The following is a 144,179-nucleotide window of genomic DNA, read 5'->3' as shown; positions in this document are numbered from 1 at the left end:
CAAATTTGCATACAATTCCTCCTGTTGTAAGCTAAATCTCAAGAATAAATTGGAAAAATAACCTAACATGTTGTTATGATTAAAGATCATTGATTGTAGAAGGAGTCATCTGGTCCTATAATGATGGCTGCCACCATGTTTTAATGTTTTACGTCTGAACCAATTATTGACATCCAACAATTTAGGAAGTGACATATTCCAAGTAGTTATAGTGGTCATATTAAAACATTCCAGCACTATGTTTTTAATATGACCAATAAAACTGCATGGATTATATTGCTTACTTATATTTGTTGTGGATTACTCGGCTGGGATTGCCATGCGCAAGGGGCGTTCTATGACTAATGGTAAAAGGGGACATCCCTGGAGTGTGCCTCAATAGATTAGTTAGCATTCAGTTTGGACCTGTGCTAACAGCTTGGAGTATAGGACTTTGATACATTACAAAGATACATTACAAAGAAATAGTCACTTCACACAATGAGACTGAGGGCCCTGCTCGCAAGAGCTTACAATCTATGAGGTAGAGGGGGTGACACAAGAGGTAGTAGGGGCGGCATTGCTTATACAATGATCAGACAATTTTGTAATAGAGGTTACTGTCATTAATCACAAACATAAAACTGTATGAGGCGTCACCAGTCGTGTCCTTTAACGTGCAGATGGTGCCTGGACATATAAAGTTAGTCTGAAAGCATCATATCATGTGGGGTAATGTGGGAGGTGGAACAGAGAAGGGTTTGTTTTAGGGATTCTAATGACTGTACGGAAGGGTTTACATTAGGAATTGTGATAGGCCTGTCTGATAAGATGTGTCTTTAGTTTGCGCTTGAAGCTGTAGAAATTGGGAGTTAATCTGATTGTCCAGGGTAGAGCATTCCAGAGAAGAGGTGCAACTCGGGAGAAGTCTTGTATACGAGCGTGGGAGGTTCTGATAATAGAGGATGTAAGTGTTAGGTCATTGAGTGAATGGAGAGCACAAGTTGGGTAATATACAGAGATGAGGGAGGAAATGTAGGGAGGTGCAGCATTATGGAGAGCCTTGTGGATGAGGGTGATAAGTTTACTTTGTATTCTGTAATGAATAGGCAGCCAATGTAACGTCTGGCACAGACCCGAGGCATCGCTGTAGTGTCTAGACTGATAGATGAGCCTGGCCACTGCATTCAGAATAGATTGTAGAGGGGAGAGTTTAGTGAGGGGGAAGACCGATTAGTAAGGAGTTACAGTAGTCAAGGCGAGAATGAATCAGAGCAACAGTAAGTGTCTTTAATGTATCTCTGGTAAGTCAAGGGCGTATTCTGGAGATGTTTTTGAGGTGGAGGTGACATGAACGTGCGAGTGATTCAATAAGGGGGAGTGAAGGAAAGGTCTGAGTCAAACAACCCCGAGGCAGCGGGCATGCTGCCTAGGAGTTATAGTAAGGCCAGAGACTGCAATGGATATATCAGGGATAGATCTATTAGATGCTGAAAACAGTAGTAGTTTAGTCTTTGAGAGATTCAGTTTCAGATAGAGCGAAGACATGATATTTGAGACAGTAGAGAGACAGACACTGGTGTTCTCTATTAGTCCAGGAGTGATGTCACGGGAAGATTTGTGTAATTGAGTTTCGTCAACATAAAGATGGTACCGGAAGCCAAATCTGGCGATGGTTTGTCCAATGGGTCTGTGTAGAGAGAAAAGAGTAGGGGGCCTAGAACCGAGCCCTGAGGAACCCCAACAGCAAGGGAAAGAAGGGAGGAAACAGAGCACGCAAATGATACACTGAAAGTGAGGTCTGAGAGATAAGAGGAGAACCAGGAGAGCGCAGTGTCATTGAGGCCAACTGAGCAGAGCATAGTCAGGAGGAGTTTATGGTCAACAGTGTCCAACGCTGCTGAGAGATCCAGAAGAATGAGAAGAGAGAAGTCACCATTAGATTTAGCTGTCAGGAGACCATTGGAGACTTTTGTGACGACCATTTCAGTAGAGTGCAGAGCGCAGAAACCAGATTGTAATGGGTCAAGCAGAGAGATAGAGATAGCGGATGAAATGAGAATAGACCAAGCGTTCCAAGATTTTGGAGAGGAAGGGGAGGTTAGAGACAGGTCGATAGTTAGCAGCACATCATAAAATACTTGTACAACAAACCATACCATAAAATAAGTCTATCCCTTTCTACAATACTTTATTTGCTAAATAATAACAGCATATCACAGTAGGATAATACCAGCAACAATATATCACTTTGCTTGTTTGTTTGTTTGTTTTTTTTTAAACAGAGATCAATGAACTTCATTGGTCTCCTTTATGGCCTGTAAATTGTACCTGCCTAACCTTCTGCCCCCTGACCACAAGCCAGTGGGAAAACAAAGGATCTTTCCTTAGCTTCCTTCCCCTCTTTCCCTTTTCCGTCCTTATATATAGGTTCTACCTTCCAAGCAGCTATAATCTACACTCCAGACCACACTTCTCCTTAATGAATTTCTCCCATGCAGACCATTGTGCCATATAAATATTATTTTTTTTGCCACTTAATATACCTCTATTTTTCTATTATCCTAAACTAATTAACGCCATGAATCCATTCTGGAATCCTAAGGGGAGTTAGACGTGGCCAGTTTTTGAGTATTATTAATCGAGCAAAGAATAGAAGTTTATATATCATAGCTATGAGCTTTTACTGTGTTACATTAGGCAGCCCCCCCAGATTCACAAGCTAATTGAGATATCTAAACTACAGTCAAGGACATCCCCAATTATTTCAATTAAATCATTCCAAAATGTCTACAACTGAGAACACTGCCACAGCCATGTAAGTAATATCTGCATTCATCACAGAGTAGTGCATACATTCAGAAGAACTTTCTATAACCAGCTGTGTTATAATATATCCTATGAAGAAGAAAGAATCATGGATTCCCAGGGAGAGCTATTAGGAAGATACTCATTAAAATCTGAATCTAAGATGTTTCCAATATCCTTTTTCCATTTGGTTTTACTTTTAAACATAATGTCCTTATCAAGTTTAGAATACAACAAATAAATTCTCTCTTCGCTTCCACTGAGTATCCTAGATGGATAATATTCTAGCAATCGATGTGACTGATGTATATCTGAAAGGGAATTCCTACTATGCCCCCAGACTCTTCAAAGTTATCGAATGTCTTGCTATTTCTACCTTTCAAAAATCTAAATATGTCAGTATCCCTTATATATCTAAAATAGGCATCAATGTTTCATGTTCTCTCCTAAATGAGTATTGAACCATAAGAGAGTGACACACAGTCAGTCATCCAATCCAATCCAATCCAATCCATTCTCTCATTTTATTCCGTATTTTCCCTGACCTCTTCACCATAGGGATTTGTCTCTGTTGCATACAATAAAAAGATACCGTATATACTCGAGTATAAGCCGAGTTTTTCAGCACAGATTTTGTACTGAAAAAGTGCGCCTCGGCTTATACTCGCGTCAATATGGTAATTGAAAATGTCACATGACTGGTCCGCAGTGAAAGACATCTGTGGGAGGCCGCAGGAGCAGCGATAGGTGAGTGGTGAGGCAGCGCTGCCTCCAGAACCGCCCCAAGATGTTTCCAGAGCATCTTCTCTGCCTTGGAAACATCTTAAGGCGGCCCTGGCGCTGCCTCACCGACCACCTATTGGCAGCAGCGCTGTTCCAGCGGCCTCCCACAGATGTCCTTTTACTGCGGACCAGTGAAATTAACACTCGAGTCAATATGGTAATTGACTCGACCGTATTGACTTGCTGCAGCAGGCCTCCGCTCTAGTCCCGGCCACCTCCCCCAGCTACAACACACTCTGTGGCCACGTTAGCTCAGGGACGCACCCGGCGTATGTCGATGACGTCTTACTGCGTCTCAGCACAGGCGGTGTCATCACGCCCCCTACGCTGAGACGCAGGAGCAGCCGCGGGAGAAGAATGTTTCGGAGAAATAAACCACCCGGTTACTGGGATAGTGAAATATGATCATTTCAAGCTTAAAATTCTGTTGTTCTGATCTGTCATAGGATCGTAATAACAGACTGAAAAACTAATACAATGAAAGAAATAATTATTTGATCCCTTGCTGATTTTGTAAGTTTGCCCAATAACAAAGACATGAACAGTCTATAATCTTAAGGGTAGGTTTAGCAGTGAGAGATAGAATATCAAAAATAAAATCCAGAAAATTACATTGTATAAGTTTTATAAAATTATTAGCATTTTGAAGAGAGAAATAAGTATTTGATCCCTCTGGCAAACAAGACTTAATACTTTGTGACAAAACCCATGTTGGTGCACACAGCAGTCAGACATTTTTTGTAGTTGATGATGAGGTTTGCGCACATGTCAGGGGGAATTTTGGTCCACTACTCTGCAGATCATCTCTAGATCATTAAGATTTTAAGGCTGTCTCTTGGTAACCTGGAGCTTCAGCTCCCTTTATAAGTTTTCTATGGAATTAAAGGGGTATTCCCACGTCGCATACTCACCAGTCTTCGTTGCTGTAAAATCTTCTGTCTTCCTGCTTTGTTGTGTCATTGGTGGGCGGGTTACATATGCAAAGCCAGCGGCGAGATGCCGCTGGCCCTGCGTGCACGCTCATAGATAGTGAGACCAGTCTAGCCTTCACAATGTAATACAGACCCAGCATCCACTGTAATAGAGATGCGGATGCCGGGGAGTGTAGACGCCGGCACAGGTGCCTGCAACATCGCTATGCTCCTGCCCTGCATGAAGCCAGCAGCGGCAGGAGCTCCTGTTATTCCGCTCCTCTGCCTGGCTTCATGCAGGGCAGGAGCATAGCGATGTTGCAGGCATCTGTGCTGGCGTCTACACTCCTCGGCATCCGCCTCTCTATTACAGCGGATGCTGGGTCTGTATTGGCGGCCCCTTCCCCCCAAAGGGTAAACTACCCCCCCCTCCAGGCTCGCTCCTGTGCACTTAGCCCCTCCTCCCTCCCCCCTGAGAGCAGCAGATACATCACTTGACTTATGACCAGATAAGTCAAGGAATGTGTAAAAAAAAAAAATGAATAAAGTAAGATAGTCGACAAACAAAGCAGTTTTGCTGAAGCAATGTATTTAGGAAAAGTCTTACATTCACATTAACAAGTAGTATAGATAGGATCCTTGTGATGGGACAACCCCTTTAAGGTCTGGAGGCTGGCTAGGCCATTCCATGACCTTAATGTGCTTCTTTTTGAGCCACTCCTTTGTTGCTTTGGCTGTATGCTTTGGGTCATTGTCCTGCTGGAAGACCCAGTACACCCCATTTTTAATGTCCTAGTGGAGGGAAGGAGGTTGTCACTCAGGATATTATAGCACATAGCTCCATCCATTCTCCCATTGATGCGGTGAAGTAGTCCTGTGCCCTTAGCAGAGAAACACCCCAAAACATAATGTTTCCACCTCCATGCTTGACAGTGAGGACGGTGTTCTTTGGGTCATAGGCAGTATTTCACTTCCTCCAATCACGGTGAATTGAGTTAATGCCAAAAAGCTCAATTCTCACTCTCACAATCATCCAGATTGGTCATCCAACTCTTAAATATCTGGATCTTCTCTGATGTTTGAGAACATAGTCCAAAACCCTCTGTTCTCATATCGTTATTTATTGGCAATATTATTAATTTCTGCCACTTAATATGAACACCAGAAAAACTACCAATTTCCTCCATAGTTAAGAAAGCATGTCTATGCATGGCTTCCATATCCCAAGATTATTAATAGCATTCAAATCCCTTTATTCATGCTCAAGCCATACATTGTGAGTATTATCTGATATCTATCATTTTTTGATTCCCCCTCCAGAAGACCGTGTACCAGTTTGGCTCTATAAATGGGTGAGACATCTCAATATCCTGACAGTTGAATTACGAGGCAAAATACGCACCTTCACTCACATGTCCACCATAAGCAATTCTTACCAAGAAATCAATTTGTTTGTGAATGCCGTACAAATGTGCTGCAAAGACTAAAAAAAGGGACACAAAAAAAAAGCATTTTGCTGATTTAGACTATTAAATTGGTCTGGTAATTACCATATAATATTATTTCTCCTAGATGACATTTCCCACTGGATTTTTTATTGTATTTTATAGGAAATAATTTAAGGGCTTATTTTAGCTTAATGCGGAGGCAAGTATAACAATGGTCTGCACTTATATTTTTGGTGGCATTGACTGTGTATGTCATTGACACTTCCACTGATAACAAAGAACAAACCATTACATAACACATTACAGGATGGGCAGCAGAGTATTCCAATAACTAATGTGCAGCACTCGGCTAACCTTCACACATTGTGCTAAATGGCAGGCAGGCCACATCTTTACTGTCAAATAAACCATTTTTGACAAATGTTTCTGTCGTCTTTTTCAACCATTTTTTTATTGCTTCAGTGAAACTAAAATGAAAATGTAACGGCTTTGTGAATAGTCTTCAGCTTCGATTATACAGATCTTAGACTGACCTGTGTATCGCCATATGGGGGATGAATCCTCAATCCATTTCAGCATGTAGATTGCGGATTTATCCTTCAAACATGTTAGTCTGTTCCTTATGTTAGAGACTGCTCAGTAATGTATATGCTTCTGCCTATACATATATATTGTTGTGTATATAAAGGTTTTGTTTTGCAGCTCACGATACTCGGCAGTGCCACTAAGTTATTTTGCTGTAGATGTGACAATGGTAGTCGTCTTAGTTGTCAGTGACAGAGTAGGTACAAATCTTAGCATATGCCCAGGAAGATCAGACTGCAAAGTATGCTTGTATTACTGCCACCATGTTGTCTTGGGGAACAGTAAAGAGGATATAAAAGGCATAGGTTAGGCAACACTATGGAGTATGACTGTGCAGTGTCTGGCATATCCATAAATGAGACAGTGGAGGCAGGACCGGTTTTAGATGAAGTGGGGCCCTGGGCAAGTTTACAGGTGGGGCCCTAAATTCCAAGGAGTGGAATACTATACAATACTTTTTTCTCCACATGATTTGTGCGCACACCACACGGAAAACACACGGATCCCTTTATAGTCTATGGGGTTCGTGTGGTTTCCTTAGGTAACCACTTTTTAATGCGTAAGGTTTCCGTTCGGGTGGGGTGTCCCAAAGTGGACTCCTGGAAAGGAATACCGAACGCAGATTTGATCCGGGCCTTAGGAATCAAAGGTTGAAGATGCCCAGTTTCTGCTAAAATGAATCCACTGAAGGACTATTAAACCTGCACATTTCATGCAGTAAAGCCAAGGTCAGTCCGTCCCACATCACTGCACGCGCTTTACACTTTGGGCACATGTGGACCTGAGCTTCACTGCACACACAGATTGTGTGCCAGAGTCCACCAAAGGTCTCATCTCAGAGGACACCGGGCATCTGTAAGTTTTGATACCTTTTACAACTAAACTGTCTGATAAGGATAAAAGCGCAGTGCCATAAGGAATAACAGTCCTAATTGCCCATAACAACCAATCCCAGCACAGCTTTCATTTGTTAAAGGCACTATAAAATGGAAGCTGTGCTGTAATTGGTTGCCATGGGCAACTAAAACCATTTTTCTTTATGACCGTTTTCATAAATGAGTCCTAGTGAGTCTGTGCAGACTGGCTGATGACCGGCCAAAAGCAACTCATCAGGCCAAGTACTGATATTTATGGTCAATTGCTGGTCAAAAATTCCCAATTGTTTTTTAGGCAAAATCTGCCATTGCTCATTATGACTCATGAACGAACATTAATAATATTTTAATGGTTGATTGACTGCTGAAATTAACCATTTCATCTGATCAATATCTAATGTGAATAGACTAATAGGCTTTAGCCCCATGTCGCAGAAATGCAACGTTTTTTTTGTTACAGATTTCGCTGCGGGTTTTTTTTTTTTTAACAAAATTTAGGAGTGACATGAAAAGGATTGGAAAACATAGAGGAAGCTCTTAGACGTTTCCCTTCTGTTTAATCCACTCCTGACTTTGGCTCATAAAAATGCAGCAAAATCTGCAACAAAACACGCTGTGTTTCTGCAATGTGGCACCTTAGGAACATGGTAAAGTGGTTCTCTAGGACCTGAAAATAATCCTTACTAATGTCCCACTAAGATCAACTGTTTCAGCTGCCTGAAGGTGTATATGAGGTATATGGTTGGAGGCAGCTCAGCTCTCATTAAGTGAACAGGAGCTGCAGTTCTCCAATGCCATCATTACAATGTACGGAATCGTAAGTTGTATACAGGTGCGGGTCCATACACAGGATTGATGGCTACTTGGAACTGCAGCTTTGCTCCCATTCACTTGACTAGCAGCCTAGTTGCTACTAGATGTATACCTTGTATCCAGCTTGTGGGGTCCCGATATCAGACACCCACTGATAAGATACTGATGACCTATCATGTGGATAGGTCATCAGTATCCATTACTTTCAGGTACCCTTTAAGATGTTTTACGTGCAGGGGACATCACATTGCAATTATTATTTAAAGAGGATCTTTCACCATCTGGGGCACATGCGGTTTAATACACTGCTGGAAAGCCGACAGTACGCTGAATTCGGCTTTCCCTTTCTGTGCCCCCGGTGAAGAGCTATCAGTGCTGATACCTAGGTCTTCACTGTCAGAAAGGCTTTTCTAACAGTCAGTCAGGACCGCCCTTCCTCACAGCAGCGCCTATAGCGCTGTATTGTGAGAGGGGGCATTGCTTACCGCCCGGCTCTCACAGTACAGCGCCATAGACACTGCTGTGAGGAAGGGCGTTCCTGACTGACTGCCAGAAACGCCTGACAGTGAAGACCTACGGTATCAACACTGATAGCTCTTCCCCGGGGCCCCAGGAGGTAAAAAGGTCCTTTTTAAAGGGGTTTTCGTCATCTTCTATACATAGAATAGGGGATAACTTGCAGGTCAGTGGGGATCTGACCCCCACTGATCAGGAGAATGTTGAATGGAGTAATGGTTGGCTGTATGGGCACCGCTCCATTCATTACAATGGGAGTGCTGGCAATAGCTGAAGTACAGAGCTATCTTTGGCACTCCCATTGAAGTGAATGAAGCTGCTTGTGCTACCCAGAATCATTGCTCCATTCAGTGATCCCCACTGACCTGCAAGTTATCCCCTATTCTATGTATAAGGGATAACGTGCTTTGGGGGGGGGGGGGATCCTTATCTGTTACTGAATAAACCTGGCAGACTGACCCGTATTCGCTGGCTGTACACCTTATAGCTGCCATTTCAAGTTGTTCACCTGCTACACTGTACAAGAAGAGAGCACACAGCCAGTGTCTTCTGCCCCAGCCTAAGTACCTAATCTGCAGGTCAGGACTGCTCCTGTGCCCCCTGCTGGGCTGGAGGCGAGGCTACAAATAACACAGCCAGGAAGCCCCTCCACCGAATCTCTGCCCGGCAGCTTTGCTGCTGCTACAAAATGCGTGAAGACCCAGGAAGAAGACGCGTGAAGACCCCGTTTCTGAAGAAGATGGAAGCGGCACTGGAGAGTTCTCTTGCAGCACTGGGGATGCCCCCAGTGCTGTTTGAGCACTGGGGCCCGCCCCCAGAGCTGCGAGATAACTCATTTGCATATTGGTGAAAAACTGGATTTTAACCGAACGGCGGGGTGGAAAGGACATCTAAAGGTAGGAGAAGAATAGCCTTTCTTAAGGCTATTCTGTCGTGTCAACGAGAAAAAAAAGGTTTTTAGTGGTAGAATCCCTTTAATAACCCAGAATTCTATCTTTTGTATTAAAAAAAATATATCACCATCCTTCATTTTTCAACCATTTAGATATCACAAAAACTTTCCACGCATAATCCAAATTTTAGAAAAAAAAAAATATTTTTTTTGTTCCCATAGTTTCCAACTCATTCTGCTTCCATCTGAAGTTCTATTCTTTTCCACGGGGGCCATAACATTCAGCAGGAGGCTGCCACTAACTGCCTCTCCATCTATTGCTCAGCAGGATCCACAAGATGTGATTGCTCCAAAATAGAAGACTGATGGATCAAAAAGCCAGAAATTTCAAGAACCCATCACATGGACACGAGTAAGTAGCTTGTCGTTGTAATCTCAAAGTTATTGCACTGTCAAAATTCTTAACCTCCTTGCATTATCTACAGCTATATGTCAACATAGGAAACATGAACTTTCTCCTGCAATGAGCTTGGGTCAAAATGTGATATTTTTTTATGATTACTCCAACAGTGATTGTGAAAAGTGCTATGAAGTTTTTGCTTCTAGATGTCCCCGAAGACAACATACATTCAGTTAAAGGATAAAGTTACTTTCACATATGAAAAATAAAGTTTACCATACAATAGGGATTTCAGAAGGTCTTATTTTGAAGAATTTGTTGTTCATGGTTGGTCTGTAAAGGGGAGCAAAAGTGGCATAAGTTAAAAAGGTAAATCAATGATCGATATTTGCCATAGACTATGACCTAGTCTGGCTTTCTTTGATGGGACAAACAACTTTTTTTTTTTTTTTAAACTATAGCACCTGACAAATGACTGATATAACAAACACTGCATATCAATTATTGAAAGATATCTGTCACACTTGTTCACATCAAAGGTTGGCAAAAATGGTCTAGAGCTGCCTTTTTGGCCATCCAGAATCTTAAGGGTATGTTCAGTTGAAGTTAACCATTGGTTGGTCAACCAATTAGCCTAGGTTCACACTAGCATTTGGGCCAAAAGGCAACCAGAAAGACGGAGAGCCTGTCCACTTAAAAAGTGGTTACCCAAGGACACCTACGGACACCATACACTATAACAGGATCTGTTAAGTGTCCGTTAGGCTTCCACCAATTTTATACTGTAACCGGCGGGAGAGAAAAGTTTTCCTTGTAGGACTTTTTTCTCCACCAATTTTAGGCAGAATCCTATGGAGACTTCAATACAGATGTGTACCTAGTGTTAGAAGGTGACAGGCAAAGTGCTGGAATCCCACTATATCAGCCCAAGATTCCTAACTTATGTGTGGTCCAGTGCAGGTCTGGAATAGGTCTCAGCTCCAGGTGTGGGTCCTGAGGCTCTTTACTGGGCCATAAGAAGACTGCTGAGCCTTCATTTAAGGGCAGATCCTGGTTGTGAGGAGGCGGCTGGGTCTGTCCTGTATCCCTGGTCTGGTGAGACCAAATTATGCTTGTGTTTTTTTGTGTGGTTGGTAATAAGCCACTCGTATAGTTAGTTTATTACTTCTGTTTAGTTAGTCGCTCGGACGAGCAGGAATTTTTATTTTTTCCTGCAGTTAAGGCTGTATTTTGTATTTGCTCATTTGTGCCTGAAGTGAAGGTTTATTTATTTTCCTGTTTTTCTAAATGAACCTGTTTGCTGCATATATTGTGTCCATGTCTTGACTGTTTGGGTCCGTTCATTGAGAGTCTGGGAGAGATTTTTGGAGATTGTTGAACATTGAACTTGACTAGATATTCATTCTGTCAAGATGACTGAAAAATGACTCTCTTGGAAATTGATCCATTTTTCTGAAGGTGGACCCTGGTGCTTCAGCCCACGTATGTATCTCACTCAATATGATGACAACGGTCTACAAATCATTTCTGTCAGATTGTATCTTGGAAAAAAGTATTTATTCAAGCTAGAAAACCACCAGATTAGTGTAAGTGTCCATGTGCTCAGCATGGACAAGCTTGTGGCATAACAAAATCTCAATTTTTATTAAAAGTTTCTGGTGATAGAATCTCTTGAAAAGTTCTGCTCAGGGCTCGTTCACATCTGAGTCTATACTCCGTTCTGCAGGTTTCCATTTTCTGCACAAAACAGGGGCAAGAGACGGAAACCTGCCAGCATGTTTCAAGCCCATTCATTATGTAAAGTAAACTTGACCTTTTTAGTGATTTGTTTTATGATTACTGTATATATTTGAGTATAAGCCGAGTTTTTCAGCACAGTTTTTGTGCTGAAAAAGTCCACCTTGGCTTATACTTGGCTCATTATGGCAATATCATAGTTACAGACCCGGCATACAGACACCGGGGTGGCTGCTGGGCCACAGCATCACCACGCTCCTCGCAGGAGGTTGGCGATACTGTTCATTTCAAACTGCAGAAGTACTTACGGTACTTTTGCTAGCAGGGCCAGAACACACACCCCGCCCCCCCCACCACCACTGCTCTATCATAGGCGGGGTGACGTGGCCACTTAACCTCAGGCCAGCACCCGGCGTGTGTTGCATTCCAGCATGTCGCGTTCCAGCCCTGCTAGCAGAAGTACCGTAAGTACTTCTGCATTTTGAAATGAACAGCAGCGTGGTGATGCTGCAGCCTGGCACCCGCCCCGGTGTCTGGATGCCGGGTCTGTAGCTATAATGGTGCTGCTCTACTCCAGAGCGGTCGCCATGGTAACCGGTACCTCCGCTGTTACAGTGGAGCTCATGACCTCCGACACCTCCGTTGTACGAGTTACAGCAGAGATGTCCTCCACGGGTAGTGCTGGAAGCCTCCGAGGGGAACAGCTGCAGGGAAGCGGCAGGCACTGCCATGCCCCTGGAGAGAGGAGGGAGAGGGCGGCCCTGAAGCGCTGAGGGAGATCCCCTAGCGCCGGCTGGAGTGCTGAGGTCGGACCTGAAAGAAGATCTTGGCGGCTGGACCTGAAGGGGAACTGCGGCTGGCTGCTGGCAGAAGTGCTGAGGGGAATCCCTGGCAGCCGGGGAATCCCCTTGTGATGTTGTTATAAGTATGTCAGCGCTCCTGCTGGGGATTCCCCTCAGCGGTTCTGCCGGTGGCTGGCTGCAGTTCCCCTTCAGGTCCGGCAAGCCGAGGTTCTCAATCAGGTCTGCCCCTCAGCGCTCCTGCCAGGGATTCCCCTCAGCGCTTCTGTAAAGGCTCCCCGGCCTGCAGTGCTTTTCTTTTGCAGGCTGCTCTATGCAGCCTGCAAAAGAAATGACTTTTTTTTGCAATGTATTGCAATGCATTAGCATTGTAATGCATTGCATTAGTGATCAGACCCCCTGGGGGTCAAGACCCCTAGGGGGTCTAATAAATGCAAGAAAAAAGTGAAAAATAAAAAATAAAGTATTAAAAATTCAAATCCTCAGCCTTTCCCTAGAACACATATAATTAATAACTAATACTGTTAATATTGTGAAACACATACACGTTAAGTATCCCTGTGTCCGGAAACGCCCGCTCTACAAATCTATAAAAATATTTTTACTGTACGGTAAACGCTGTAGCGGGGAAAAAAAAGTTGTCTAACTGCCCCTTCTCTGAGACTGGCTCCCCCCCCCACTTGGAATTCAGCCTGACTACAGTCAGGCTGAATTCCAAGTGGGGGGGGGGAACCCCAGTCCTCAAGCTCATGGAAGGGGCAGACAGACAACCAAAACACCCCCTCCCCTTCCCCAGCACCCAGCAACTACTGCACCCAAAAACTCCGGCCATTTTAATTTTTGAAATTTTCCAGTAGCTGCTGCATTCCCCCCTCGGCTTAAACTCAGGTCAATAAGTTTTCCCAGTCTTTTTTTAGGTAAAATTAGGGGCCTCGGCTTATATTCGGGTCGGCTTATACTCGAGTATATACGGTATGTCTTTCTCAATTAATTTTTATTTATTTTAGAGCCCTTTTTAGTGACCTTTCATTGGCATTTTCTCCATCTAATGTATAGTAATACAGTATACAATACAGTATACTATCGATATCTTGTAAGGAAATTCAAACATATTATATACGTTTCAACCAGCTTTTATTAGGGGTGTCCCCCACAAATTTGCAGGAATACAGAGCAGTTACCTCCTGCTATATACGTGCAAACCAGCTTTTCTTTGGGGTGTCCCCCCACAAATTTGCAGGAATACAGAGCAGTTACCTCCTGCTATATACGTGCAAACCAGCTTTTATTAGGGGTGTATAGAACATAAAAAGGGCATTATTATACATCAAAAAATGTGTAAGGCTAGCGCAAGGGGACGGGGATGAGGACGAGGGCATGGAAATGCAGATGTGGAGCAAGTTTGCACTCAACCAACAGCGTCTACTGTGCCTACTGCTCTGCAGCAGCAAGCATTGCGCTTCCCCACAGTGTCCAGCTTGATGGCCACATTAAGTAGGGTGCAGGGTACAACCCTAACCAGGCCCAAGCACCAGAAAGAGGTGTTACAATGGATGGTGGACAATGTTTCCAGCACATTCTCCACCAGTCAGTCAGCCTCTACCTCAACTCCTCCTCCTACCCAACAGTCTGGTCCTCCTTCCTCACAACATGCCCAATCTTCCCAGCAAACGAATCCCACCTTTCCCACCACCCAGGAGCTGCTTTCGATTCTATTCACTGTCCCTCTCTGTCCCACTACGTCCTGAATCACCAGAGGTAACAGATGAGTTGCTGTGTCCTGATACAGAAACACTGGAGCATCCGTTATCTCCTGTTGTTGTTGTTGACCAGCAATCGGCCCTCAGTGACGACGATGACGAGACACAGTTGCCATCAGGGCAGCCTGTTGCCATCATCGGTGTGCAAGAGGAGGAGGAATTGGAAGAGGAGGTGGTGGACGACGAGGACACTGACCTGACCTGGACAGGGGGGGATGTCAAGTGGGGAGAGCAGTGTAGATGTGGAGGGAAGTGCAGCACCAAAGAGGGTGGCTAGAGGCAGAGGCATGTCCAGAGGCAGAGGACAGCTGCTTCACCGAAGCCAGGCCACAGCCAGCAGGGCCGAAAATGTTCCCTCTTGTAGCCAGCCTAGAAAAACTCCCACATCGAGGCCATGATCATTGGTGGTGTGGAATTTTTTTAATGTATGTGCGGCGGGCAAATATACTGCGGTTTGCACACTCTGCAACTCCAAACTGAGTAGGGGCTCTGAAAAGAGCAACCTTACGACCACTGGCATGCGCTGTCATTTGGAAGGCAAGCACTGGGCTCAGTGGCAGAGAGCAAACGCAGGACAATCATTGTCCGGCGTTGCCGCCACTGCCTCTCCCACTGTTGCCAGTGCTGGCACTGCAGTCCAGACCAGCAGCCAGGAAACCTCCACATCTTCCTCCACCACTTTGGACACTTCTCCCTCATCCTCCCCATTTCCTGCCCCAGCTCCTTCTCCTGCCTTAGCTCCTTCTCCTGTACCATCATGCTCCTCTTCACAGCAACCCACCATCTCCCAGACTTTTGAGCGCAGGCAAAAATACAACGCTATCCACCCCCATGCACTAGCCTTAAACGCGCACATCTAAAAACTCCTGGCCCAGGAGATGTTGCCATTCTGGCTTGTGGAAACTCAGGCCTTCCGTGACCTGATGGCAAGTGCGGCACCTCGCTATGCCGTCCCTAGCCGTCACTACTTCTCCCTCTGTGCCGTCCCTGCCTTGCACCAGCACGTGTCACGCAACATCAGGCGGGCCCCAAGTTCTGCGATTTGCACAAAGGTCCACTTGACCACCGATGCGTGGACAAGTGCATGTGGACAGGGACGCTAAATTTCACTGACGACACACTGGGTGAATGTAGTTGAGGCTGGGACCGGGTCACAATCTGGAGAGGTCTACCTCATTTCCTCACCCAACATCCCTGGCATAGGCTCTGAACCACCACCCTCCTTCTCCTCCACCATCACATCGATGCCAGCTACCTGCTGGAAACGCTGAAAGCACTGGCGTGGGGAGACGTCAGCAGGCCATGCTGAAGCTCATCAACTTGGGGGATAGACAGCACACTGCCTCCGAGGTAAGGGATGCCCTCCTCGATGAGATGGCAACATGGTTTTTGCCGCTGCACCTGGGCCCAGGCATGGTCGTGTGTGATAACGGCCAAAACCTGGTAGCGGCTCTGGAGCTTGCCAACCTCCAACACGTTCCATGCCTGGCCCATGTGTTCAATTTAGTGGTGCAACGTTTTTTAAAAACGTACCCAAATGTACCCGAGCTACTGGTGAATGTGCGGCGCCTGTGCGCCCACTTTCGCAAGTATCCAGTAGCCACTGCTAGCCCCCGAAGCCTCCAGCAATGCCACCATCTGCCAGAACACTGGCTGATGTGCGACGTCCCCACATGCTGGAACTCGACATACCACATGTTGAGTAGAGTGTGTGAGCAGCAGAGAACCTTGATGGAGTACCATCTCCAAAACCCAAGGTTTCCTCAGAGTCAGCTCCCGCAGTTTCTGCACCATGAGTGGCTATGGATGGCAGACTTATGCGAGCTCTTGCGTGTCTTTGAGGAGTCAACCATGAGGGTCAACTGTGATGACGCACTCGCGAGTGTCACAATCCCGCTCCTGTGTGTGATGCAAGAATCAGGGATAACGCATTGGATGCTGAGGAGTCAGCCATAGGAGCACAACCATCCCAGCAGGATAGTCAGGGCACACTCCTGTCCGCTTCACAGCGTATATTGAGGGAGGAGGATGATGAAGTGGCAGATCTCATTATCACACAGGAGGCTAGCAGGGAAGTTCAGCGTGTCCCATTGCTTCAGCGTGGATGGGGCGAAATGGAGAAGGAGGAAATGGAGAGTGACCATTCCAGTGGGGGCAGCCAAGTGACGCCAAGTAACACTCTGGCACACATGGCTGAATACATGTTGGAGTGCTTTTCAACTGACAAACGCATTGTCAAAATCCTGGAGAGCAATGACTACTGGATTTTTGCATCCTCGACCCCCAGTATAAAAATAGTGTTTCTAATTTTATTCCGGTAGAGGGGAGGGCCAGTCGCATGAGTCATTGCTACAAGCAACAGGTGCAGAATATGATGGAGATGTTTCCATCAACTCTAATTGGCGGCACACAGGAGAGTTCCTCCAACAGGCTAACAACTGCCATCTGGTCCACACCTGGCAGGGGCACACTCTCCAAGGTCTGGGACACGTTAATGGCATCCACTCACCAAACTACTGCCACTGAGGGGCCTAGTGTCACCAGGCCAGCGTGCTTTCGGAAAGGATCTTTAGCGCAGCCGGTGGCATTATTACGGATAAGCGCAGCTGGCTGTCAGCTGACCGGCTGACGCTGATCAAAATGAACAGCCACTGGATAGACCCATTATTTTCATGTCCACCGGTGTCAAGCACCCCGACATGAAGTTTCATGTGTGTGCTCACCCGCTACAATTCCTCCTCATACTCCTCCACCATTAGCGTTGCTCAATTCTGCTCCTACTAGGCTCAATCCACCCTGATTTCCCCCAACTCTGCTGGTTAGAGTCTCAATCCACCATCATTCCCCCAAACTCTGCTGGTTAGAGGCTCAACTCACTCCACGGGCCAAAAACACTGCCGGTGCAAAGCTCTACTCACTCTAAGGGCCTAAAACTCTGCTAGTAAGAGGCTGAAGTCACCTAAAGGGCCTCAATCTCTGCTGGTAGCTGAGCTTAAGGGCCTATAACTTAATTTTGAAGGGCTCACGTTAAGAACCATAAAAGTGAATTTTGGAATGTCTTACCACATCACACACACACACACACGTACATCCACAATGACAGTTAAGGGTGGGGCTTTTGGATTTCCCATTGCCTATGCCATCTGTGGTTGTCATGGGCAACATGATTTAAAGGGGTGCTTGTTAAGGTTTCATTAGAGTAAAATTTGAGTTTCTGTCCATACAATTGGGGAGTAAAGAAGGTTTCCAGGTATTTTCCCACTTTGATAGAGGTTTTTTGAGTGTTGGAAGTGTGTAGTTGATAGGTTGTGATGTTGAGGTAAAACTGTGACTTGGGCTTGCTAGATGCCCCCAGACATGCTTCCCCTGCTGTCCCAGTTGCATTCCAGAGGTGTTGTCATCATTTGCTGAGGTGTCATAGTGGCCTTGGTGACCCTCCTGAGTCGAATGGTGGGTTCCCCTGGAACACGCATCCATAACTGCGTGCGTTCCAGCTGAATAACGCTGCTGCAGACAGTAGCGCGGCTTCTCAGTGGCTAAAACCATCAGAAATATGTATTTTCTGATGGCTTTAGGCATACCTCCCAACTTTTGAAGATTAGCAAGAGGGACAAAATATGCGGCGTGCCCAGCGCACCGCGGCGAATTTAGCTCCACCCACTTTTATGTTGACTCCGCCCATTCTCATTATTTTTCATGTGCTCCCACACAGTATAATCCTCCTACAGTCACCCGTACATTATATGTCCCCCCGCCATCTCTCCCCCAGTTTCATATAACCCCTTCATCTGCCCCCAGTTTCATGTCCCCCCTCCATCTCTTCCCCCAGTTTCATGTCCCCCCATCTCTGCCCCCAGTTTCATGTCCCCATCTCTTCCCCAGTTTCATGTCCCCCTATCTCTGCCTCCAGTGTCAAGCCGTACCCCCTTCATCTGCCCACAGTTTTGTGTCCCCCATCTCTTCCCCCAGTTTCATGTCCCCATCTGTTCCCCAGTTTCATGTTCCCCCATCTCTTCCCAGAGCTTCATGTCCCTCTATCTCTGCCCCCAGTGTCATGCCGTCCTCCCCCTTCATCTGCCCACAGTTTCATGTCCCTCCATCTCTGCCCCCAGTGTCATGCCGTCCCCCCCTTCATCTGCCCACAGTTTCATGTCCCTCCATCTCTGTCCCCAGTGTCATGCCGTCCCCCCCTTCATCTGCCCACAGTTTCATGTCCCTCCATCTCTGTCCCCAGTGTCATGCCGTCCCCCCCTTCATCTGCCCACAGTTTCATGTCCCTCCATCTCTGTCCCCAGTATCATGCCGTCCCCCCCTTCATCTGCCCACAGTTTCATTTCCCTCCATCTCTGCCCCCAGTGTCATGCCGTCCTCCGGGCGCCGATCAGTTGAAACCGGGACATACCTCCCACTGAGCGGGACAGTTGGGAGGTATGTGGCGACCCCTGCGTTTTGGTCGTTCGACCCCCGCCGGGGTCGCGACCCACAGGTTGAGAACCGCTGGTCTATGGAATCCACGGGTTTCCAAGAGTAATCACTTTTTAAGCAGATAGGGTTTCCATTTTTGGGGTCCCCAAGCAGACCCGAAGAAATGAAACCCAAATGCTAGTGTGAACCTAGTGTCAGATGTTTAGACCAGTGGAGACCCAGGAAACATCAGAATCGAAGCAGCAGGGAATCTGAGGTTTGAGTTATGATGCCCATTTTGTGCCCTTTTAAATATAAATGTCAATAATTTTAGTTTAACCATTTGAAGTAAAGTGATAACAGTTCTATATGATGTCTAATATTGCTATAAAAATTGTGGGCCACACGGTGGCTTAGTGGTTAGCACTGCAGCCTTGCAGCCCTGGAGTCCTGGTGTTCAAATCTCACCAAGGATCTGCAAGGAGTTTGTATGTTCTCCTCGTGTTTGCATGGATTTCCATCCCATATTCCAAAGACATGCTGAGGGAATAATGTACAATGTGAGATCTATGTGGGGCTCACAATCTACATTAAAAAAAATAAAAAATAAATAAATATTGGAATAGAAATTCTTCTGTTCACATTTCAGGAGACTAGCCCTATATGTGAGCCTTAGTATGGATCTGCATAACACAGATATGTGCAAGCGGCCTGAATGATTATCTATGGCATACAATATATTGATTCTTCCCGTTCCACAATCTTTATGTATGAATCAATATTCTTCGCATCCCTCACAGAGGATTTCAGATAAATACCACTGTTACTTGATTTGTACTCCTATTAGTATCTTTTAGTATAATGCATTCTGGTATTCTAAGTTGGTCTTACTGTGTCCACGTTATGGACTTGATTTGGATATTTCCCTTCATCAAACATAAAACCGTCATCTAATGGAAAGAAACCTGTCTCTGATCTCTGATACCATATTGTGAAATGACTCTAAAATTGGTTCTTGACAATCTGAGATTATTATAAGATGAGATCACTCTCACATGAAACATTTCTTCAAGAAATGGTCTCCGTTTAGTGCAGCACAGGATTAAAGGGATTGTCTCACCATGACCATAACCTTGTAATGAGAGCGGCCTAGTGATTGAGATACTGTCATTGATAGGGAAAACTTGCAAACAGCCAAACATCTGCCCTGCAGTAGCCACCACTAGGGGACATTGGGGGAAATAAATGACTGCCAGGTAACACATGGATGGGCTAAGTCCATAAGAGCCATTGATAGTAAGTGACTTTTTGCTCTAGCTCATAGAGAGGCGTCCATCATGGACAAATTCCCCTTATGTTCCATATGTCCTGATACAGCATATGGAAAGGGATTGACAACCCATTTAAAGTAAGCTACATCACAATTTTATTTTTACAAATGCACATACATAGGCTCCAGTTTATCTTGATGGGCTTTATTTTGTGGCTAGCTTTGGCTCCATTGCCTACTAACTAACTATAGGTTACATAATGCTCTCGCCAAGTCTCATCTCTACAGTGCTACAGATGGAAGTTACTCTGTATTCTTTACTTGTCTTGTTTCAGTTTTGTGTATCTGCAAATGTTGCCGATTAAAATTAATTAAAAAAAATATATTTTATGCGAAAGTTATTACCATGCAGCTAACAGAAATATAATGTTGAAACATATCAAATATAGTAATATAAAGTTGAAACTTATAAATTGCTTTCAGCATGAAAAATCCTCCAGAATTACTTCTCAGAAACTGTGGATCCCCTAAGGAAAGGCCAGAGTATAGTAGATGTGGAAACATTCCCACCCAGCCCATTGTTTGTTCCCATTAGAAGATATTTGCCATCTCCTGCATATTAGTTTATTTAGGGCGATTGCTCTTCTTGGTTAGAGTCAATTTACATATTTGTGGCTATCTAGTTATTTCAGCAGCTTAGGGGGCGTTCACACTACCGTTGGTGTCCGACATGTAGTGTCCGCTCAAAATCTGTCACGGACATTAGGAGCGGACACTAGCTGTGTCCGTGACACCTGTCATTTATTTAAATGGGCATCGGGTGCGTTCTTTTGCACTCCGTGCCCGTCCTTCCCTGTCCGCAAGAGAAGATGTCCGACTTCTCAAGCGGACAGAAAAACCCTGCATGCAGGTTTAAAGGGATCCTATCATTCAGACGACATTTTTTCTAAGTACCACGTCGGAATAGCCTTAAGAAAGGCTATTCTTCTCCTACCTTTCGTCGTCTTCTCTGCGGCGCCGTTCGCCTTCAATTCTGGTTTCTCTCGGTATGGAAATTAGCTCTCTTGCAGCACTGAGGGCGGGCCCCAGTGCTCAGACAGCACTGGGGGCAGCCCCAATGCTGCGAGAGAACTCTCTCCAGAGCCGCCTCCATCTTCGTCAGAAACGGCCTCTTCATTCTCTTTTTCCGGTGGTGTCTTCTTACTTCTAGGCCTCGGGCAGAGCAGACTGCGCATGCCCACAGACCCTGAGAAAATGGCCGCTTACAATACTATGCAAGCGCCAATTTTCTCATGGTCTATGGGCATGCGCAGTCTGCTCTGCCCAAGGTCGGAGGCCTTAGAAGTTACAAGCCACTGCCAGAAGAAGAGGCTGAAGATGACGCTGCTGATGAAGAGGAGGCAGCGCTGGAGAGAGTTCTCTCGCAGCATTGTGGCCAGTGCTGTCTGAACGCTGGGGCCCACCCCCAGTGCTGCGAGAGAGCTAATTTACATACAAGAACCAGGATTGTAGGCGAACGGCGGCGCGGAGAAGACAATGAAAGGTAGGAGACGAATAGTCTTTCTTAAGGCTATTCCTACGTGGTACTTAGAAAAAATGACGTCTGAATGATAGGATCCCTTTAATGTCTTTGGGTCCTAGATAGAGATGGGCGAACTTCTCAAGGTTGGTTTTATTTTGGGTTTGGCTGGTTTGGGACCAAGATACATTTCGGGTCAAACAAGTTCGGTTTGAACCATAGTTTAAATTGGTTTAAAACATAGTCAGGGCTCCTAGGAACCTATCTATTACATTTCTGTCTCAAAGGTATGTCAAAGTGAAGGTAACATTTGTGGATGGTGAGCACTAGTGGACACAACTTACTTTTTTACATTTTAACATTTAAAACACTCCAAAAATTACCATTTTCGGGGTAAAATTGCTTACCCATGTTTTTTTGTTTTAGATACATGTGATGGTTAAATTGCAAAAAATAATGGTTTTTCTTTTTAGGAAAATAGCCTGTTTTCATGACTTGTAAGAGCTACAGGCTTATTGTAATGTGAGAGACAACTTTGTGGCTGTGAGCCTAGTTGAAAAATGATGAATTGGCATTTAAAAAAAAAAAAAGACACCAAAAATCCCTGATTTTCACAGATGTGAAATTTAAATTGTTGTGGATTTTTTGCATGATAACACTTCTATCAGTACTGTTCTACAGTGTACTGTGATGGACCAGACAACAGGACAAGTCTAACTGAGTGGTGGTAGCTCTATATCATACAGTGATGAATGACACATACATCCCCAACTTCCGCTATCACTAAAATGCATTATTTTCCAGACAGGGCTACTTTAACCATAAGGACAATGGTGCACTTGCACCGGACGTTATGAGAGCAGGGGCCCCCTTGGGACAGCGGTACAGTCCTGCATATGCTGTTCCAGGCTGTCCCAACTTCAGCTCATCAGCATCGCCAGAGAGTGATGTATCTAGCGGGCGGGAGGAGGGTTGCAGGAGGGATGGTAGCCGACCTTGTGGGGCCCATAAACACGTGTATGTGTTGCCATTCTGCAAGCCACCTGCACAAGATGTCTGCACACAGGACGGTGCAATGGCATCAAAGCTTTGCGCTTCCTGTGGTGAGACGTAGTGTCTGTGCTCAAGCGCCTCGCAGAGAAGAGAGACAGCAGCAGTGGAGCAGTACGGGATCACAGGCAGGTGAGTATAAGTTTTACTTTATATTTTTTTGCAGTTCTTATATATGGCGTAAAGGGCTGCTCATATGTAATTTTTTGGCAGTGGATTTTGACGCGGAATCCGCATGAAAATCTGCTTGCACAAATGGCTTCCATTGACTTTTTCTTAGCGGAAAAAAGAAATGAGATGACCTATCTTGCCTGGGGATTCCACTGCTGACTCAGCGTTCCGTGGCATCCGCGATGCGAGACTCCCTCCCGATTAAGCCCGTTCATTCGGGCCTAATCCAGAGCAGAATGCCGCGACGGGATGCTGGTGCACTGCATCGGCATTGCGTCGCGGCTAGCCATGCGATATGTTCATACATGGAATCCATTTTCCGCCGTGTGAACATACCCTTATTGGTGTAATAGATAACTGAAGATGATCACGGTGATGGCATCAGATCTAAAAACACAAAAAAATGAATAAACCTGGAATGAAATCTGCACAATGTGATACAAGGTTATGTGTACTACTACTACACTATTGAAAGGTATACATTTACTGCATTAACCACTTGCTATGGTTGTTTAATTGAATGCATGTGATGGTTGCTATGGATATCCTAGGAAACACAATAGCTATTCACCTACATGCATCTTAAAGAGGAAATTTTGTAATAGCATATTTTAGGATTTTGAGGGAAAAGCACATTGATTAGTTGTTTTTTTTTTAACATTGTGGACAAATCTTCTTAAAGGGGTTATCCCAGGATTAGTCCCTAAGACTTCGTTCACACAAGTGCATTCCAATGCTACGTATAGATATATATATTATAGGACCTGCTCTATAAATATTGTAATGGAATATCAGAATACACATTGGAACACACACGTAGTCGTGTGCGTGAAGGCTCCCCCAAATCAGTACCATATTTCTCCGAAGGTACTGTGTGGTCCCGCCTGCCCCATTACCGTGCCAAACATGTTTCACACTACCAGCAACTTGCTCTTTTTACAGTGAAATCCTATGTTGCCTCACAGAGAATTATCTCTTATGACCAGACTCCTTCAGTATATGTAGTAATGGGACGTGGGGTCCTGAACAGAGGACCTAATAGTGTTTCTAGAAAGAACTCCTAAGGGGACCAGCCACTTCCACCTAAGGGTATGTTCATATAGTGTATTACGACTCTGTGTCAAGTCCCAACCTGAATCCGCAAGGCACTCAACTGAACGGCGAGTGAACGCCATGGTGGAAAGGCCAAGCTCTGCTTCAACCCTACATTGTGGGGTACTGAGGAGCAATTTCTATAATTTTTCTCCATCTGAACCAGCCCTTAGATTTTCAGTCATTTGCCACGTAACAGTGCAAGTGGCATACCAATACAAGCGCAACCTGATGCCCCCTCAACAGTACCTACCCTATACCCAAAACTACTGAGGCACATAGTACTGTGCAAGGAATAACCTGGTCCTTACTGCTTGTTCACTGAACTATCAATGATGTATTATAGCGGTCTGAAGAGCGGTCCGTCACCTGCTAGTGTCATGGTTTACGAGGAAATATTAGTAAGGGGAGAGAGGGAATGAATCAATACATAAATGGCACATAGATTATACAGGAATAGAAAAACATGACTGTTTTGTTCCAGAAGCAGTGCCACACCTGTTTTGGGATGAATCAGGTATTGGTAGTGGTAATGGTAGTGGACTATGTCCTAAATTACCTACCAGAACCAGTCATGGCTACCACAGGCAAAGTCTCTAGTGGTGCCATGCAGAAACCTGAAAACAGAGGGCCAAGAAAGAATCCAGCAGGCAAGTGCGAATTATTGCAGTATTTAAGGGTAAGTTTACATCATGGTTTTTCCATCCACTTTTGCAGATTTGTTGCCAGCAGAAAGGCATTACTTAACATAGATGTCAACTTAAAAAATAGACCAATCTCAGTGTTTGTGTGTAGACTACACCCTTGTCTGTCAGGATTTAAAAAAAAAAAAAAATCCTTTAATGTGAACATTAGCTGACATTGGAAAGTGGGTAATGGTATAAAGTTCACTGCTATGTGATGTACAGAAACATTATACTCCCTCTTGAATGGGGTACAGCCCTATGAGTATACAGCATGTATATTTCCCTTCACTAATGTACCGTATGTACTCGAGTAGGTAGGTGGTGCTGTCAACTTACATACATAATCCATAATATACCATATATGTACCTGTATTGTGGCACTGCAATCGCTGTCAGACAATGGGGTTGCATTGATGCCCACCAGTCATAATCATCGTGGATAACATGTGGTAACTTTGTCCGCAGGACTCCATAGGCAGTGAGCATTGCTCATAATACTGCACCGATTGGTGTAACTACAGGGGCTTCAGACTGAAGGAAGAAGGAACTTTCCAATATTTACTGTATCACTTGGTATGTACTGCCCTGAACAATGTAAGAACTGACCTGTAGTCTAAATGATAGTCAGAGATTTCTGTATATTTAGTGTATTAGTGACGTCCCGCCTGCTGCATGTGCCCCCCCCCCCAGTATAAGAATTTTTGGATAAGAATTTTGGGGAATAACTGTAAGATCTTGTTACAAGAGATCAACAGAGATGAGGTGTTTTTTACTTCCCTCCTTTGTCTCTTGTGAAGTTGCACAGGTCACACACTGTTTCCTCCCCTCTTTCCCTTGCTGTTGGGGTTCCTCAGGGCTCGGTCCTAGGCCCCCTGCTCTTTTCTCTCTACACAGCCCCCATTGGACAAACCATCGCCAGATTTGGCTTCCAGTACCATCTCTATGCTGATGACACCCAACTATACACATCTTCCCGTGACATCACCCCTGCACTCATACAGAACACCAGTGACTGTCTCTCTGCTGTCTCTAATATCATGTCCTCACTCTATCTGAAACTAAATCTCTCTAAGACTGAACTACTACTGTTTCCACCATCTAACAGATCTGTCCCTGATATATCCATTGCAGTCTCAGGCCTTACTATAACTCCTAGGCAGCATGCCCGCTGCCTCGGGGTCATATTTGACGCAGACCTTTCCTTCACCCCTCATATTGAATCACTCGCACGTTCATGTCACCTCCACCTCAAAAACATCTCCAGAATACGCCCTTTCCTTACCAGAGATACACTAAAGACACTTATTGTCTCTCTGATTCATTCTCGCCTTGACTACTGTAACTCCTTACTAATCGGTCTTCCCCTCACTAAACTCTCCCCTCTACAATCTATTCTGAATGCAGCGGCCAGGCTCATCTATCAGGCTAGACGCTACAGCAATGCCTCCAGTCTGTGCCAGTCACTACATTGGCTGCCTATTCATTATAGAATAAAATATAAAGTTATTACTCTCATCCACAAGGCTCTCCATAATGCCGCACCTCCCTACATTTCTTCCCTCATCTCTGTCTACCGCCCAACCCGTGTTCTCTGCTCACTCAATGATCTAACACTTACATCCTCGATTATCAGAACCTCCCACGCTCGTATACAAGACTTCTCCCGAGCTGCACCACTTCTCTGGAATGCTCTACCCCGGACAATAAGATTAACTCCCAACTTCTACAGTTTCAAACGCAAACTAAAGACGCATCTTTTCAGACAAGCCTATCACAATTCCTAATGCACAAAATTGTCTGAACACTGTATAAGCAATATCGCCCCTGCTACCTCTTGTGTCACCCCCTCTACCTCATAGATTGTAAGCTCTTTTGAGCAGGGCCCTCAGTCCCATTGTGTGAAATGACGTTCTTTGTTATGTATGTCTGTATCTGAACCCTATAAATTGTACAGTGCTGCGGAATATGTTGGCGCTATATAAATAAAATGTATTATTATTATTCATTACTAAAGCAAATAAAAAAAGCACCTGCCTGACGTTCCCTTTGGATTTCCCACTGTACTGCATTGCACTCTCATTGATGATCTGGATCGTACGACTACGGTTTTACTCTCTGCTACCGCCTGCTTACCACCAGTCTCAGCCTTCTGAATCCTTGGACCTGCTCCGCTACCCAAGACACTTGCTGATAAGATTTCTCAGTGTGGGATTCTACTGTGATTTGTGGGGTGCTTTGTGTTTGGCGTTTCCTGTCATGACAAAGCACTCATGACCGATGTCAGACTGACTAAAATGTGCTGAATCACTGAAGGGTTAAAATGTACTTAAAAAGGCTATTCAGGCACCGCTAATGGTATTTTAAAAGCTCCCCCCCCCATTTTAAACTAAGACCGTAAAAACATATATGCAATTTATACTTACCGTGCACGGTGGGCGGTTCATGCACTGTCCGACATCATCTTCGGTCCTGCCTTCCTCTGGTGTCTTATTCCAGCGACGTCCTCCTTCCACGCCTTCTTCTTCTTTTTACTGGCGGGTTTTGTTTAAAGCCCACGTGTGTGCAGTAGCGCTCCTTTCGGAGCGCTACTGCGCACACTCCGGGGCCAATTTCATACCTCCCAACTGTCCCGATTTCCGCGGGACATTCACGATTCTAGTGACGTGTCCCGCGGTCCCGGTTGGAGGGAGGTATGTCCCAGAGGACGCAGATCTGAGTTGAATACATACACTGTCATAGTTCAGCTCCTTGCTTCGGCGCTGAACGCCGCCTACTGGCTGTGTAGACGCGATGTGATGACGTCACATCGCGTCTACAACTGTGTGCGTGAGAGAGAGAGTGGCGAGGGAACGAGGAGAAGGTAAGTGTAATGTGTACACTGAGGTGGAACGTGAAACTGGGGGCAGATGAAGGAGAGGACGGCATGACACTGGGGGCAGAGATGTGGGGACATGAATCTGGGGGCAGAGATGTGGAGGCATGAATCTGGGGGCAGAGATGTGGAGACATGAATCTGGGGGCAGAGATGGAGGGACATGAATCTGGGGGCAGAAATGGAGGGGACATGAATCTGGAGGCAGAGATGTGGAGACATGAATCTGGGGGAAGAGATGTGGGGACATGAATCTGGGGGCAGAGATGTGGGGACATGAGTCTGGGGGCAGAGATGGAGGGGACATGAATCTGGGGGCAGAGATGGAGGGGGGACATGAAACTGGGGGCAGAGATGGAGGGGACATGAAACTGGGGGCAGATGAAGGGTGTATATGAAACTGGGGGCCGAGATGGAGGGGGGACATATAATTTATGGGTGACTGTAGGAAGATTATACTGTGTGCGGGCACATGAAAAATGTATGAGAATGGGCAGAGTCAACACAAAAGTGTGCGGGGATAAATTTGCCGCGGCGCGCTACACGCGCTGCACATTTTCTCCCTCTTTTGGTTCTTCAAAAGTTGGGAGGTATGCAATTTTGTCAATGGCAGTTCCCTACCGTACTGCGCATGCACAGTACGCTCACGCAGTTCTCCAGAGCCGGAGGAAGCGATACTGCGCACGCGCGGGATTTAAACACAACCCTCCGGTGAAAAGAAGAAGAAGGCATGGAAGGAGGACGTCGCTGGAAGAAGACACCAGAGGAAGGCGGGACCGAAGATGATGACCACCAGACCACCAGTGCATGAACCGCCCACCGGGCACGGTAAGTATTACAGTAAGTAAGTACTTTTACTTACTTACTTTTAAAGTACCATTAGAGGTGCCTGAATATCCTTTTTAAAGGCTATTCAGGCATATGTGGGGCTCATACGGCATAATTTTGCTATTAGAGCCCCTTTAAAGATAAACCCAGTATATTAAGCAGTATATCATTCTAAAATTTCGGCTACATGATGAGTATCTGTAGGAAGTACAATGATAGGGGTAGCTGTGTGCTCACCTAGGGAGATTCACCCCCTTTGGGCCAGTCCGATCCCACACATGACACTAGAATCCTCCTAATAGTTCAGACAGCAGTAATAAAAATTGACTTGAAACCCTGAAGCAGGAAGGTTTTTGTTCACCTTTGTAACCACTTTTTTTATTTCTTCGATGTAAAATGTAAAAAATAAATTATTTTAATTAATAATAATTGACAATATTATTTGCAGAATATATTTCAAATCCCATGCAATTTTGTCTTTAGGTTTTGAAAAGATGTGTCTCCATCTTACCTTAGAGACCCTGATAACAGCATTAAGTCACACAGACATGGCCATAGGTAGCAACAGTCTAGCGCCAACTTACTGTGGTCTATGGGAGAGTTTCTAGGCCTGCCCTGTAGAAGGAGACGAGTAGATGATAATTCCCCAGTAGTGGATGCAATGGTGAGTGTTATGTGGTGTTATCTATAGAGGTGTTGTCTTCTATTATAATAATGTCTGTATTGTCTGTTATGTAAATGTGGTTACTCCTACAAAGATAACCCCCACAGCATTGGCAAGTGCCTGTCTATTAAAATTAAAAATTCTTAAATTCATTAAAAATAATGCATTTTTTTGGTATCTTTCCCCTTCATGTATACAGTACCATCCTTGCTGCAATAACCTTTCATTGATCTGTAATGCACAGATATTTCACTGTGATTAAAAATACTTGTTACTGCAAAAATAAATCTATTTGTGGCCAAATCAATATTGTTTGTCTTCCCCCAAATACTTGAGTGAAGGTTATCCTATGAGATAATAGCATGCAATGGGTTTCCAATATTTGGGGATGCTTGTTTTGTGCCATTGATGGTAGTCTGTATATGGTATAGATAATATTGGGCAGTGATCTGTGTGATTATGAGCAGGTATATGTATATAGATGTTTATATAACTCCATGCTATGTGGATATACACAGGGTGGTGATGTTGTGTGGAGGATGTTAATATAATAATCTCCTCCAGCAGCCTCCTCCCCCCCTCCCTGTCACGTTAGAGCAGGTGTGGACTGTGCACCCCCTCCCCTCCCCTCCTCCCTGTGATGCTGCTGTGGCGCAGGCTCTGTGCTCCCCCCTCCATCCATCCATCCTGTACAGTTTCTCTCCAGTCTGTGCCTCTGCTGTCTGCTCCAAGGCAGTGAAGTCTCCAAGCACATCCCAAGCATCATCAAGCCAGGACCAAGGCTCTGCCTGCAGCCTGCCAGGATGACAAACCCTTGCTTCTTGCTGCTGCCCCTGCTCCTGCCATTAGTCTGCACCCAGGGAGACGGCAAGGAGCTGGAGAACACCGGCAATTTTATGGAAGATGAGCAATGGCTGTCCTCTATCAACCAGTATAGTGGCAAGATCAAGCACTGGAACCGCTTCAGAGATGTGAGTCCTGGGGAAGGGGATGGGGCAGGTGGGGCTGAAAAGGTTAAATGGAGGTAATGGCAAGGAAGATGGAGAGGAAGGGGCTGCACATAGCTGTATAGTGCAAAGGGATTAAAGTGGTCCAGTGGTGACAGTGATTCACTGCATTGGTTATAGGTGGCTGAAATGGCAATGTGGATAGCAATATACAGTGCCCAAAGGGTGCAAGTCCCTGTCTACCTAGAAAATAGGGAACAATGCAGGGTTGAATGAGTCATGGAAGTAGACAAATGCAATAAACATAAGTAATGGGCAAGGGAAATGCTTAAGGGTTAATTATTAGGGGTGTAAGACTGCACCAATATATGGTTATTATTATTGGTATATAATAATGTGTGGCTCTAGTGTCACTGTTCTGGGGCAGCTGGACAGTATATAGTACAGGAGTGAATATATTGAAGGACTGTGCAGTGATGGAGACTGGAGCAGAATATATTGATTTTAGAATAGTAAAGGCTGGGCATATAAGAAATAATGAGATCTAATAGAAGAGGTTATGGTGCAAGGCTGTGCAGGTGGGGTGTGGGGACTGGAGTCAGTCTGGAGTGGGACGTCTGCTACAGGGGTTGCTGTTAAAATCTTCCTCCTATCTATCTATCTATCTATCTATCTATCTATCTATCATCTATCTATCTATCTATCTATCTATCTATCAATCATAATACGTAAATGTTAAATTTGGTCCATATATGAAAGGTTGAAAATGACTATTACAAAATATACATGTTCTGTTTGGTACATACTGTACATAAGAAGGTGGAGAGGAGTGGATAGCGGCAACAAGCAAATGGACTAATATTTACAGTGCAACCAAATAAACTAATAATATAATATTGTTACTTTATTCAATGTTTCATGTTTGTGTGTAGACATTAGTGGTAACTATGTAACACTGGCAATGAATGTCTCCAGCCAGGGAGATGTTATACATGAGTCTAGGCAGGACATGATGCCAAACTTAATAGAAAAATAGCAAAGGAAGTGATTTGTTCCAAGAAGTACAAAGGTTCCTATTTTATGTGACTGTGCTATGGGTTGTGTGAGGTAAGGGAGTGAACTGAATACATCAAGCTGTGCTATAGTACAGATGGGTGTTGTCAACATAAACCTGATGGATGGAAGATAAGTGGTTCGGTTGCTTTTGATGGAGGAGTGAGGTGGTGCTGATGAAAAAGAAGTACAATGATCTTAGGAGAATCCGTATAGCCGGAGGATGTGAAGTATCAGCACAAAAGTAATGTTTGTGAACTGAAGTGATAACCTCTACTAACACTAGTGAGAAATATTGTCCGAAGACAGAGCAAAGCAAAGTCTTAGAATGGGATACAGGATCCAAATAGGGCCTTTACTGGGCCAATACATGGCTTTACTAAGGACGATAGACCTGAAGACTTAATTTCCTCCATTTGCTGTACGGTTATTCTGTTGTTCTGGGTGAGGCTGGTTGTCGTTTTTTTTTTTTTTTTTTTTTTACACATCTACAGTTATAAGAAACATCAAAAAAAAGGGACAAACTTGTGTATTAATATCAGCAGCTATATTTCATTATTATTATTATTATTATATGGAGCTACATATATAAGCCGCACTTTGTACTTCCATTTCTTGTTTTCATGCCATCTCAGTAATAATGGGCATGAGATAATGAATAGGCTTAGAGACCCTGGATGTGAAGAGATTCGGACCCTGGAGTACAAGGAGAATGATTAATACCAATGAGAAGACCGTACTCTATGTTTATGATGTGTGCTTAAATAAGTAAGAATAGGGTTAGTATGGATAATATAATAATTCCCAGCTCAGCTGATATGACTGGCCTATGGATTAATTCCCTAGAGTAGATTTGGAGTATTTCTATGATTCCATAGTACTCCACTCTTGCTATATACGATTGCAGAGATGTTATTCCGTATACCTCTATATAATTAGTATTACATTAGACCATCATATGCATTTGTGAATGGATAATGAAATGACTAACACTCTGGCTGTCTCACAAGGCTGGCTAAGAACACCGCTGACCTCCTTCTCTGTAAAGGGGTTAATGAGTAAAACCAACACTCCATTCAGTAAACATCACTAATGAGAGAACAGGAAAAGAGGCAGATTTGTTAGTAGAGGAATCCGAAAGAGGTCAAACAGCAGGTTGAATGTGAAGCAATTCTCCTGCCTTTGCCTCCTGGAACCATCTCCAAGAATATCCAGAATCCAGTGTGTGTCCAGTGTATCCTGTACATCTCCTACTTCTCCTTGCCAGATAAAATGTGTCATTGCAAAGTGTAGCTTTGTATGTCGCTTCTGCACATAGACTTCTTGTGTATGTTATTGACAGCCTTCCTGAATGTATAATGCTTGTGTTTACTCTCAGGAGACGTTTGATTTCAGTCTAAACAGCTGGCGCCGCATCATCACGTATCATTAGAATATTACATTGTTTCTCATCATTTCCTACTTTAATGTGTGTGGATAGGAATAAAGTAGAAGTCTAGATATCCGTGACATTGTAGGCCATGTTAATTCTGTTCTTGGCGTAGCTTATTTTATTATATATACTAATAAAACCTATTATTCTATGTTATTATTCAGTCCCCACGAGATAGTTACTGTAGCCGTTGCACCATTACTCCAGTCCAATTATTAGCTATAGGCTGCATCTGCTTGGCTTTGTAAATAAGACTACTTGTATGGCTATGAACAGGAGTTTTATGGATAGGGCTGTGGGGGAGTATTGGTGTCCGCAAATGATACTCCCACACATCAGCAGAACTGGGAAGATGCTTGTTAGTGGAAAAGCCTCTGCATATTGTATGAGGGGCTTCAGTTGTTTAAATAAGCCATAAATTGGGCCTTCTGTTTCTTCCCTCTGCAATTCCAGGACTGCAGTATAGCAGATCAGCCCCTCCCTACAGTACATCTCTACACACTCCACTGTATAATAAAGGAGATTGCTTTCTGCCTACTTTATTGAGCTGTACAATTAAGAAAAGTCAATAAATCTGGAGGAGGAGTTGCTGGATGCTGTAGTGGTTATGCAGATTTTACCTCTGTTCCTCTTTTAATTTATACAGCCGGGTAGCAATAGGATGCATTGAATCCTGGTGCTACAAAATAAGACATTTAATGATGGAACAGTATATAGTGATATAACAAGGCACAGATCATATGAGAACAAGATATTTTCAGCTAAGGAACATTCAAAAGTGTCATAATGATCCTTAAATACGACCCCATCCTAACAGCTTTCAGGGCATATGGTGGGGAATTTGGGGGTAATACTCCATGTTACATATCAAGTTTTACTCTTATTTGTCAATGTGTCAGAATGGGAGGTCTCCATCGTAGCAATGTTTTCAGCTCTTTCACCAAACAGTGAATGATGCAGCTCCCTTGGCCTCTAGCACAGCTCAGAGCAGGAAGTCACAGCAAGGCAATTCTGATATATAGACAATGCAATTGTAAATATGTGTCAAATATGATAGTGTTTTGCAGAAGCCTTAAAAATATTCAGTTTCTTTAGAAGATCACATAAAATGTAAAACTATCTAACTTCTATACTAATATTGCCTGAACTTTTAGGCCAAAAGCCTGAGGCTGATTACTGGGAGATTCTGATGACAACATTTCCAGTTCTGCAGTGTTGTTATGGAGGCCTTGTGTGTATTCAGATCACCATGTACCGTACATTGATCTTACATATACACATGTAATGCATAGCTGCACTACACTATGTCCCTTAGTATCCTCCATTTATACTCTTAAATATAAAAAGGTCTTATTACCTGATGTTAGGGGAAACAATGCTTCACTGGAGGATACAGACATGCCCAAATGGTATATGGTAGAGATTGCACAAGTGCAAAATACTGATAATGCAACCACTCACCGACATTCCATAAGGGGGTGGATATTTGATATTTCAAATGCACACAGATAAGGAATATATAAGGAATAGGTAGTATGAAAATAGAGTGCTGGTGTTTGTGGGGTGAAAGTGCATAATGTGCTGAGCAGCCCACCTGATCTAATAGTATGAGTGTCACTAATAGGTTGTATGCCAGCTTTGTGCACCCCAAATTATCATTTGACGGGCACCTTATAAACACTTACTGGAAGCCACAACAGTGCCTCTCTGTGTGTCTCCCATTCTGCAGCTCTTTACTCCTCTTCACCTCTCCATAGACTTTTACAGACAGCAACAGTAACCTGATCAGTGTGCTGACTACTGTGTTAAACACCACTGTCCTCCAGAGGAGGCAGGTGGAAGGAAGAGATTGAGAAGTGGAGAAAGGCAATTTCCTAGTGATATAAAACAAAGGATAATATTCTAGCTCGCACTATCGATGTAGGGAATGTAAATTTAAAGGGATTCTATCACTGGGCAAACTCATTTTTAACTAAGCATATATTTGCAAAGCCTTTAGAAAGGCTATTCCAGACATACATTTAATTTGTTAATCCTCTCAGCTGTTTTTGAATTAGCCCACTTTTATTGATATGCTAATTATCCACCTCTGAGCACCGGAAGTTCACTGAGCATTTTCTGCTGTGTGTACAGATAGGGAGGTGAGAGCAGGGAGGGTGATGAGTCATCATCATCATCATCAGCCTCCCTGCTCTCACCTCCCCCTGTTTACACGCAGCAGGCAGTGCTCAATGAACTTTTGGTGCTCCGAGGTGGATAATTAGCATATCAATAAAAGTGGGCTAATTCAAAAATGGATGAGAGGATTAACAAATTAAAGGTATGTCTGGAATAGCTTCATACTGTGTATATGCTTAGTTAAAAATGAGTTTTCCCAATGATAGAATCCCTTTAACTAGGCTTTCTAGAAATTTCTATGAACCATCTAACCTGAATTAGCTTTGTAGTACAGAGAGCAATTCCTAGTGTCCAGGATACAGTCCATAACTTAAGACCACCTAATCTCTCTACTTAGTAGGGTGCCTCAGACCCCTGTTCTTCTGGCTATAAGAACAGCCATTAGATCCCACAACACTATGTTCTGGCCTAAGAGTCAATGTTCCTTTAAAAAATGTGCGTATAAGACCAATTTTATACAAACTATATAGTAAATTATTATTATTTATTACTAATTTATCATTTACATTTGTTGTATTAAAGGAATTGTTCAGGAACAGAAAACATCAATTTCCTTTCTCCCCCTAAATTGAATATACAATACGGCCTTATTTCATATAAAGAATAACATCAGGAATGTCATCATAATTCAAGCATGTCCAATAACAGAATTCAGAGTATGGATGCAATGTTTTGGGTTAAAAACCCTTCGTCAGGCATTGGATGCTGGTCTGGAAGGAACACATAGAGAGGTTTAATGGCCATCAGTGCCCCACCCAATGACATCCCATTGGGGTGGAAGAACTGATGGCCCCAAAGGATCCATAGGTTTGAACTGTAGACCCCTTGGTCTTCCTTCCAGACCACCATCCTATGCCTGATAAAGGGTTTATAACTCAAAGTGTTGCATTCGTATTCTGAATTCTCTTAGTGGATATACTTGATTTATGATGACATTCCTGATGTGATCCTTCATATGAAATAAATGAAAGCAGATAACCTTTGGTATGTTGTTCCATTTTTTCCCTGTTGGGTTATTATTGGGCGTTGGGTCAGTTCCCCTTTGTGAACATTCCCCAACCTGTGGAATCTCGGCCGAGGGCTACCTCGCATCTGTATACGCCTTGTTTATATTTTTCTCTACTTATGAAGAATCGACATCACATTTTTTGTTCTTGAAGTGCTATTCCATCTATACCAGTACATTCCATATTTCAATTGCACAGTAAACATTCTGCATGGGGATTGTTCAGCAATTTGTACCTATAGCATGGAAGCGGAAGGTAGTCAATAACAAGCAAAAAGAAATGCATTATCTGGTCAATGGAATGTATATTTCTATAACAGCAGAGCTTTCCACTTGGTGTTCAGATAATGGGTTATGGATTTACTGGCTGGTTGCATGGTAATCGGTGCGGGTCGTGCATTGATTTGGACTTGCCATTTCACCTCAGATGTAGCCCTGAGATATATTTACTCCTGGGAAACAAAATGACCATTCATGTAAATGTCACCCAATGCTGTTGGAAATGATAAAGTCACATATGTAAACACAGAAAGCGTTAGATTAATGACCAGGCCGACATAAAGCATAGACCGGCTAAGTGACAATGTAGCTACAAGTTCTTTTGACTATGGAAAAGATATATTTGGTTTCTTAATTCTTGGATTTTAGGAATGTAGCTTGCACCCATCAACCAGTCATCCGGTGGGGATATTTCTGAAAGGATGTGATATGGCCATTGTATTAGAACAAATCACATAAATATCAGTTGGGATATGATGAGTATCTACAGTAGTATTTTGGCTATAAGATGGGCAGTTTATCATAACTATCTAACATTGAGAATGTCTTTGTTTCCCATAGCAACAAAAATTCACCCAATAGAATCATAGGTCTCAAATTAATAAAACCTAACTTTTATTAAATTAGCCGATAAAACATAAATATGATATGTGATCCAAAGAAAAATGTCAGAATCAGCCAAAAATGGTAAAAACTACCAAAGTAGACCAGTCCTATAACAGAGCTGGACCCTCATATAATACATGGGCAGCTTAGGAATCAGCCCAAAGTGTATGCTAACCAGCTGGTGCTTTCCCTGCGGCCTGGTTTACATCTGCATTTGGTAATCCATTTGGGGAGTCCACATGGGGACCCTCCCGAATGGAATACCAAACACATTGGTGAGCAGTGAAAGCACACGGACCCCATAGACTATGCAGCAGGAAGTTGAATTCAGGTTTTCTTTATATCGAGATTGAGAAACCAAAAGAACCTGAAAGTGTCACATGTTATATAGTGAATAAATGCAAGAAAGGAAAGATGTAAATAAGGACCGGAGGTATAAGTAACATTACAAGCAATAAACATCACTGGTTTAGCCAAGAACCTAAGTATAGCTAAAGAAGATCTGCCCAAAGGCAGCCCCGTAAAGGGGTTGTTCAGGGTTAATAAAACTTTTCTCTTTTCTTCTGTAAAAAGCAAAACACTTGTCTCTTAGATCCTTTGAAGTGAATGGGTCTGAATTGCGTTACCAGACATATTTTGTAGACACAGTGCTGTTTTCTGGATGAAAGCAGTCATGTTTCTTAATAGGATCTTCAATAGCGTTCCTTCTCAAACTTGGGGTGAAGCAGCCGGTCACTGAAAATACTGCCCAGTGCTGTCACGGTCTCATACATGGGATGGGAATTGTTCTCCAGCATGGAGCTCACCATGGTCAGTCACCCACCGTCTGTACTGAGTCCAGGGGGCTGGCTTTTCTCTTCTGCCTGCATGGCTGGTATGCTGTTCCCCAGCAGGCCACTCCGAAGAAGATGGCTGATACCATTACAGAGTTGAAAAAGGCCCTAAGAAGTGTACCCTGGACCCCAAAGGCCCTCAGCCTCCTGAACAAGTAGAGCCTGCTGTGGTCCTTTCTGTGCAGCTCATCCAGGTGATCTTCCCTATCCAGCTTATTATTGAGGAGCACACTTAGGTGCTACCTGGATCGTAGCGTTATCTGAGGCTGATTATATCCCATGACCCGGCTAGTGTAGCCAGAAATGGTCTATTTAGCCTTTTATATTGATGCAATTCATCACTGTCATTTTTTCCAGATCATTAATATACCCACTTTGGCTCCTGCAAGGAGCTTCTAAATGCAATATTTCCATCATCCAATGAGTAGAACCTCTAGATTGTGGATGGAGCAGTTGTTTAATCTGGAGGCAGTTTTCGAGGGGCCAGTATGGGATATATAGTTGTAAATGGGATACTATTAGTTTGAAGCTAGCTAATGTGTGACTATGTCTAAGTTTACATTCAAGCCAGTAGTCCCAGCTGTTCCCTGACACCGTCCCCCCTTGTGCTTCTTCCTCAGCGGGCACGGATAATTTAATCTGCACGGATGGCGAGTCGGAGATCCTGACTTCAAATCATTTCTCTCTACCAAATTGCATGTGACACTCTTTTAAAGTTTACTGTCACTCAGATAGTCCCACATGCAACCATCAAACATAAAGCTCTCAGCCATCTCAAAGACGTAGGTCTGAGGCCTATAAATTAAAACTGCTGCATCTGCACTTTTCCGTCTTTCAATGGTTTTTCTGCTGCGTCCTGTCTAGTATATTTTACTGCATTACTAGATTTCTTCAGTCGTCCTGATCCATGACTTAATATATTAAAAACAAATTTTGGTTTTTATATGATTATTATTTTTTACTGGTTACATTAAGCCCCGAATGCGTCATCATTTTACCTATGTCCATGAATCCATAAGACCGCCGTGGGCAGTGATATAAAGGCTTTACAATGAAGCTCATTCTTGTTTCTATCCAATGGCTGTCCAAGCCAATCCAAAAATCTTGAGCTGTGACAAATATTAGGTCTATATCCCTTTTCAGTGTCAGGGTATAAACCAGAATATTCCTATTTATTGGTACCCAGCAGATACCTTGAAATAGTGAGGGATTGTAGCACAAGATGCATTAGAAAGTTGCAGAACTTTTCATCTTAAGATGATTAAAGGAGTTGTTCAGGATCTTTTCTTATTCCTTAGGACAGGGCATAAATATCTGATTATTCACCATCACATGGGTTAGCTGTTTTGGGGTGCTAACATCAATAGAAGAAGAGCTGCAGTAATAGTACCCATCCACTATACAGGGCATATAGCTACCTGCATCCAGCTCCATGCACTGTATAGTACAGGGATTAGACACACCCCTGAATAGCTGACATCTGCTGGGGCTGGCTGTCAGTCTTCCATCAATCACATATTTAAAGCCTAGCCTAGGCCTAAGGATAGGCAGTAAAAAAAAAAAACAATTCTGGCCACGTCTTAAATGGATTCTATTATTAGGGGTTATTCTTCCCCTTAATTTAGAAGTCTTCTCCACTGCCGTTCCATTGATATTCCAGGTTTTCGACGTGTGCAAATGAGTCTCCAGACAGCTCAGGGGGTGGTCCCCTTGTTCTTAAACAGCACAGGGTTGTCCCCCTATGCTGCCAGAAGACTCTCCAGAGACGCCCTCCATCTTCTTCTTGAAACCGCCTCTTTGACGCATCTTCATCTGAAAGCGCTGACTGCGCATGTCTGTTAGCCATTTTCACGATTTACATGATTTTTGGTTCGGCCACGGGAAATGGCCGATAGACACGCACAGTGTGTACCCAGCGTCAGCTGTAACTACAGTACAATAGAATGGGCCGCTTCTTACAGGCTGACGTAACTCGTTTAGGTTTTTTGATGCAGTTTTGAAGCTTAAAGCAGGAGTGAATTGAACAAAACCAAGTACCATCTGTCTGTTATAGGTTTTTTCCTTTATGACCTACACCTGTTATTTTACCATAATAAAGCACAGAACTGCAGATTACAGACTACCTTCTTTTTCTTGGACTATTGATGATTGTATAAGGCAGACAAATTCCCCCATAGCCTTAAAGATCATGACTAAATAGCACTTACAGCATGTCGGCAGGGAGTCGTATAGTGAACAGTTATATAAGCTTAGTCAGATCATCCCTTAAAGTAATCAACTAACCTTGTGTATACCCAACAGTAGCGCTCAATATTCAGCTTTTAAGTCGGCTTTAAAGCTGTTTATTCAGTGCAGCTCCGCACAAGGTCCCAACGACTTATTCCATTTTATGTAACTATCTCTCAGTGTTTGAATTGCAAATGACTAGATCCTGTCGTGCAGACATGCAAATAGGATTTCCTGCCATCAAATCTCCATAAAAGTATTAGCGGAATATCACAATTTCCACTTTAAATAGAATTTGCAGAAACTAATTGTGATGTAATGAGTTTAGAAATCTTGAAACTGAATGCTTGAATAGATTACGTATTCGGTAACTTTGTGGCTCACGCTGTTGCGGGTTGTGGAGGGGAGCAGTATGGGAATTCCTAGTAAAATATTCACATCGAGAATTATACATCTTTCTTTTATTTAGAAAGTTCACAATTTCCAGTAGGTAAAACTTCTTCCAGCCGTGTACAATATTCTGTTCATTATCTCATATTGGTCTGCCCGCCATCTTGTGCTTCTGCTCGAAGTCTTAGAGATCAGTTGATTGGACCAATTCCTATCGGCTTCCTTCCTGTCCCTTTGAAGTGGTCTCTAAGCTTGGTAGCAGTGATCATATTTAGGTGATAATTTTGTGGGAGATCTGATGTGATGATCAGTCCGACACCATGTTGTTTTTTTCTTTTTAATATGATTATTATGCTTTTATTGAATATTATAGTATAAATTACATATTGATTCTTCTGAATAGGGAAGAGAAAGCTTGTTTCACCATGTACTATGACCAGTAGATCAGTCACCCCAAAACAGCTGGCTACTGATGGGTTTCCCTTCTTTCTGGAGGAAATTTTCTGGTATGGTTTTTAATCCTAGGTCATGGTACTCGGCTTCTTGAAAACCACACGTTGATCTTAAGGAAGCTACCTTCCAAAAGGTGGCGCAAGAGTAGCAGTTTTTATTTTTTCATCATGGACAACCTATTTGCATATTCTTGCACAATGTTATAGTATTGTATCTATAGGAGTTACAAAGGTGGCATTGGGTCCTTCATGGTGGAACCAATAGTAACAATGCCTCAAAGGGGAATGACAGTCAGTGTTTATTCCTTGTATTGTGACATCACTTTTTACTATGACATCACTGTGTGCAATATCTTTAATTTTCATTGTGTTTAATAACTGTGTGCATTATTGGGTTCTGTACCATCTTTGCGTGGAATTACTTATAAGACTGTGACATCATTGTGTGCATTATTCCTATACTGTTACTGTATCGTGGCTGTATGAAACAACTTTCTTATATGACTTCTCTATTCGTCGACATCTCAGCATCAATTATCACTTTATGATTACATCACTGTGTGCATTGTTTTATTAGTTTATTATCTCTGCTCTGTGGCACCACTGTTTGCCTTATTTCTATACTGTACTATCTCTCTGTGCAGAACATTCTCCTATGACATCACAATGTTACACTCCCTGCATCGTAACATCACTGTGCCAATAACTCTTTCCAGAGGTAATGTCTGATCCAGAGATATATATTTGGGTGTCATCAGCATAGCAATGGTACTGGAAACCATGAGATTCTGAGTTAGCCCAGGCCAAGGGTGTAGATGGAGAACAGGAGGGGTACAAGGACGGAGCCTTGGGGGACACCTACAGAGAGAGGGCGTGGTGAGGAGGTGGTGTGCGAGTGGGAGACGCTGAATGTGCGGTCGGTGAGGTATGAGGAGATCCAGGAATGGGCCAGATCTGAGATACCAAGGGATGAGAGAATTTCTAACAGGAGGGAGTGGTCGAGGAGAGATCAAGGAGGAGGAGGACAGAGTAATGGCGCTTGGCTTTGGCGGTTAGCAGGTCATTAGTGACTTTTGTTAGGGCAGTTTCAGTGGAGTGACAGGGTCTGAAGCCTGACTGTAGTCTGTCAAAGAGCAGGTTGGACGAGAGATAGGAGGAGAGTTCGGAGTGGACATGCTGCTCAAGCAGTTTTTAGGCGTACGGGAGCAGTGAGATGGGACGATAGTTGGCTGGAGAGGACGATGGACGATTTCTTAAGTATGGGTGTGACTATGGCGTGTTTGAAGGCGGAGGAGAAGGATCCATTGGCTAGGGATAGGTTGAAGAGATGGGTTAGGGCTGGAGTAATGACTTCAGTGAGTTTAACTCTGTGACTCAATGCCTTTGTCTCTGGAATAGCAGCCCAACATGAAGTCAGCCATGTGTGCCATAGTGTTACTTGGCATGACTTTGCTGCCCGCTCTCCATTTCCTCCACTTTCAACTCCCCTTCACACCATCCGCGCTGAAGCAATGGGATGCACTGAACTTTCCCGCTAGCCTCGTGTGGGACAGTGACATCAATTGCCACTTCGTCCTCTTTCTCTGTCATCCAACGGTGAGAAGATGACAGGAGTGTGCTTTGAATGTTTTCTGGCTAGCAGCGGCTACTTTAGACTTACGAAATGGCCCCACTTTCACCAGTATATCAGGCACAATGGGGTAGGTTTTTAAAAATCTTTGCACCAACAAGTTGAAAATGTGGGCCATGTGTGGACCATGTTTGGATGGCACCCCTCACCTCGGGGGCAGTGTGTTTTCTGTCGGCCAAGCTGAGCTTCAGCACGACCTGCTGACGTCTCCACACACCAGTGCTGCAGTGTTTACAGCTCGCAGCTGGGGTCGATGTTGCGATGTTGCAGCGGAGGAGTAGGCTTTCTGAGAACCCCTGGCATGAATTTTGGGCTGGGAGAGGAGATAAGCCACCCCAGTTTGCGAGCCGGGCCCCGCCTCCACCACATTCACCCAGCCTGTCATTATAGAGAAGCAACGTCCCTGACCACTTGCGTGTTAGGATGGGGTCCCGCAGGCTTCCCGTCCAGCGTATAGCACCACCTGCGGGCCAATCCAGCCATCGTCCTCGGCGTCATGCAGTGAGGAGTCTGGAGTCTAAGTCCAGCTTTCGGCCGACTGAGCATGCTCAGACCTTTTGGAGGTGCTCAGAGGCTAAGTCCCATTTTGCCCATACTGAGCATGATCGATGACGTCATGCCGCCGCCCCTGTTGGGCGGGGACTAGCCTTTATATAGTGTGAGCTGACACCCGCCCGGTGCTCACACTTTAACTGAATCTTTTGAGACAGGAGGTCAGGGCAAGGTTCCAGTGATAGACAGGAGCAGTCTAGTGATCTAGCTAGGATTCCTTGGCTCTGCCAGTGGGAATCAGATAGCCTATTGCCTGTCGTCTACTATTGTAGCTCCTAGCTTAGGCGAAGCATGTTCTGTTGCTGACCAGGGGTGACGGTTAACCCTTGGCAGCCTTGCTGTATCAGCTATACTCTGTACCTATGAGATCACTTGTGTCTACTCTGTAAAATTACCACGTACATTATTCCTATACTGTCATTTTGTGTATTAGATCTTTATATTAAAATTATCAAATTAAATGTATTCATCAGCTATTTGGATAAGACTGTTCCCTATGAATTTCATAAGATCCAGTAATATGCTTTTGTGTCTACAGCCCAGGGTATACAAGACATTTATAGTGAATCAATGGGCTTCTTGTAAAATCTAGTTTTATGCATGAACTGTATATCATTTTCTGGTGACATCAGACAGACTTCATCCACATGGACTGATCCTTTCATAGTGAAATATTTGTTTTGTTATTATGATCTTGTAAAATTTAATTTGTATCATCCATAGAAAAGCAATGAAATGTTAGGTTTGTTGTCCTCTTTATCTCCTCCAGTTTTCATGCTTTATCTAAACATGGAAAGAATATCCTTAAAATGCACATATTTATATTTATATCTTGGCAGGAACTGACTTTTGCTTCTGAAAAATCCCCAAGGCAATAGACTTTAGATCAGAATGTCTGATTGAAGCGCCTTAATGTTTACCTAAACTTCACAAGTAATGTTCGCCATGGAATTGTTCATTCTACGATCTTCAGCATTGCTTTAAGTCAAATTCCTTATATATGGCCATCCTTGGGATGATATGCCCTCCATCATCAAACATTCTGGATTATCAGACATGTGCACAGAAATTGTTAGGATAGCAGATGCAGTTCGGAGACTAAGTAAGAACCAGTACTAACTATACCTAATCAAATGGTTAACATGGAGCTGTGTGTGTTCAACACCACCCGGGCCACACCGATTCCAACCCCACAATGGCGTTCACCAGAGCCCCAGATGGTTGGGATGGACTTGGCTGCACTAAATCGTAGTCGTACGGTCCGGGTTGTCAGCAAGAGGGCAACACAGTACAAAGGGAAATCCAAATTAAACGTCAGGCAGGCCGAGTTGGTAACAGGAACAGGCATAGTATGAGATCTGGAGGCAGAGGAAAGGTCAAAGGTGGAGGCAAAAGGGATCAAAACACAGGTAATCAGATCAGGAGTACGCTTACTACCAGGGCAAGTCAACTGAATAGCCAGTGGCAGTCCGGAGCCAGAGCCCTCCTTAAATAGGCTCCAGCCTGCCACTAGGCCGAAACAGGAAGTCCCCCGTCTGGATCAGGAGGAGACTGGCAACCCCCACACAATGCCGTGGAGGTTCCAGCCTGTCTCCCAAGACCTGGAATTGGGGACTCGGGAGTGCAGCGGGGCGAGAGTCGGCAGCCTCCACAAAGTACTGGAGAGGCTCCAGTCCTCCTCCTAACAGAAATAAGCAAACATTACACTTGAGGGGGTGAAAGTCACAAAGACGTTCTAAAGGTGCCCAGTTGTTCAGCCAGTGCTATTTCTCATGATAATACATACACATGCATGCTCTGCCTATTGCCTAGGAGACCCAGCCACATTTAAGATAACCATCCATTCTCATGAAAACCCTAACTCATGGTCCAGACTTTTCTTTCATGTATGTGGGGACCTTAAAAATTGGTTTTCTGAGTATAAAATAGATATTATACTGTAACATTTAGAACATTTGTCGAAATTTTGTATTGACTAGTACTTAGCATGTATTATGAAGCAATGTGATTCTTTCATGCTGGGACTGTGAGATTGTTGAAGTATTCCTATCATAAGAGATGTGATTTTATTACTTATTTTTCATTATTATTACATTTTATGTTATTTATTTTGTTAATTGGTGTGTAAAGAGATCTCAAGAACATTAAATTTAATCTGCCGTACTGGTTACATCTCCGACAAATTATTTGTATGATAAAACAATGAAAGAGAAAATTACCTATAAATGCCAGTAATGGGGATACATTTATTCTAAAAGAGGGCAACAAGGCAGGGGAATTGTTGTAAAGTAGAGGGGAATTTATTAAGCTTTTTGTGCATTTTATTCTTATTTGCCATTTTTTTATTGCATCTTTATTTTTTTTGACTTTCACATAAGGCTCCTCACTTTACTTTTTTGGCCAGGAAAGTAGGTTCGGTTTATCAGGAGTAACTGCTTATGATTCAATGCAAATATAATTTTTTTGTTGAATGCACAAAAAATGGCAGCTAAACTGACAGTAATTTTATCATATTTTCATGCTGAGGTGAATTTGTGCAATAATTATTACACATCATGTGCCCTTTAGTAAATTGGTGACTTGGAAATATACAGTACCATGGGAAAAGGTATATACAACAAGAAACGCACAAGGAATATGCAAATAATACGCTGTAACATTAGACACTTAGACACTTCCACTAGCTATGATACTCGAAATTTAAAGGTATTCTATCATTGGAATTACTTTTTTAACGAAGTACACATCGGAATAGCCTTAAAAAAAGGTTATTCTACTCTTACCTTTATTATTCTGATCTGCACCGCCATTCCTGAGGAATTTCTTATTTCTTCCATATGTAAATGAGTCTTCAGACAGCACAAGGGACGTCCCCTGTACTGTATGAAAACTCTCCAGCATCGCCTCTATCTTCTTCTGCCAGCTGTCTCTTCACCGGGTCATCGGCTGCATCTTTATGTAAAAGCGCCGACTGCGCATGTCCGTCAACCATTTTCCTGAGGACTCTTACACGAGCACCCATTTGGCCACAGGAAAATGGCCGACGGATATGCGCAGTTGGCGCTTTTGGCTGAAGATGCGGCCGGTGACTCGGCGAAGAGCTCGTCCAGACAGGAAGACAAAGGCATCGCTGGAGAGTTTTCAGACAGAATAGGGGACGCCCCATGTTCTGTCGGAAAACTCATTTACATATGGAAGAAATAAGAAATTCCTCAGAAACAGTGGCACGGATCAGATTAATAAAGGTAAGAGAAGAATAGCCTTTGTTAAGGCTATTCCGACGTATACTAATGATAGAATCCCTTTAAAGGCTAGTTCACACGTAAATTACGTATGGCATATTTTGGTCCTGAAAAAAAACTGCTTCCTAATTAGGAAGCGTTTTTTGGACCTTGCTGCACTTTTTGGAACTTTTTTTGGAGCATTTTTTGTAAAAACCTCTTCAAAAAATGCCAGGCAGTTTTCCTCTCCCGTAAAGTGAATGGGCCGCAAAAAACGCATCACGTTTTTTCCACTTGTTTTTTTTTCGCATCCCATTCACTTCGCCTGAAGAAAGGTCATGTTGCTTCTTTTTTTCTGCTAGCGGCGAAAAACTGCTAGCAGAAAAAAAAAAGCTAGCGGTCTACATAGACCAATATTGTAATGAGGCGGATTTTGAGGCAAAATCCGCCGTCAAAATCTGCCTCTTTGCCCCCGTGTGAACTAGCCCTAAGGGTTATATTAGATACATGCTGGTAAATTTTATACATTTTAGAATTTATTTCTCAAACACTACTTGGCCTTCAGATGAGACAAGACTTAATGTAGTTTTTTTTGTATTTTTTGTGGTCCTATAATGAAAGATTAGCTTTTAATATATCTACTAAATGCTCCTTCCCTAAATTCATGTATGCTCTTCTCTATAGGATACTACGAGTTATTTGTAATCCCCTAATAGATAAGGTATCTCAGTTTTCGGTATCCCAGTTTTCAGTATCTCAGTTTTGTTCCGTAGAAGAGATTTCTTCTATATTACAGTTGTGGTCATTCTAGTTTCAGTGATCAGAATGAAGGGAATACACAGAGCTAGAACAGTATCCATTAAATACATGAGAATCGGTACAATTTGGTCATAAATAGAGATGAGCGAACAGTGTTCTATCGAACACATGTTCGATCGGATATCAGGGTGTTCGCCATGTTCGAATCGAATCGAACACCACGTGGTAAAGTGCGCCAAAATTCGATTCCCCTCCCACCTTCCCTGGCGCCTTTTTTGCACCAATAACAGCGCAGGGGAGGTGGGACAGGAACTACGACACTGGGGGCATTGAAAAAAATTGGAAAAAGTCATTGGCTGCCGAAATCAGGTGACCTCCATTTTAGACGAATAGTGGATTTCAAATCCGGGTCATATGAGAATGTGAACTTTGTGACTATGAGACAGGGATAGCTGTACAGGCAGGGATAGCTAGGGATAACCTTTATTTAGGGGGGAATGTTATTAAAAATAACTTTTTGGGGCTCTATCGGGTGTGTAATTGTGATTTTTGTGAGATAAACTTTTTCCCATAGGGATGCATTGGCCAGCGCTGATTGGCCGAATTCCGTACTCTGGCCAATCAGTGCTGGCCAATGCATTCTATTAGCTTGATGAAGCAGAGTGTGCACAAGGGTTCAAGCGCACCCTCGGCTCTGATGTAGCAGAGCCGAGGCTGCACAAGGGTTCAAGCGCACCCTCGGCTCTGATGTAGGAGAGCCGAGGGTGCACTTGAACCCTTGTGCACCCTCAGCTCTGCTACATCAGAGCCGAGGGTGCGCTTGAACCCTTGTGCACACTCTGCTTCATCAAGCTAATAGAATGCATTGGCCAGCGCTGATTGGCCAATGTATTCTATTAGCCTGATGAAGTAGAGCTGAATGTGTGTGCTAAGCACACACATTCAGCTCTACTTCATCGGGCTAATAGAATGCATTGGCCAGCGCTGATTGGCCAGAGTACGGAACTCGACCAATCAGCGCTGGCTCTGCTGGAGGAGGCGGAGTCTAAGATCGCTCCACACCAGTCTCCATTCAGGTCCGACCTTAGACTCCGCCTCCTCCGGCAGAGCCAGCGCTGATTGGCCGAAGGCTGGCCAATGCATTCCTATGCGAATGCAGAGACTTAGCAGTGCTGAGTCAGTTTTGCTCAACTACACATCTGATGCACACTCGGCACTGCTACATCAGATGTAGCAATCTGATGTAGCAGAGCCGAGGGTGCACTAGAACCCCTGTGCAAACTCAGTTCACGCTAATAGAATGCATTGGCCAGCGCTGATTGGCCAATGCATTCTATTAGCCCGATGAAGTAGAGCTGAATGTGTGTGCTAAGCACACACATTCAGCACTGCTTCATCACGCCAATACAATGCATTAGCCAGTGCTGATTGGCCAGAGTACGGAATTCGGCCAATCAGCGCTGGCTCTGCTGGAGGAGGCGGAGTCTAAGATCGCTCCACACCAGTCTCCATTCAGGTCCGACCTTAGACTCCGCCTCCTCCAGCAGAGCCAGCGCTGATTGGCCGAATTCCGTACTCTGGCCAATCAGCACTGGCTAATGCATTGTATTGGCTTGATGAAGCAGTGCTGAATGTGTGTGCTTAGCACACACATTCAGCTCTACTTCATCGGGCTAATAGAATGCATTGGCCAATCAGCGCTGGCCAATGCATTCTATTAGCGTGAACTGAGTTTGCACAGGGGTTCTAGTGCACCCTCGGCTCTGCTACATCAGATTGCTACATCTGATGTAGCAGTGCCGAGTGTGCATCAGATGTGTAGTTGAGCAAAACTGACTCAGCACTGCTAAGTCTGCATTCGCATAGGAATGCATTGGCCAGCCTTCGGCCAATCAGCGCTGGCTCTGCCGGAGGAGGCGGAGTCTAAGGTCGGACCTGAATGGAGACTGGTGTGGAGCGATCTTAGACTCCGCCTCCTCCAGCAGAGCCAGCGCTGATTGGCCGAATTCCGTACTCTGGCCAATCAGCACTGGCTAATGCATTGTATTGGCTTGATGAAGCAGTGCTGAATGTGTGTGCTTAGCACACACATTCAGCTCTACTTCATCGGGCTAATAGAATGCATTGGCCAATCAGCGCTGGCCAATGCATTCTATTAGCGTGAACTGAGTTTGCACAGGGGTTCTAGTGCACCCTCGGCTCTGCTACATCAGATTGCTACATCTGATGTAGCAGTGCCGAGTGTGCATCAGATGTGTAGTTGAGCAAAACTGACTCAGCACTGCTAAGTCTGCATTCGCATAGGAATGCATTGGCCAGCCTTCGGCCAATCAGCGCTGGCTCTGCCGGAGGAGGCGGAGTCTAAGGTCGGACCTGAATGGAGACTGGTGTGGAGCTATCTTAGACTCCGCCTCCTCCAGCAGAGCCAGCGCTGATTGGTCGAGTTCCGTACTCTGGCCAATCAGCACTGGCCAATGCATTTCTATGGGGAAAAGTTAGCTTGCGAAAATCGCAAACTGACAGGGATTTCCATGAAATAAAGTGACTTTTATGCCCCCAGACATGCTTCCCCTGCTGTCCCAGTGTCATTCCAGGGTGTTGGTATCATTTCCTGGGGTGTCATAGTGGACTTGGTGACCCTCCAGACACGAATTTGGGTTTCCCCCTTAACGAGTTTATGTTCCCCATAGACTATAATGGGGTTCGAAACCCATTCGAACACTTGAACAGTGAGCGGCTGTTCGAATCGAATTTCGAACCTCGAACATTTTAGTGTTCGCTCATCTCTAGTCATAAAGACTACATGAGAGACAGAGATATTAATAGAAAAAAATTGCCTGTCAGATCACATTTCCCTTGTGAATTCCTGACTGTATTGTGTCCATAGAAGTTTCTGCTCAATATAATTGTTGACCTTTTGGCGCTTCTTTAGAAGTTGCTTGTCAGAGAGCTGAGCCGAATGGCTTAGGACATTTAACTGGTTCTTAATAGTAATTTGGGAAGAGCTGTCTTGACATAGTCAATTTATATAACCTTGTCTGTCTACCTATACAGAAACAGTCGGTTTGCTAAAAGAGCAGTCATTATCACTTGTCTCAATCTATTGGTTTTTAGATTTATGCCCTAATGATCGGTGACTTTAGGGTCACTAGGTCGAATTTATCTGAAGTTGTGCATGAATGGTTAACACTTTTTAAGGTTATCAGATGAAGACCACTTATTACATATCCACAGCATAGGTGATACATGTAATATCAATGGGGGTCCTACCGCTGGTACCTCCATCAAAACTAGTATAAGTGTACCTTGCTGCTTCATTCAATCTCTATGGGGCTGAAGAGACTGAGCATTGTACTCAACAACTACCACCATCTGTCCAATAGAGCATCAATGCACATGTATAGCGACCTCTTCATTGAAGCAGGGGCTCTTAATTCCCAGTTATTTTTATTGGACAAGCTTGACTGGTAACCATCAGGCTGGAATATTGGCTACACGGTTACTATGGCTTACTATGATTTTCCTTTATACTGTTAGAAAAATATTTTTTAGGATCGTGCCTTCATTATTTATGTCAAAAGTACCATTTATGTCAATTTTTTTCTTTGATCATTGGAACCCTTACAAGCTTAACAAGAAATAAGAGGATCACAGATCATTTTATTGCAACCATTTTACAGTCTATATTATCTAGGGAAAAAGCTGATAACGTATGTATCAAATTGGACTTGACATTTGTCTATAGGTTTCCTAGTCAATTACAGAGATGCTATTACTGGTAGATCTGGAGAGGTATCCAGGAAACCTGTAAAGATGCATATATATATATATATATATATATATATATATATATATATATATATATATATATATATATATATATATACACAGAGAGAGAGAGAGAAAATATATTTTATTTCCCATATTAATATAAAAACTGCTAGTTTTTTGTAAAACTGACATAAAGCTACATCTCTTCTCTCCCGCCCCACACTGACCTCTGCCTTTGTCATCCAGCATATAAAGCAATAAGTCACAGTATTTACAGCATCACACCAAAGGTCTTCTACACACCGCTATACCTGACTCATCACACACCTTGCCCAAATTTTAATTTCTTTAATTGTTAATATTTCAGCAGATTTTTAAGGAGGTCACCTATTCAAAAGCCTGAAATGTGTACATCCCCCAAAGCCCCCATTGTAACTGCATCCTATCCTTCCTATCCTCCTTCCTACTAATCCTATCCTATCCTATCCTACTAATATTATAAATGTGAAAGTTTGGATGTTTGTTACTCAATCACACCAAAACGGCTGAACGGATTTGGATTAAATTTGGATTCATGACTGTTATGAATTTATGTTCATATACTATATTAAACTGCTCTTGCCTGCAGCACTATCTCAGCTTGTTTGTTATCTCTCTGTGTAAACACACAGATAACACTAAGTCCATTGTGTACAAGCATCTGCATAATATCTGATCTGCTTAAGTGTTATGTGTTCTGAGAGAAATACAGGAAGTGAGAAGCAGAACTGCAGGCAGAGTGCTGAGACACTGAGAAGGGAAAACCCCTTTAATGCAAATTGGCAGTTTCCCATTTTTAAACATGCCTGGAAAATGAAAACATTATTTATCTCAAAAAACAAGAGCTATAAAGGTAGCCAAAAGTCAACAGACTTCTCCTCAAGCGAAGCTGAGGAGGATTGAGCAAACTCAGTGTCAAGCGGCTCTTAGAGCAGGCAAAACACCGGAGCAGGCAGATCATCGATGCCAACAACACGCTCATTATATGGCGTCCCAGCGAGCTGCTGAGATGCCGGAACAATCACAGGCACGGCACGAGGAACAAGTTCAGCAGCAGGCCAGCTTGAGAGCTGCCGAAATGGCGGAGCAGGTGTCCCCTTCTGGTCTCTACTTTCTGTTCTCTCTCCCATATTAGTTATTAACTAATCATTAGCTGAGGTGGTCAACCTCAGCTAATGATTGGTTAATGACTCCTATGTAAGGAGATAACAGAAAGTAGAGACCAGCAGGGGGGACACAGAGTTTTTTTAACAGGAGTGGCGGAAGAATATCACTGATTGGCTGAATGGTTATTTCCTGTGTGTTGAAAGGAGGCAGAAAGTCCAGACCCTTAAGAGACCCAATAAGTGATGGAATGTGAGAGTCAACGGATTATTGAGGTATTTTATTTTTCATCCCATTCTGATCCCTTTGGCAATTTTTTCCTTACCAGACCCATTTAATGAATCATTTAGAGGGACTGAGATATAGATATTACCATTGTAATATGGTCAGAGGTTTGAGGTACTGCTGGTGCTCTTCTGCTCCATTATATAGTATATAAATATCTGGTACATGGTGCGATGGAGAGAACTGTAGGTGGTTTGCTGCTATTCATAGAACAGTCATTTGGACCATATCAAAGAATGACAGCAAACAGTAAATAGAGAAGTGAACAAAGAGGAACCGAACAGATCAAAGAGCAATGCAGAAAAATCTCTATTATATGTTATCAATAAACTAGCATGTGGCACATAATGATGGACAATTTGTGTGTGTAGTGTGAAAAATATCAATGGCTAAGGTTACCGGGACCTGGAATCTCATTTCTTTTCAATTAAAATGATTTCAAGGTGTGTTACAAGGCAGTGGTGCTTGTTCGGATAGTCGGATGACTCATAGAAAGGCTGGGAGGAAATATCTTCCTTTATTTGAGATAGTTTTATCAGATTGCCTGAAGTTACTTCTGGTTGTAATATTATATAGAAAGTTATTTAGCACTGAGCGGAATCTTATCTGTGGACAACACATGCAACACCAAACCTGTAGGCCAAAGAACTAAAAATTGTGCTATGTAAATATAAAAAATGAGCAGGAGCAAAATAATATAAGTACAACCCTGCAATATTTAGTAATATAATTCACTGCAGTGCCCGACAGTGTTTTGTATCTCCTAAGACAGTACAAAATCTAATTTTGATGTAAGGACATGTTATTATTACAACCTCAACACCACCTTAGGAAGCCTTAGATATGTATTACTTGTTGTGCAGTCAGAAATGTGTTTGCGTAATTTTTTAGTTTTTTCTCCTTTCTGCATCATTTATATAAATGTACTTTTTTGTCTCTTCATATTTGTTGAGTGCATGTTTTCTTCTTAGTGTGATGTCACTATAAAATGACCCTACTCCTCCCTCTTACCCTCTCACAGCACAAGATACCTAGAGAGAGATGCTACATCTTAGGCATAATGCACACGACTGACTGTGCAGACCAATACTTCCCCAAATGGGGATGGGGGCACCAGATGGTTTGTTCCATTCCGATGAACATAGAGCAGGGTCTTAACTGAACGCATGGGAAGCCCCCATAGAGGTAATACTCAGATGTCTCTCTGAGTGTCATCCATTTGCATTCCGCTGTAAACTCGGCACCACATCAGTAAACACATTCGTTCATGTTCATGGGGTCTTAACCTACTTCGCTCTCTTCTTCCTTTCTCTTCTTTACCTTTTATCACCTAGACTGAATGTATCTGTATGATATTTGGCACTTCATATGGCACATTTTTGGGTAACTTATGATTCTTGTAATGGGTTACTTGCCAACCGTGCTTATTTTGGTGGAACATTCCACAAACCAGACTGCAAAACATCTCAAATAATGTTGAGTTAAATGGTGGTAAGTAAGTGATGGACAGTAAGTGAATATGTAAGAGCAGCCATAAAGACATTGTCATTAAGCCGATCCCCTTAGTCCGTGACAGCGGCAGACTGTGGGCTGTCATAAGTCAAGAGGAAATAAGTGTGAGACCAGATCTTTTCTAGAATTAATAGATAATACATGAATACTAATCCTACATTTAATGGCTCGCCTATGATAACGCTTCTGTGAGCAATGGGGAAATTGAGCAGAAGTTAGATGGCTATCGAGGGGTGGAGGAGGGTCAGATTAGTTACTGATTCTAGTGTAATATATTTACCAAAAACTGCACAGAAACCAATAGATATTACAGTTTCACTCTGTATAGATCTTAGTAAAGTGGATTGCACGTATTGTAACACCTATGTGTTAACTGTAACCTATGGAAGCTTCCGAAGCAATGACTTACTGACTAATACATTAGGGGTCTTTTTTTTTTTTTTTTTTTTTTTAAAGAGCCCCAGGTACTCTAAAACATTTTCTAAAACTATAAAGCAGTTTTTTAGGATGATATTGATGACCTATCCATAGGATACCGCAAGACCTGACACCCCTCCAGTCAGTTGTCTGTTATTGATCACCAGGCATAGCGCTGTAATTGTATATAGACTGTGCTTAGTGTTGCAGCTCAGTCCTATTCACATCTGACTCATGAATATGATGTCGCTGGCCTGCAAAGAGGATACTGCTCTTGCCCAATGGCCACAGGTTGATCAGTCAGCTGACTGTGGGGGTGCCTGGTGTTCGACTCCCGCCAGTCTTATATTAATGACCTACGCTAAGGAAAAGTAATCAGTATTAAAATCCCATAAATTCCATTTCAACTTAGTCCCCACAGGTTCCATAGCCCTGTGTACAGAACTGTAATAAAATACAACATTATGGTGCACTTTACTGATCTTCTAAGCCAACAGTACTCTCAGATTCTATTGTCTACTACCACATCGTAACAAACTTTACAGACGTAATACATATAGTACTGCGTGCTTTTAAAGCAGTTTTTGGAGGCTTTGATTTAAAACTGTTTTCCTTAGGGCAAGTCATCAATATCAGATTTTTGGGGGTCCTCCAGCAACCCTAGCATTGAGGGGGGCATGGAGCTGAGATTTACGCTGCGTCCCCTTCAATGCTATCTATTCTGTAATGGCTGCGCCTAATATTGCAGCTTTTTTTCAGCTCAGTCCCTTTCAAGTGTTGGAATAGCAGGCACAACCACTAAAAAAATGTATGGTACGCCTGGTAAACTCATTGGATCCCCACCAATCTGATCCATAAAGTCCAAAAAAAATCCTTTGAAACTCCTATTTCTGTTTCTAGTTTGCCATAAATGTAATGAAACTAGTAAATAATAATAATTGTAACTATGAATATGTGAAATCTATTGAATGAATGAGGTTACATTAACCAGAATATACAATGCATGTAGTAACCTCCTGTAGCTAAGAGCGCAGTTGTGCAAATAACACATAGTTGTTGAGTTTGCGGTAATATGCTGTATGTAATGTGCTGTTATATAGGTGCCGCTTTATACATTGCACCTGCTTCTCTTAGCAGTTTTCCTCCGAGCACCATTAAAGTGATACAGTGTTGTTGTAAGATACATAATATTTTGTGAGTCTTCTAAATGGCCGACTATAAATAGAAGTTACGATACATAAAGGGCCTTTGAGTTTGCACTGTTTGTTTTTTTTATGGATACACCAAGTGAGATTTCAATTTTTTTTAATATCATTTAAACTAAATGATATTTTAATTTAAATTAAAGCTGTATTCATACCGGGCATTTACACTATACATTTCACTATATGATCCTAGCTTATCTGCTACTTGTGATACATATTAAAAATGGCGCCTCCGGGGTTGGATTAAGTGTCCTGTTTGATCTTCCTGCCACCGATCCCGCACCGTGAGCCCCTCCGCTGCTTAGCCCCATTCATCTTAGACTAAGAAACAAGTGAAAAGAGGGGAGGTGGGGGAAGGGCCAGAAAATGGAGAGAAGACTGAGGCATTATTCTGCCCTAGTTCTTTTCATATTCTGCCATGTGAATGGGTCCTAATAGTTCCCCCAGAAGTAATAGGTCCTCTACAGAAGCAGTCTAACATATGCGGGGAGGTTATTACCTATGGAGGGGATACTATTACTGTAATAGCGCCCTAATAGCACCCCCACTCATCAGTAATGCTCTTACCTCTGCGAGGGGGCATTATTATGGAGGTAGTACCCTAATAGCAACTTCTACATAAGTAATGGTTACCTGTGTTAGAAGCACTATTATGGTGATAGTGCCCTAATAGTGCCCCCCTGCACACAGGTAATAGCCCTGTATATATTACCCATTTGCTAAATGACCTAACATAAATTGTGATGCTGCCTCTCTAACAGCATCATCCAGACACAAATATCCCACTGAAAAAGGTCTCAAGACCAAAACGTTTGCAATCCACTGCATATCATTTATATGTGCCGCTATATATACTATGTTGCCTGGATTTGGTTGTTAATCTCCATAAATATACTTTGGCTGAAACCAATTTGCTTGTAATATACCGTATGCTGTCTTGTGGATAGGTCATCTGTATCAAAGATATCACAGAGCCTGGACAACCAGGCTCTTGTCCCCACCATACACAGAACTCAAAATGCCACCAAAATAAACTCATGTCCAATGTACAACCCTGGATAAAAAATTGAATAGCAGGATCTGCTGCAGCCTTATATATTTGCATTCAGAGCCTGGCGTTGGATTGGATTGCAATCTATGTGTAATGCGTTTTGCACACTCTGCTTTTTCCAAGACAGACATATGGCTTTTAGTTTCCTAGCACGCTGCATGAAATCTTTTACATTCGCACAGAATTACTATATCCAGGATTAGCGGTTTAGGGCAGGCGAGTGAAGCTAGATTTTAAATATGAGTTGAATAGAGGATTGGTATTATTTCATTAAGTGAATGCACTTTTAGTAAGCGCTAGGTATGGATAAAAAGCACTCAGTAGACAGCTGTTATTATTATCAGGGTGGGTTTTTTTCTCCCGTTTTTCTTGGCAGAGCCTGGCAATATAATACACACTGTATGGATAAAGAACGGAAGGAGGCTTTCATCTGCTGAATGTTTGGTAGAGACATGGATATCTTAGGCCATGGATACCAATAGAAAGAAGCCTTGCTTCCCGGTGAGCGCTGGAGCTGACAGTCTAGTAGGGAAGCAGGTGAAGGCAATTTCTGCTGATTCTGTAATTTTAAGCAATTTAATTAATTTCGAGGCAATGACAGAATCCTCCAACCTACAGCTGGAATATTCTCATAGGAGGTATAAATGTGTTATACTCCAAATGACTGAGTGTTACCTCCTAGACATAAGGAACCAGCGAGATAACAAAGGGGGAAAGAAAAACTCACTGCTTGATGTGAAAATGTGTGATGACACATTGTAAAAGGTTATGTTATTTATCACATACTAGTGTTCACTATTGCGGAAGCCGTCCTCTCCGTGTCTGTCTATACACTACAAGAGCTCAAGAGATATCCAATGGCTTAGTGTATTTCCATCTTTCTATGAATGTTATTTCTTAGGTCTTTCTTAGATCTTTATTAGGGCTGGAGTGGTGGTTTTCATCTGCGGATGGCCGGTAAGCTGAGGCCAGGACACTGGAAATGACTTGGGACAACTTACCTAGGAGGCGAGGTTAAGGCATGCTAAATTGAGGATGGGTTTCACCTTAATCCATCATAGTCCAAGTCCAGTATGCAAGAAGGGTCAAATATATTTTTCAATGTTTTAATGACTCTACAATAAAGCATTGAACTATATATGTTTTAGACGTTGCTTTGGACACTTCTCACATATTGTACTAGAGCTGTAGAGCCGGAGATAGGATCAGCTTATGGGTGGAGTTGTAAAAAATTAAAATAATTTTAATTGTATTATACAATTATCAATATTGTACAATGAAGTAGATGCATAGCTTTTGGCATAGTTACTTTCTTAGGAATTCAATTATTTATTTAGTTCTATTTTTACTGAATTAGAGGAGCTTTACGGTTTCTGTCGGAGCACAAGTTGGAGTCAGGCTGTGGAAAAATAGAAACTTGGCTTTGGTGGTTTGGTCTACTATTTTCTCAGCCCTATACCCATGAATCTTTAACATAGGAATGACATTAAGACTGCATTGGCCAGAATAAAGGACTTCATTGTCAATGTGTTACTATTCTGGGTAACAGATTAATGGTGGTTTGGGGACCTAAATCTTCCTGACTGGTTCCCTTTAATGTTGGTCCTGTATCAGACATGCTTATAATGGAGAAGTGAGCTGCTGTTCAGAATCAATGCTCAGTGACTGGCCACTAGTTAAGATCAATGGCTGTTCATAGTTCACTTACCATGGTCCTATATTCCCCTGAACTGCAGTTGACTTCATTCTTGGCTTTAGCCAATTGTGGGAAATTGTGTATAGGTAATAATGTACAAATAGGGCAGATATTGGGGCCACACGGTGGCTCAGTGGTTAGCACTGCAGCCTTGCAGTGCTGGAGTCCTGATGTTCAAATCCCGCCAAGGGCATAAAACCATCTGTAAGGAGTTTGTATGTTCTCCCCGTGTTTGCTTGGATTTCCATCCCATATTCTAAAAAAGACATACTGATAGGGAAAAATGTACATTGTGAGCTCTATGTGGGGCTCACAATCTACATAAAAAAAAATAGGGCAGATATTGTCTATTCTAGAAAACTCCTTTAACTACTTTTTGCTTGAAAGTCTGGATTTACATGATGCTTTTTTGTACTGAAGAACTGCATGCAGTCTATAATTGCAGTATTGAGTAGAACATTTTATAATACTATACATTTTACATACTATACATCTCACTGGTATGGTAATGGCTATTGCATTGAAAGCCTCTGGTTACCGGCATAGTCAAAATATACTACTTATAACTGCAATTAAAAACCGCAAAAAGTTCATCCTATAGAATCATATAAAACTGAGCATGTAGATAGGATTTATGATTATATAGATCCTTTCGAGGGAATTTAAGGTGATCTTTGATGGTAATGTGTTTATGATCCCGATTCTGCGGCCATGCTTAGACAAGGATGTATGACGGTGACCTCCTTATGGCTGAATGTGTCATCAAACTTCAGTCTGTCCCCTGACTTCCTGCTCTGAGCGGGGTGCGCAGTATACAAATGATGCGGAGATCGCGCTGTGCTGCATCAACATATTTCTTTCTGTTGATTTATGATGTGTACTATTTCTGCTATTTAATAATAGATCTGAAGATGTCGGGGACTTTAGCTGGGCAGATTATATTGGAGCAGTAACACAAGTTTGTAAGAGTTTCTACATCACCCGACTTAAAGTTATCTGAACCAGTAGATTGCCTGAGTCTATGGTCTCTCTATACAGTACACATAATTGAATATTATTTGCATGGTTAGCTATACGTATAGTTTCTCTAGTCTCATGGTTTTCAAGGTGTGTTTGATTTATATGGTCATTTCAGATTTGCACTCTTATGTTGGTACCCTTACCAATTTACTCAGCATGGCTTTACCCACACTTTGGTATTCAGGGGTAAAGTTTCTGTTATACTCATTGTGTGCCCAGTCCAAGGGGGCCACCTATTGTCCCCACTCTCTGATGACTCGGTGAGAACATAGTTATTTATGCAGTTCGCCAGTATTGAGCATATTCAATGCCAATACAATTTTTTCAAGAACGATACAAAGTGTGTAGTGATGTCCACATGAATAGATAACCATGTAATGGACAGGCTAGATCTGCTGTGGTTCATAGAGGAGGGTCTGTAGTTGAGGCTCCCCACTCTATTATACTCTATGTGTACTCCCTAATGTAACATATGGAAAGGGATTGACTTCATAAGCCAAACTATTTTAAAGATTTTCGACACTGTAGAAGACATGAGCAGTGCTCACCAATTTTACACCTGCTCATACAAGGTAGATAGCTGTCTGCTCAGTTATTCCTTCTGACCCGCTGTTCTAAATCGGGAGGGAGGAGTAAGTCAATGTCAGACTCTGACTTTGAAGTGTGTTATCTTTCCTGAGAACTGATAAAATCCAGCATTCTTCTTTTCGCCCATTATCTGCCATCAGGGAAAATATTAGGACGCTCCTATACACATTAGATGTTCACTTGGTCCAACCAAAAATGGTGAGTTCAGTTGACCTTAAAGGGGTATTCCACTTGGGGTCTGGCTTTTGAATCAGTTTTCAATCTGTGCTGTATTGGGCGGACCTTGTTTATTTGGGGCACTGTGAGGACTGTTATTTTTGATGTCTTATGTCCTTTCTTTGATCCTTTAATAAAGTTTTGTCGGACTGCATAATGTATCTAATCACTTCCAAAGTCGGACTGCATAGTGTATACAGAGCCATCTGCTTCTGGCTCTGTATACTGTATGGAGAACAGATAAGCACTTCCAAAGTTAGACTGCATAGTGTATACAGATCCATCTGCTTCCGGCTCTGTACACTGTATGGAGAACCACTCATCACTTGCAAAATCAGACTGCATAGTGTATACAGATCCATCTGCTTCTGGCTCTGTACACTGTATGGAGAACAGATAAGCACTTCCAAAGTTAGACTGCATAGTGTATACAGATCCATCTGCTTCCGGCTCTGTACACTGTATGGAGAACCACTCATTACTTGCAAAATCAGACTGCATAGTGTATACAACTCTATACACTATAGGGAGAACCGCTCATCACTTCCAAAATCAGATGTCAGACCCCCACCGATCTTAGATTAATGATCTATTCTAAGGGGAGATTATTCATTTTGGGTCTTGGACAACCCCATTAACGTAAAAGTGAAAGTTATTCAGATCTAAGCTATGCCCCAAAAGGCAGCCTAGATGTTGACAGGGGAAAAAAAGTCAGCATTTATTATGCACAAAATGTAATATTCCAGGAGAAATAGGATTTGGTAACTGAGATAAAGTGTCTTTCAGTTTTTTTCCTGTGGATCTTTCTGGACTGCCTGCTCCGTCTCTTTTCTTTGTGTATGAATAAATATCCCAGATGAATTCTCATTTTTTATCCCGTCTCCTTCTCCCAGCAAAGCACCTGCCCACCGGCTCTGGCCGCCGCAGTATTAGTAAGCATGACACAGGATGGGTGGTTATTGATTGTAATGAAAATGCCACTTCAGACAGAGATAATTCATTGTTGTATTCTTAGCACAGGACTCTGGCTGCAGTGCATGCCTATAATTTGTCTTTCCCCAGATGGATGGACCTAGCAACAGTAATGTAAAGAGCCAATGAAATTGTCTGCTTAAAGGCACAGGGGACATTTGTGCTTGAATACACAGAAACCATGTTTTGCAACCATTCCTTAACTACAGCACAGAAGCATCAATGAAATAACATGTTAAGCAATTTCTCCACGACTGAGTGAGCCCAGTACAAGCCTAACATCTACTCAAGAAAAAGGAATACTGGTGGTAGGGGGTAGCTGATCTTTGTATGACCCCTACCATCAACCACACGAGCATAACTATAGGTTTGCTCACACACTGCATGTAAACAAGTTAACCCCAGCATCATACAGGATGACCTCTGCTTGTGTATATATGTGTTTAAGCAGTTGTTAGGTATTTTTAGCACTCAAGTATAGAAGTCAATAGAAGAATAGAAGTCAATGGATTTTGCTATACAATACATTAATATTTCAGTGTAGTTGACAGGCGAACAGACCCCCTAGGGTTCAAGGTCCCTAAAGGTTCTGAAAATAAAAGTAACAAAAAAATGTAAGAGCTTTTAAAAAGTATAAAAAACAATATAAAAATTCAAGTCGCCTACCTAAGCCTTCTAGGTATCCCCCTGATAACTGAGTCCTTAAGGGGTTAATATATTTCTTTGGCCTTAGTCCAATGTTGTCACCAATTATGATTAAAGAAGTGGTTGTTTTGGCTTGTGTTCCAGACACAGGACCTGGACACCTTGTAGAAAGAACAAAGTAACAATGTGGTTCTCCTCCTACCGTGGTGGAGTCCAATCGAGAAAGAGGAACCGCGCAAGGTTTATTTCTGGCAAACAATTCTTTATTCCAATGTCAACTATCACACTATGACGCTGTACTGTGTTCAGGGCAAACTACCCCTTTTCAAGTGGGATCTGGTGTTTAGGGTGGATGCCTCTTCATCTGGAGAGGGATGTATTCACATTCACTATGAAGCTTGTCTGGCACACAGGTAGGAGGATTGGATGTGGATACATCACTCTATGGTTGAAGAGGCAACCACTCCAAACACCAGATCTTTGTATGTTTTCGTCCTGTCCAGAGGTCGAGTTGCAATAGAACACTCTTTTGTGTGATATTGACTCATTTATGATCTTTGTATTGGAGACAATGGAGTATGACATGGTTGTGGCCCTGGTGCCAAGTGTAACATAATCTTATATTGTTGATCATACAATATTTAAGAGTCTTCATACAAAGTCTGAGACTTGAAGTCATCCTGTACTATGATAATATATGGTTTTATGTGCCAGCATTGTCCCAAGTCTCATAGGCTAGTAAGAACCCTGGTGTCAAGTGCCATGATCCTGCCAGTAACTGTATTCAGTTAATGCATACTAGTGTTGTAACCCTTACTCTTCTCCTTGTCAAAAATCTGATATTTGAGGGAAATATGAAAGAACGTGTTCTCATTACGCACGAATGAATACCTTGGTTTGCAGTATATGTTGCCGGCTTCAGTAAGTAGGAGCGGTGTTGTACCAGAGCCATACAGTCGACCTCTCCTTTTATTGTACTTGCAATATCTTGCTTCACATATCAAAGTGATACAGTAAAGCTCCGCATGTAAAGCATTCACAGTCCCTTCTTTCCATTGACTCTAGCCACTAGTTGGTGACCACTGCTGAACCATGTGCCACTCTTCTTATGATCAATGGTCTTACCATTGTAAAAGGGGAAAGAATGACTTGTGAAATGTAAAAAATCACCGTTCCTTTTGTATGGCGCACAATTCTCGGAGAGGGTGAAGAGGACATCTTTAATTGAATGATTGTATTTTCTCTGTTTTCCTCACATTCAGATGGTGACGTTACATCATGGCAAATGGTTTTACTTTGTAGTTCCACTAATATTTTGTTCTGGCCATGTAAATCTACTGTAAATTTGGCTAAGAACCGTCCCCACAGCATTGATCACTAGATAATTGAAATTCTCAGAATACGTTGTGGTTGGGGGAATGTAATGAGTGTTGGTGAAAAGCTAAATGTACGCTATAGGGTTTATATGGATTGTGAACATTAAAGTCTCTTTTATCTTCATTTCATGGTAGATACAGAATGATGGTTGTGTTCTTCATTCATGTGTCTGCGGCCCTTATTGCTGGTGGACATAGATGTATAGAATTCTGGTAATGATCCAAGTGATTTTATGAATTCTGAATAATTTGACTTTATCTTTTCTGTTTTTCTGTATTTGGACAGAAATTGAGCCGTGCATCAAAGGAGATGTATGATTTATTGGTACGGGTCCTGTAATGTTTCACATACTATATGGCAGAACACATTGCCTCTATCACTTTGTCCAGGCCAGCATTTTTGCCAACATAAATAATTCAAAATTTTGCAGACTTTTAACATTTTTCTGTAACTATTTTAGTGGTTTTCTATTGCAACAGTAGTGAAGATATGTTTGTGTTCAGAATATCACCTATATAATGTGTTACATAATGTTATACTGTACAGGTAGTAATTTAACCCTATATTATAGCCCATATTACCCATGGGACCATTGTCAATGGCCTAAAACAGTAGAGAAAGGCTATTCTTCCCCTACCTTTAGATGTCTTCTCCGTGCTGCCGTTCCAGTGATATTCCCGATTTTCACCGAATGTAAATGAGTCTCTAGACAACACTGGGGGCGGTGCCCCTGTGCTCAAACTAAAACACTATTGTCAATGGGGTGGTCCTAGTCTTGAGCAGAAAAACAGCAATCGCCCAACTGACATCATAAATCATAATTGTGCTGAAACTAACTGAACTTATTGCTTGGGAATGAGATTAGAGAATAAAATTCCAACTGCACCAGAATAGGTTGAATGGAACCTAATATAAGATGCAAAAAGTTGGCATTGGTGGAGGTGGTAGAAGGTCCTCTTTAAATATAAAATCAAATCCTAAATCCAAATCCAAATACAGTTGATCGCCAGGATATTTGACTTATATAGCAAAATGTATTCAAGTTTAATCATGAGCAATTTTCATTAAGGCTCATACAGAACTGCGGACGGAACATTTCCTATTTACCTGAGCAAGTGGCAGGGCAGTTTGCGCTAACCTTCAAAGCGACTTGGTTTTAATGTGAAATCTTCATCCAGACGTCAAAAAAACATGAATCAAACATGATGAAATGCTCTGAATTCATTGATCTGAGGAGCAAGATGAGTAATAAGAACAAAATCAGAACAAACACAGTAAACTTTGATTTTCTTGCTGACATTTTTATTTGGAGCTTTGCCCAAGTCTAGACATCAAGGTCAGAAAAAAGGAAAATATATTTAATTGCTTGATAGCAGCAGACACTGTCACCGGAGAAGATTGGAGTAAGGAAATCTGATCTATTTTTTATTTCATCTCGCTCCTCAGTAAGTGAATAGCTCCTTCATGTACCCGGGAAATGTTATTTCACAAAACTCAAGCTGATATTATTCAGTATATTAAAGGGAAAGAACCTGCGGCTCAAGACCGTGTCCACCTTTATTGACTGGGCCACTCATCCACTAGTGGAGGGCGACATAAGGCCTCAATGGATGGCACTCCTCGCCTGCCACCATAACTTACACTTTATTGGTGCAGAGACACATAGTGGGTGCTAAAAATTACAATTTCCTGAATGGCGTACATTATAAAAATTACATTTGGAATTTACAAGCAAATCTGTCTGCATTCTGCTTCAATAAATGTTCTGTAATTTGTCAAATTTAATGCCAGTCCAATTCGGTAACTTGAGTGTTTTTAGGATCTGAATATAAGTAAGGAATTAGGAAAATCAGGAGGAAAGCTAAATTTTTGGGATACCAATGTAAATGTAAAACTTCTATCATGTATTGTTTTCTTGTGTGGTGTTCTTTTTAGAAGACCACCATTAAATAACCTATCAGAGAACTGTCAGTTATCAGAGACGGTCCCCTTGTAAGGACATTTACCAACAATCTAAGGCAGAGCAGCTAGAGGTAGCGCCTCTTACTTTGGAGGGCATTACATACTTGCATATTACACGAAATTCTCCCAAATTGTTTTTTAACCACTAAATCCATGTTGCAATAGAGGTCTTCCATGCCATACTGAACATAACATTCTTTGTTGGTATGTTCATGGTAGATTGGCAGTACTGCGCATGCGCTAGCCTATCTATTTGCGCATGCATAAGATTTATTATTATTGTTTTATAGCACTATTAATTCCGTGGTAATTCCACTATTAATTCAGCTAGTACAATAAACACAAAACTAACCAGATACATGTAGGAAAGATGACTCTATACCCAAGGACTTATAATCTATAAGGGAATGTAAGTAGAGACAATAAGTATGGGAGAGTTGCTCATATGGTGGCATAGTGACAGCAGGGTTAATTTAGATGTATGCCGTTATGATCAGACGAGTTTGACATCTACATGCCGTTATGCCGTATGCCGTTATGATCAGATGCATTTGACATTTGTGCGGGACAACCTTATGAATTGTGGTATTTAGTTCCACAGTATGGAAGATGCACAGGAGAAATTTTTGTAAAGAGCACATTAGAGCAGAGCGATTTACTTAAGAAGCTTTGGCACTGACGGGACCTACCGGTAGCAATTGTTCTGTTGGCCGCCAACCACAGTTGAAAGCCCTGATGCACCAAACACTTAGTTTGTTCTCTGCTACAAGACCCCTGTTTGACCCAACAAGGTTCTGTTCACTACAGTCCCTGACAAAAGTTCTGTCACTTATCCATGTTGTGGAATTCAATGCTTATAAACTGACTTTAAATTCATCTATTGGTTTAAGAAGTGACTGGTATGAAAGCTGAAACTCTCCCAAATGTGTTTTTTATTAAGAAAATAAATTGGCTTCAATGGTGAATTATTGATCATTTAATGAACACAGAAAGGTCAGATTTTGGCAAGGCAAAAGTTTTGTCGCCTTGTCATATAATGCACCCAATCCTAGTGTACAGCCTCACCGGTGCTCACTAATTGATCGGTTAATTAATGGGGGCATATAAAGAGAACTCCAGCACCCCAGACCTTCACAACTGCAGCTTCATTTCTGACAACATGCCAAAAATCCACCCTGCGACCAAAGCCTTGATTATCAAGAGGCTGAAGACCAGATCCACTGCAGAGGTGGCTGGCTCCTTTAATGTGTCTCAGCGTCAAGTACAATGAATTAAAAAATTTGAACAGATTGAACAGACTGGAGATGTTTTTGACAAGCCCAGGTCCGGAAGACCCCACAAGACCACTGCTCAGGAGGAACGTTTGTTGGTTAGAAAATCAAAAGCCAGCCTCTCTTCCATTGCAGCAGAGCTCCAACAGGCCTGGTCACCTCAAGTCCCTGTGTCAACTAGAACAGTTTGTAGGATTCTGCCTCGAAATGTCCTCCATGGTGGAATCAGTGCCCAGAAGCCATCACTAAACAAAAGGCAATTAAAGGCCCACAGCCTACTAAACGGATGGACACTGGAAAAGTGGCAGAAGGTGGATTTCTCAGATGAATCTTCAGTTGAATTACACCACAGCCGCCACAAATACTGCAGGAGACCTACTGGAGCCCGTATGGATCCAAGATACACCCAGAAAACAGTTAAGTTTGGTGGTGGAAAGATCACGGTCTGGAGTTACATTCAGTATGGGGTGTGCAAAACATTTGCAAGGTGGAAGGCAATATCAATAGCCTAAAATATCATGAAGTATTAGCTTCCTCTTACATTCCCAATCATAAAAGAGGTCAAGTTTTGCCGCAGGATGGTGCACCATCTCACATCAATCTCTACATTAAAGTTCCTCAAGGCAAAGAAGATGAAGGAGCTCCAGCACTGGCCAGCCCAGTCACCAGACATGAACATCATTGAGCATGTTTGGGGTAGGATGAAAGAGGACGCTTGGTAGACAAAACCAAAGAATCTTGATGAACTCTGGGAGACATGTAAGACGGCATTCTGTGCTCTTCCTGATGACTTCATCAATAAATTGAATCATTGTCTAAGTGCATGGATGCCGTCCTTCAAGCTCATACAAGTCACACTAAATATTAAATATGGCTCTAATAGCACCACAACCTCATTCACCAATGTTATGAAACATATCTTTGTATTTGAACTGAATTATTGGTCTGATTTCCACATTACTTTATGTGGGAGACAAAACTTTTGTCTTGCCCAAATCTGACCTTTCTGTGCTCATTAAATGATCAATATTTCACCACTGAAACCAATTTATTTTTTTAACCAACAAAAAAAAAATATTTGGGAGGGTTTCAGCTTTCATATGAGTCATAACCAATAGATGAATTTAAAGTCCGGTTATAAGCTTTTGATTCCACAACATGGATAAGCGACAGAACTTTTGTTAGGGACTGTATGTCACTAATGGCACTATGGCATGTAAGCGGTTTAGAAAAGATTTTAGTATTGGTAGACTTTTTTGTTGGACACTGTGTAATGCCGTGAACACCAATGTTACATACTGTATAACATGATATCATCCCTTACAAGATGTGCCCCATATTAATCTCCTTCCCCTCACCAATGTACTGTTAGATTGTGATATTTATCACCGATGCCGCAAGAGTTGCTGTAGAATATGTGAGGAAGTTAATGGTTTTATTTTATCGGTATGAACATGTGAATGAGGTAGAACATCTAATATGATAAGATCAAGGCGTCTGCATAGAATCAAGGATCACTTGCACCTTCTCCATTTTTTGCTTATTGACATGTTTATAAAAAGAGGGAGATCACATTTACAAGTTGACCTCATTTTACACAATCTCTTCTGACAATTCCCAGAAGGATGGCTACAGAATATTTAGCACACAGGAAAATATACATTCTCACTACAGTAAAAGCTAGTTTCTTTTTTTTGTACGTTTTGTGGGCAATGGTATATGGAACGTCTGGGGCTTAAAGGAAACCTGTCACTATGAAAATGTAGAGGAAAATCCTGGCAGCATGTTATAGAGCAGGAGAAGCTGAGCAGGTTGATATATAGTTTTATGTAAAAAGATTCAGTATAACTTTATGATTTACATTGCTACTCTTTCTGGGTTTCGGGGTCCAGTGGGTGGTCCTGCCAGTGAATGACAGACTTTTAAGAATAACCCATTTTTCTCTGAGAATGTATAGTACAGATTTTCTTATAATTGCTTGTTACTATCTATTTATGCAAAGATTGTTGCCTATTTAAAGGTATCTGGTGTCTATATTGTAAAGTATGTCTTGCTCATTTACAACACATAGAACTGGATTAGAATAAGAAAGAAAACATTGTCTATATGACACAATTATGTAAAGTGCCCTCCACATTTATGTCGTTCTCTCGCATATCAAGTACTGTTTTAAATGACATTTTCCTTCCAACCACATAGCAGCCACATTTATGAATGCAGATCCATCAATTAACTGTAAATGATCTCATCAGAAACACAAAGCCTTGAATCTGAAAATATTAACCGGGGCACACAGCATTTCCTGCATATTGATTATGTTTTCGCACAGTACCTTTCTTAAGAGTCCTTGGAGAATAGTTGTTGGAATGATGTTCCTGAATACCAGCTGAGATATAGCACAAACATTAGTAATTCTGTACATCTCTGATTATTATTCCAGTGCCAGATGACTGTGGCAGATTATATGTGTCAAGGAAGAGACACCGGAGTGCTAGAAGACCATAATAACCAAAGAACGCAAAATTCACTCTAGCAAGTGCCCATGGTGGTATTGTAGTTCATCCCCATTTGCTGCAATGCCATCACAACCCATGGAAAGGTGTTGCACAAATTTTCAGAAAGAAAACAGCCGTGTCAAATCTCAAATCCTGCGCCACCATTTTAAAGGAACACTAAACTTTAATGAAGCATTATTTTTTTTTCCCCAAACTCTCCCCCCTCTTTATTCCTTTTCTTTTACTCCTTTTTATCTGATATTACAATTTAAAACTGAGAAATATAAAAATAAATATCTGTGTTTCCCAGGAGATCATCCATGTCTAACCTCATCATCATTACGTTGTGTCTGGTTAGAAGACAACTGGCTGAAGCAGCAGCCTTGCTACTCCACATTGTTTGTAGTTTACTAAAGAGATTGCCAAACCCCATCCTTTAGCTGAGTCCCACACATCTGCCATTCCTCCATCCAAAAGTGGAATGAAACAGTAGGAGATTAAACAGGACTCTTTACCACCTCCACCAACTCCAACTCTTTGCATGCTTTGAAAGTTGCCCCTCTATCATGGCGCGGTTGGAATTTTTTTTGTAACTCCTATTGTTCCTGATTAACCAGTGCAGTTAGTTTCGGCACCCAATATGCTAATTAGACAATCTAATATCATGTGGGTAGTCCTGGGCTTAAGCAAGTAATGCTCTACAATGCTGACTAATAATTGTGGCAAGATTAAAGGGGTTGTTCGGGATACCCTACACTAATCTAAACACCCTCCCCCGTCTAGTTTCTAAATAACATGATTAATAGAAATAATGTATATTTATCCATTTACCAGACATTTACTCATTACCAGACATTTTCTGATAATCCAGTGACAAACCGTTTCCCCATTTCCGGAAACAGTTCGTTACTACTACTCCCCCCATCCCCTTCACTCTTACTTACCCATCCATGGCTTCTTACGGCAAAATGGGTCTTCCTCTTGTACTGGCCTTCTCCTTTTCTCCTAGCAGTGTGCGCGCACTGCTGCCGGTAGATCGCCTCTACTGTGTGCTTACACATGTGCAGTAGAGGTGGCGGTGGAAAAGGAGCACACACACAGTACAGGAGGAGAAGACGCCGTCTCACAGGAAGAAGCATGGAGGGTAAAATATGTAATATGGGTCAAGGGTTGGGCTGAGTAGGTATGTAGGGTAGGACATATAGGATAGCTAGGATAGGAAGGATAGCTAGACAGGGAGGGGGTGTATGGGAGGGGTTAGTGAGGAAGGAGAGGGGAGAGGTGAGAAGGGTTAGGAAATTACATAGCAGGAAGAAGATGGATGTAAACAAAAGTAGGAGACACCAGGGGCCCCCAGAGACACCCAGAAATCACTCAAAACACACTAAAAAGTATATGGGTGCATTTATTAACCCATTAATAGCACCAATAGACATTTTTTAAAAACAAAACAAAACATTTTTTGCCCGGAAAACCCCTTTAAGTATTAAAACACAAAGTGTACACGAAAGTTGCAGAACATTACACTGTATAAAGCTTAAAGAGGACCTTTCATCAGATCGGGCACAGGCAGTTCTATATTCTGCTGGAAAGCTTTCCCGATCTGTGCCCGGTGTAAAGCGCTATCGGTCCTGGGACTGTGAAGCTTTACAGTCAGAAGGGCATTTCTGACACTTAGCCAGGGACGTCCTTCTGCCTCGCGGCGCCTATCGCGCTGTACTGTGCTGTACAGCTCATCCATAGACGAGTATTATCAGGAGAGGGAGGGGGCGTTCCTCCCCGCTCCACAGCACAGCGCGTTAGGCGCTGCTGGGCAGAAGGACGTCCCTGGCTAAGTGTCAGAAACGCCCTTCTGACTGTAAAGCGCTACGGTACCGGGACCGATAGCACTTTACACCGGGCACAGATCGGGAAAGCCGACAGTGCGCTGAATTCAGTGCACTGTCAGCTTTCCAGCAGTATATAAAACTGCATGTGCCCGATCTGATGAAAGGTCCTCTTTAAGCTTTGCATAAACAATGCTTGAAAAGATCTATAGGAGTAAACGTTGCCTACAAGTATTGTTAGTGTAGCAGTTTATTAGATATGTATGACATACCATCAAACAGTAAATTGCAGGTAATCCTAACATTCATTACATTACATTCATTTGGTTTTATATTCACAACCACCCTCTCCCTCGAAAATGTAAATTACAGTATAAAAAAACATATGTATATATACTCAAAGATTTCCTAGAAATATCCAGTGAGCTTGTATAGTGAATTCAATGCAGGGTACACCATGTCCATGTCATGCATCTTGAGTACCATTTAGCAAAAAAGCCATAGCCCCAAACAAGGACTGCTCAGCCTATGGTTCGGGGGCCTGCACCATCTCTAATAAGTAACTGCCATACCAATCATACACTGCTCTGGTTCGGGGGCCTGCCGCCATCTCTAATATGTATCTGCCAGATGTGTCATATATTGTTCTGGTTCGGGGGCCTGCCGCCATCTCTGATATGTATTTGCCAGATGTGTCATATACTGCTCTGGTTCGGGGACCTGCCGCCATCTCTGATATGTATTTGCCAGATGTGTCATATACTGCTCTGGTTCGGGGCCTGCCGCCATCTCTGATATGTATTTGCCAGATGTGTCATATACTGCTCTGGTTCGGGGACCTGCCGCCATCTCTGATATGTATTTGCCAGATGTGTCATATACTGCTCTGGTTCGGGGCCTGCCGCCATCTCTGATATGTATCTGTCAGACTTGTCATATAGGGCTCTTCGGTTTGTGTTGCACTCCATTCACTTTCCTTGGCCATCAGGTTTCATATGTCTGTGAAGGACAGATACATTAGCTCCTAATCCCAGACAAGCCTCTGACATTTCCAGCGCAGACACTATCAACCATTGGATTTCTTTTCGCTTTCTGCTCTAGTTTTTTCAGTACCCAGCCTTCGTATTACGTGTTTATCTCACATGCTCAATAATATATGTAAATTATCTGCAGCAATGTGTATTTCACACTAAAAATTCACAACCATTTATAAGTAGATATATAGCAAGTGTGTTACTGACATGCATGTATATACAATGCCAAGTTCCCAGATATCTTACTGTCGGGTTATTCAGAATGTCACTTGTAATAGGTTTCCTGTCCTCTCTAGTAAAGTGTGACAGCGCATCTCATAGGCCCTCCATATAAGATGCTAGCACCAGTCAGACCTGAAATTCCATCAGCTCGGGTACCTGGCGTTCTCCCAGCCTGCGTTGTCCTGTGCACCATTAATCGAGTGCACTGTGAACCTTCATGATGCTAAGATTGTAATAGCCCTGGCAGCGCTTTAGATTGTTTGTTATGTCATGCTCACCTAGCCATCCCAAATTAAATGTGCTATCTTGAGTGATATGGGCCTGCTGAGGCGCTCATTTGTTAAGGAAATCACTGGTGCTTAGCGAATCCTCGGAGGACAATTCTGACAGTTATTTTAGGGCTTGGGTGAAAGATGAAATGGGTTATTTTTAACCATATTATTGACTCTGTATTTTATTCCATTCACATTACCTTATATCTTTTTACTGGATATATATGCTAACATGGAAATGTGCTCTACGCCTTATATTATGGATTAAAGGAGTCATGTGAGGCTTTAATATTATAAGTCTATCCTTAGGTTAGGATATCAATATTAGATTGACTCTTGGCACCCTCAGCAGGAATAAGTTCATATAGCAGCCAAACAAAGCAGCATTTTTTAAAGCAATATATTTAGGAAAAGTCTTCAGTTTATATAAGCTACCAATATAGATAGGATCCTTAAGATGGGGCAACTCCTTGAATAGTTTATTTTGTCAGTTATTACTAGGGTTGAGCGATCGGGATTGGAAAATATTGGATTCTGATCAACGATCTGATCAACGAATTCCCGGGATCGAGGTCAGAGATTATTTCCCACATGCTTGGCTACTGGTCAATCATTGTAGGAAAAGCTAACATTAGGGTTGAGCGATTGGGATCAAGAAAGATCGGATCCCGATCGTTGATCGAGCAAATTTCACGATCGGGATTGACTGGAAAATTATCGAAAATCGGATTTTAAAAACGATCCTGAAATCTCAAGATTGGCTAGTTGGCTAGTTATTACAATTAAGACTTCTATTTTATTAAATCATTCTTACAGTGTCTCATTTTTCCACACCTGCCTAAAACCTTTACACAGTATTGTAGACTAGTACTAAATGTTGTCTTTTTACCTAGTTACTAGAGATGAGTGAACAGTAAAATGTTCGAGGTTCGATATTTGTTTCAAGTAGCCGCTCAATATTCGACTACTCGAATCGAATATCGAACCCTATTATAGTCTATGGGGGGAAAATGCTCGTTTCAGGGGTAGGCAACATTCGATCAAATTATACTTACCAAGTCCACGAGTGAGGATCGGGCTGGATCCTCCGTGCAGTCTTCTCCTTGCAGCGTCCTCGCGGCGTCTTCTGGCTCTAAATTCACTCTGCCCGCACTACAAGCGGACATGCGCAGTCGGCTCTGCCCAGGCCCAATGCCTGGCAGAGTGAATTCAGAGCCGGAAGACGCCACGGGGAAGGTGCACGGAGAAGACTTCTAAAGGTAGGAGAAGAACCAGCATTGATTGGCCGACTGTATAGTATTCGGCCAATCAATGCTGGTTCTGCATCGAACTTTTACATTCGAATAGCGAGTGGTAGTCGATCGAGTACGAGTATTTCGAATACCATAGTATTCGATCAAATACCTACTCGATTGAGTACTACTCACTGATCTCTACTAGTTACCATTGCTTTGATCTTATTTTCTAGTGTGAGCAGACGTCTAGTATCTCCTTTACAGTGGATCTTCAGACAGCCCATGGTTCAAAATACATTTACAATAACTTTAGTTAAAAATAAAAGAAAATTAACATTCAGCGGGAATGAGAGGGACATCAAAGACACGGACCGAGCGCACCAGAATCTAGACATTAACCTTTAAAAGGAAACGACAGCGCTAACTTCTTTAATTGATTGAGTTGAAAGTCAAGCAGAGCAGAAACTTATTAAAATCTTATCATTTGCTTTAGAAGACGAAGTCTGGCATTATGGGTATACATCTCTAGATTTTTCCTGGACCGAGCACAATTTCAATAAAATATTTTAGAAATCATACTATGGCCTGTCAGTTGTCGTGGGGACAATACAGATATTGGAATTGTTGGCTATGCTTACTGCAGACTGTCTGTGATCTCTGAGATCTTGTTCACTGCAATGGGCAGAGATGGCCTCAGGCAAGGCTGCGGGCACATTCAATCTGTATGTCAGGGTCAGGGACGAGAGAAGACTGGCACACGGAAAATAAGTATTGAGTTACCGAATGCGTCATCTGTATTCTAAGAACACTTAATGGCGGTGTCTTTTCTATTACATAGATACGGGTAACTCAGAATTATGAACAAGTGACCAAGAGATAGAAACCTGGAATCTCATAGTGTAGTACTATGTAGTATCATATTGCAGTAAATATACAAAATTGCATTTCTATCAATCAGAAAGAGGTTAAATATGTATATTTGTTATTGGGAGATCTGCAGATCTGGTCACATCAAGAGTTTCACATTGTTTTTTTTTCGGTTTCTTGATCGGTGCCTCCGTTGAGATATTTTAAAGCTTTTTTTGTTATATGCCAATAAGCTGTTTGTTGGATTGAGGGGATCACCATTGCTCCTATCATACCAAAGAGCTATGCTTCACATCGCCTAATCCCTCCATCCCACCCTGCTGTGATCCAGCGCACAGCATGGCCCTGTCAATCAATGCAGGAAGGTAGCACTTTGGTGTGATGAGAGGAGGGATGAGGCCCTAAACAGCTTATTAGCATATCAGGATAAAAGGTAATATGTCAGCAATGGAGGCAATTCAGAAGCATAAAAAAGTACTTGGCTGCTTGATGGTGCTTATAGTGACTGTGGTGCTGTTCTATCCCAGTGACTGCGGTGCTGTTCTATCCCGGTGACTGCGGTGCTGTTCTATCCCAGTGACTGCTGTGCTGTTCTATCCCGGTGACTGCGGTGCTGTTCTATCCCAGTGACTGCGGTGCTGTTCTATCCCGGTGACTGCGGTGCTGTTCTATCCCAGTGACTGCGGTGCTGTTCTATCCCGGTGACTGCGGTGCTGTTCTATCCCAGTGACTGCGGTGCTGTTCTATCCCAGTGACTGCGGTGCTGTTCTATCCCGGTGACTGCGGTGCTGTTCTATCCCGGTGACTGCGGTGCTGTTCTATCCCAGTGACTGCGGTGCTGTTCTATCCCAGTGACTGCGGTGTTGTTCTATCCCGGTGACTGCGGTGATGTTCTATCCCAGTGACTGCGGTGTTGTTCTATCCCGGTGACTGCGGTGCTGTTCTATCCCAGTGACTGCGGTGCTGTTCTATCCCGGTGACTGCGGTGTTGTTCTATCCCGGTGACTGCGGTGCTGTTCTATCCCGGTGACTGCGGTGATGTTCTATCCCAGTGACTGCGGTGTTGTTCTATCCCGGTGACTGCGGTGCTGTTCTATCCCGGTGACTGCGGTGATGTTCTATCCCGGTGACTGCGGTGCTGTTCTATCCCGGTGACTGCGGTGCTGTTCTATCCCGGTGACTGCGGTGATGTTCTATCTCAGTGACTGTGGTGCTGTTCTATCCCAGTGACTGTGGTGCTGTTCTATCCTGGTGACTGCGGTGCTGTTCTATCCCGGTGACTGCGGTGCTGTTCTATCCCAGTGACTGCGGTGCTGTTCTATCCCAGTGACTGTGGTGCTGTTCTATCCTGGTGACTGCGGTGCTGTTCTATCCCGGTGACTGCGGTGCTGTTCTATCCCAGTGACTGCGGTGCTGTTCTATCCCAGTGACTGCGGTGCTGTTCTATTCTGGTGACTGCGGTGATGTTCTATCTCAGTGACTGCGGTGATGTTCTATCCCAGTGACTGCGGTGCTGTTCTATCCTGGTGACTGTGGTGCTGTTCTATCCCAGTGACTGCGGTGCTGTTCTATCCCGGTGACTGCGGTGCTGTTCTATCCCAGTGACTGCGGTGCTGTTCTATCCCAGTGACTGCGGTGCTGTTCTATCCCGGTGACTGCGGTGCTGTTCTATCCCAGTGACTGCTGTGCTGTTCTATCCCGGTGACTGCGGTGCTGTTCTATCCCAGTGACTGCGGTGCTGTTCTATCCCGGTGACTGCGGTGCTGTTCTATCCCAGTGACTGCGGTGCTGTTCTATCCCGGTGACTGCGGTGCTGTTCTATCCCAGTGACTGCGGTGCTGTTCTATCCCAGTGACTGCGGTGCTGTTCTATCCCGGTGACTGCGGTGCTGTTCTATCCCGGTGACTGCGGTGCTGTTCTATCCCAGTGACTGCGGTGCTGTTCTATCCCAGTGACTGCGGTGTTGTTCTATCCCGGTGACTGCGGTGATGTTCTATCCCAGTGACTGCGGTGTTGTTCTATCCCGGTGACTGCGGTGCTGTTCTATCCCAGTGACTGCGGTGCTGTTCTATCCCGGTGACTGCGGTGTTGTTCTATCCCGGTGACTGCGGTGCTGTTCTATCCCGGTGACTGCGGTGATGTTCTATCCCAGTGACTGCGGTGTTGTTCTATCCCGGTGACTGCGGTGCTGTTCTATCCCGGTGACTGCGGTGATGTTCTATCCCGGTGACTGCGGTGCTGTTCTATCCCGGTGACTGCGGTGCTGTTCTATCCCGGTGACTGCGGTGATGTTCTATCTCAGTGACTGTGGTGCTGTTCTATCCCAGTGACTGTGGTGCTGTTCTATCCTGGTGACTGCGGTGCTGTTCTATCCCGGTGACTGCGGTGCTGTTCTATCCCAGTGACTGCGGTGCTGTTCTATCCCAGTGACTGTGGTGCTGTTCTATCCTGGTGACTGCGGTGCTGTTCTATCCCGGTGACTGCGGTGCTGTTCTATCCCAGTGACTGCGGTGCTGTTCTATCCCAGTGACTGCGGTGCTGTTCTATTCTGGTGACTGCGGTGATGTTCTATCTCAGTGACTGCGGTGATGTTCTATCCCAGTGACTGCGGTGCTGTTCTATCCTGGTGACTGTGGTGCTGTTCTATCCCAGTGACTGCGGTGCTGTTCTATCCCGGTGACTGCGGTGCTGTTCTATCCCAGTGACTGCGGTGCTGTTCTATCCCAGTGACTGTGGTGCTGTTCTATCCCGGTGACTGCGGTGCTGTTCTATCCTGGTGACTGTGGTGCTGTTCTATCTCAGTGACTGCGGTGCTGTTCTATCCCGGTGACTGCGGTGCTGTTCTATCCCGGTGACTGCGGTGCTGTTCTATCCCGGTGACTGCGGTGCTGTTCTATCCTGGTGACTGCGGTGCTGTTCTATCTCAGTGACTGCGGTGCTGTTCTATCCCAGTGACTGCGGTGATGTTCTATCCCAGTGACTGCGGTGCTGTTCTATCCCGGTGACTGCGGTGCTGTTCTATCCCGGTGACTGCGGTGCTGTTCTATCCCGGTGACTGCGGTGCTGTTCTATCCCAGTGACTGCGGTGCTGTTCTATCCCAGTGACTGTGGTGCTGTTCTATCCCAGTGACTGCGGTGATGTTCTATCCCAGTGACTGCGGTGCTGTTCTATCTCAGTGACTGCGGTGCTGTTCTATCCCGGTGACTGCGGTGCTGTTCTATCTCAGTGACTGCGGTGCTGTTCTATCCCGGTGACTGCGGTGCTGTTCTATCCTGGTGACTGCGGTGCTGTTCTATCCCAGTGACTGCGGTGCTGTTCTATCCCGGTGACTGCGGTGCTGTTCTATCCCAGTGACTGCGGTGCTGTTCTATCCCAGTGACTGCGGTGCTGTTCTATCCCAGTGACTGTGGTGCTGTTCTATCCCAGTGACTGCGGTGCTGTTCTATCCCGGTGACTGCGGTGCTGTTCTATCCCAGTGACTGCGGTGCTGTTCTATCCCAGTGACTGCGGTGCTGTTCTATCCCGGTGACTGCGGTGCTGTTCTATCCCGGTGACTGCGGTGCTGTTCTATCCCAGTGACTGCGGTGCTGTTCTATCCCAGTGACTGCGGTGCTGTTCTATCCCGGTGACTGCGGTGCTGTTCTATCCCGGTGACTGCGGTGCTGTTCTATCCCGGTGACTGCGGTGCTGTTCTATCTCAGTGACTGCGGTGCTGTTCTATCCCAGTGACTGCGGTGCTGTTCTATCCCGGTGACTGCGGTGCTGTTCTATCCCGGTGACTGCGGTGCTGTTCTATCCTGGTGACTGTGGTGCTGTTCTATCTCAGTGACTGCGGTGATGTTCTAGCTCAGTGACTGCGGTGCTGTTCTATCCCGGTGACTGCGGTGCTGTTCTATCCCGGTGACTGCGGTGCTGTTCTATCCTGGTGACTGTGGTGCTGTTCTATCTCAGTGACTGCGGTGATGTTCTAGCTCAGTGACTGCGGTGCTGTTCTATCCTGGTGACTGCGGTGCTGTTCTATCCCGGTGACTGCGGTGCTGTTCTATCCCGGTGACTGCGGTGCTGTTCTATCCCGGTGACTGCGGTGCTGTTCTATCCCGGTGACTGCGGTGCTGTTCTATCCCAGTGACTGCGGTGCTGTTCTATCCCAGTGACTGCGGTGCTGTTCTATCCCAGTGACTGCGGTGATGTTCTATCCCAGTGACTGCGGTGCTGTTCTATCTCAGTGACTGCGGTGCTGTTCTATCCCGGTGACTGCGGTGCTGTTCTATCCCAGTGACTGCGGTGCTGTTCTATCTCAGTGACTGCGGTGCTGTTCTATCCCGGTGACTGCGGTGCTGTTCTATCCTGGTGACTGCGGTGCTGTTCTATCCCAGTGACTGCGGTGCTGTTCTATCCCGGTGACTGCGGTGCTGTTCTATCTCAGTGACTGCGGTGCTGTTCTATCCCAGTGACTGCGGTGCTGTTCTATCCCGGTGACTGCGTTGCTGTTCTATCCCGGTGACTGCGGTGCTGTTCTATCCCGGTGACTGCGGTGCTGTTCTATCCCGGTGACTGCGGTGCTGTTCTGCTGCTCTGCATCTTCAGATTGGCTGCTGTGTAATAACATAAGCCCTGCACAAACTCACCCTACTCTATATAATGTTATCATGAAGCCTAGTGATCGTGACTAAGTATTTATAAGACATAAAAATCATACAATATCATTGATTTAGATTGCAGGGGGTATTGAGAAAGAGACCCTTACCCCTATTGAAAGATAAGGTGAATGAGCTATCTCCTAATGTAAAGCACCATGGAATTAATGGTGCTATATAAATAAACAATAATAATAATAATCTTCCTCACATGATCTTCTCTTATTATTCCTGAAGCTTTGTACTGCATGTACTTGACAAAGAGCTGAAGTAGAATTTTGCGCTAAGTTTGAGGTGACTTTGTAGTTGTTGTGACAGATACCTTTTTATGTTCTTGTCATTATTGCAACATTTGAGCATAAGAGCTGTCATAAGAATATACAGCCAATGCTATATTCTTACAGAACGTGTTGACACTATCATATACCTTAATCCTATTGTGAGTGATCTGCAGCTTCAATAACATTGCTCCTGCTAAGTCATCACTGCATCAGAGCATGAATTAATGATACTGCGAATATGCAGGCAATGAGAGGCAATAAACTTTAGCAAAGCTTACTCCAGAGCTTAAAGAAGAGAGCCAATCGAATAGAAGGGATTTGTGGATCCATCACAGACATATCTGCTCTAAATCTGATATTTAAAGGTTGGATCAGCAGGGATAAACAGTTAGAAGGTTTATTCCATCTCTACTTTTTATCTTCATGTCCATTCCCCCGCTTGAATTTGATGGACATGCGTGTGTTTTTGTTTACTATGTAACCATGCGAAACTGGGACTGTGCTGATGAAATTCTTCATCAACTTCTAAATTATAATATTTTTCACTGCGTATAAAGGATATATACTAAATAGTTGTTGATGCTACAAAAGTGGAGTATGAATAGACAGTTACATATTGACAACATCTGTAAAGAAATTGTATGTTCTCCCCATGTTTGCATGACTTTCCTTTTTGGTGAGGCTTTTAAATATTTGTATCTATATCCCCGGTGCCCTGGTGTCTCCCATCCTGTAGCCCAATCCTGCTGCTCTGGGTATTGCTTTGGCTAAAGTCCACCCTGCGTGTGACCACTGAGACCAATCAACGGCCTGAGAAGCCTACGGAAAGGACATGGGACGTCACAGATGATATATGTGAGTGCAATCCCAGTTCCTTTACTCAGGCTGCTGATCAGCCTCAGCACTGACATGCGCTGTAGACTTCAGCCAACACAAGACCCCGGAGCAGAAGGACCGGACCACAGTGGATGATACTGGACCACCAGGGACAGGTGAGTATGTTTTTGCTCATGACCCATTCCCTTTAAAATGTGGCATGTTGAGTCTTGCCACCTATTCCAGGTTTTGTCGCATTTTAAACAACTCGGAAGAAACCGCTACAATGTGAAACACAGATGAAGGTGCACGCTCATTGTGGGTTGTTTTAAGTTTTTTGCTAAGTGTTTTTGTTTGTTTCTTTTTTATTCATAGGATAAGTATTTTCTTTTTACCTTCTCAGGCCTGGTTCACATCTTCGTTTGGTATTCTGTTCGGGGAGTTCGCATGGGCCCCCCCCCCTCCCCGAACAGAATACCGAATACATTGGCAAGAGGTGAGGAATGAAAGCACATGGACGCCATAGACTATAATCAGGTCTGTGTGTTTTCTGCACGAGTCAGGCGGCCAGGAAAGTAGATCATGAAGTACTTTCCTCTCCGCTTGACTAGTGCAGAGACCGCATGGAAAACACATGGACCCCATTATATACTGTCTACCAATAAGTATTTGGACACCTGTGGTAAAATAGAAAACAACATTTATTCATATTCAATAGTTGGTAGAGCCTCCATGAGTGGCAATTACAGCCTCAACCCTCTGGGGCTTTCCACAAGTCCTTGTATGACGGCTAGTGGTATTATATTCCATTCGGCTTGGAGAAGACAGGTAAGTCCTTTCACCGATTTTGGACGGCTGCAGTTTTGGGGTCTGCCGACTCGTGGCACATTCCGACAATCACCGTTCACCTTCCACTTTGTAATCACATAGGCCACTGTCGATTTTGGGTAATTCAGTTCGCTTGCTATGTCCCTTAACGATCGACCATTTCTGTGGTCGTTTCTCGAAATCGGACAACTCTGCACTTCATGGCGCCTTGCATGTGACTAATGCCAATGCTGTTTCCTACACGATATTTAACAGCGGAAGGCGTAACGTACATCACAACTGCAGATATCTTTATTTGCATTTGCATGGGTGTCCAAATACTTATTGATAGATAGTTTAGTCTATGGGGTCCGTGTGCTCTTATAAGTTCACCGCTTGTCAATGTCAGTATTCCATTCAGGGGTCCCCATGTGGGACAGAATATCGAATGCAGATGTGAACCAGGCCTTATCAGAAGCTATCTGCGCTGTCTGTTTTCCTTCATTTATAGGATCAAAATAATCAAGCTGAACATTGCAGAATTGCAGAGTTACTACTAGCAGAAGAAAGTTTACCACACTAAAAAAAAAAATTCTTTGTGTTTTTGAAGAAGTGGTGAATGACTGTCACGAGAGAGACGTTTTTGTCCAAGTGCTTCTATAGAGACAGTATATACTGTGTTCATAACGCGGATGGCACATGTAAATGAATTCTATCCTTTATTAGTCACCTGACTGCATGTTCTATAGCCAACTATCTGCCCACCAAGAAAAGATTCTCCCAAGAGACCAACACTTAAGATGTTCACGGTTGTATAACCCTTCAGCTTTGAAATCTCCTTCCTGCAGGAGTGCCTTGGAAATCAAAGCAACATTAAAATGGAAGCACGTATCTTAAAGGTTGCTACTTCTTCTTGTGTAATGGTAGTTTCTGAAAAGTCCTTTTAGCCACTAATTGGCTCATCTACTTGGTTGGAATAATTTCTGCCTAATTATTAACTCTTCCTATTCCTATCAAAGGCACGATGAACCAAAAATGGTTCAATTTCATGGTGCGGAATTGTACAAAGACTCTTTAGAGAATAGTGCGAGAGAAACAGGAGAAAATAAAGTTACAGATGTGAATCCAATTTTACGGGAAATCCAAATACTTTGTTAACAGAAAAGAAATGGCTTTTGAAGATCAGTGATTCTGAAAATTAGCTTTTTGTGTTGAAAAATTACTTACAAGAATAAAAATATATCTTTGGAAGCCATGTAGATGATTTATTTCTGCATTATACAGTATATACTGTAGCTTTAAAATGGAGGGGTTAATATTGATAGGTCGCTTATGTACTATATAGAATTTACGTCACATCTAGCCAGTATGTAATTTAACGTGTTTCTCTTTACAGTCCTTGGCAAAGCATCACTATGGTTACTTCATTTAATTTATGCTAATGACGGAATCTGTATACATGTGTATGCATCGCTTATGCAATGTGGAATACGTTATATCATGTTTTGGGTTTTGTGTTATTGCAAGTCCGCTTTCGAGCCTGAGAAATTGCAACCAGGTTCTGTGTGTTTTCTGCGTCGTGTCCGCACGAGTCATGCAGGTAGGAAAGTAGTTCTTGCAGTACTTTTCTCCATATGACTCGTGCGAAAACACACGGACCCCATTCTACTTTATGGGGGTCTATGTCCTCTCATCGCTCACCACTTTTTAATGTGTTTGGTATTCCATTCAGGGGGGTCACCAAGCGGATTCCCCAAACGGAATACCGAACGCAGATGTGAACCAGGCCTAAGGAGCAAGGGGTTAGCAATATTTTTGAACTAGAACTGACCGGGGACAGTAGGGCCACAGTTCCAGCCAGTTGTCTTACCCCTAGTAAAGGGATAGTTGGAAGGAGGATGACATGTCTGAGCCCATAGGACATATTACATCCATTTTTTAGTTCTGATTGTAATATATGAAAGGAGTAGATTAATGGTGGAAATGTTCATCTATTTTGTTTGGAATTTTCTACTTTTTTTTCTGGTAACCAGGAAATATAATAGTACTAAAGGGACTTGGAATATATAGCTATATATATATATATATATATATATATATATATATATATATATATATATATATACTACTTTAGGTTTTCTTACTACAATGTCTTATCACCTAGCAAACAAGGATTAGTCCTACTACTGGGACCCCAAATAAGGTTATGGCCCTGGCTACTACTGAGTCCAAAATAAGGTTATGACCCTGACTACTACTGGGACCACAAATAAGGTTATGGCCCTAACTACTAGTTAGACCCCAAATAAGATTATGGCCCTGACTACTAGTGAGACCCCAAATAAGATTATGGCCCTGACTACTACTCGGACCACAGATAAGGTTATGGCCCTGACTACTACTCGGACCACAGATAAGGTTATGGCCCTGACTACTACTCAGACCTCAAATAAGGTTATAGCCCTGACTACTACTGGGACCCCAAATAAGGTTATGACCCTAACTAATACTGGGACCCCAAATAAGGTTATGGCTCCAACTACTACCGGGACCCCAAATAAGGTTATGGTCTTGACTACTACTGGGACCCCAAGTAAGGTTATGGCCCTAACTAATACTGGGACCCCAAATAAGGTTATGGCCCTAACTAATACTGGGACCCCAAATAAGGTTATGGCCCTGACTACTACTGGGACCAAAAATAAGGTTATAGCCCTAACTACTACTGGGACCCCAAATAAGGTTATGACCCTGACTACTACTGAGTCCAAAATAAGATTATGGCCCTGACTACTACTGGGACCACAAATAAGCTTATGACCCTGACTACTACTGGGATCCCAGGAGAAGATTGCTTATGGTGCGAATAGGAAAGCAAGGGCAGACAATTTTATTTTATTTTTCACCAAAAATATGACACATTTTTTGCTGTTATTTACATTATGGGAAACAGTTTTTTCCTTATAACCATCCATTGTGATCCCTGTCGATTCTAAGAATAGTGGTGCATGGTCCTCCATGACTAGTTCTCAGGATGGGTCAGATGTCCAACTATATGTTCTACTGTGTCATTAATGTGGAATATATCTTGATGGGAAAATTCCTTCAAATTAACTTTGTTAAAATACTTTGTGCGTAAGAATAAATGGTAACAGTTCTGCTTTGTTTGTGAAGTCTTTATGGGGTACCGTTCCATTTTCCTTTGTTTGGTTCAATTGGATTGTACAGTAAATCCAAGGACAAAGCAACATTTGACTGTAGCTTGATCTATATTAAAGGGGTAATATGCTTTCAAAATGTCTTTTTGTTTTTAAGGGACCAAAAATATGAGATAATAGGGTTTCAGGGTATTTGTAGGAAAACAAGTGTACAATGTTCCTGCAGCACCTCTGCAGGAGAAATAGAGCATTACACCCTTCTCTAATTTATGGATGTGTTGGGTTGCCCACAGGAAGAGACTCTTTGTAAAGGTATTTTTTGATCTGGTTGGTACATGAGGGTCCTGAACATGGGACTTCCTGTAATTTATTCACAATTCACAATCTCCATATTTGGAATTGGGTTTTCTCTACGAGACAACTCAATGATGGTATACAATAGGTACAGTTACAATTGCACTATTACTAGTTGTTTACTTCATACTCCTTAACATAAGTACCAATAAAGAAATGCATATTGGTCTATGTAATGAATCTCCGCAGGTTACTGTTAGACACAAGCTAAAGGCAAATCTTATTGAATCTTTATGTCTCAATGGTCCCTGAGAGTTGAGTAGTTGAAGAGCCCTCATCCTGGGAATTTCAGATGAACAAAGCTTTCCCATAAAGTTCCCTTTGATTCATCTGTGAATTACATCACAAGAAGAATTGAAGTCTAAAGACGTAAGACACACTCAAAGAGGGAACACAAAGAAAATGTGATGTCTACATTTGTTGCCGCCACTATGTGTGACTCTTAGTGTAACCTATTATTAAGGGAAACGGGGGATTTGGAGCTCAGTAACATAAGAGAACTCCAGCCTCTATACACGTGTATATTATTAATTGAATATTCATAGAATTTTCACTTTACTGCAAAAGAAGATTGGAACAGGGGCAACATGGTGGCTCAGTGGTTAGCACTGCAGCCTTGCAGCACTGGAATCCTGAGTTTGAATCCCACCAGGAACAACATCTGCAAGGAGTTTGTATGTTCTCCCCGTGTTTGCATGGATTTCCTCCCATTCTACAAAGGCATACTTAAATAGAAAAATATATTCATTGAGATCCCTATATGGGGCTCACAATCTACATAAAAAAAGATTGGAACAATAGACCCTGTATAATTTACAATTATAGTCTCAAAGAGTCTTAAAAAGTAACATTCCTACCTATAGAGAGAGATATAATATAGGTTTTATCATGATTGGACTGTTTGTATTGTTTGTGCACCTTTTCATGTTGACAAATTCTCGGTGATTTCGCATTTTAGGCTTTTTATTTGGTATCCTAATGCTATAATGCACCATGTTCTTATTCAGCTGGGGATTGAAGAAGCTGGTTTAGACTACACATGTAGTATGCCTGTATTCAGGGAGCGCAACTTGAGAACAACAAGTAATTGCAGGAGGGAATTTGAAAGAGCGTGCTTCCATTCTAATCCTTATCCTTTCATTACTTCACTGCTCAGTCTGTTGCGTGCAGATTTAATTGGATATGTATCTGCCAACTGTTTAATCATCATGGTTCGGTGTATTAAATGGGTCAGTGTAGATCGTGTTGTTACTCCATATTTTGAATCACGCGTTGTGGATTTTTAATGCTTAATTTATATCTTGTTGCTTTCCTGGGGCCAGGTTTAGTTACATTGTGTCTGAATGATGGAATTTGTGAGAGTAGGTGTTTCGATAAGAAAGTTTAGTGAAGCTTTAGATGTCTGCATGTATAAAATGCTGCTGTATTACTTACTTGCTTAAGATAAAGAGAGGCTTAGGAAGTCTTTGTTATAACTGGAAAAGTTGGTCACAGTTTCCAAATCTGTATTGGAGACATGTTGTTTCCTGGTTGCTCTATTGACTTTGTGTGCTGTGTGTCATGTTGCAGCTATTACTATGTTTATTATTAATAGTGTAGGACTGTTGCCCGTACTTGCCTTCCGCAATACTGGAAGCGAGTTGAACCTCCCCCTCTCTCCCTCTGGATTTTGAAGGTCACTGAGATCATGCACATGGAGAACCTCACCTCTTTTCTGCATGACACGACTGAAGTCTTCAATAAGACCTGGTTTTACTGGCTGGAATTTCAATGCTCCAGGGGCTCTCAGGTGCTCCTGGGCTCTGAACCTCCCTCCTAAGGCTGTGTGGTATACCCTGTACGTGGTTGCTGCCGGCGACTACAGAAATTCTTCCACTGTTAAGCTAATTTGTGTCCTTATGTAATTGACTTTAGATCCGTCTGACGGGGACTTGATACGGCTGGTGATCCGGGCTCTTACTGGGGCCCTTATATGGTTTGTCTTCTGCTTGCCTCCTACTCACACCCATTCACGCAACCTCTTTAAGACGTATGTCAAATTGCCTGATATTAGGCAAAGATTACCTTGTGGCTCTTAATATACAGTCAGAATAAATCCCTGCATCGGCCTTGTATCTGCAAAACTCTAATAACTGGTAGTAAGATCATATATAACCCTCAATGCCATTTGGGGTCTTCTCATCTAATATGGTGCCAGCAAATTTCTCCATGTTGGTCTTCATAACCTTGGAGATTGTGCCTAATTTATGTAGGTGCATACTGTGGGGTCCATACACACAAATTTAATTGATGCCAGCTCCTTGTTGGTGCATATTTTCGGCATCACTTATCCAATAAAATTGGTGGAATTGAAGGTAAATCTGATGGGGCTATTGGTTACACCACTGACATTGTCCCTTTTGAGAAACGTAGGTAAAGCTTAACCCTTAAGTACTATCATGGCGTCTATCATAATGATATATGTATGATAGTGGTGTATATATGTAGTCTAGTACTTAAAGGGGTTGTCCCATCACAAGGATCCTATCTATACTGCTAGTTTATGTGGCTAGTTGAAGACTTTTCCTAAATGCATTGCTTTATCAAAACTGCTTTGTTTGTCCGCTATCTTAATTTATTCCCTTCATTGTTTACACTCCGTTTCTATGGCCCTTGGCATTGTCTGCTCATTTGTCAAGTGATGTAGCTGCCTGCTCTCAGAGGGGGAGGGAGCAGCTCTGACCTGTTTGTGTCGATAAGTACCGGAGCTTCTCAGATAGGGGAGGTGAGAGCTCTGGGATTTCTGAGCTCTTATCAGTCGGTTTAATTGAATTTGGCTGAGATAGGGAGTCCATTACCTCTGTATGTAATGTAAACTGACTCAAATCCAGCTCTGCTACATCAGCTTCACACTGGTAATTAATTTACAACCAATCCCGTGCAAGTGAAACCCCGCCCACCTATGTGCCGAGAAAAGCAGGAAGTGAAGAGAGCACAACAGCCTGCAGGTTAGTGAACAAGCGTCATGGGAATACCCCTTTAAGGGAAATTCTGACTTGAAACCTAAATTGTTACTTTTTCATGGCCATTAGTTTTTTAGCACACAAACCATGATGAATAAGCCCAAGAATCTTTTAAGGACCTTGTTTTCTGCACGAGGCAAATCCAAAAAGAACTTTCATTGATTTTAATGGATGCATCATTATTGATTTACTGTGAAATATGGCATAGACAAAGATTGGAAACTTGGTGGAATTGAAGATAATCAAAGCAGCTGAAATCCCATTGTTATCAATACGTTCATGAACAGAAACATTGCTGCATATTAATACCTAGTGTGAATAGAGGATAATCCCGACACTGCACCTTCCATATGCTGTTATGATAAATCACAGATACATCAATCGTTGAGCATTTATTGACTCATATCCGTGACTTTTTGATATTGATTGATATTGATATTGATCTGTAAGATATTACAGATTCTTTTCTTGCCTTTACCAGAAATTACAGCTTTATCTCTAGGGATGAAATTCTACTGTAATTTTTTTTTTTTTTTTTCTAATTCCCTCTGGGTTAATCTCTATCCCTGGAAGCACGTCTATGTGTTGTTTTTTTGTTCCCTAGCATATGTAAAGTTGATCGTTGTTAAATCTAATGGGTGACGGTTTCCTTTTATTCAGCGTAATGTACGATAATTATTGCTAAAAGCGAAAGTGTTTTTTTTTAAAAAAAATAGGGATTATACATCAAATGCTCTCCAGGTCTGTACTGCATAAAGAAACCTGCAGAGAAAATACAAATAATGCAATGGCACATGATAAAATATTCCAATTCTTTTAGCGATATTATCATTTTAAAGCAGTGGCGGTATATAAATGTATTAGCTGCTTGTTATTTGCACCGTACAAACATCCCAGGGTCCCTCGGGCCAGTGAAGCATTGTTCCCGGGAACGACTTGTGCCGGGCCTCTGTAGGTCATTAATGTCTTTCTGCCTAAATCGTCTAGCAGAAGGACGTGCTGGATAGAAGACCGTCCTTTACTGTCAGAATATTCCTTGTGGCATTTTCCATTTTCGTAGGCACAATTATTTTATGTGTATATTTTTCCCACTTTACCTCTGTAATAACCACTTGCATAATTCTCGCCCTCTATAATATTTGCTTAGCTGTTCAAGCACAGATTGAAATTGGTTTTATGAACTGCTGTCAATGACACATAGGAGTAAAATGTGAAGCAAATAAAAAAATAATTGCATAATTCTAATTTTATTGAGTGAAACTTCATTACTCCCTGTGTGTCTATTGGTGCATGCTGGGACCGCAGTTAGGTTTTGCTGTCATTGAGAAAGAATCATTAGGATTTGCTACATGACAGAATGATAGAAATGAAGTCCATTATACCTTTCCTGCGTCATGTTTGTATACTCATTTATTTTATTACTATAGATAGGGCACTGCATATATGTAGCAGTGTTTTTGTACAAGGGTTTTTAGGAAAATGTATTAAAAATTATTTACTGAAACAGCACCATTCTTATTTTTTAGCTGTTATGGAATGGGAAAAGGTTCAATGAATTATACAATACTAGCATCTGCCCACGACTTCGTCTGCATGTTGTTGTTGTTGGAGAGCTCTGCCCACCCAATAGCGTGATCCTATCAGAGATCGGCTCAAGGACCTGTGATGATGTCATCACGGGTCCTTTAGTGTACTCTGTAACTAGGTTCGTTCATAGTGGTCGTGAATTTACGTAATTTTGGATAAAAAGTAGCCTATGTTTTGATCGGGGTTCCAATCTATGTATGTGGCAAATTTCAGCCAAATCCGTTCAGCTGTTTTAGCGTGATTGAGGAACAAACATCGAAAACACACAAAATTTCACATTTATAATATGATATTAGTATATTAGTATGATTTATAATATTAGTAGGATTATAATATTAGTAGGACTAAAAAATGTATTATTATTGGACTATATTGATTACTCATAGGCAGAGTGTTGGGAAAGAGTAGTTGCCCCTTTGTATCAACTCGGAACACAATGAAGCATTAGGTAACAAGAACTACTTTATCAAGTACTGGTGACATTTTGGTTCTTGTCCAGAATTCTCAAAAAATTGATAAAGAGCAGAAAATGTAATAAAAAAAAAACCCTTAAAAATAGGAAAAACACAGCCACTGGTTCATTCCTCTGCTGCTCCAGAATTGCCAGTCTCGTAGTTCCCCTGGTCTCTATTTACACCCTGATCATGCACATGTCCATTGTAGCCAATAACTGGCCGCAGTGGTATTGGCACCATGTATGGCCGCTGAAGTCCATGATTGACTATATAACTCAAGTTAAAACTGCAAAGACTGCCAATGACCACTGGACCAGCGGGAGCTTGAATTGGTGAGGATTTTATTGTATTACACTTTTTTGCAAAAAATTTTTAAATTCGGCTCAGACTGTCATACATTCTGCTCAGTTATGGTCCGAGCATCTTTATTGGGTTCATCTGTTCTGATCTAAACCTTTAATAGCTCCTCATGTTTTGTCACACGTTAGTTTCAACTTACAAGATGGTTAGTTAACTGGAAATTCTTAACAGGGTTTTTTTGTATAGGCAGCCCCTTACATAGGCCAGTGCATATGGATGGGATAAAGGTGCAGGCCGAAAACCACGGGAAGCGCTTCATCTCTTCTGCTGGGTATCTGGTGATCTAGCCCTAAATTGTGGTTGTTTTTATTATTATGTCGGTAACCCAGTTTTACTACATTAACCTATATTTCCTTTGCTAGACATAAGTTTACTACCAGATTTTGTTCTGCTTTAGGGTGGTAGTATTCACCAAGAGCCTGTACAAGCCTAAGCTATTGAGATCTATCAATGTGATCTATCAATGTGATTACCTAGGCAATAAGACGTTTGATTAGGATCCATTGTGAACCAAATTTAAGCAAGCAGGAGTTGGTCCATGGTGAATAATTCCTTATTGCTGTTTCTTAAAGCTGTTCTCTTTATCTAACATACTAAATGTATGTTATTCAGATGTATGTGGCTTATGGAGTATGACCATATTTTTTAAGCGTATAGGCAATTTTCAATTTTAACCTCAATTGTCTTGTTTTTGCATAAAGAAATAAAAAAAAAAAACCTTCAGGGAGTTGCTAGAGAAAGAAGGAGTCGGATATATTTGATGCGGTCTTCCTTGTCCTTTCGGCCAACTATTGACTACAGCCAAGAAACTGTCAATTATAGCTTATGGCAGGAGGAGAAAGCCTGTATGGAATATATCAAACTCTAGGGTAGGACTAACATCGATTTTACAGTTCCGTTTTTTGGAAATGATGAATGAATCTAATTAATTTTATTAATTGCACATCCCTAATATCAAGGCTTTCCAACCTCTTTTCGAATTGTCAGAACTTCATGCAAAAGGTGGTTTATTAACTTTCCATTGTGAAATAAAAAGGTCTACCAAAAATTGTAATACCCACAATCTTGGAAAAAATTACTTTGGAGAACACATGGATCATGTTGCTGGACTAGGCTGATCACATGGATGCGCTTCACAGAAAGGGTTATTATTATTATTATTATTATTATTATTATTATTATTATTATTATTATTTATATAGCACCATTAATTCCATGGTGCTTTACATTTGGGGGTTACATACAATACACAAAATATACAGGTAGGTATAATACAAACAATGACCTACTGGCACAGTTAGTATTATATCTACTTGTTAATTTTACAGCAACAGGGTCACAGCAGGCTCTACCTGCTCAGGAGGCTGAGGGCCTTTGGAGTCCAGGGGCCACCTCTTAGGTCCTTTTTCAACTCTGTGGTGGCATCAGTCATCTTCTTCGGAGTGAACTACTGGGGGAGTAGCATACCAGCCAGGGATAGGAGCTCCCTGGACCCAGTACAGGTGGGGGGTGACAGAAGGATACTGTACGTGGTGAGCTCCAGAACAACTCCCATCCCACAACTCCCATCCCATGTATGAGACTTTGATAGCACTGGACAGTACTGTCAGTGACCGACTGCTTCACCCCAAGTGTGAGAAGGAGCGCTATCGGAGAGCCTTCCTCCCAACCGCAGTCAGGCTGTATAATCAACATCAGGCTAAGCAGAGATCACTCTGCACAGAGAACTAAATGATCCTGAGTCTTCTTCTTCTTAGTTGCTATCACTCCTAGTATCTTTTCTATCTGCTATGAGCTTGTATGTCTTCTTTCTTGTAATATATTACTGTATTATCCATGCTGCTGTAACACACTGAATTTCCCCATGGTGGGACTATTAAAGGATTATCTTATCTTATCTTATGGTAAGGAAGAGATGATGTCTTCTACAAAACATATGCAGTCAAGTTCAAGATGTGGGATAGTGAGGTTTGCAGATTGTCATAGTTGCCTTAAAATTGAAAATTTACATCACAAAAGGGCTATTTATTTTTGCAGTCCTCAAGATCTGATAATGATGAATGTCAGATGGTTTGTTATCACATTCATTACGCATTGATGTTTATGCTGATGACTATGTTGTGTAGTTATCGGTATGCCTGAGCGCCCTCCGCCTGTATATATTTAGCCAAATTCTGCATTTCCCCTTTAGTATACTACAGCACCATCTGCTTGGAGCGAGAGAGATATGTTGTAGTATTAAATGGGAAAACAGTAAACTGTCAGGTTATTTTCCTCCAATGTACTTTCCCAGATTATCCCATAATAGCTCCTGTGCATAGCGATTCATAAATCACGGCCATTTCTGTGCATCACAAGTTTTTAATTACATCTGCCTGTGGAGAGCAGACTCTTTAGCTGAAGAGTCAAAGTTCCCCCTCATTTTCTGCCACCATCAGAATTGAAGCCGAGCCATTGGTGTGATCTGTGCGTCTGCAGAGCATCTGGACACAATGTGGGAAATGTCGATAAGGGCTTAATGCATCAACTTGAATAACCACAGGCATTTTGTATGCAGAGCAGTCGAATCTGAAGCTGTGGTCACAATTTGCAGACCTAAAAAGTCAAAGCTGAATTAAATTAACATATTCCCGTTTTACAAGGTGAAGAGCAAGGAATATTAACTCATGTGAATGCTAATATTGTAATAGGTGGCACCGAGACCACCTGTTTCTTGGAAGATCTCGATTGAAATCACCGGGTTAGATGTGCTAGGTGGATGCACCTTTAATGGCAAAAACATAGGAAACTTGTGACCAGGTAGGCAGAAGATATGCCAGATTTATCACAGTTGCTCACACTTTATATTCTACATGAATATGTTAAACATTTTTTATCTTCCTTACACCTTCACACTATTTGCCTACTTTACATTCATGTTTTCTGTCAAAATTTTGGTGACATTTAGTTCAAAGCCCTTAAAAGGGGGTACCCGGTTTATAAAATTGATGGCCTATCCTTAGGATAAGCAATCAATATTAGATCTACAAAGGTCCAACACCCAGGGACGTCTGCAGATCACCAGTGCACAGCGTAAGAATAGCAAATAGAGTTCAGAGCCATAGTAAGAACCAGTACTAGATATACTAATTAAAATGGTTAACCCAGCGCCATGTGCTCAACACCCCCCGAGCCGCACCAATTCCAACCCCACAATGGTGTTCACCAAAGCCCCAGATGATTGGCATCGATTTGGCTGCACTGCTGGGCAGAGCGCCACAAATCAGAGTAAACCAAACACTGAATTCTCTTACCAGCAGATGTTTCAGGTTGTAGTGTTGGTCCAGGGATCAAGAAGGCTGAAACAGGTGGTACTCTTGGTACTGTTTACATACTATGAGACCCTTTGCTCATTTGCCATACAAACTATAGTAGTGAGTGTAGGTAATGCAGTGCTGCCCCATTTTATCAGTGATCTTCAGGGACCACTGCAGATCTAATATCGATGCCTATCCTATGGATAACCCCTTCAAGCTGCACCCCTTAAAAATGAGTAAGGCACTTAATAATTCAGATACAAAACATGCATTTCAGGTTTTGTCACACATTTCACCCCAAAACCGGCATGCATGCACATTTAGCTTGTTAAAGCATCCCAATTAGAGATGAGCGAACAGTGAAACATCTTAAAGGAATTTTACCTAAACAACCTGGTATCACATTTAGAAGGGCACGTACATTAAAGAGCATAGTTGCACCTAGCAAACTAAGGGGGCGTTCACACTACCGTCTGTGTCCGACAGGTAGTGTCCGCTCCTAATGTCCGTTCAAAATCTGGCACGGACATTAGGAGCGGACACTAGCTGTGTCCGTGACACCTGTCATTTATTTAAATGGCGATCGGGTGCGTTCATTTGCACTCTGTGTCCTTCCTTCACTGTCCGCATGTATAGATGTCCGACTTTTCAAGCGGACAGAAAAACCCGACATGTCGAGATGAACTGAGTGCCCTTTTTTGGGAACTAGAGGACTTACTTTGTGATGAGTCGAGACATAGTCTCAACCATAAATTTTTGTGTATTTATCTTAATGAGAATATTGTTCCTAGGGGTCTAAGGTTCAAAAATAACTCAACCTTTCCTAATGATACAATATTCTCTAAGGAATGGGATGACTTTTTACATCTATGTACAATAGGATTGAACGATTGAGTCACAAAGGGTTACAGTTAGCCAACATTACTAACGAATCTATTATAACTAAAATGGCTAATATTGAGAAATATCAGGGATAACCTGATTTTGCTAGATCTAGACTAGATGCTAGATCTATCTATAGAGATAGAAAGAAATATTTTGGAATCCAAGAGTAACAAACTCAATAGACTCCAATTCCACCAATGTAAAGTTGTCTTCCATGAATACCAATCTTTCAATGGATACATCAGTATCTACTGAATCTAGACCAGGTCCCTCTGACACTGGTTTGAATTTTCCACCCACCACCTTCGGTGAAGAGGCTAGTGGTCACTCAGGAGATATACTCACTAATATTTCTTCCCATGAGATAGAGACAGTTATTCAGGTGTTGGGCTCTGATGAGCCTGATACAATCACGGTATATGAAGGTAATTCCAACATAACCTTAGAAAAGAGGATATGGATACCTCTGACACAGAGTTTGATGATTCCTTGTATGTAGTGCAAAGCTGTGTGTGACAGGAGGAGTAGATGGAGGGATGGTTGGGTGTAGTGCAGAGCTGTGTGTGTGACAGGAGGAGTAGATGGAGGGATGGTTGGGTGTAGTGCAGAGCTGTGTGTGTGACAGGAGGAGTAGATGGAGGGATGGTTGGGTGTAGTGCAGAGCTGTGTGTGACAGGAGGAGTAGATGGAGAGATGGTTGGGTGTAGTGCAGAGCTGTGTGTGACAGGAGGAGTAGATGGAGGGATGGTTGGCAGTAGTGCAAAGCTGTGTGTGACAGGAGGAGTAGATGGAGAGATGGTTGGGTGTAGTGCAGAGCTGTGTGTGACAGGAGGAGTAGATGGAGGGATGGTTGGGTGTAGTGCAGAGCTGTGTGTGTGACAGGAGGAGTAGATGGAATGATGGTTGGGTGTAGTGCAGAGCTGTGTGTGACAGGAGGAGTAGATGGAGAGATGGTTGGGTGTAGTGCAGAGCTGTGTGTGACAGGAGGAGTAGATGGAATGATGGTTGGGTGTAGTGCAGAGCTGTGTGTGACAGGAGGAGTAGATGGAGAGATGGTTGGGTGTAGTGCAGAGCTGTGTGTGACAGGAGGAGTAGATGGAGGGAGGGATGGTCAACATTATGATGGAGTTTGCCTATTATGGGTTACATACTAAGGTGGGGCAATAACCATATAATACTGTACTTACCCTGCATTACTGGTATGATGTACTTTAACTCTGCCACTTGACTAACACAGATTTTCTCTTTCTTTTCATGCTTCTATCTGCACACAGGAGGTGGAGGTTAGTACTAAATGTCCATTGTTTGTCACATTCACTAAAACTTCCTACTTCATTTTGTATCCATACTTTTATAACTTGTTATTAATCATGTAATATTCTAAAGTGATGCTTTTATGTGAGCTATAATCCTTATCCTTACTAGTATTATAAATGTGAAAGTTTGGATGTTTGTTCCTCAATGTGAATTTGCCACATACCTAGAATGGCGCCCGGAAAAAAACCTGCCGTTTTTCGCCGCCACAAAAAATCCCGGTCGGTCGGGCCACACGGTGGCTCAGTGGTTAGCACTGCAGCCTTGCAGCGCTGGAGTCCTGGTGTTCAAATCCCGCCATGGGCAAAAAACCATCTGCAAGGAGTTTGTATGTTCTCCCCGTGTTTGCATGGATTTCCATCCCATATTCCAAAAAAAAGACATACTGATAGGGAAAAATGTACATTGTGAGCTCTATGTGGGGCTCACAATCTACAAAAAAAAAATAAAAAAAATCCCGGTCGGTCATCTCAGTCCTTCGTGCTGCTCTCCGATTGTACAGACTCAATCCGGCTGCAGAGCCTTTCCACTGTTCTCTGATTTGAGCGGCCAAGACAGGGGGCAGAGCTATAGAGTCTCAAGCTGGCCGCCGGGCGACAGGAATACAATGGCAGCGAATATGCGAAGTCGGGGTCATGGGGGTGGCACACAGGGCAATGGGGGGAGGAGGGTTAGGGCTGCGCTGCAGGTGTGTCGCGCACCAAGGGAAGGGGGCCGCGGATGAGGTCGCGGGTGTTGCTAGTAGATGTTTAATTCTATGTTATACCTTGGTATCAATGTATGATATAGATGAGACACATGTAAAAATCCCAAGGTAGAAAGTCTAAATGACTAAATTGCCTATTGACCTGCTATGTAACAGTACAATATGACACTATTACATGGGTTATTACATGAATAAACTGGTACATGAACTGTTTTTTACAAAGACGTTAGCTGCATGTATGGAGGAATATATAATGCCTACTCTTTGGCATCTCATTCTGACCCTATGTCTTTCCTCCCATCATTCTGCATTGTAAATGAGTGACAGCATATCATCCCTGACTTTGTATGTCAGCTTTTATGACATTAATATTCTAGAAACCTGGACAGCTTCTTTATGTATTAATATACTGTGTTCCCCTTTACATATGATGTTATGTGATCGTGCATTCTTTCATCCCATTATATGACAATGGCGCTGTCCGTTCAGCACCACACAGTGCATAATGCATTGAATATTATGGGCTGTGTATTTGCTCTGTGGATGAATGCTTCTTATCAGCAGCAATGAATATGATAATTTATCAGTATATGTACCATTGTCTTCACTAATCTTTAATATTGCTTATAGTAGTCAGGTAACTTGCTTGATATTCAGATGCAGATGATATTACATACTGCAAATTACATTTTATTGTAATATATCACTTTTATTTACTATCTGATTTTTGCTCACATACATTAAACATTTACCTCTTGGAAATTTTCTGGGGAGCTTTGAAAGCAATTCTGTAGACTTTCCATCAATACAAATATAAAGGATGGTGGTTTTGACACATTAATTTAAGCAATTGATCACATAGTTTATATTACATTCTACATGACGCTGTACAGAGAATATTTTATTGGAGCAATGTTGCAAATGTAAATGTCCTTTGTAATAGTATTCTTAGAATCTCATTTCTGCTGTGGAATATCTATTAAATGAAAATACTGTAATTACATTGCAGGATGAGCTCATGGAAGATGCCTCGTGTTACTCAATGCATGTGAAAGGCTATCAATGTGTATGGTAGTCATAGAGATAGCTGAGCCAGGGGGTGTCCAGTCTCCAACAAAGAAACATCCTGGTTTGTTTAATGAAAAGTTCTACAATTTTCCAATATACTTTCTGTATTAATTTCTCACGGTTTTCTAGATCTCTGCTTGCTGTTGTTTGTTCTGCTTACTGCTGGTGGATAAGTCAGTCCATGGTCATGGGATATACAATCCATGGTCATGTGATGACACACAGGCTTGTTACAGGGATGATTACTGTGCATTGACTGTAACAAGCTGGGAATCTGTGTGAATCACATGACCATGGACTGTATATCACATGGCCATGGTTTGTATATCACATGACCATGGACTGTATACCACATGACCATGGACTGTATACCACATGACCATGGACTGTATATTACATGACCATGGACTGTATACCACATGACCATGCACTGTATACCACATGACCATGGACTGTATACCACGTGACCATGGACTGTATACCACATGACCATGGTTTGATTGTTATTCACTGGCAGTAAGGAGAATGAACAACAGCAAGAAGAGAGGCCGCCACATGGCCTGGTAGAGTGTCCATATGCTTTGAGTGGGGAAAGAGGAGAATGCTGTGTCACCAAAACCTGCAGGTTTAGCCAACATTAATGTAATTTGTTTGGGTGAATTTAGACTTCAAAAGAGAGAACCTGATACTGTACTTGTGTCTCTAAATTTTTCGGGACAGGAAGGGATTGCTGAACAATTATTTGAGGTCTCTGTTTTTCCACTGGTGAGCAGTGTATACACTATCAATATAAACATTGACTGCTAGGGTCAATGAAATACTGGGCTTCCTGGCAAACATTTTAAGGAGACCCTCCCTACTTTTTGAAAACTATGGGTGCCCTTGGTAAATACCATACCTATGTAAAGGGTCATTGAACTCTATAGATATAAGGGGGATAAGTCACAATGTATTTTGTAATTTATTAAAACCAGTGAAATACATCACTTTTTTCTAATCTGTTTTTATATTCTGATTGTAGATTTTCTTTATCCTATTTTCTATACATGATTATGAGGGCTGTTGTCTTGTCTGAGGTTCTCTTCTGCTATGTTAGTAACATTTATTGGTATGCTTTACAGCATAGTCATGGACTATAAGCAACGGTAGACTGGAGCTGACTCATTGAGTACTATTGGAATGTTTTCATGCTCAGTACAGGGTGGGGCAGTAGATACTGTGACATCTTCTGTTGTCAGTAGTAAATGCAATGACTAGTTAGTGGTGTTATCTATAGAGGTGTTTTCTTCTACTGTAATGTAAATGCTGCAAAAACACCCTCTAAATAATTGCCAAGGGTTAGGCTATTATTGAATTTAGTGAACATAAATTTCAGGATTTACTACTTAATATATATAGTGCTAGTGCTATAGTGACAGTGCTAGAGTTTCTGACATATGTGTAGTCTAAAGGCAAATCTTGAATAAGCTGCAGCACAGGTGTGGGTGATAGGCTTGTTACTGGGCCATAAATGGCTGCACAACCTGCATTTCAGGGCAGATCCTGGGGGAGAGTGGAGGAGCAAGGTTCTGTCCCAACACCCTGTTATCTGGTCAGGCACCCGTGCGGATCATAGCCTCTGTTTTGTTTTGACCATGTTGCTGGTAGTAAGCCACACGTACTGTTAGAGTACCTTTGTTTAGTTAGCGCTCAGACGAGCAGGTTTTATTTTTGCCTGAAGTTAAAGCTGTATTTTGTCTTTCTCATTTTGTGCCTGAAGTCAAGGTTTATTTATTTTCTTGTTTTTTTCCTAAATAAACCAGTTTGCTGCATATTTTTTGTCCCTGTCTTGACTGTTTGGGTCCACACCATTGCTTCTACTGAGCTAACTTCCCAACAATATATATATATAGAGAGAGTTATGTGGAAAATCCTTTAAAATATAATCAAAAATTCCTAAAAATATGTTTAACAGTGAAAACTTGGTTTAAAAAAATAGGTAATCTTTGATGACAGATTCTCTTTAAGAGAAAGAGAGGGATTAATAGAATTAAGCTTGACAGAGAGAGTTATTGGTGAAGGGCCCTCTAGTTCCCCAAAGTGGTGGTGACCTCTTGTGCCCTCGTCTTAATCCAGCTCTGGGTATGAGAACTGTAATGTTTATGAACCTTTTCTGGTTGTTATTTTAGCGAAATGCTCCCGAATAACCTTTGCTTGAAAAGGATTTATTTTTGGCAAGCATCCACATGGAGAAGTTTAGAAGTCGCCCTTTGCAGCTGTGAGTAGCAGCATCAGCATTTATATTTGGAAACCATTTTAGTAATGGAATTCATATTAGTGCCGGCTGCCACAAAAGGCATCTCAAAATTAGATTTCAGCCGAAGTAAAAAGGCAGCCATACATCGGCCATTCTCATCATAGCTGAGTAACTGAAGATATATGGTGCCAATGTTAGAAAAGCAAAGAAGATATCATCTAAGCCAAAAATCATAAATTGTCCAAGCAATAAATCATTTGAGATCCTTGGACGATGGCGGTAGAATTACACACACTAAATGACATGACCATGACGTGCTCCAAAAGCCAATACAAGGCTCTGGGGTCTAGCTTCCATTAATTTCGCACAAGAGTCATACTGATGATATTTGTTCATGGCATATCGATGTAAAAGCAGTGGTGCCTCATAGTAATGTAATATATGTGATGTTATTGTGTAGGTATGAAGCATATTCTCTAAGAGGTTATCATTCCTTTAAATAGAGATACTAGGAAGGAGCCAGAATGAACATTATATTATTTTCTAACCTTTTAGGTGGCATTTCACCATTTTTTCACAGAATATACACTTCATTATGGTATATACAGTACACTTAAGACAAATTTGCTTTGGATATGTTATCCAAGAAATAAGAACAACTGCACCATTTACCAAGTCCATTTTATTCGCACTTCCTCTGTTACAATCCATCAGAAATATCAGGTTTAAGATGTCAGTGAAAGTGGCCGTTTTTTCTTATCTGACAGTTCTTCTAGGCCACAAAGCATTTTGGCTATATATGCTTTGATATGTATTGTGGACGCCAGTTTCTGCTGTGTGTTTGCAGTGCAGATTACCCCAGTGCAGATTATTCTAGTAATTTAACACCAACAATTGTGCCATTTGGCTGCTGCAGAATGTGAGGCATACATGCTGTGAAAAAATCTGCGGACTTTCTGATAGCCAAACCAATGTATATTTTATAGATTATGGACTATGGCATTTAGGGTATGAAATATAAAAAAACAAAAAACTTGCAAGTCTTCAGTAGGTGATACCTTTTTTAATGGCCAAATCATAATGAAGACAGAATATGACATTTCGAAGCTTACTTCTTCCTCAGATATATGCAGGCTGCATATTTATGTATAACTGGACACAGGAATAGGATTTCAGGAGGGAGGGGGGGAGAGGCTTATTACTATATACATATAAAAACAAATAATCAATTCCCAGTTCCCAGGTTCTTTATCTTTATGGCTGTCTTAGTTCAGTGATTTGAATAGAATGACATGAACCCAAGTGATGTATTCATTCCATTGTCCAGAGTCTTAAATAGGGTCATGTCATTCTATACAAATCACTGAACTAAGACAGCCATAAAGATAAAGAACCCAGAGTAAGCTTCAAAACATCATATTCTGTCATCATTATGAGTTAGCCATTAAAAAAAAGGTATCATCTACTGAAGACTTGCAAGTTTTTTTTGTTTTTTTTTTTATATTTCATAACCACTGGCTAGCACGTTACAAAAACAAACATTTTCCTTATACCATTTAGGGTATGGTCATAGTGACCATTGGATGGTCAAAAAAAACCACACTGCCAAACCATTCAATGTTGTTTTCGAACAACAATACTGCCATTAACAATCAATGAACAATTTGGTAGCTGTGCTAACTTGCAGATCACCACATGCAGCGACCCAATCGCAATAATTTGTACTAATACCCTTACATTTCCATTGAAGATTACTGCTTTATCGTTTCATGATTATGTGGGTCCAAGTTGGCCACCCAGTAGCCATTACATGACCCAATAACCTACAATGATACCAATAATACCACCATACCCAACAATAGAAAGAGACAAGCGTTGAAAAACCTAAATCTAGCAGAATAGATGATTTATACCCATACATTTGTGTGGTGGTCTATGGTTTCACTTGTACAGAATACACTTTTTGGCATAAATAAATATATTAGCCAGGTTTTTACCTGATATAGGTTCTACGTCCTTATTTAGGTAGAATCTTTCGCTAACATCTTTGTAACATTTCGATATAGCACATTTTCTCTCGGATCATATAGCAGTTCCCCTCTCCTGAAAGTCTTGCTGTGGGTGTTTAATTACATTCAGATCTCCGCTCATCAGCTCTGTAATTCCCTTGGTGGACGGGTAAATTAGGCAGATTTAGCAAGGACAGCAGGATAGGAACCTCTGTTACTTCAAGGATCTTACAAAAGGACCTTACAATATTCAGAGCAATTCAGTTTTTGTCAAGGTGGCAAAAGGTTTACTAATAGTTATATCACTTAGTAAGAATGAATATAATCTAAAGTCTCTGTGTACACGGCAGGGCTGTATGCAGGAGACATCGTGGTGGTAACTCTCTAGTACATATATATTATGCTGCATGTCAGATACACCCTGCATGTAGGGGTCTATGCTCTTCAATGGATGCTCTATTACGGCACCATACAACACAAAGGCGTAATAAGGGGTACCACAGATTCACACATTATGCATGATAAATTTAAAAAATAAATAAAAAAATTTAATTCATACTCCCATGTTCCCGGATCTCCGGTGGCCTCAGTGGTCTCTGAATTAGATCCGGTAAAGTCACTCACATGTCACCAGGTGCCTTCCTGCCAATCCTTGGCTCAGCGGTTACATGTGGTGCAAGACTTCCGAATGGGATGTCACCCACATCAGGACAACTAAAAAGAACCATGAAGGAGCTCAGGAAAAGTGAGGGAAAGTGAATATGATCATTTTCACACCTCTTCTTATTATACTCTACGGTCTAAAGAGACCGAAAAATAATACTAATTCATTGGGGGCAATCTTTTGGAAAATTCTGTATTTAACAGTTCGTCCATCTCTAGTCTCTAGGCCAGATCTTTGACTACAAGCTGGTTACCTATTTTTTATCGACAAACATTTGTCCAACAGTTTCACAATGTAATAAAATGTCCACAATATGAGACAATATATGTCAGCAGTAGAGTAAGTAACAATTTCTGTCTAAACATAAAACACTCAACTTGAGACATGAATTTTACAAGAAACTCTAAATTCATATTGTACCCCTTATAACATGACAACAATCATAACTGCACAGCATCTACCATATTGTACGTAATATCCAAATCAAATTCCGCTTGTACTCATGAGTCCCCAGAGAGAAAGCGAGCAATATTTTATGGATGAACAGGTTGACATTGTAACAGCTGCTCTGTGGCCAATCAATAACCTATCATGCCAGAAAAGCTATGATCTTACTGGTGTTTAAGTATGTTACTACAGCAATAACAAGACCGAGCAAGTGGTAAAACACTGTGTGCAATGTGACTGCAAATAAACAATGGGAATGGGATACAAAAGCCGTGCTCTACATCAACGGAATGACTGAATATACAAAGGAAGTTCAATGCAATGGGAATGTATTAACGTTTTTTAGCTATTAAACCCGGATAGTGATATATGTTACTTTTTCTAATCTGTTTTTATTTTCTGATTTTTAATTCTTTTTTTTTTACATGATCATAAAGGCTATTGTCTTAGCTGTGCTTCTCTTCTACCCTATTAATAGCATATAGTGATATGCTTTATGGCAGTCTCATGGTGAGGGGAAGCAATAGACTCAAACCAACTAAGTGAAGTCTGCGTTTCCTACCGTGTTTCCCCGAAAATAAGACAGTGTTTTATATTAAATTTTGGTCCTAAAGATATGCTATGTCTTATTTTCAGGGGATGTCTTATTTTATTTTTGTGTGCTGCTGCCACCACTGCGCTATGCTGAGATGTGCTTGCTGCGCAAAGACTGTATGAAGTAAAACATTGCAGCTGGCTGAACGCTGTGTGCGGTGCTACGTGTGCACAGTAAAGCTGGCTGCTGTGATACCGTACGTTGTATCCATTGTTCCTGCTACTGTGGGATGAGCTGGGAGAGTGGACTCCCCACCGCATACGATGCTTAGTGTATTCAAAGCAGGCATCTCCCAGCTCATCTACGTATTGCAGCGGCGTCAGCAGCCAGCATACCTGTGCGCACGGAACATCATGCACAGTGTTCAACTGGCTGCAATATTTTTCTTCATATAATCTTTACACAGAAAGATTATCATCATTGGAGGATGTCTTACTTTCAGGGGGTGCCTTATGTTAGGCAATTCAACAAAACCTCTTCTATGTCTTACGTTTGAGGGATGACTTATTTTCGGGGAAACAGGGTAGTCATGTTGTATACAGACATGGGGAATGGTCATGGTCTATTGTCAGTGGATGCAGTGATGGATCATTGGTTTTGCAGTTGAGTCTAAAATGGAGTGGTATAAATTAGCATTGTTGTAAAACCAGTAGGTCATGCTACCTTGGATCTAGGAGTGTTAGCTGTGCATTCTGGTGGTCTTCCTGCCAGCCCATCACAGTTAAAATTCCCAGGGCCTTGGCATTTTTGGGTGTTGCATCATTGATGTAGAGGCTAACTACGCCTCTTCTACATGCATCTCTAACCCTAACCTGCCTAGTTTGGTATGGATAAAGAAGCTGGTGCCTCATAATAAGAGTCAGTGCCACCTACGGGATCCATGGCATACCATGCAGCAGCTGACTTTAACCACTGTATTCTAGCATCTACCTTTATCTGTAAAGGTGTTATCTTCCATAGTAATATTTTCTGAGACATAAAAAAAGGTCAGTGCTGCAAAGAAAACCCCTAGAGAATTGACAAGTGCCAGTCTATATAAATTCCAGGTTTTAGTACTTGTGCTAAAAAAATAAAAATTAGGTAGTGAGATGGAAAACTAAAAAAAGGCAGCAAAAATTATTTAAAAAAAAAAAAAATCTAAATAAAATAATAATCATAAAGATATCCCACCAATATTAGATCCGTACTTTATACTGTTGCTGACTTTTGTGTTATACTCCTGCAAGTGTTTAATGGGCTGATGTGGTGCATCGAGTTCTGTAGTCTGTTCATTGTTTACATCAGTCGGTCTACTTAGTGGGAGACAGACGGACTAATGTATTTGGGACAAAGCTGTAACACCCTACGTGAACGCTAGTAAGTATATGAGGTGTAATTAGATTAGTGATGCAGATGGCCAGTGCTATGTTCTCCGCTGCCGGCAATGCAGTGTTTGGGACTCAGGGAGGATTCTGGCCACATGTAGGATTTGCTAGCTCCCCCGGGAGTCTCATGGACGTTCTGGGATGGCTGGCAAGTATTAATGGAATAGACCTATGTAAACTGTGAAGCTGATCAGCCAACTGATCGGTGGGGTGCTAGGTGTTGGACCCCCACTGATGTGAAATTGATGGCCTAGCCTTACTATCAACCTGGATAACATTAGGATAAATCATCAGAACTGGTATATCCTTAAAGCAACACTAGGAGTCCCTATGGACCCATACAAAGCAGTGGTAGATGTTCTAAATTTTTATATTACAGAGATATTTACCCCTAGAAAGAATGCGATGCAGTAACTTCAAGACACATACAATGGAAAGCACAGCATATTTTCTATGTGATTAGGCATATGGATGTACATTAGGCATCCCACAGACATAGGGTTTCTTCCGACTCCTTACAGCCCAGTGGTTCTAGCACTAGCTGATATCAGTCGGGTCCTGCTGCTAAACAGCAATGCTAATGTTCATTTTCCCTGCAGTATTACACAGCACTCATTGCAATCAATGAGCATCACTTGTTTTAATGGATGCCAAAGCCTTGATCACGTCAGTATGCTCTTTTAGGGCATTAAAAGTGGTTGTGTGACCATGACAGACCCTTTAACCATGGGGAATTTATGGCAGGTAAATTATTAGGTCAGCAGACCAGAGTGCGTATAGAATAATAAATTATGACCCCAATGTCCTTCAACACAGCACCACCTTGTTGTAGAAAAAGAGCAATATAAGGAATTCATATATTGTAGATATAGATCTATCGACAGGCTGATTGTTATCAGTCATGGCTAGAAGTATATGGAACTGTTAATGTCAGTATTAACAAGCCAACATCTCATCCATTTCTCTTTATATTTCTGGAGTCATCCAATAATCTAGACACACTAAGTGGAATTTATTTTTCTCTGCTCCTGTTTTATGGCTTATAGTACAATTATAGACCATCAATATTAGATCTGCCAGGGTATGAAACCTGGGACCCACACAGATCAGCTGCTCTGGGATAGCGTGGTTGTCGTTAATGTTTACATTCTGGGAACTGCGCTGTTCACCTGCTGTACAAAGTATAGCGGTGGCTTTACGTACTGCATCGTCCTGTTGAAATCTATGGGACAGGGCTGCAGTACCTACAACCGCTTGTACACATTGTACGGTGAGTGAGCCGTGTAACTCCTGACATGTAAACATTATTAGAAGCCATGCTGTCCCAGTACAGCTGATCTGTAGGGGTTCCACGTGTTGGTGTCACATATCTAATATTGATGGTCTGTCCTAAGGATAGGCCATCAACATTAGAAAGTGCAAATTAAGATGCACATCATATTTACAACATAATTTGTGACTTTTCATGGCGTGGTTAACAGGAATGGGTTGTGGTCTGAGATTTATAATTATAAAGTTATAGCTCACACATATGCAGGAGTAGATTTCAGTTTAGCTCTATTTTTTTTTTTTATATTGTATTAAAATGAAAGACTGGGCTTAAAGGGGTTGTCCAAGAACCCAAGTGCTTTGGATACTGATGACTTCTCCACAATGTCTGAGCATTAGGTGGCGGTCACCCAGACCCTGCACTGATCACTTGATCTGGCTGCCATAAGCAGCTCTGCTCCTATTCAAGTGAATGGGATCACAGCCTCTGCTCTCAGTGCCAGTGTAAAGGTTTATGGCTATTACCAGTCGTTCTGGGGAACTGCGGTTCGGCTTCTATTCACTTGAAGAAGAGCAGATGTTCTTTCAGCCATATACACTGTATACAGCTTCTAGAAGCCAGGTCAGTGCAGGATCCCAGTGTTGGACCCCCACCCGTCAGACACCGATAACCTATCCTGTGGATGGATCATCAGTATCTATAACACGTTAGGTCTTGAACTAGCCATTTAATAAACCATCCCTTTGTTTCCACTTCATTACAATGTAAGGTTAAATTTGGGACTTGGCTAACAATTTTCCGGACCTTGATTTGGTACTTGACAATGTAGAACTAAGAGCCATCTGAGCATGTGCCAGACTCTTATGTTCTGACTATCAGGACGCGCTGTGTGTTATAGTCTTACAGCCGCTGGAGTGCTGGTGCATTGTGCATTGTGTAGGCATCTCGTTCTCTCTTAGACATTGCTTACAGGCTCAATATTAAGAATTATAACTAAATCGGTTGGTTCTGACCTTCCAATAACTGCACATACAGTAGTCCAGAGCAGAGATTGATAGCCCTTTCACTATATCCAGTTATCCAGCTATCTATGTATTATTGATCGGTATGATTGATAGTTTTATATATTGTGTGTACTTTTATTTTACGGTATTACATTTCTAACACTTGGTTGCCAGTTTACTCTGAGGTTTATGACTTGATGTACTGTTACCACTGGGGTGGGGGGGAGATGAAATGGTTGAATATGCTAATAAGGAATCGGCGTCCACATCCCTTTTGCTTTGTAGTGTTATGGATGACACAATTATACTTTGGCACGTACATCGCATATACGGGGAGGCTGTCATAATATACATGCAGGTGTGAAGTAAGCAATTTACACAACACCATCTAACCGGGCTTGTTTTCTGTGATTTCATATGAGCAGTGACAGTGTCAGTTCCAGTTGCTGAGCCCTGGTGTCATGTTATTGTGATATTACTTGGAGATTTCTATGTAGATCTTTTGTCACCTCTCGCTGCTGTTCCTGATCTCATTTTCTCTTGCTCCGACCATTCTCTGTTATTCTTCACCATCTTGAGTATATTTTACTGAGCCTCTGACATTTATTAAAAGTCATCTGTTCACTGAGGGACATAAAGCAGCACAGGTCTGAATAGATGCCCAATCCAAGCTGGCTTACAGGGTAGAAAGCTAAATAACTTGGACTGAAAGCAAACATTTCATAGCGTACTGATATTGTTTTTCTTCCTGCATGTGCATTGTTTTACACATATATGGAATGCCAGACATTTTTTCCATGGGGAGATTTCATATTAATTCACTGCAGATAACTGGATGGTTTAAGGTCACAAGGTAGATGGATGGGGGGTTTAGGTTCCCTTCAAATCTGTGTGAAGCATTCCCATTGTATTGTTCTATCATAGGAGCAGAACAATGATGATAGCCGTACCACATCCATCATATGATGGACGTCAGTGGAGCCTGATGGTCTCCTGGGTTTCTATAATGGTGCCCACCATTGTTTCAGACAAAGTAGTGTAGCATGATTCTTAAAGAAGTTGTCTTGCGGGAACAAAAACTTTTACAATAGGATTATAATTGGTAAAAAAAAAACAAAAAAAAAAACTACTCATCATTACAAATGCTACAAGGGCTGTGGAGTCAGAGTCTAGACCTGTTTTGGGTGGAGTCAGAAAAATCTTACCAACTCTGACGTCGAAATAAAATAATCATGGTTAGTTACATTACAGAATTAATTAGATGCCAAGTTTATCACCTATTTACTTTCATTGCAATTTAATTTAATCAATTAGAGGATTGTGAGAAGGTGACAGGCAGAGTGCTGGAGTCCAGATATATCAGCCCCAGGTTTCTGACATATGTGTGATCCAGGGTGGATCTGGAGTAGGCCTCAGCCCAGGTGTAGATCCTTGGCTGGACCAGAAAAGGCTGCAGCTCTTGCATTGGAGTGCAGTTCCCTGGGGTGAAAGGAGGTGTGTGGGTCTGTCCTGTAACCGTGAGTCTGGTGAGACAATATTGCTCATGTGTTGCTCGTGTGGCTGGAAGTAAGCCACATGTATAGTTAGTTGCTCAGATGAGCAGGTTTTTATTTTGTTTTTGCCTGAAGTTAAGGCTGTATTTTGTTTTGTTCATTTTGTGCCTGAAGTCAAGGTTTATTTATTTTCCTGTTTTTTTTTTTTTTTTTTATAAATAAACCAGTTTGCTGCATATTTTGTGTCCCTGTCTTGACTGTTTGGGTCCGCACCACTGCTTCTACCGAGCTAACTTCCCCACAGCATCCTCACTGCCTCTGACTAGCCATGGCCAGTTGGAGGTTTAGCCTTTCCGATTCCACTGCCTTGTTTGACACTAGTTCTATATGGGTACTACACTGGTCTCTGCTCCCTCTGGACACACAGGAAATGACTTCTTAGTCCTGACCTGCCCCAGCCAGAAAATAGCTGAGTAGCCCTTCATGTGCGTCAGGAGGGATGACAAAATACAAACCGGTGAATTAGCACAGCATTGATAGAAAAGTGGAGATTGGTGAGTATATATTTATTTTAATATATCATGTCTGCATGATCTAATATCAGCAAGAACTTTTATTTTCTAGTTTTTATTTCCTTTCCCTATAGATTCCAAATCTTAGAAGTACATGCTTAGTTATTATCAGATTACCAAATAGTCACATGGACCAAGTAGTCACATGGGTCACACGGCATCTCAATGTTCAGGGTCTTGAGCTGGTGAAGACCCCAACTGTAGCAGAAACAATGCAGCAAGCTGGGGAAGAGTACAGCAAGACCCTGGAGGGCCAGATACCATTTATATATATATATATGTACACATCAAATTATTCTGCAGCCACTTGTTCTGTATAAGCCCTGAGCAGTCAAAGCTTTAGAAAGAAAATAATGTGGCGGGGCACCAGTAGAAATCTTGCTGCATCTGCTGAATAGAAATGCTGAATGTCAGAAGCACTCTGTTCTATTGAGTTATGATTTATGTATGTTACGGTTGCTTTGGGGCAGGTCAGCAGACAGATTGAAATAATTTACCAGAACGGGAGCTTCATTGCATCATTTGTAGATCAGCACAATTACCTCAGCCTCGGATAATAGTTCTCAGAAATCAAGAGTCCCATTAATGTCCTTATGAGAATGAAGGAGTGCGGGATGTCTCTTAACCTGCGGGTAATAAAATATACAGTGTGTTGTTACCATTATATAAATAACAGAATATATTGCTTACGTCGCCTAAAGGTTACAGTCACAGATTGCATGAGATGGTTAGCGGGCAGGCAATAGGTTATGATAATTGCATATACTACTGAATAGCCCCATTGATTGGAGTCACTGGACTGTGCCTTTCCCAAACATAGTCATCTAATATTAGGGTTGGAACTCTGCGGAGTATTATGTGATATATGCGAAAGGAGAAAATAAAATATGCTGATTTATTTACTGTACCTTTGGAAAGCCATAAAGAAAATTACAGAGCTATACTCTAAGGGAGCCATTAATAATTCAACATCAGGTTTGTAAGTTTAATACGTTTTATTCCTTGATGGTGAAATGTCCTGTGATACAGCGGTACAGAGAATACAGAATGACCTATTTTTCCCATATGAAATTATATCATAGTCTAAATGAGTGGTGTCCAGTCAATTACATTATGGCGGGCTTCAATTCCCAGCCTGCATTTGCTGCTGGGATGTGTTTGTACATATACAATCAATCTCCATTATGGAGAATAGGAGATATGGAAATGGAGCGTAACAGGCTAAAACACATTCAGGTGTTTTGCTGCCCACAATAGCGCCGACTAAAGAGTTCAGTGCCTCATACTGTGATAACTATCTGCCCCCATATACATATGAGACAGGGTTCAGATTGTGTGGTCATATACCCCCATAGCCAGTACAGCCTATTGCCCTATATCGACCATTATAACATCCCAGTATCTGGCCAGTATTCACAGGAGTACTTCCAAATCATTTGTACAAGATTCTGATCCATATCATGTTCTTTGTCACAGGATGACTACATCAAGAGTTGGGAAGACAACCAGCCAGGAGATGAAGGTAATATCAATACTTTACTATTGCAGTCTTTATTGTAAGTGATTATATTGAGCGCGGAGACTGCAGCACCCAATACTCATCAATACTACCAGGCACTTTCCTAGGAAAGGTTATTGTCCGCCATTTATTTCATTATAGTTCAATATTCTCCATTCAATTGTAGGAAGAGAGGAAGTGAAGAATTTTCAGTCATGTAGATGAGTACAAGAGACAGGCATTATCCATAAGACTACTTATGATGCACAGCGTGAGGGATGCAGATTGATGTGGGACTTCTCGCACAGTCGGGCGCTTGTTGTGTGTCTAAGTAAAGTGCATTCACTTGCCAAGATTTTGCTAAAAAAAATATTTGTGGAGAATTTAATGTATTTCATATAGGCTGTTTGATAGGATTAGAGACAAGATATTATGCATACAGAGAATTACTGAGCTTGTACAGAATTAGAAAAACATGGCTACTTTCTTCCAGATACAGCGCCGCACCAGTCTACAGGTAGTGTCTGACATGGTAGCTTTGTCTCATTCACTTCAATGTAGTTGAGATGGCCGAACATGGATAGGTGCGACTGTGTCTGACAAAAAGAAGTCAAGTCTTTTCAGTATTGAAAAACAAAAAGAATTTCTCTTGTGCTCCCTTTTGGACTTCCCAATAAATTCTAGTCCCAATGTTCTGGTTAATAAAATATCCTCTCGTGAAGATCTGTGATTGATGGGTGATGTCACCCTGTTCTCTACAGGTGCAACTCCCTTCCCCCAAAAAAGAGATACTTAACCAGGCTATCTTTGGTTGCGTAATTGGGCCCCCAATTAATTTAAATTGTTGGACTACTCCCCCATTTTAGATAAAAATGCCCTTATTTGACCCCCACACAATATATTGACCCCCCTTTTTTACCCCCACACAGTACACATCTCTCTTTTTGACCCCCACATGGTTTACAACTAGAAATGAGCGAACACTGTTCGGATCAGCCGTTCCGAACAGCACGCTCCCATAGAAATGAATGGAAGCACCTGGCACGTACACTTTGGCGACGGCCGGTTGCCATGCCAGGTGCTTCCATTCATTTCTATGGGAGCGTGCTGTTCGGAACGGCTGATCCGAACAGTGTTCGCTCATCTCTATTTACAACCCATTTTTTGCCCCTCCACACAGTATATCTACCCCCTTTTTTCTTGGACCCCACACAGTACGGTATATGACCCCTTGTTTTTGGCCTCCACACAATATATAGACCTCACACAGTGATCTGTTAGGCCGCTAACTATTGTATGTATTCCAATAGGTAGTGGCCGATAATTTACTCACCCATCCACATTCCTGTGCAAGCCAACCTTTGATGCCACTTCCAGGGCACACTGTACCCAACATTGAAGAATGCCAGGACACTGGACTTGAGCATACTGGCGTTCTTCAGTACCAGGACATAATTTATTTATCATTTTTCTATAGGCGGCAGTAGAGGCTGGATAGCAACACTATACACCCAAATAAAGTTCCTATGTCCTCTGGTCTCTAAATAGGGGATGGTCTGTATTGCTGGAAAAAAAACTGCATTATTTTTCTATCTCCTGACATTTAATTAATGAGACGAAAATGAAATACTTAATATGTTCCATTGAATTAAATAGGAAGGATTAGCCAATATTAGCTTTTTTTTTTTTTTTGAAGAAGAAAATTATCAATTTGGCTCTACATTCAGAGCAATCCTTGGTTTCTTGAGAGACATGTAAAAGTTATTACTTCAATGCAATGATGAGATTTAATAAACCACCTCATTATATATCTGTTATGAAATTCTATAAAATATACATTTCAATATTTTAAATATATGCATAGTGTAATTTATATGTATATGATTTCTATAGATAGGCGTTATTTTGTGATTTATGTTGAGTTACCCCTTCTTTTTAGTAAGATCTGCAGGATTTCTTCCTATACATTAATATAGATAAGGCCCCTAAACCTTTTCGGTATTACTTTTATACCATTCTAGGTCTGGACACCACAAAGGATCCTTGCCAGAAAGTGAAATGCAGCCGACATAAGGTTTGCATAGCCCATGGCTATCAGAAAGCAATGTGTATAAGTCGGAAGAAGTTGGAGCACAGGTGAGTATAAAGCATACCAGACTTTCTTCATTTGCTCCTCATAATTTTGGGCTTCTTTAGAAAATTTCCCAGTTGTATGCTGCTCTTACTCTTGCTGGCTCAGTGTTATGGAAAATCTCTGCTAAGGGCACAGGACTACTTCACCGCATGAATGGGAGAATGGATGGAGTCATGTACTGTAATATCCCGAGTAACAACCTCCTTCCCTCCACCAGGACATTAAAAATGGGTCGTATCTGGGTCTTCCAGCAGGACAATGACCCAAAAAATACAGCCAAGGCAACATAGGAGTAGCTCAAAAAGAAGCCCATTAAGGTCATGGAGTGGCCTAGCCAGTCTCCAGACCGTAATCCCATAGTAAACTTATGGAGGGAGCTGAAGCTCTGAGTTGCCAAGCGACAGCCCCAAAATCTTAATGATTTAGAGATTATCTGCAAAGAGGAGTGGACCAAAATTCCTCCTGACGTGCGCAAACCTCATCATCAACTACAAAACCATCTGACTGCTGTGCACACCAACATGGGTTTTTCTACCAAGTATTAAGTCTTGTTTGCCAGAGGGATCAAATACTTATTTCTCTATGCAAAATGCAAATAGATGTATAAAACGTATCCAATGTGATTTTCTGGATTTTACATTTGATATTCTATCTCTCACTTTTAAAATGAACCTACACTTAAAATTATAGACTGTTCATGTCTTTGTCAGTGGACAAACTTACAAAATCAGCAAGGGATCAAATACTTATTTCCTTCCCAATGTGTCTAGCTTCTGTAAGTGTAACCTTCCATCCCATTTAATAATCTAGTTGCTGCCTTAGAAGCCCCTGTAACTGTCCTGTATCCTGTTTAGCATGTGGAACCCAATATTGAATCCTGCATTTGGGATTTGGTCTTAAAGGGTCTATAAAGGGTCAATATTATATCGGGATCCAGGGCTTGTATTTCTCTTTCTATAGACTCTAAAATGTTATTTGCTTTTGTAACTCCTGTTTGATACAGGAAGCTATGCCGTAAACGTCTTAGATAGGAAAGCCGCCTCAGTATGTCACATTTTAATGATCATTCTGCTATAAATCTTACCCTTAATACATCTCATATAATAAGCAGAGACAGGACATCAGTTTCTATATATTTGAATTCACTTATTAGAGTAGAATATAATTGCTTATTACAGTATATGTCCCAAATTCCAGCATAGGCAACGTAACATTTCTGCTAACTAAAGCCCCTTATTTGCACTATTTGTTAGTTTTCCTATTAACATCACAGCAATGTTTAATGATATACGGTATCTATAGAGACTGCTATAAGGATGTCATACATATTCCTGTGTATCTAGATTAGCCTTATGTGCAATAGCCTTAATCCTCCTCATTTTAGTCACTTGTTGTAGGACATAATACACATTTCATTTTTCTTCCCGTTTTGTTTTCAGAATTAAACAGCCCAACCTTAAACTCCATGGGAACAAAGACAACCTCTGCAAGCCATGCCATGTAACTCAGCCAGCATCCGTCTGTGGTTCTGATGGACACACATACAGCTCTGTGGTGAGGAGTCATTGGATTATTAAAGGGATTACGTCTCTAAAAAGAGCATGGGGGACTTTTGCTCTATAGGGTATTGACTTAGCGGGTAATGTTGTAGTTTATAGACATTGATTAATTCCGAACTGTGGTGCAAGTTTAGCCACTTTTAGCCTTACGTTGACAGTTTTGAAGTGTCTAGATGAAAGACGCCCAGTGGAGAGGGCGCTCCTTCAAAGGCGGAGGTAGTAGGAATGATAGATTGGGCGTGTTAGATCTCTGAGAGAAGATGAACACACCAGAGGTGTCTAGCAACATTTTATTACTATCACATAAAGAAGGCTGAGGCAACCATGCAGGTGTATGTGGGGGCGGACTGACAGCTATCTATGGAGTTTGGCTTCCTTAAAAGCGCATTAGTCATGGGGTAGCATAAAAATAAAGAAGATGTCTAATATACTGTATATAACTAGTTGCACAAAATTTATAATGCTGTGTGCACCACTTTTACCAATGCACTGACATTGTATAGAACTCTCATGGCCTTGCACATGTTTGGATTATATTTGATAAAATGTATCAATTTTATATTTAACCAAAATGACATATATTAACCAAGATTGCTTATCTGGGCTTAAATGATCTTATTTATTTAATTTTATTTTTTTTACATTTTAATACATTACCAAGTTGTTCATATGCATTTGTTATCCTTTGATAAATCATGTACATTGCTTGCTTTAAAGTCTTTCTCCCTTAAAGTCTATTGATAAAATACAGGTAGCCAACTATTGTCCTTGATTGTGCCCATTCACTATAGTGGAGAGTGACTACGCCTGTGCTCTCTACGTCCCCTTGCAGATAAATCTTCTTAATATGCAATGACTGTCTGTAATGGGAAAAAGCCTTTTAATGTTCACAAAAAGTAGGAGATGCCTTAAAGGGGTTGTCCCATGTCAAGGATTCTATCTGTACTGATAGTTTATGTAAACTGAAGACTTGTCCTAAATATATTGCTTTAGAAATGCTGCTTTGTTTACCTGCTATGTGAACTTATTCATCCTATTGTTTACACAGCGTTGTTATAACCATGGACCTGAGAGATAGGATAAGTGACTTACTCAGTGCCAACAGGGCAATCAGCTCAGCTAATTGCAGTTGCTGATAAAACCTGAGTCTTTTATCTCTATATGTAAACATACAGATAGCACCACGGAGTCCTTCTCTACCAACATCTGCATATTATCTCATCTGCATAAGTATTATCTCAGGCCTGTTCAGCAAGAAATTCAGAAAATTCTAGTAGGAATAACAGAGGAACAGTACAACACAAAATTCTATGAATAGAAGCTTCAAAACTGTAAGACTCCAGGGAATACCAGGAGTAGGTCAGGATAGGTGACAGACTCCCTATGTGCAGGCTAATAACACTAAAATAATGTATGAAAGGCTTGGCTCATGCAACACATTGGAAGTCCGGTCACAGAGGTGCAAATTATTCATCTAATTTTCATACAGTCTTTCTGAAAAGTAAAGGCAATTTTTTTCACACCTCCTTATACATACTAAATGTGTAAAGTACTATGGCCACCATTACAATATTGTTATAGTTTTGTTGCAAATTCTTTATGTTGTTTACTGCCAAATCATACTAGACCTTGCAGATTTCTCTCCTCTCAGTCAGTTGCAATTGTCAGCCGTGGAGTGATGATATTGTACAGCTTGGGACCTTGTGGGAATGGTATTGAAATGTATATTTCCAATTACTGGTTCAGAAGCAACTCAGGTTGTTTGAAATAGCTGGCGGCATGTTCACACATTTCTCTGTAGGGATTGGCATTGCAAGCCTCTGATCATGATTCTCTCTCCTTTATTAGTGTAAACTGGAGCAGCAGGCATGTCTTAGTAGCAAACAGCTGACTGTTAGGTGCCAAGGCTCCTGCCCGTGCCCAACAGAAAACACTCCCACAACCACCACCACCACCACCACTGCGGACACCAGCAAACAAGGTGACGTTTTTATGCTACAAATTGAATTGCTCAAAACACTTGGTAAAATTTAAGAGGTTTTTGGAAAAAACAAGCACATATATCAGCAAAGCACTGACAATAATGTTGGAATTGCAGGGATCTCGCAGACGTCATATGTAACTAATATGATAGAGAAGTTTCCATTAATGAGGATAGGAAAGAACCACAGTCAGAAAAGAAGACTCCTTAAGTTCCATCCTTGCCTAAGTTGCAGATACCTTTTATAATATTGTAGTAATTGTGGAATTGAACAACCCAATGATAAATTGAAAAGTGAGGTCCAGTAGATGTCGACTGACTCACTAGACAATGAGGGATACTTTACTAGTAGTGTGGCATTGCAACACTGGATCCAACAAGGACAATGCCTTTGTCACAAGATAATCAATGTTATTCACTTCACCTGTGGTTCTTATGTTATGGCTTATCAATGTATATATAGAAACATTGGTTTATGGCTAGGGCTACACATGTAGATTTTAGCTGCGACTCAAGATCGCCAAGTCACCCAGTGACTCCTTCACTAGGGGCCGGGATTGTGACTTCTACTTGAACACTGCTCTACACTTTTATGGGACTTTTTTGTGGCACACTAGGGGTTGCAATGCGACTCCATTCATTAAAGTGGTGAGGAACACTCCAAAGTACTCGTCTATAGACAAGTACTGTCAGGAGGTGGGGTGGAGGGGCATTCCTCACCGCTCAGCATCATGGCTTGGCAGTAAGGAACGCCCCCTCTGACAGTACAGCACTATGGACTCTACTGTCAGGAGGGGCGTTACTAACAGACTGTCAGAAACACCCTTCTGACACTGAAGAGCTACGGTAACGGCACTGATAGCTCTTCACCAGGGGCACATAACAGGAAGGCCAATAGTGTGCTGAATCCTGCACTCTGCTTTCTAGCGGTATATAAAACTGCAGGTGCCCGAGGACCTAAAAGGTCCTCTTTAACATTAGTGAAGTTGTGGAACCACATGAAAATCTTTGGCCAAAGTCAAAAGTCACCATGTAGTCTTAGCCTAAAGGTAACATGTGAAGTGCCCTTCTTAATGTCTGTTTTGCATTCTTCAGGAGAAACATGCACTGGACAGGACTTAGCAGATCTTGGTGACCGTTTACGGGATTGGTTCCAGCTCCTTCATGAAAACTCAAAGCAGAATAATACAGCAAATCCTGGAGCAAAACAAGTGAATGGTACTGTAATCATTCTAGAGTCATCATTAATATTTTTGTCACTGAAATACTCCTCTGGCAGCTCAGTGTCTATGGCAGCACCTATAAATATTAGATTAATCCTTAACTGTTCCTTATTAGAGATGAGCGAACAGTGAAATGTTCGAAGTTCAAATTTCGATTTGAGTAGCCGCTCAATACTCGACTGTTCAATCGAACATCGAACCCCATTATAGTCTATGGGGAATGAATACTCGTTTAGGGGAAAACCACTATTCGACTCAGGAGGGTCACCAAGTCCATTATGACATCCCAGGAAATGATGCCAACACCCTGGAATGCAACTGGGACAGCAGGGGAAGCATGCCTGGGGGCATCTAACATGTCCAAGTCACTGTATTACGTTGGGATCCCTGTCAGCTTGCGATATGCGAGAGCTGGCTTTTTCCCATAGGAATGCATTGACGAGCGTTGATTGGCCGAATGCCATACCGAGTACAGCATTTGGCCAGTCAATGCAGGTTCTGCCAGAGGCTCGTCTGTGAGGAGGCGGAGTCTAATATCAGACCAGAATGGAGACTGCTGTGGACCGATCTTAGACTCCACCTCCTCCAGCAGAACTTGTGTTGATTGGCCGAATGCTGTACTCTGTAAGGCATTCGGCCAATCAACGCTGGTCAATGCATTCCTATGCTGGGATGTAGCAGTGCTGGCCGTGTGCTCAGCTCGCCTACACCGGCTCGCTCATCTCTATTCCTTATCTTTTAAATAGGAGGAGCTTATGCAAGATGAGATCAGTTGAGAAGTTTTGCATTTCATTGGCAGGAGAGGAGTGGATGAGACCAACCCAAGAGATTTAGATGTGATGTTGATAGGAAAATTGGGTTGAAGATGGATAAGACCATCCTAGACATATTGAATGTGATGAAGTTGAAGGACCAATTTATGGATATAATTGTTGAGGATTAAATTACACCAGAAGCTTTAGATTCAATGTTGATGGTAGGGATGGGTTGAGGATGGATGAGACCACCGTACAATCATTCAATTTGAATGTTAGGAATTAAATAAGGACAGGAGCTTTGGTTTTGATGGGAAACAAAGACAAATGGGAGCAAGGCCAGGCAGAATATTTGGATGTAAAGGAGAGTGAAGGTTGGATGAGATCTGCCTAGAAGCTTTCGATAAAATTTGACCATCAAAATAGTGTGACATTGTCTTTGACAGCATTGTGATGTTTATTCATTTCTAGATTACATTATGTTCCTCAACTTATTCAGAGACTATCACAGTTTCTATTTAGCTGGTTAATTGATATTGACATCGCAAGTAACAGTAATACAATTAGAATGCTGCATTTACTGTAACTATACCACTAAAACCTTGGTCCTAGCCAGAAGAAGACAGAATAGAGAGTTCCAATTGCAATTAATGAATATGGTAGAGACATATGCAACAATAAGTGCGGGTGTCAATTAAAAGATTCAGATGAAGCATCTGGCCTTAGTTCTAGAAGCAGTTTGAACGAAACTCGGGCCAATAATTTATTGGAGCTCCTCACATTCCAAGAGAGCCGGATCGCTTCTTTGGAGAATGAATCACTGCTTAATTAGCACCTCGTTAGGAAAGCAAAACATTTTAGAAGTTAATTATCAGAAGATCCTGGCATGACATTGGGACACTAGTTCCACCGAGAGATGTTGGCAAACAGTTGGACATGGTCCTGACCAGAATGTAAGCACACATGGAGTCTATCTAACATGGCACTTCACAGATGTTACGCAACTGAGTCTGGACCTTGGAATATTTGGTTAAACCCAAGAAAAATGCTAATCTTCGGCAGATTGAGGCCATAGTCTTAGTAAATTGGACAATACACTCCTTGTCCTGTAATGCGTATTCTCATTTGTACTTTCTTACCTTTAGCACAAGGTGAAGTGTTGTGTGGAGACTAGCTAACTATGTTTAATATTAAATCTTTGTAAGTGGCTTTATTCCTGAATGGGCGTTATGTTGCCAATGGCTAAATCCTCAATCAGCTGTATCAGATTATACAGGAAATAATTCTAGTTATCAAATAAGTTTTCAACAACTAAGTATGTCTTATCGCTCTACATCAGGTTGTAGCTCTTGTAAATAAAGGAGTCAAGGCATTGGTTCCATGCTTAAAATATTGGTAGAATTTGGTCCTGGACCCTACTAAATGGAACTGTATGCTCATATAGTCTGAGTATGACACAAACCTATTTAGGGATATTTTGCACTATTTCAGGAAAGTTACCAGTTTTAGGATTCCTGTTTTGTGACTTTAATGTTATAATTTATCATTTGTGGAAGATTTACTCTTATGTGGCTTTTAGAATTTCCCATTTTTATAGATGTTATTAACTGAGGCTGTTCTTTATGCAGTGCTAGACAAAACCCTGGTGGCCAGCTGCAAAGACTCAATAGGGTGGATGTTCTCGAAGCTGGACTCCAACAATGACCTCTTTCTGGACCAGGCAGAGCTGGCAGCCATCAACCTTGACAAGTATGAGATCTGCATCCGGCCTTTCTTCAACTCCTGTGATACTTACAAGGACGGGCGGGTATCCACTGCTGAGTGGTGCTTCTGTTTCTGGAGAGAGAGTAAGCAAGAAATTAAAAGACACTTAATCATGTTATTGTAAATCACATTAAAATGGAACAATTACGTAACATCTCGGGGGAGAACAAAAATTAAACTGTGACCAAATTTGTAAATGTTTCATTTGTTGGGCCACAGTGTTTCTTCAAAGACCAGTTGTCCATTTCATTCATCTGTTTGTGTTTAACAACTACATTTGGTCTTACTTAACCATTACCATACTAATAATATTATTATAATGTGTATATTGTTATTTGCAACAATATTTGTAGTGTACATTTAATGCCCCTAATTCATGCGTCCTTGTGGCTTCCATTGGGATGATATATGTTAGTGTTGCCACACACAGTGTAATGTCCCCTTAATGGTCCCAAACCTTGTCAGTCGGCTCAGCTATGAGACCCATCATGGAGTGGCATCAGGAGGTAATGTCTAAGGTGCTGACAGTATCAGGATGCTACTTCCAGGAGCACGTTCGGCTGAAAGGAGGAGCCAGAAATGAGCATGAATTAATATTGGTCATTACCTATTGAAATAATCCCATAGGCAATGGGTAAGTAAGAAAAAAATGTAAGTCTGTTTGTAGTGTGCAGGGGCAATTGCTGGGTGGCTTGGTGGGTAACGCTACAAAACTAATATTTATCATCTTGTACACACACAATCTGGCAGTATTGCAACAATGGAGTCCTGGGTTCAAATCCTGCCAAGGACAACATCTGCAAGGAGTTTGTATGTTCTCCAAAGACATACTGTTAGGGAACAATGTATTACCACCTTGTTTAGGAAGCCTGTCACACAGATCTCAAATACAGTCATGTGTATGCCTAAGGAAAGTCAATTTTTAATGAGCACTTCATTATTCTGCAATGGATTATTGACCCAGGGAGTTATTAATCCTCCATTATCAATACATGATGCAATCGCTGGCTTTAGATTCATAGTAATGATGTTGTCTTCTCCATTTTTAGAACCTCCATGTCTTGCTGAGCTTGAAAAAGTACAGATTCAGGAAGCAGCTAAGAAAAAACCTGGTAAGCTGTATATGTAAGAATGATGGGCTCCATCACTTCTGGTCTTAGGGTAACATTTACATAGGGCAAATCAGCCACCCTTTAAGAATAGGGCACCACATATGATCTAGCACATGAGGACTGTAACTATTGCAATTCTTAATCATATAGCAGATTAACTCCCATATGGAGATGCAATTTTCTTCTCTATGTGATAGTATATGTAGGAATAATTGCAAATGGAAGCAGAAGTTCCTAAGAACCCAGGATACGCCCGTCCTAAAGCAAATGGTAAACAAATAGACTTTAATGGATAACACGTTTTGGGGTTTCACAACGTTCTGAAGAACGTACCCCTTCGTCAGACCTCTGTCTGGATTTGTGTTGGCTTACAAATATATGTAGGAATTGTATGGCACCAGTAAAGAGTATTATCTTTACAGTACATGCAGTTAAGAGGCAACATAATGTATGGCACATACAGTTAGACTTGTGTTTACCACCAGTCTAACCTCAAACCACCAGTGAACAGCATTAAACGGGTTCTCCTAGCTTTAGGATGGGAACTGAGCTTTAATAGCATAGTTGGTCCACCACACAGTGTACAGAGCCAGATCAGCTCAAAACGGGTGATCGTGTCAGATCGCCACTGATCTAAAAATTAAAGACATATCTTAAGAAGAGACAATACCATTTAGCCCTCCCAACATCCATCATAACAGTACAGTCAAGAGGGCACCACAGACATCACATCTCCTGTTTTACATAGTGGAGACCGTTTGTTCTCGTACCATGTTAGCAAGTGGGTAGGAAATATAAAAAAACAAAAAACTTGATAGTCTTCAGTAGTTGATACTTTTTTAATGGCTAACTAATAATGATGACAGATTACAACGTTTCGGAACATCTAGGCTCCTTTCTCAAGTAAATTTAAAACCATTTCTGAAAGATGCATATTTATATACAAAAAGGCAGGCTTTACGAGCGCTCCCATTGAAGTGAATGGGAAGTGTTTAGAAGCGCTCGCGTGTACGGCTCGGAATGTGCCGAGAGCTTACGCCGTGTGAAGGAGCCCTCAGACTAATAACAGTATTTTGTAGGGCTGCTGCTACACTTTCCAAACATGTCTTTGTTATTTTGCATTGCAGCCCCATTTTCATGAAAATCAGTGCTTTATTCTTCTAATTCAATGAAAAGGGCTTTAGGGGTGTTTCCTCTTTTGCCAGGGTTTGGAATGAGTAGAAGCAGCCCTATGAGCTACTGTCATTAGTCTGATACTGGTTTTCCTACTGACAGACTCCATTTAAGACTTCTCCCAAACTGGTGTAATTAAAAATTACAACTTGCCCCACAAAAAAAAAAAAAAAAAGAAACTCCATGCACGGAAATATAAAACAGTTACTGTTGTCAGAATATGGCTCCTCAAAGAATTTCTGCAAAGTTTAGAATTTTTGTAAAGGTATTAAAGCATACAAAACCCCACAGGCTATAAATAATATGTCATTTTTCCCACACGAACTGTAAAAGTAAATTGTATAAGATCATGGTACAAGGTCCCATGGGACTAAGTCCATCTCCTTGGACGAAACGCGCGTCGGGCTTTCCTCCCCAGACGGTATGTGTATTACTGAAGGGGGTATTTATTTGTCCTATTTTAGCTATTACAATTTCACTGGGGTCTGCTTATGTATCATTGAAGGGTGTATATCAGTCTGCTTTTTAGCAGCATCATTGCAGACACTTCCTTCTATGAGTGTATTTATTTATATACTTATATACCTATGTGTGTACCCGGTCTCACAGTGTATTCTATGTACTAATACTATTTTGTATATGTATTTTTATTACCACATCAGTATTTTGTCCATAACCATCTGGGGTCAGGTATTTCCTGGTATTTGAACTACTGTATCTCCCCCAGTATATGTTGTTAGGTTAGTTATGTCATATTTTCTTTTCTTTTTTTTTAATTAATAACATTTGGTAGTTTTATAATATATATTTTGTGTGTGTAAGGTTCTTTAACTGTCAATTCCAGTTATTAGCAACAGTGAATAAAGGCCACTCCACTTATTATTTTTTTTTGTAGTTCCCACCTTTCCTGAGCAACAAGCGCACCAAGTTTTGATGTCTGATCTGCTATTTAAGCTCTGTAATGTCAGAAGGGTGGTGTCAGGCAGGGGGCGTGATTCAGAGCTCCAATCAGAGGTAGCCAGTGCAGAGCTCATAGTCACACCCCTTGTCTGCTCCTGCCTGACACCACCATCCTACCCGTACAGGGACTAAATAGCAGAGCAGGAACCAAAACTAACAGCATTGATTGCTTTGAAACAGTGGGGACTAGAGAAAAAAATCCAACTGTTCCAGAATCAGTGGAGCATCACTTAATAATAGATTTTTTTTGGAGATAATAAAAGTTCCTCTTCAATCCTGGGCTAGGTTTGAGCATCAGAGTGAACTGTTTGCAATACAATCCATCCAATAGAGCATGCCATGTATAAGACACATTTACTTAGAATCATATGTTAACGTTTTTATATACACATTGAAATGATGCATGTCTGAACATTGAAGCCTATGTACAGATTTATAACAGTCGGGGTTGTCTGTGTTGCAGGAGTTTTTATTCCCAGTTGTGATGAAGACGGATATTACAGAAAGATGCAATGTGATCAGGCCAGTGGGGAGTGTTGGTGTGTGGATCAGCATGGTTCTGAGCTTACAGGCACCAGAATACATGGGAACCCAGACTGTGGTAAGATTCACAGATATCATTTCTAAAGAAGTTTAGAAAGTTACTTTCCTTCTGCATTATATTGGTGCTCAGCTAAACTGATAGAGCCACATCTGACTACAATCTTGTCTGTTTCAAGTGACAAAAAAATAAATAAATTGGTGTATCTTTACACATGCTATTCCCTTGAATGGGACTGAGTTGCAAACAGACTAATGAATGTGACATCTCATGGTCTGTGAAGTGAAGTTCCAACCACTGATGGTGGTGGTAGGTAGGTCATCAATTGATAAGCCCAAAAACCCCAAGGTTATCTGTCATCATGAAAAACCTCCATGTAATTCTGTAGTAGATCCATTGGCAATGTAGCCATTGCCAATGGATCTGCTGGTGTGCTACTTCCCTTGAAATAGTGTGCTAATGGCACAAGTCAATTCCCTCCTCCTCCCACAGACAGCAGCTCTTTCATTAGCAGATGGGGGAGAGGCGAAGGCTTACGGTATGTTTAGACTTTGGCTAAACTAAGCACTGTAATGCAAACAGGACCATGTGATTTATATCAAGTGGCTCTGGTTGCCCAACAAGGGAGACTAAAGTGCCCCCTTCAGTGTAGTAGTAGTAATTGTAATCTTTGTAATATATTGCCCCCACATTAAACATTCCCTCTATTCTTATTCTTATTGTTTATTTATATAGCACCATTAATTCTATGGTGCTTTACATTTGGGGGTTTACATACAATACACAAAATATACAGGTAGATATAAAACTAACAGTGACCGACTGGCACAGTGGGGTAGAGAGCCCTGCCCACGAGGGCTTACAATCTATTAGGGAAGGGGGTAGAGACAAAAGGAGAGGGGGAGACAGTTCAGATGGCGGTGTGGTGATAGTGTTATTGGAGGTTGTAGGCCTTCCTGAATAGGTGAGTCTTCAGGGCCTTCTTGAAGCCTGTGATTGTGGGGGTCAGTCTTATGTGTCTTGGTAAGGAGTTCCAGAGTATGGAGGATGCACGAGAGAAATCTTGGAGACGGTTGTGTGAGGTTCGGATGAGAGCAGAGTGGACTAGGAGGTCATTGGAGGATCTGAGGTTACGTGTGGGCAGGTAGTGGGAGATAAGTTCAGAGATATATGGAGGGGACAGGTTGTGGATGGGTTTGTATGTTAACGTTAGTAGCTTGAACGCAATTCGCTGGGCTATGGGTAGCCAGTGGAGGGACTGGCAAAGGGGAGCAGCCGATGAAGATCGGGGGGTGAGGTGAATTAAACGAGCAGCGCAGTTTAAGGTGGACTGGAGGGGGGTGAGGGTGTTTACTGGGAGTCCATGGAGAAGGGTGTTGCAGTAGTCTAAACAGGAGATTATGAGGGCCTGGACGAGCATCTTAGCGGTTTCAGGGGTGAGGAAGGAGCGGATTCGATGGATGTTCTTGAGTTGGAGGTGGCAGGAAGTGTTGAGGGTTTGAACGTGTGACTTAAAGGATAGGTCCAGGGTTACCCCAAGGCTTCGGGCCCATGGGTCAGGGGTAATTGTGGTTCCATTAACTTTGATAGATGGGTCAGTTGGAGGGGCCATATGGGGTGGGGTGAAGATGATGAACTCCGTTTTCTCCATGTTGAGTTTGAGAAAGCGGGAGGAGAGGAAGGAGGCTATAGCTGGTAAACAATCTGGAACTCTGGCCAGCAGGGAGGTAATGTCTGGTCCAAAGATGTATATTTGGGTGTCATCGGCATAGCAATGGTATTGAAAACCATGAGATTCTATGAGTTGACCCAGGCCAAGGGTGTAGATGGAGAACAGGAGGAGTCCTAGGATGGAGCCTTGGGGGACACCTACAGAGAGAGGGTGTGGTGAGGAGGTGGTGTGCGAGTGGGAGACGCTGAATGTGCGGTCGGTGAGGTATGAGGAGATCCAGGAAAGGGCCAGGTCTGAGATACCAAGGGATGAGAGAATTTCTAACAGGAGGGAGTGGTCAACTGTGTCAAAGGCAGAGGAGAGGTCAAGGAGGAGGAGGACAGAGTAATGGCGCTTGGTTTTGGTGGTTAGAAGGTCATTAGTGACTTTTGTTAGGGCAGTTTCAGTGGAGAGATGGGGTCTGAAGCCTGACTGTAGTCTGTCAAAGAGCAGGTTGGATGAGAGATAGGAGGAGAGTTCTGAGTGGACGTGTTGCTCAAGCAGTTTTGAGGCGTACGGGAGCAGTGAGATGGGACGATAGTTGGCTGGAGAGGACGGGTCGAGGGACGGTTTCTTAACTATAGGTGTGACAGTGGCGTGTTTGAAGGAGGAGGGGAGGGTAAGGATCCATTGGCTAGAGATAGGTTGAAGAGATGGGTTAGGGCCGGAGTAATGACTTCAGTGAGTTTGGGGATGAGATGTGACTGGATCGGGTCAAGCGCACAGGAGGTGAGGTGGGATTTAGAGATTAGGGAGGAGAGTTTTTCATCAGTGATGGTGGAGAAACAGGTCAAGGATGATGAGTAGAGATGAGCGAGTACTGTTCGGATCAGCCGATCCGAACAGCACGCTCGCATAGAAATGAATGGACGTAGCCGGCACGTGGGGGGGTTAAGCGGCCGGCCGCCGTCAAAGCGGAAGTACCAGGTGCATCCATTCATTTCTATGGAGCGTGCTGTTCGGATCGGCTGATCCGAACAGTATTCTCCCATCTCTAATGATGAGCAGTGAACAGTTGCTTGGAGGGGTTGTTAGATCATAGTGGGACCAACGCCGCTATTATTAGCTGTTGGCTAGGTATCACGGAAGACAAACTGCCGCAATGGAATTCAGTAGTGGAATGAGTTTTCTTGTGATTGGCCCATTTCAATTTAGCACCAGAGCAAGTGCATGGCTGATAATAGCAGTGGTCGGCCCGCTTGTAATACAGGGGAATTTTTGATGGGGGATGGGGCAATGTATTACAAAGGTTACAGGTAACTAACTCTTCCTAGCGGGGAGGGGGGGGGGGAAATCAGCATCCCCTTTGTTAAGCAACCAGGTCCACGTGATATAAGTCACACCTGCGGGGGAGGGAGAAGGAACAATTCCGTCAGGCGTGTACCTTGCCAGTTTGTTTGGTGATCGCTACATCTGTACTATAATGCATGGAGCAATAGAGACATAAATTCTAACAGCATGCGGTATGTACTCTGTCTTCTGCTCAGAGAACTAGTACAGCGGACTCCTAGGGCGCTAGTTTTCCATGGCTTACTGTGGGGGAGAGAAAGCGAGTTCAGAGATAATAATTACAATCTGCGTCTCTAAGCTATATACACACATTAGAATAAGTTCAGGAAATGTTGATCAAAGGTGACATGTTCTCTTTAACTGATACACTAGCAACAAATAAAAACCTTATCCTATGACTTGTATTCAAGGCAGTATATGACTACTCATAATAGAAATGCATGCTTTTCCTTGATGCCATTTAATATATTGAATATAGATTTTCCAAAGACAACATTAGAATATAATTTATTCTAATCAAATCTGGGTACATCATGTTCTTACTTCTGTTAGTGGTTAGTTTATAAGTTTCTTGTGTTCTCAGTTTATCCTCCTTGTCAACCTGTATTCTGAGACATTGTTGACCAATCTCCCCATGCTACAATAAAAGTAATACAGAACTGAAGAGCACAAAAATTCAAAAAATAAGTCATACTAACCTGTCCGCCACCAGTGTTCACCTGGTCTCATCAGTGACTTGATGGAAGTCTTCAGTCTCACGTGACCGCTGTGACCAGTCAGTGGCTTTTGAAGTCACTGGAGAGGGACTGGTTAAGTCACTGATATTAGTCTCAGCAGTAATGGGAGGTTGAGGACTTACAGCATTAATGCACCTGCACATTACCGAACAGACACAACAGAGCCCCAGGGACAATGGAGCCCCAGGGACAGGTGAGTACACTTAATTTTTTTTATTTTCCACCTCCTCTGGCTTTCACATGGGTTACTCCAATTCCTGCACAACCCTTTTAGGCTAGGGCCCCACGTTGCAGAAACGCAGCTTTTTTTTCTTGCAGATTTGCTGCGTTTTTTTGAGCTATAGCCAAGAATGGCTACAAAAGGAATGGGAAATATATACTAAGCTCCTTATACTTTTCCCTTCTGCTCAATCCACTCCTGGCTTTGGCTCAAAATAAAAATCATCAAAATCTGCAACAAAAAAAGCTGCATTTCTGCAACGTGGGACTTCATCCTTAAAGTGGATGTTGGGTCAAAAAAAAGTTTAAAAAAACTAGGACCCTCACTCATCATGAAGAGATGACAGTTTGCGTTCCAGTTTGAATGGAGCTGGTTGTAAAAAAGTGCCAGCACTCCGCTCACTTCATTTGGGTCAGTGGCCAAAGTACAGTGCTCGATAATCAACCAGTAATCCTATTAAGATCAGTGGGGTGACCAGCTATTTCATTCACACTGGTTCTGACTGGTGTAGGTGGCAGTGACTGGATCCCACTGATCAGCAAGTTACCCCCAAGAACCTATGGGACTGACAAACTCTTTAATACTAAATCAGTATGCAGTAAAATACTTGTGTCCACCAGTACTTAGCTCAGTTGACAGACTAAGGCCCCATTCACATCTGCGTTCAGGTTTCAGTTTGGAAAGTCTGTTTGGGGACCCCAGAATGGAAACCTATATGCATTAAGAAGAGGTTACCTATGGAAGCCACACGGACCCGATAGACTATAATGAGGTCTGTGTGGTTTCTGCACAAAATATGTGGAGAGAAAAGTGCTGCTTGCAGGATTCTTCTCTCTGCATGATTCGTGCGGACACTGAGCGGAAACCACACGGACCCCTCTATAGTCATTATAGTCTATGAGGTCCGTGTGGTTTCCTTAGGTAACCGCTTTTTAACGTGTATAGGTTTCCATTTGGGGGGTCCCCAAACGGAGTACTGAATGCAGATGGGAACCGGGCCTATCATGTTGTTATATATTTGGACATTAGGTAGTGCCATGTGGTATAGTAAATAGCTCTTTACTGGGTCATGCATTACTTAGTTCTGTGATCTGTACAGTATTTATGACATTTACTAATTGGAAATCCCATTATGAAATTAATCATCACAGAATTTTGAAGCCATTATCTTTATGTATATTATATTTACAGAGAGTCTGTCACCAAAACCTTCCCAGCAGACAGATTTTAAAAAGTGACCCCCCAATTAACAATATTTTCTTCTTGTGAATTGGCGCCTCCATTGCCGAGATATTGTCAGTATTCAAAATACCTCTTTGAAGGAACAAGAGCATTTTCCACTGACCTTTTTGGAGCAACGGCAATGTCCTCATTGCTCCAAAGAACTCATTTGCATATTGAAATCTCAATAACAAAGGCACAATGGGAAAACACCATTTAATTGACGATAACCTATCTGTGTTAATATGGTGGGTTCCGATGACAGGACATCTTTAAGCATAAAAAACAAATTTCATATTGTCGTCCTTCCTTTGTTACCAGATGACGTTGTTGGATTCTCTGGAGATTTTGGTAGTGGTGTCGGCTGGGAAGATGAAGAAGAAAAAGAGACAGAGGATGCTGGCGAGGAGGCGGAAGAGGAAGAAGGAGAGACAGGAGAGGCAGATGACGGAGGATACATTTGGTAGACACTGAGCAGCACAGCCCTGTATGGGCCATGCCACTAAGATTGGAAGACTGCAGTAAATAGTAATCAGATGCCACAGTGATCAGGAAACACAGCTGAATGTACATTATATTTCAACAGAAATTGTGTGTGTGAGCATGCAAGTGTGCCTGTTGACCGACTGCTTGGAAATTGCAGCTCGTTCCTCCTCATATTCTAAGTGAGCTGTTCTACGGCAGACAGATGAAACACACTCATTCTTTTTCTTTTAAAGACATGGAGTTGTTGGCATATAATCTAGCATTGGATTATCCCATTTGTTATTTCCAGAATCAAGCACACATGTCGGGGACACTCTTCATCCTTGGGTTTGGAGCTAGATTTTAGCCACAGGTCATATGTGAACAAATAAGACATAATAAACAGTGTTTCTATAGAAAAGGGTAGAGGAAAGAAAGTTGTGCTATGTAGATAGACCATAAGAACACGCCAGTGTATATCGTAATGCTAAAAGTCTAACCAGTCCTTCACAACAGAAATGTCATAATATATCAGACATTACAACAACCTGATTCCAATTCCAATTAACATGATTTGGTATATATACATATATTTATATAGCTGACATCTGCCACCACAGCTCCTTCGCCTGTACCGACACATAAATTTTCTGCCTTTATTAATATGTACAGCTTGTATTCACAATTACTGAATTAATCAGTTCCATCCCCTCCGCTCTATGTTTGCCCTCTATCGTATCATATCCTTCTGACAACAGAAATAGTTATTAACATATTTAATAGCATAAACCTTCTGGAAAGTTAACATATGTCATCATACACCCGCAAACTGGGCAAATATGGGAAAAAACAAAACCCAAAAAAACTGGTCCATGTTGGGGCTATACAATATTGCAATTATATGTTATTTCTTTGTGTGCCTAGAAGAGTATACATGTATACAGCCTGGTCTTAAGCCTCCTCTTAAGGCTACACAGTGACTTTGTATCAAACGTGCGACTCTTTCACCAATGTAAGTGAATACAGTTAGTTACATCGAGACCCCCAAGTGGGCTGCAACACAGACTTCTAATTGCAAAATGAGAACTGATGATTTTTTTTTTTTTCTACGAAACGCAGAACCCGCAATGTAACTCCATTCCCTTACGTTGGTGAAGGAATAGCAGGACGTATGTTGGTGTTTGGTTGCACAACAGGCCGCAGTATAGCCGTAGCCTACAGGTGCCGCTGATGTCATTTCTTAAAAAAAAAAAGTCATTATATCAAATTGGAGGCCCACAATTGGGGCCTGTAGCAATCTATGGGAGCCATAGTATGGATCAATTCAACCCTTATTCAGAATATGGCCATTTCATTGTATTCTAGAATGCCATAGAGAGAACAGGAATGATGGAACTGTTACCCACAGCAGCCAATCAGATTGTAGCTCTCATATATCATATGGCCCTTTTTACTTGTAATCTAGAACCTGATTGGTGAACTGTGGTAAACTGCACTGGACAAGTCTTTAGAGGATTTTCCCGTGGGCAGTTACTTATTACATGGAATTTCCTGAGTGCAGCGCCACTGAGGGGCCTATAGGTAGGGTTCGCATCTAACGTTCATGGTATATACAATGGATATGCCATAAGTGTCTATGACAGGAATACTCCTTTGACTGACACTTTACAGAGATGGTGACTGGTGTTAGTTTTTTTCTATGGGCCATAAATGACACAGTAATATGTATATATATATATATATATATATATATATATATATATATATATATACGCCCATATGTATACTCCACATTCGCATGTTGCATCACCTTACATATTACTTATATAAGAACATATCTTGCTGAGTTATTTTTCAGTCTTCAAAGTGGAGCAGTGCTGTAGATCTATTAAAGGTTCTATAAATTAATTGATTTCTATGGGATTTCCTCACTTTTTAACCACCCCTGTGTCTTAGCAGCTTGTTAACAAAAGAATCCATTTAGTCTTGTGACTTTTCATCCTGCCGGCTAAACATCGCAAAGTCCTGGCAGACAAGTGTACTGGGAGAGTCGCTTTATCATGTTCAGTCTGCCTCCAAGAATATTCTGCCATTGGGACTGTTCACACATCCTCATTCTACGACTTTGTGGTCCACAATGTGTGAGCAAATGGAAGCCTCATGGAAAAACCTAGCCCCTAATTAGCACTGTCTTAATTACAGTGTTTCAGAGAATTAATAAAACTTTATACCTAATGGCATTCATCACAGCTTCCCTCTAGTTAAAGGGGGTCTGTCAGCAGAACGCAGCATATAAACCCAGCCCCACAGATACACAGAATCAAACTGTGTCTTCCCTTGTGAATCGGGGTCTCAGTTATGTTAATACTAGTTTTGTCAGCATGCAAATTAACTCTTTAGAGCAACAGCAACCCCTTCACTGCTTCAAAAGGTTAATTTGCAGATTCTAAAAAAACGGAGGCCTTGATTCACAGGGGAAAGCACAGTCGGATTTAGGTGACCCTAAGGGTATGTTCACGTGGAATATTTTGTAGGCGGATTTTGACGTGGAATCTGCCTGCAAAAATGTCAAGGGAGTCCCTTGCTTTTTCCCGCTAGGGATTTTTTTCAGCTAGCGGGAAAGAGAAGCGACATGCCCTATCTTCCCGCGGCGTCCGCAGCTTGAGACTCGGTCATGATTAGGCCCATTCATTTGGGTCTAATCAGGAGCGGGACTACATTGCAGCTAGCCTTTTCCGCCATGTGAACTTACCCTGAACTATCTGAGTTTCTTGGGATGTAATATAAGATTCTCTGGTCAATACATATTTATTGTGGCCCTTTGATTAAAATGCCATCGGCTTGGCGTTTATAGTTGTATGGTGGATTGTGATTGTACTATTACCATATATTCTACAAATGCTACTGCTTGTCCAAGAATAAGAAACACAAATATCCTTTATATCCATCTACTACTATTGTAACCCATAAATTATACTATAAAGCTAACCTAAAGTCTCTACTGTAGTCCGCACGTCCATATATTGCAGATTGTAGAAGTAACTAGAGATGAGCGAATACTGTTCGGATCAGCCGTTCCGAACAGCACTCTCCCATAGAAATGAATGGAAGGACCTGGCACGGCGACCGGCCGCCGGCAAAGTGTACGTGGCAGGTGCTTCCATTCAATTCTATGGGAGTATGCTGTTCGGAACGGCTGATCCGAACAGTGTTCGCTCATCTCTAGAAGTAACTGATTTGAAGAACGTGAACAGTGTTGAAAATGGAGGCAATGGAAGTGAATGGGAACAGTCTAATGTTTACTAGTCATTCATTATATAATTGATATGGACCAGACATCCTATATATCTTTATTAGAAGTTCTCATGATTCGTGGGTAAGAAGGATTAGTATACCTTGTATTTTGTAGTGATCTACTTTACATGCATTATATGTTTTGTTATATAAGTCATATAATTGTAGTCTTGGTACTTGAGTCTGCATGGCGTAGTCCAGTAAAATGTGTACTGGCGTTATGGGATGATATATGTAGAAATAAACTGTCGAGTTTCATATGATACTATAGAAAGGTATTATGTAAGTCTTAAGGGTTTCATTAAAGGGAACCTGTCACATGGGAAATTCAATGTAATCTACAGGCAGGAGAAGCTGAGCAGACTACTGTATTCTGTACAACTTGTCATTTATTCATTAATACATTGGTCCTTTCTCTGCTTAGAAGTGATGATCTAGTGATGTTGGCAGTCCTATCAGAGATTAACAGCTACCTATATATACACAGTCATACATGGAGGACTGTCAGTGACTAATAGAACCGGCCCTTTAACTAGATCGCCATTTCTAAGCATACAAATTAATCTGAATATATTCAATCTGCTCAGTTTTCCATCTCTATAACTAGAAGATTGCACATGTGACAGGTTCCCTTTAAGAAGTCATTAATGTTATGGTCTGGGGATCTCTGACCATGGACTGGCCCCTGACTGATAACTTCTCAGTTGGGTAAAAGAGAAAACACAAAAATCAGGAGTATGAGCAGTTTGGAACTACTAGTGTGGATACTCCTACACCCTGCCTTGCACAACTAGCAGTAGCCGTGGGCCCGACTAACTAGCCCGAGAGGGGGTGCGGACACAGCCGAAGAAATAACTCATCTATTAGTGAAAAAGAAACCCCTGTCTAGTTTCACATTTACGAGGAAAGAAAAGATACAGCAAAAGCCCCCGACAGATGTCCGACTGGACTAACGGAGAATATGAGGAACACAAAGTAAAGTGCAAAAATACAGCAAATGTGAAACACTATGCAAAGGGATAGAATAAACAGAACTTCATCCACACAAAAAACCCTACAAAAAATCCAAACCTCCAAACAGAAAAATAAACCTAGGGTTGACTCCACCCTGAACACTATGTTTAGAGAAGGAGCTCAATACTCAGCCAAATCTGGATAGTGTGAACAGGCAGCAAGGACTGAATGGGCCAGGACTCAGATGCAGATGATATTGCAGGCTTCAGGCAGACAGACCATGTCTGGGACCAGGCACTGAAGATTTAAGACCGGCAACTGACAAAATGCAAGGCGGAGTATAAATAGCAAAAAGCAGGAGCAGGACTTAGAACTGCCCACAGCCTGAATGCCGCTCCAACACTCTACGCCGAACCCAACAGGCCTAGACAGCGAAGACCGGGTCATAACAATTAACCAAACAGGGGTGCTAACCCAACACCTACAAAGAAATAACCCAACACCTACAAAGAAATAACCCAACACCTACAAAGTAATAACCCAACACCTACAAAGTAATAACCCAACACCTACAAAGTATACCACTAGACGGCAGATATAGCTGTCATCTCAAGTTCTCACTGACCTCTGTGTGGAAGACTGAGTGAATGTATTGCTTTTTAAGGCTTTCTGCCCACACAGCCACCCAAATGAGGGTGCCATATTATACAATGTCTAAAATAGGTCTCATGTGTGCTTGATCCTTATTTTTTATGTGCTGACCTGTTGACATAGAAGGTATGTCTATGAGGGTTGCAGAACAATTGCATGCATGTATCCATACAAGCCTTTAATATACATAATTGGGTATTTTGAAGGTGTTAACTTTTTTTTTCTTTTATTCTGTGCTTAAGAAAACTAAAGTCCTGAAAGATTAAAATAAAAAGATACTGCTTTAGTCTAAAAACACGTCTTACCATGTGCAATACCTTTGGAAGTTAGAATAACAACCATGTGTAGGTACTAGGACTTCAGTTTGTATATTTATAAGTGCTGACATTGTATCTCTCGGTAATTTTAGATGTAAAATAAACAGTGTTAGAATGTATATGTACTAATAGGGCGCCAAGGTCAAATGTTTAACGATTCTTGCTCGCCGATATAATTCATCACAGTTCAGGCGACCCTCACAGTGTCTTTAACTGCCTATTACCTATGATTCAGTGAAACTGATATACACTCGCAAAAGTCAAAACATATTTTTAAAAAATAAATAAAAAATAATTTAAAAATGTTGTCTCTTGCCTGTTCTTGTCTTGACAGTGTCAAATGTGTACCTCAAACTCCTCCGGGGCGGGGATTGGAGTGAGAGGAAGAGAGGATGCTTCAAGCTTCTCCAGGGTGGGGATTGGGGTGGAAGGAGGAGAGGACACCTCAAACTCCTCCAGGGTGGGGATTGGGGTGTAAGAAGGAGAGGACACCTCAAGCTCCTCCAGGGCAGGGATTTGGGGTCGAAGAAGGAGAGGACGCCTCAAGCTCCTCCAGGGCGGGGATTAGGAGAGGACTCCTCAAGCTCCTCCAGAGGGGGATTGGGGTGGGAGGAGGAGAGGACGCCTCAAGCTCCTCCAGAGTGGGGATTTGGGGTTGGAGGAGAGGACGCCTCAAGCTCCTCCAGGGCGGGGATTAGGAGAGGACTCCTCAAGCTCCTCCAGAGGGGGATTGGGGTGGGAGGAGGAGAGGACGCCTCAAGCTCCTCCAGAGTGGGGATTTGGGTTCGGAGAAGGAGAGGATGCCTCAAGCTCCTCTGGGGCAGGGATTGGGGTGGGAGGAGGAGAGGATGCCTCAAGCTCCTCCGGGGCGGGGATTGGGGTGGGAGGAGGAGAGGACGCCTAAGCCTAGCTGATTTACAGTTTCCTGAAGGGAAACTGTAAATCATATGAATGGAAATGTATGCCACAGCCCCTTCATAAATCTCTTGGTCCCTGTACCAGTTGGACCGTTTATTAAGACTGGCATACAATACACTATTCTTAGTCATTTTGTCCCATTCTTTCAATTTCCATGATTCATCCAGCAGTTGGGAAGGGCCTGTTGAAAAGGGGCACTGCTTAATATACAGAACTAAGAGTCAGAAATTTTAGTAAAATTTTATTAGAAATTAAGCCAACTAAAAAGTGTTGTAAAGTTAGGATACACAGTCTAGAAACCAGATTCTCAAACAACACCTGACACTTTAGAAAATGTGGTGTGGTTTAAGCCTGTCCAGTCTAAATTTGCAGTTATAATAATAGTTTATCTGCCCAAGTAAGATGTCCTAAGCCAGGAGATGTGTACCTAGCAATGATGAAATCTACAAACCTGGATTAGTGTGCATATAGTGCATAGAAATTGTTTCTATTCCAAGTAACTTAATATCCACTTAATACCACTACTATAAATGTTATGCACTCCTTGATCTGAAAGAATGGAAAATGCAAAAAGCAATGATGTTCATACTGAGCAAAACCATTTGACAGGCTCTAGAACACATGAATACTTTGCTCCACCAACACATTCTTGCCTTACCTTACATTGATTGTTCTTGTATCCATTGAAGATCATTGTCATGCAACTTGGTTTCCTTTGATCTATAGATCTCAGAAAGTAGAAGACAATGTAAGAATCTTGACACAGGTAAGAATCTTGACTTGCAGGACTTTGTAAGTTTGACACCCAATTAAATTTTATACCTGACATGATATACACGTGCTCAAGCAACTGGATTACATTGGTGAAGGCAGTGGCTTAGAACTGCCTAGAAACGCTAGACAGAAAAAAAAAATTCTTAACCACTTCCTGACCACCCACTGGGTTTTTACGTTCAGAAGGTGGTTGTCTAGTTTCACAAGGATGTACCAATACGTCCTTGCAGTTTTCGGCAGCGGCACAAAATCCTGCAGATGCTGAAACGGGGAGCTGGCTGTAACTTTGGCCAGAACTCCCCTAGAGAAGGCAGGGACATTTTTTTTTTACCGTCCCTGATCGCTGTGTACATAGCACGCAATAAGTGCTGTATACACCATTAAGGAGCCACCATGATGCGGCTGCCCTCTGATTCCTACAGGACCCAGATCAGCTTTGTAATAACATGCAGGAGGCTGTATATTAATGTACCAGCCCCAGTTACAGGGGAAATCAGCCTCTTCTCCCCCTAAAGGACTACTATGACCTTATGGGGGGACAATGTAAAAAAAAAAATGATAGAAAAAAACAAAGTGAATAAAATTATTCAAAAAGTAAGTAAAATAACGTGCCATTAAAACGCCCTTGTTAAAGGTTTAAGTCCCAACTCCAACGACACCATAAAAAAATAAAAATTACCGTTAAATAGAGGAAAAAGTATCTTAGGCTAAGGCCCCATGGGGCGTCCTGCAGCAAAAAAAGTGCTGTGGGGAAACCCTGTGGCGGCAACGCTTCACAGTTCTTCCCACAGCACTTTAGACAGAAAGTTCACAGAGGTTTCCTCTGCGGACTTTCTGTATCAATTATACCTATGGGGAAACCGCTGGTGTTTCTGTAGGTATACTTAACCTGCTGCGATTTCCAAAACTGCATCGGTTTTGGAAATTGCAGCACATCCGCACAGCGTTTTTTACCGCAAAGTGGGCATGGGGTTCCCTAGAATCCCAAAGAACGGAAAGCATCGCTCTTCTCAGCTAATTTACATACAGACTTCTACAGACGTCCTCTATGATATGGCATATGATATACCACTGCAAAGCTGATAATGCTCTGAATTCAGCGTGCTGTCTGTTTTGCTGGTATATGCCCTGGTGCCATAGATACGTGGTCTGTTGGTTTCGAAACCAATATTATTGCACCATCATTGATGGATGGTACACTGCTATAGACTTGTACTACAAAGGGGAGGTTCCTCACTGCCCAGCGATCACATAAGACCAGCCATTCTGACAGTGCAGCGATATCAGTACTAAAACTAACGCCACCGATCTCTTGGGCACAAGGGCACATACCAGCAAAACTGACAGTGCAACTTTAACCAACATTGCAATTCTTAGAGGATATTATAGGTCTTCTGTAATGTAAGGAAAATCTAAAAAACATATTTTGTACTCTGCCTGGCAGTGCAGTGGGTTTAGTAGTGATAATCCTGCTGACAGGTTCACTTTAAAGACTAATAAAAGGAACATATACTGCAATGACTGTTCTTGGATGCCTCACACTGGATGCTTCAATATGTGACTACACAGAATGTGCAGGTGATACGGGACAGGAATAATATAGCATGCCATTTGAAGTGACTATCCCTATTTATCAAATGCTACAGCTCTACATGGTAGCAATATAAATGTCTACTGATGTTCCTGGTAACAGCTCAGTTAGACGGTTGCTATGTAGAACGCTAGAGCCTGATAATAAATTTTCTATTGAAAGAAAGTTAGATAGGTTAATTAAGTATCTTACAAAAAGGTTCAACAAATAACACTGTGACACAGTAGCAAAAAAAATTGGGAGTTACACTTTAACATCATTATACAGTATATGATCATCATGTTATAAAAGTAAAGCATCTTTAAGTTGCAAAATCAATAACTGTTGTAATAACCAAAGATTTCAAAGAATTTCTTTTTCAGTTTCTGCTACTTACATTGATGGCAAATAGGAGGCTGCTAAGTACAGCTATCTTCTTACCAGGAAAGAGGGAAGGGGTAGTATAAAATTCACATTCCCTGTTGTCATACCAGCAGCATAGTCCCTTCTGGGGCTTTGTTAGCTTGGGCCTAGTCGGGTCCGTAGCTTTATCGGCGTCCGCCTGCTTTCGGCCCGCGATTCCCTCGTCCAGGCCGGCTCTGCTGGGGGTTGTAGTACCTCCTTCCCCTTAGTTCTTGCCTTCGGTCTCTTCCAGCCGGGCCGCGCCACTTTCCGGCGTGGCCTGTGCTTTTGCGGAGGTGGGGATTCCTCTGGTCTGGGATGCGTTCTTCCGACGCCGTATGGGGGGGAGGGGCGCAGCTGGGCCGCGTTTTCACGTTTTTTGCCAGAATTCAGGCCCAAGGTTTCTTGTCTGGCAAATCTGAATCAGCTTATATCTTTGCCAGTCTTTTTTCCTACTCCCTCCTCTCCGGAGGAGGTGAGACTTCATTCGCTTGACTTGATCAGATGCTTGCACATCTACCTAGAGCGCAGCGAAAGTTTCAGGAGATCTGAGAATCTCCTGATAAACTTATTTGGAAGATCTAGGGGCCAGAAAGCCTCTAAATCCTCGATTTCGCGTTGGGTCAAGGAAGCCATCAGATTAGCTTTTTCCTCTCAGGGTCTTTCTGCTCCCGTGTATTTTAGGGCTCACTCCATGAGGGCAGTCACAACCACATGGATGGAGAAGAAGGCAGTGCCTCTGGAACAGATTTGCTTGGCAGCTTTATGGTCATCTCACAACACCTTCGTGAAGGACTATAGGCAGAGCTCTCATGCTTCGGACGCGACGGCTTTTGGCCGTTCAATCTTGAGCTCTGTAAGATTACTTGACATCTCCCACATTGTGCTGCTGGTATAACGACAGGGAATGGTGGTTTATGTAGATAAACTGTTTTCCCTTAGTCATAACAGCAGCACAAGGCTTCCCTCCCTATTATTCATCTTATACTCTTGTATTAACAAATGATGGGGGAGGTCTCTGTGCCCTCTTATAGGGCCTAGTCTTGCATATTTAATTAATTACTGATTAAAGATTCCATCCGTCCTACCAGCATGCAGGGTCAGAAATACACCACATTGTGCTGCTGGTATGACTAAGGGAAAATAGTTTATTTACATAAACCACCAATATACCTTATACTGCCACTTTACCTGTTCACTGCACTGCAGCTCTGCTTGTTTAGACTGGCTGTAGTGCACACACATAATCCCACCACAACATGTTCTGTCATACATAGTCTGATTATTATTATATTCCATTATATTATCCAGTGCATATATTAAAGGCCATTTTAATACAAAATATTTGAACAGGGCATGGTAATCTAAGTAAGCCAGACACACATATAATGTATTGTCCCCTTAAATAGCGCCCACATGAGGCCCCATGGCCCCTCAATCATGAGTATTATAGTCAAATCATAAAAAAGGCTCCAGCTGCTTAAAGCTCATTGCACCTCCCTGCCAAAGGCACGGAGCTGACAGCTCTGTTCTCCACCATTGTATTCAATTTTGTGTCCTAAGACTGCATCTGAAAAACAGCACTTGAAATGTGGGACTGTCCCGCTTGATCTGGGTTGGCTGAGAGGGTCCTGACTACTGTAGGGCATAGCTCCCAACCATACCAGATTTGGCGGGAAAGTCTGCTTTTATACTGCTGTCTCGCTGTCCCGGATAGCTTACGTTTTGTCCCGCTATGCCCCTGAAATGTTTTGCTGTTAACAAACTTTGTTAGGTTAGGGTAAAGGCTAAATTGTAGGGTAAAAGTAGATGCTAAATCCTAGTGGGTTAAAGGACCTTTGATGACGTCATGACCATGCGATCAGACTCTTGTGTGGGCGGAGCTATTTTGCATATTACAGGACAATGTGGTATTGCACAGAAAGAGGAAGAGCTGGGAATGGATACTGATGGAATGTAAGGAGGAGAGAAGAGACAGCATGTGTGAGCAAGAGGAGGGGACTGGAGGAAGAAGTATGGTGCAATAAAACTGAAGGCAGATGAAGAGGGCAATTAAACTGAAGGCATATTAAAGAGGACCTTTCATCAGATTGGGCACAGGCAGTTTTACTAATTCTGGAAAGCTGACAGTGCACTGAATTCAGCGCACTGTTGGCTTTCCCGATCTGTGCCCCGGGTAAAGCGCTATCGGTCCCAGTACCGTAGCGTTTTATAGTCAGAAGGGCGTTTCTGACAGTTAGCCAGGGACGCCCTTCTGCCCAGCAGCGCCTATCGCGCTGTGCTCTGAGAATGGGGAGGAACTCCCCCCTCCCTCTCCTGATAATACTTGTCTATGGACGAGTTGTGTGAGCAGAGGGAGGAGGGCATTCCACCCCGCTCACACAACACAGCGCGATAGGCACTGCTGGGCAGAAGGGCGTCCCTGGCTAAAAGTCAGAAATGCCCTTCTGACTGTAAAGCACTACGGTACCGGGACCGATAGCGCTTTACCCGGGGCACAGATCGGGAAAGCCGACAGTGTGCTGAATTCAGCGCACTGTCAGTTTTCCAGCAGTTTATAGAACTGCCTGTGCCCAATCTGATGAAAGGTCCTCTTTAAGGGGCAATTAAACTGGGGGCAGATGAAGGGGGCATTAAGCTATGGCAGTTAAAGGTGCAATTAAACTGGAGGCAGATAAAGGAGGACATTTAACTGGTGGTAGTTGGAGAGGGGCATTAAGCTGGTGGCAGATGAAAAGGTACATTAAACTGGGTCAGTTAGAGGGGGAACATTAAATTGGTGGCATATGAAGGGGGACATTAAAATGAAGGCAGATGAAGGGGGCAAATAAACTGGGAGCAGATAAAGGGGGACATTAAGCTGGTGGAAGATGAAGGGTGGCATTAAGCTGTGACAGATGAAGAGGGGACATTAAGCTGGTGGCAGATGGAAGGGGGGCATTAAAATGGGAACATATGGAGGGGGGACATTAAACTGGGGACAGATCAAGGAGTGGTCATCATACTGGAAGGGCATATGGAGGATGACATTAAACTGGAGGCAATGAGAGGACATTAAACCTTGGGGGGTAGCTGGAGGGGGACATGCCTGCCTCTAGTTGCCCCACTGGTTAATGTCACCCTCCAGCTTCTCCACCCCCTCTAGTTTCCCACCAGTTTAAACTGGGGCATGAGGGGAACTTAATACTGTGGGGCAATTTGAGGGGAACATTATAATGTGAGGGCATGTAATCTTAGAGTGACTGTAGGGGCATTGTACTGGGTGGAGGCACATGGAAAAATAGATGAGACTGGGTGGAAGTGGGTGGAGCTAAATTTGCTACATTTTGTCTCTCTTTCCATCCTTTGAAAGTTGGGAGGTATGACCATAGGACCCAGTGTGGATTCACTGTTTGCCATGTAGTTAACCCCTAGACATCGCCAATCTTCCTTTTTTTTTTTTTTTACATTGCCCAACTGATGTCCCCTGCTGTTGTCATATTAATTAATATCAAACACCACACATTTACAACTGCTCCTCTACAAATGATATATGCTGGCATCTCCATGCTGAAGTTACTGTCTGGGAGTTACACTGTCATAAGGGAAGCTTTTAGAGCTTTTAATCCTCACTTTTATCTACAAAATTTTACTCTTTATGGTGTAATCTTTATAGTGAAAGAGACTTTCCATTCACATTTGTGCTAGCAGGACTTGCTCCTCTGCCACCCCCTCCCATCACCTACTTCCTGGATGTTTTCTCTGTCTCAGCAGAGAGCCTAGCTGGAGATAATACAAGCAGTTTATAGCCCTCTACTATACTAAACAACTGGGTAATTTACACATGGACTAGAGGTCTAGAAAGTAAGCCATGCTGAATATAAAACCATACAAAACCAAATTTTAGTTGAAAATTACATTAATGTGTAACCCCTGTAATCAGAACTAGAAAAGCAAATTTTAATACATTTAGGTGTATAATAGTGTATATATAAAAACAATTTTGTTTTAGGTAAAAGAAGCAAAATTTACAATTTTTTTTTACATTTTATACCATTCTTTTACTTCTATCGAAAAAAAATATTCAACTTATTAAAAAAAATAAGACTAGTTATTTCAAGCCTTATATGTCCTGAAAAAACATGGTAAAAATAGTTGAGATATGCAAAGCCATTAAAATATATTGCTGTATAAAGCAATGCTAAATTTGGCCAGGGCATTGGGGCACAAATGACTCTTGGTCCTGAAAGGGTTAAAGCATTAATTGCTTGTGACTAAGATTAGCGATACCATTAGTCAAAGGACCTGACAAGTTTGTGAAATGTCACTGCTTGCCATTTCTGCGAAGGTGATGACTAAATAGATAGTATTCCTAGTGCACACAGATTGACTCTTGCTTGAGTTATTGATTATGGTTTCTCAAGACTAGTAACTAATATTGACACTGCAAGGATTTCATCTAGGCCGCACATCACAGATGATTGTAGGCTTGAATTACACTTCAAATCAATGTTAAAGGTGACTGTAATACATGAGCCTACAAAGTTTATATTAGATTGATGGAAAATCGTGGCACTTCTTTAGATTTTTTTTCTTCGCTCAAGAGAGATCTACGGCAGTAAGATTATTATTGGATAAATCACAGAAGAAAATTGTATGTGCAGTATGGAGTTACAGCAACTGACAGACAGAGATAGGAAACATGGTACAACTGTTAAAAGCAATGGAGACGAACGTTACAGTGTCACCTTGCAAAATACAATACAGTCCTGTTTCCATTCCTTGATTTTCAGACAGGTCGGCTTCAAAGTAAATGTGCATAAACTGTAAAGAAGCTTGGCAACAACGATTGTAGTCAATTGACCATTGTCAAAGAAAAGATATCAGGGGAATTTATAGGAGTAGACTTACAACTAATGTTTTAACAGTACCTTTAGTTATGAAAAACAAAACTTCAAAAATCGGTAGTACAAGTGAATATATGAAAGTTTGTAATATATTTTATTAAGGAAAAATGTTTTGTTCACCATTTATCAGGCTGACTTACTTCAGAATTAAAAGTCTATGGAGCAAAGGGAGATGATAAGGCTGCTCTAAAATATTCCCATCTCAAGAATCATATCTCTATTGCTAGTTTATGTAAATTCAAGAGTTTTCCTAAATACATTATTTTAGCAATGCTGCTTTGTTTGCCTGCTATGTTAGGTTATCGCTCCTATTGTTTAAACTTTGTTTCCTTGCTCCCTGTTCTGTCCTGTGAAGATGGGTCAGAGGGATGAGTCGCTGCTTTCTGAGGAGGCTGAGTTCACCATATTCTAAGAACCATAACCTTTAAATTTTCTTTTTGATCAAGCTGTGTAGGGCATATTTTGGTGGCACAAACTGTAGTTTTCATCTGTACTCTTTTAGGGTACATTCAACTTTTGTTCACTTTTTATTCCTTTCTTCAGGAAATGAGATTAACCCTTAAGTACTATCATGGTTTCTATGATAATGATATGTGTATGGTAGTGGTGTATGATAGACCACATGATAACACTTAAGGGTTTTATTATTATGGTGTTCACTGTGTGGGTTCAGTACAACATTTTATCACTGTATGGCTTCGTGTTCTGTCTTTGAGAAATTATTATAATGTTTCCTATCCACTTGTGAATATAGATCCATCAGATCTCTTTGGACTAGATCCTGGATTTTGTGAACTATAGGACATTGTAGGGGGTAAAAAAAAATAAAAGTTATACAATTTGACTTCCTCAGCTATTGATCTTGTGATGATCACTTTGTAAGAATAGTAAATCGCAGTAAACAACGTGATCTTGTGCATATTTTGTGCGCAGAGTCATTACAATATATACGGCATAAACAAAATAGGTATAATGTAGTACAGAAAAATAGAATAGTAATGTGATGATTCCTTAAAGATTAGGATCCGATATTTTATAAGGACACCGGTTTTGTAATACAGTATACACAATATTTTATGTAACGTCCAGTATTTCAGCATGGGACTTTTTAATATGCGATAATCTTGTGAATTTTAGATCAGCAAACAAAAGGGATTGTCTCAAGTAAGTAGATTAGATTTTAATCCTTTATAATGACTGTGGAAAATCATATCATGCCAAAGTAAACATCGCCAAGAAACTTCTATTTCACTGATGATGACGCTGTGAATTATTTTGTTTCTTCATGGTTGCATTTTCTAAGATAATTTTTTAATTTTTCTGTTGTATGAGGGTATGGAGGTGAATCATGGCTGACCCAAGGGTCTTCATCAAGCCCCCAACACATTGGCACTCCCTGATGAAATCATGATTGACTATGGCATGGCAAGTGCCGCAGGATAGGGTTAGCTGACCCCCCCCAGTTACTGGCATCAATGCCGCTCCTGAGCCAGTGCCATCTTGTGTCATACATATACAGCACATTCAGGAAAGAGTTGAAGGGGTGTTATAGGTTCACTAAATACATGTAATAAAATATGTTATCTGCGCTTGTAGTCATTTACGGTAACAATCTGTCATGGTCATGTGAATGAGATACAAGTACATGGCTCAATATATAACTTTACTGTAACCAGTCATGCACTTGTGTGTCCATCAAATGACCAGGATAGATTGATACCCACAGGACATAGACAATGCAGGTTCCTATTGGATGACAGCAAGCAATGATCTTGAAAATAGGGATGAATTGAAGTATATTGGAAAGACACTGTAAACAATTAGAAAAACCTTCCTTTGATGAAACCATAATACACATCAATTGTGTATTTTCCTTACAAGCTATAAGCATATTGAAACCAGAGCTTAGTGCAATCATTGTACACACCAAGTGTACAATGATCATTTCTGGGCCTTAAAGAGACGGAAAGGCTCATTTACTTTGTTGGGTAAAGGTTTGCAGCTGAGCAGGCATCACTTTACAAAGGCCATTGGGACATTGTTAGTGAGCTTTTGATAAATCACTAAACACCATGGAGAAAACTTGTATGTAAAGGAGAGGGATTAGGAAAAGATGCAATTATACATAGGATAGCTGGCTAAAGCAAAATAATGAGAGCTGCAAGTTGATGGGAGGTAT

At 42.1% G+C, this 144,179-nt stretch overlaps 1 protein-coding gene across 2 annotated transcripts; it reads left to right on the top strand.

Annotated features, from left to right (window-relative positions):
* Positions 1-29,551: 29,551 nt before the first annotated feature.
* Positions 29,552-129,089, top strand: SPOCK2 (SPARC (osteonectin), cwcv and kazal like domains proteoglycan 2). Of its 2 annotated transcripts, none has more exons than XM_075258241.1 (10): positions 29,552-29,834; positions 109,367-109,412; positions 111,410-111,524; positions 112,962-113,076; positions 114,930-115,062; positions 116,161-116,280; positions 118,669-118,887; positions 119,854-119,916; positions 122,513-122,650; positions 128,091-129,089. In XM_075258241.1, the coding sequence occupies exons 1-10, from the start codon at positions 29,667-29,669 to the stop codon at positions 128,234-128,236; spliced, it is 1,263 nt and encodes a 420-aa protein (XP_075114342.1). In that variant the 5' UTR covers positions 29,552-29,666; the 3' UTR covers positions 128,237-129,089. The 2 variants fall into 2 exon arrangements, with proteins under 2 accessions (XP_075114342.1, XP_075114341.1); XM_075258240.1 differs by having other exon boundaries at positions 29,571-29,834; positions 116,158-116,280.
* The last annotated feature ends 15,090 nt before the right edge of the window (positions 129,090-144,179 follow it).

The sequence above is a fragment of the Leptodactylus fuscus genome, chromosome 10 (assembly GCF_031893055.1).
Source record: "Leptodactylus fuscus isolate aLepFus1 chromosome 10, aLepFus1.hap2, whole genome shotgun sequence".
In the NCBI taxonomy this organism is placed as follows: domain Eukaryota; kingdom Metazoa; phylum Chordata; class Amphibia; order Anura; family Leptodactylidae; genus Leptodactylus; species Leptodactylus fuscus.
The sequence above is the reverse complement of the archived record's forward strand: the minus strand, read 5'-3'. Positions and strand labels throughout refer to the sequence as shown.

Coding starts and splice junctions, on each gene's coding strand:
- SPOCK2 (XM_075258240.1), top strand. CDS start 29,667: ATGACAAACCCTTGCTTCTTGCTGCTGCCCCTGCTCCTGCCATTAGTC. Junction 109,413..111,409: donor CAACCAGCCAGGAGATGAAG/GTAATATCAATA, acceptor ATACCATTCTAG/GTCTGGACACCACAAAGGAT. Junction 111,525..112,961: donor CGGAAGAAGTTGGAGCACAG/GTGAGTATAAAG, acceptor TTTTGTTTTCAG/AATTAAACAGCCCAACCTTA.